This window comes from Salmo trutta, chromosome 32 (genome assembly GCF_901001165.1).
Source record: "Salmo trutta chromosome 32, fSalTru1.1, whole genome shotgun sequence".
NCBI lineage: Eukaryota > Metazoa > Chordata > Actinopteri > Salmoniformes > Salmonidae > Salmo > Salmo trutta.
Window position 1 is genome coordinate 15,886,297 of NC_042988.1, and position 118,500 is coordinate 16,004,796.

General features: G+C 44.4%; 6 protein-coding genes and 1 pseudogene across 12 annotated transcripts; 3 read left to right on the forward strand and 4 right to left on the reverse strand.

The window, feature by feature from the left end:
• Positions 1-5,130: 5,130 nt before the first annotated feature.
• Positions 5,131-6,012, forward strand: LOC115171225 (hemoglobin subunit beta-like). Its single transcript, XM_029727826.1, has 3 exons — positions 5,131-5,238; positions 5,427-5,649; positions 5,762-6,012. Exons 1-3 carry the CDS (start codon positions 5,147-5,149, stop codon positions 5,888-5,890), a joined length of 444 nt encoding a protein of 147 aa, XP_029583686.1. The 5' UTR covers positions 5,131-5,146; the 3' UTR covers positions 5,891-6,012.
• Positions 6,013-9,077: 3,065 nt separating this feature from the next.
• LOC115171229 (hemoglobin subunit alpha-1-like) lies at positions 9,078-9,911 on the reverse strand. The gene is made up of 3 exons (XM_029727829.1): positions 9,801-9,911; positions 9,485-9,692; positions 9,078-9,298 (listed from the first exon to the last, which is right to left on the reverse strand). Exons 1-3 carry the CDS (start codon positions 9,893-9,895, stop codon positions 9,170-9,172), a joined length of 432 nt encoding a protein of 143 aa, XP_029583689.1. The 5' UTR covers positions 9,896-9,911; the 3' UTR covers positions 9,078-9,169.
• A 1,280-nt stretch (positions 9,912-11,191) lies between these two features.
• On the forward strand, positions 11,192-12,112 carry LOC115171228 (hemoglobin subunit beta-like). Its single transcript, XM_029727828.1, has 3 exons — positions 11,192-11,283; positions 11,519-11,741; positions 11,855-12,112. Exons 1-3 carry the CDS (start codon positions 11,192-11,194, stop codon positions 11,981-11,983), a joined length of 444 nt encoding a protein of 147 aa, XP_029583688.1. The 3' UTR covers positions 11,984-12,112.
• Positions 12,113-14,353: 2,241 nt separating this feature from the next.
• LOC115171226 (hemoglobin embryonic subunit alpha-like) lies at positions 14,354-25,602 on the reverse strand (annotated as a pseudogene).
• Positions 25,603-26,205: 603 nt separating this feature from the next.
• LOC115171227 (hemoglobin embryonic subunit alpha) lies at positions 26,206-27,070 on the forward strand. Its single transcript, XM_029727827.1, has 3 exons — positions 26,206-26,337; positions 26,442-26,649; positions 26,847-27,070. The coding sequence occupies exons 1-3, from the start codon at positions 26,243-26,245 to the stop codon at positions 26,973-26,975; spliced, it is 432 nt and encodes a 143-aa protein (XP_029583687.1). The 5' UTR covers positions 26,206-26,242; the 3' UTR covers positions 26,976-27,070.
• A 6,652-nt stretch (positions 27,071-33,722) lies between these two features.
• Positions 33,723-58,164, reverse strand: LOC115171231 (KN motif and ankyrin repeat domain-containing protein 2). Of its 2 annotated transcripts, XM_029727831.1 has the most exons (14): positions 58,054-58,161; positions 52,122-52,379; positions 49,752-49,855; positions 41,673-41,742; positions 39,786-41,222; positions 39,269-39,481; positions 39,062-39,176; positions 38,193-38,951; positions 37,950-38,037; positions 37,457-37,676; positions 37,050-37,192; positions 36,469-36,669; positions 36,059-36,157; positions 33,723-35,950 (listed from the first exon to the last, which is right to left on the reverse strand). In XM_029727831.1, exons 4-14 carry the CDS (start codon positions 41,710-41,712, stop codon positions 35,894-35,896), a joined length of 3,372 nt encoding a protein of 1,123 aa, XP_029583691.1. In that variant the 5' UTR covers positions 41,713-41,742; positions 49,752-49,855; positions 52,122-52,379; positions 58,054-58,161; the 3' UTR covers positions 33,723-35,893. The 2 variants fall into 2 exon arrangements, with proteins under 2 accessions (XP_029583691.1, XP_029583690.1); XM_029727830.1 differs by lacking the exon at positions 52,122-52,379 and having other exon boundaries at positions 58,054-58,164.
• Positions 58,165-62,209: 4,045 nt separating this feature from the next.
• LOC115171232 (dedicator of cytokinesis protein 7) lies at positions 62,210-106,837 on the reverse strand. Of its 6 annotated transcripts, XM_029727837.1 has the most exons (46): positions 106,655-106,837; positions 103,835-103,919; positions 103,032-103,207; positions 102,619-102,687; positions 102,127-102,466; positions 97,506-97,591; positions 97,239-97,305; positions 96,872-97,021; positions 93,234-93,314; positions 92,771-92,927; positions 92,392-92,522; positions 91,216-91,309; positions 90,909-91,071; positions 85,326-85,443; positions 84,232-84,302; positions 83,998-84,136; positions 83,676-83,777; positions 83,481-83,567; positions 83,073-83,304; positions 82,654-82,818; positions 82,252-82,427; positions 80,519-80,620; positions 79,820-79,906; positions 79,137-79,232; positions 78,743-78,883; positions 78,412-78,525; positions 77,778-77,948; positions 77,476-77,615; positions 77,222-77,391; positions 76,594-76,742; positions 76,004-76,186; positions 75,736-75,862; positions 75,557-75,638; positions 75,162-75,393; positions 74,940-75,092; positions 74,319-74,578; positions 73,677-73,869; positions 73,440-73,583; positions 73,055-73,201; positions 66,385-66,510; positions 66,156-66,245; positions 65,521-65,757; positions 65,192-65,335; positions 64,981-65,087; positions 64,664-64,857; positions 62,210-63,771 (listed from the first exon to the last, which is right to left on the reverse strand). In XM_029727837.1, exons 1-46 carry the CDS (start codon positions 106,702-106,704, stop codon positions 63,686-63,688), a joined length of 6,414 nt encoding a protein of 2,137 aa, XP_029583697.1. In that variant the 5' UTR covers positions 106,705-106,837; the 3' UTR covers positions 62,210-63,685. The 6 variants fall into 6 exon arrangements, with proteins under 6 accessions (XP_029583697.1, XP_029583698.1, XP_029583692.1 ...); XM_029727838.1 differs by lacking the exon at positions 80,519-80,620; XM_029727832.1 differs by lacking the exon at positions 79,820-79,906 and having other exon boundaries at positions 93,228-93,314.
• Between the last annotated feature and the right edge of the window lie 11,663 nt (positions 106,838-118,500).

Sequence of the window (118,500 nt, forward strand, 5' to 3'; positions counted from 1 at the left end):
AAGGGTAGAGATGCCGCTTTCATGGAGCGGGACTCTAACCTGGAAGCTTATAAGAAATCCTGCTATGCCCTCCGACGAACCATCACATAGGCAAAGCATCAATACAGGACTAAGATCGAATTGTACTACATCGGCTCCGACGCTCGTCGGATGTGGCAGGGCTTGCAAACTATTACAGACAACAAAGGGAAGCACAGCTGAGAGCTGCCCAAATAACTTCTATGCTCGCTTCGAGGCAAGTAACACTGATGCATGCAGTAGAGCATCAGCTGTTCCGGGTGACTGTGTGATCACGCTCTCCACAGCCGATGTGAGTAAGACCTTTAAACAGGTCAACATTCACAAGGCCGCAGGGCCAGACGGATTACTAGGATGTGTACTCCGAGCATGCGCTGACCAACTGGCAGGTGTCTTCACTGACATTTTCTACCTCTCCCTGTCTGAGTCTGTAATACCAACATGTTTTAAGCAGACCACCATAGTGCCTGTGCCCAAGAACACTAAGGTAACCTGCCTAAATGACTACCGACCCATAGCCCTCACGTCTGTAGCCATGAAGTGCTTTGAAAGGCTGGTCATGGCTCACATCAACACCATTATCCCAGAAACCCTAGACCCACTCCAATTTGCATACTGCACCAACAGATCCACAGATGATGCAATCTCTATGCACTCCACACTGCCCTTTCACACCTGGACAAAAGAAACACCTATGTGAGAATGCTATTCATTGACTACAGCTCAGCGTTCAACACCATAGTGCCATCAAAGCTCATCACTAAGCTAAGGACCCTGGGACTAAACACCTCCCTCTACAAATGGATCCTGGACTTCCTGACGGGCCGCCACCAGGTGATAAGGGTAGGTAACAACACATCCGTCACGCTGATCCTCAACACGGGGGCCCCTCAGGGGTGCGTGCTCAGTCCCCTACTGTACTCCCTGTTCACTCATGACTGCACAGCCACGCACGACTCCAACACCGTCATTAAGTTTGCCGATGACACAACAGTGGAAGCCTGCTCACCGACAACGAAGAGACAGCCTATAGGGAGGAGGTCAGAGACCTGACCGTGTGGATCAAGGACAACAATCTCTCACTCAGCGTGATCAAGACAGAGGAGATGATTGTGGACTACAGGAAAAGGAGGACCAAGCATGCAGCCATTCTCTGTAGGGGAGCAGGTTGAGAGCTTCAAGTTCCTTGGTGTCCACATCACCAGCAAACGAACATGGTCCAAGCACACCAAGACAGTTGTGAAGAGTGCATGACAAAACCTATTCCGCCTCAGAAGACTGAAAAGATTTGGCATGTGTCCTCAGATCCTCAAAAGGTTCTACATCTGCACCATCGAGAGCATCCTGACGGGTTGCATCACTGCCTGGTACGGCAACTGCTTGGCCTCCGACAGCATGGCACTACAGAGGGTAGTGCGTATGGCCCAGCAGTGCATCACCAGAGCCAAGCTTCCTGCCATCCAGTACCTCTATACCAGGCAGTGTCAGAGGAAGGCCCTAAAAATTGTCAAAGACTCCAAACACCCTAGTCATAGACTGTTCTCTCTGCTACCGCACAGCAAGTGGTACCAGAGCGCCAAATCTAGGTCCAAGAGGCTTCTAAACAGCTTTTACCCCCAAGCCATAAGACTCCTGAAGTCTAATTAAATGGCTGCTCAGAGTATTTGCATTGCCCCCCCCCTTCTATGCTGCTGCTACTCTCTGTTATTATCTATGCATAGTCACTTTAATATCTCTACCTACATGTACATATTACCTCAATTACCTCAACTAACCGGTGCCCCCGCACATTGACTCTGTACCATACCCCCTGTATATTGCCTCGCTATTGTTATTTTACTGCTGCTCTTTAATTATTTGTAACTTTTATTTCTTACTTTTTTTAGGTATTTTCTTAAAACAGCATTGTTGTATTTGGCGCTTGTGACAAATAAATTTTGATTTGATTTGCAGTCACTTTGATTGACAATTACATACCATTACTAAATATGTTGTAATGAGACACTGAAAATCCTTTCTTAGTTTTTATAACTTTAACATTATTTACCCTATGCAGTAGTTTTATGCCTCACATTTTCTGCAAAAAAATACATACACACTATCAGCCTCCACAATCCCCCAACCTCAACTGAAGTGAGATTGTTTGGGACGAAACGGAACGCAGATTGAAGGAAAACGAGTGCTCAGCATATGTGGGAACTCCTTCAAGACTGTTGGAAAAGCATTCCAGGTGAAGCTGGTTGAAAGAATGCCAAGAGTGTGCAAAGCTGTCATCAAGACAAAGGGTGGCTATTTGAAGAATCTCAAATATAAAATATATTTCGATTCGTATAACACTTTTCTGGTTACTACATGACTCCATATGTGTTATTTCATAGTTTTGATGTCTTCACTATTATCCTACTATGTAGAAAATAGTAAAAATAACAAAAATCCATGAATGAGTAGGTGTGTCCAAACTTTTGATCAATATTAGAGAAATTCATTCCAACTCCACATAACTAATAACAATAACCTAATGTAAATTTACATCCCATAGATTTCAATATGATAATTTGAAGTTAGTTAATTTATTGTGTTTACAAAACACTTTCCATGTCCTTCTTTTTTAAATGTTGAGGTGTCAGTTTTTGTTCAGTAGTCTAGGTAACCATGCTGCTGGTAGCCTGCATGATGAATTGATCCTTCACTTGATTGCAACTTTTTTTACATTTCTAGACATTTAGCAGACACTCTTATCCAGAGCGACTTACAGTAGTGAATGCATACATTTCATACATTTTTTTTCTTCGTACTGGTCCCCCATGGGAAACGAACCCACAACCCTGGTGTTGCAAACACCATGCTCTACCAACTGAGCCACACGGGACCACTTGTGCATATGAACATCTTTGAGACAAGTCCGAAGGCTCTATTGAACAACCATATCTACTAGAGTGATTGTGTGATCTGCAATCGGCTAAACACAAAGGCCACAATAATTGCTACAAAACATGACTCCATTTTAGATCAGACAGCAGGCTCAATCAACCAATGACATCATTGGTTGAACTCTCCCAGGTGCAAAAATGAAATAAATACAGCTATAGTGCATAATTATGTCTGACACACCTTCTCATCACTCATAATTATGTAGTTTCCCTTTAAGAACATACATTGTAGATTGATAATATTACATTGTATTGTATTGTATTGTATTTTATTGTATTGTATTGTATTACACACTCTAAACTTATTCCACGGATCCCTTGGCCAAAATTAGTTTAATCTGTTGTTAGAAATACTCATTTGGAGATATGTCTGCGGACCCCAGCAATACCTCCATGGACCAGACTGGTTTGGTTTGATCCTCTGTTCCATATCCGGCCTACGGAAGCTCCACAACATGAACGTGAGCTCTCATACTGTACGTTCTCTGAGTTTTCTGTTGTGCCCATAGAGAATGATAGAGGCCTCTAGTGGCCAAAAGCACCATTGAGGGCTTCCATCATGCTTCTGCCATTTTAAAGTAGGCCTAGTCAAAGTAGTCAACTGGGTGGGGATTCCTATGGGCTGTAGCCTCAATGGCGCTGCTGTTACAGACGCTAAAATGGCACAGATATAAAGATTAGTCCTCTATCTATATCTATGAGTGTGCCTCTTTGATAACTCCATGGTATGCTTAGACATCTCTTATATGAAAGGTTGAGAGTGCCCTCTGCTGGAGATTTGATTGAGGGGGGAAATTATCCAGGAAATGCTTCCAATAAAAAGAAAGCGCCACAACGTGCCAGATAGTAACAGCAGAGGGCGCTGCTAGATTTGTAATAGGAAGACCTAATTTTGCCTTGATGCGTGGCTGTATTGTACACATTTCTGACCATATTACAACTCTACTAATATGGAACTTATTAGGCCTATGAGAAACATGAAACGTGTCGTATTGGCTATTGAGGATCATTATTGTCAGTTTGCACTTGCCCACGAACTTACCTAACCTGTAATCATCCTTTATTGAAATTCGAGTATCCTTAAATATCCATAGGCCTATACCCTACAGGCCCAATAGGCACAATCAATAAAGGAAGACAATATGTATAACTCCAAATCCTCCTTGCCAGTTGGGGGTCTATAACGATATGTTGCTTTGAGTTAAATTATTAAGGTCATCGGCACCATGAACTTTACCAAGTACCAAGACATTTTAGCCAAAAACCTGGTTGCCTCTGCCAAGAGGCTGACATTTGGCCGCAAGTGAATCTTACAGCAAGACAATGACACCAAGCACACATCAAAATCCACAAAGAAATGGTCAATTGACCACAAAATCAACAAATCAATATCAGTCTCGGGACTTGAACCCCATTGAAAACCTGTGGTTTGAATTAAAGAGGGCAGGGTGCTGGGGGGGTGCTGGGGAGGGTGCTGGGGTACTGAAAACAGGAGGGGGGGGGCAATCATTTTGACCCTAGATGTTTAGATGTTGTATTACTTGTATACTCTTTCTCTGAGCAATTATGTTAGTAGGCCTATAAGATGAGGGGGAAAATAAGAAACCTGCACACTGCTCTTGCTAATATCACTGCTCTTTATTAAGCTTTACGTCTCGGCCTTAAGGCCTTGGTGAACTAGAGATAGCTCAGATGTGAACTAGAGATAGCTCAGATGTGAACTAGAGATAGCTCAGATGTGCGAGTGCCTGATCAATTTTGAATATTAGTAGGCCTATAAAATAATATAATTGTCCCATTTTTTTTAGCATACAATATCGCTCAGTATTTGTATTATTTATTTTATACAGTGTTTTGTGCACATCTTAATCAAATCAAATCAAATTGTATTTGTCACACGCACAGAATACAACAGGTGTTAACTTTACCGAGAAATGCTTCCTTACGAGCCCTTTCCCAACAATGCAGAGTAAGTAAGAAAAATGGGTGACAATCATTTGGTCAAAAGTAAACCTTTCCATTCACATTATATTATCTCAGTAAAATCTGTGACGCTTGGCTTTACAGCCTACTAACATGACCCCACCCATCGCTGTCTTTAGGGAGGAGTGAACTTAAAAACGCTGCTCAAACAAAGTATAAGTGCACAGGTTAATCTCCATTAAGAACTCTGTCAACGCAACCTCATAGCCAGCAACATGGTTGAGTGGACAGACTTTGAGCGCGCCACAATCCAAAGCATCTTCTCAAAGATGGACTACGATGACGTGGGCCCCGCGGCTCTTTCCAGGTTGGTTGCCTACAAATTATTGGAATTAGTCATGTTGTTAACGCTTTTCAAGACGTGTTATTATTTGACATATGCGCGTAATTTACACGTAATGGACATCTCCAAACGACAAAATCATTTATTTCTGTGGGTTAAATGTATGCATATATCACATTTGTGTAATTCTTGACTGTTTATTATTTCTACAGGTGTCTGGTCGTGTACCCCTGGACCCAGAGGTATTTCGGTAACTTCGGAAACCTGTACAACGCCGCTGCCATCCAGGGAAACCCAATGGTCGCCGCTCACGGAAAGACCGTCCTGCGCGGACTGGACCGGGCTGTCAAGAACATGGATGACATCAAGGCCACCTACGCAGAGCTGAGCGTGCTGCACTCCGAGAAACTGCACGTGGATCCAGACAATTTCAGGGTAAATTAGTTATCCTTTTCTAATTCACAAGGTCACATTATATTTGCCTATCTATTATAGTAGTGTGGCAGAATGCGTTTCTTACATGTCCATTTGCTCCTTTCTTTTGCAGCTGCTGGCTGACTGCCTTACTATTGTTGTTGCTGCGAGAATGGGTGCTGACTTCACCGCTGATGTCCAGGGCGCTTTCCAGAAGTTCCTGGCCGTCGTGGTGAGCTCCCTGGGCAGACAGTACCACTAGAGCCCCTCCACTCAGAGACGGACGACCACCAGAGGACCAACAAGCTCAGAGAACCAACAAGCGCATTTGTTTAGAGGCACATGTGCCTTCTACTAAAGCAAATAAAATCTTCCGCAAGTGAATATTTTTTATCTGTGCCTTATTTTTCTTGCATGAACATAGTTTGTTTTTTAACTAGGCAAATTATTTTTGAAGAAATCCTTATTTTCAACGAAGGACAAGGGCAGAAAGACAGATTTGTACCTTGTCGATTGACGAACTTGCAACCTCTCAGTTACTAGTTCAAAGCTCTAACCACTAGGCTAGGCTGCCGCCTCAATATGATGGCACATATGCTTTATGAACTAAGTGTGTAAATATTTCCACCTTGTGAATCAGATATTGATCATGTGCAATATATACAAATATTTAGCAAATAACTAAAATATTTTTCAGTTAACCACACTGACATGTTACATTAGCTGTGCATGAACTAACCCATGCAACTAATACATACAGACTTGTGTTTAATGGTGCAGAATTGATATAATGCGTTTAAATGATATCATGACTGCAATGATTCATTCCTGATTAAACAATCATCTAATTCATAAAAATTCAGGAGAACTTTTCATAACAGATCTGGTATTCAATGTTAGTTGTTATGTGCCAAGAAATTGTTGTTTAAACCTAAACTCCCTAGTTGCCACAGTTGAAGTCGGAAGTTTACATACACTTATGTTGGAGTCATTAAAACTTGTTTTTCAACCACTCCAAAAATGTATTGTATTAGTTCACTTATAATTCACTGTATCACAATTCCAGTGGGTCAGAAGTTTACATACACTAAGTTGACTGTGCCTGTAAACAGCTTGGAAAATTCCAGAAATGATGTCATAGCTTTAGAAGCTTCTGATAGGCTAATTTACATAATTTGAGTCAATTGGAGGTGTACCTGTGGATGTATTTCAAGGCCTACCTTCAAACTCAGTGCTTCTTTGCTTGACATCATGGGAAAATCAAAAGAAATCAGCCAAGTCCTCAGAAAAAACATTGTAGACCTCAACAAGTCTGGTTCATCTGGAGCAATTAACAAATGCCTGAATGTACCACGTTCATCTGTACAAACAATAGTACGTAAGTATAAACACCATGCGACCATGCAGCCGTCATACCACTCAGGAAGGAGACGCATTCTGTCTCCTAGAGATGAACGTACATTGGTGCGAAAAGTGCAAATCAATCCCAGAACAACAGCAAAGGACCTTGTGAAGATGCTGGAGGAAACAGCTACAAAAGTATCTATATCCACAGTAAAACGAGTCCTATATCGACATAGCCTGAAAGGCTGCTCAGGAAGGAAGAAGCCACTGCTCCAAAACCGCCCCAAAAAAAGCCAGACTACAGTTTGCAACTGCACATGAGGACAAAGATCGTACTTTTTGGAGAAATGTCCTCAGGTCTGATGTAACAAAAATAGAACTGTTTGGTCATAATGACCATCGTTATGTTTGGAGGAGAAAGGGGGAGGCTTGCAAGCCAAAGAATACCATCCCAACCATGAAGCACGGGGGTGGCAGCATCATGTTGTGGTGGTGCTTTGCTGCAGGAGGGACTGGTGCACTTCATAAAATAGATGGCATCATGAGGTATGAACATTAAGTGGATATATTGAAGCAACATCTCAAGACATCAGTCAGGAAGTTAAAGCTTGGTCGCAAATGGGTCTTCCGAATGGACAATGACCTCAAGCATACTTCCAAAGTTGTGGCAAAATGGTTTAAGGACAACAAAGTCAAGGTATTGGAGTGGCCATCACAAAGCCCCGACCTCAATCTTATAGAAAATGTGTGGGCAGAACTGAAAAAGTGTGTGTGAACAAGGAGGCCTACAAACCTGACTCAGTTACACCAGCTCTGTCAGGAGGAATGGGCCAAAATTCACCCAACTTATTGTGGGAAGCTTTTGGAAGGCTACCCAAAACGTTTGACCCAAGTTTAATAATTTAATGGTAATGCTACCAAATACTAATTGAGAGTACAGTATGTAAACTTCTAAGCCACTGGGAATGTGATGAAAGAAATAAAAGCTGAAATAAATCATTCATAAAATGTAAAAAATGTAAATGTAAATCTCTCTACTATTATTCTGACCTTAAACATTCTTAAAATTAAGTGGTGATCCTAACTGACATAAAACAGGGCATTTTAACTTGGATTAAATGTCAGGAATTGTGAAAAACTGAGTTTAAATGTATTTTGTTAAGGTGTATGTAAACTTCCGACTTCAACTGTACATCGATTTTGGGAATTAATAATATATACCCATTGATTCTTAAATAATATAACTAGTAAATGCCTCATGAGCTCAGTTCAACTGTCGTACCCCATTAGAACCCCAAATATAAGCTTGTTTTACTCTTTAACTCTGTTTGCAAACAAATTAAATGCAAACAGACACTGTATAGCCTCAAAACATGGTTAACACCATCATTTTGATATCATGGATAGTCAGTCCTTGCATCCATAGCTCTGTCTACGATTTTGAGAGTGGCCACATTTCTCTATGCCCATCCCTCAGCTTTTTACCAAAACAGACCATGACTACTTTGTTATTGTTTCAGTTAAGGATTCTAGCTTTATCCAGATCAACATGAGATACATTTTTGTTTATTAATAACAATAAATCAGTTAGTCAAAAGAACCCTATAAAATACAAAATACATTTATCAGAGGCACCACCTGTCCTTGACAACTTTGAGTTTAGGAAATTGTATTTTATAAATACTATCAATCCATTCCTAATATATACATAGTCCTTAATTAGCCTAATTATCTAATATATATTACTTTGTTATATCAAATCGTTTTTTCCATTTTGTTTATGTGGTCCTATGTCAAATAGTTTGTTCAATCTTGTTTATCAACAGCAAGTTCTAAGCGAGCCGTTTGATTAATCTATAGGCTACTATTTCAACTTTGTTCCCCTTCTCTGATTTAGTTTTTTTACTTTTAAACTTTTAATGCTAACTTCTCTAAGGACAGCTTTTTGTGGAAATGTTTGGCATATAGTCTCCATTTTCTTTATGAATACCTTTTTGACTTTCGATGTCTTTCAGACTTGCAAACAGCAACGTATTTAATCATATCAGGTCCTGTGCTCTACAAAACAACTCATTAAAAACCCAAGTAAAGACAAAAAAACGGAATTATGTGCGTTTTAACATTTAATTATATTTTAGAACAATACAGAGTTGATCAATGCTGCAGTCCGTCTGGTCTGATGCCTTCTGTCCACATGTTATCGGTACTTCTCAGACAGAGCCCGGCCCACCGCTGCCAGGAACTTGTCCATGGCCACATGAGCTTCGGGGTTGAAATCATTGGGGAACAAGATAGCCAGCACCACCAAGATGTTCTGGGACAGGATCTACAGGACGAAAGGAATGAAAATTAGTACGCTACATGTTTTAATAGGCTATTTTATTTAAGAATCTATGTTGTGCATTTTACTGTAAAGAGTACCCGATATATTTTAGATGCATTTTAACTATACCTTTTCATTTGGTGTCAACGGTAAAGAAATTATTATAAATAATGCTGTGACTGTCCTGACCTTGAAGTTGGCGGGATCGACACGCAGCTTGAAGGCATGCAGCTCGCTGAGGGCGAGGAGACCTGCGCTGATGTCGTCGATGCTGGCCACGGCTAAACTGATGCCTCCCATGATGGTCCCACCGTGCTTCCTGACCAGGGCAGAGCCGGGGCTCAGGTCCTTCCAGTGGGAGAAGTAGGTCTTGGTCTGGGGGTACACAACCAGCGTCCTGCACCGGAAGAAAAAAACATGTCAAGAAAGATGGAACGCTAACACCAAACAGTCTACATTTTTACTTCAAAAACAGCTATAAGATTAGCAGCATGACAGCCATTACCGAGACAGAGCATCGCAGCCGATGTCCTCAGCCTTGCCGGACACCTTGGCCCAGAAGGCCCTGACCATTTTCTTGTCCTTAGCGGTGAGACTCATGGTTGTCGTTAAAGACGATGCTGGAGTAGATGTTCAGTGATGAGCTCTTACAAACCAAGGCTTTTTATATTAGGCGCGAGCCCCACCCAATGCAGACCCACCTCCAAGATAAACAAGATAAAACATGCCTTTTGTTAATGTTCAATAGGCACAATCCCTAACAAGTTATTTCATTTATTTGCTTATTTTACTGGACAAAAACACAAGTTGGTAGAATCCTCCACTTACAAAGACATTGTTAGCACCTTCTGAGCAGCACACAATATCAAACATAAAACACACAGGGTAGAGATGGATAAAAAAAACATGAAGAAATACATGATTATCACAGTCATTGAAGTCCACGAAATTATTTAGTATTAGAGATGTCTTGAGAGGTTTTTTAATGCTGGTAGTTTTCACAAGGGAGTCAGTAATTTCCATATTTAATTTCAGTACAAAATAATTCAATATTCGTTTATTTATTTATCACTCTGGCGTTATGGTATTTACCCAATAAAGAGAAAAGTCTAATTGTATTGTCAATAGCTAAATTGCCTGTATCATAAGTAAGAAATAGAAGCCTGTATTCAGAAATATGGAAAAGTTGGCAGTAGAGATGCATTACTCCAAAATAGATTGGAATAGTGCATTTTTACAAATACATTTTAAATGGGTCGACCTTACTAGCACAGAATGAACATAGAGGTGAAAAATCAATTCATTTGTTTAGAAATGTATTACAAGGATAAAAATGATGTAATATCTTAGTAGGCTATTTAATATATCTTAGTAATATATTAATATCGTAGTTATATTTTACTAATATCTGACTATAGGCGTACACAGAGATAGTTGAAAAATATTCCTCAGACAAAGTAATTGAATCCCCACCAAGTGTAATTAATGTGCAATAGGCCTATAAGTCCAAATAGTAGGCATATTACACATGTATTTTCATGTGTTGAGAATTGTATATTTCCCCACTATTTTGGGCTTATTTTTGTTAATATTTCTAATCATGTTAATGTAATAATTGGTATGTAACATAATACTTAAATTAATGATTTCATAATGGATTTTAGGACAGTGTATTATTGTCAAATTGCTTTTAAACATATATGGTAAATAGTAAACCTTCACATTATTATCTGAGTAAAGTCTGTGAGTCTTGGCTTATACAGCCCCCTACCATGACCCCACCCATCGCTGTCTCTAAGGAGGAGCGTTCCGATCCTTTTAAAAACGCTGCTCAAACTAAGACCAAGTGTATATGATTCGTTAGCCTCTGTGAAAGATACTTGCACAGCTAGCAACATGGTCCAGTGGACAGACTTTGAGCGCGCCACCATTCAGAGCGTCTTCGAGAAGATGGACTACGATGACGTAGGCCCCGCGGCTCTTTCCAGGTAGTGCGTTTAAAACGGTGGTCTACAAATTATTGGAATTCGTCATGTTATTATATTGTTATTATATTAGTATGCGCTTGTTATTATGATTTTCAAGACGAAGTCGTATTTGAGACATGCTTGTAATTAACCCGTAATTGACATCTCCAAATTACACATTAATTGATTTCCGTAAGATATGTGTGTATGCAGATATCACGTTTGTGTAATTCTTGACTGTTTATTATTTCTACAGGTGTCTGGTCGTGTACCCCTGGACCCAGAGGTATTTCGGTAACTTTGGAAACCTGTACAACGCCGCTGCCATCCAGGGAAACCCAATGGTCGCCGCTCACGGAAAGACCGTCCTGCGCGGACTGGACCGGGCTGTCAAGAACATGGATGACATCAAGGCCACCTACGCAGAGCTGAGCGTGCTGCACTCCGAGAAACTGCACGTGGATCCAGACAACTTCAGGGTAAATTAGTTATCCTTTTCTAATTCACAAGGTCACATTATATTTGCCTATCTATTATAGTAGTGTGGCAGAATGCGTTTTCTTACATGTCCATTTGCTCCTTTCTTTTGCAGCTGCTGGCTGACTGCCTTACTATTGTTGTTGCTGCGAGAATGGGTGCTGACTTCACCGCTGATGTCCAGGGCGCTTTCCAGAAGTTCCTGGCCGTCGTGGTGAGCTCCCTGGGCAGACAGTACCACTAGAGACCCTCCACTCAGAGACGGACGACCACCAGAGGACCAACAAGCTCAGAGGACCAACACGCGCTGATCATTTGTTTAGAGGCACATGTTGTTCCTTCTACTAAAGCAAATAAAATCAGCTAAATAATATTTTTATCTGTGCCTTTTTTTTCATGCATGAACATCAATACGGTGGCACATATAGCAGACAAATAGGCCTAATATGGTAATATGATAGGCTGTGGGTGTGAATATCGCAAAAACCTTGTTAACCAAATATGGATAATGTGCAATATATACAAATATTTAGCAAATAACTAATAATTTTTTTGCAATTAACCACACTGACATATTACATTAGCTGTGCATGAGCAAACCATATAATGAAGACAAACGTGTGTCCAGAGATGCAGCATTGATACATTGAGTCAAATAAGAGCAGAGCTGCAATGATAAATTCCTGTTCAATTACACACAATCGTCATTCATAAAGGTTCAACATAACTTTTCAGAACATATGTTATTCAACGTTTGGTTGATGTATTAGTGTGGCAAGGAATTGTTGAATGGTCGAGAGGTTAACCAGATCAAAATGACATACATTTATCAGAGGCACCTCCTGTCATGGCCAGCTTTGGAACCGTGATAACCTTACGAAAAGTGTTCAGATCGGAATCTATTAAAGTCATTAGAATACAGATTATCAAATCAATGAGTTAATCAACCAATAATCTTAAGAAATTCAACAAGATATAGCGGCTGTGTATTTCATTTTACATCATGTATAAATGCAACATGTAACTTTTCACATTTTATGAAAACTGAACCACATTTGTTTATAAAAATGCATGAACAATATGTTACAACTTTAGCATGATCAGCAAAACCACTAGGTTATGTTTTACACGTTATATACGTTTAGGACATTTTTATGTGTATAGGAAATGTAATTAATAAATAATATCAATCAATTCGTAATATATTTATATATATATAGTCCTTCATTTGCCTAATTATTTAACATATATTATTTTTGTATATCAAATTGTTTTTGTTTATGTGGTCCTATGTCAAATAGTTTGTTCAATATTGTTTATCAGTAGCAAGTTCTAAGTGAGCCATTTGATTAATGTCACGTCCTGACCAGTAATAGGGGTTATTTGTTATTGTAGTTTGGTCAGGACGTGGCAGAGGGTATTTGTTTTATGTGGTTCGGGGTGGTTGTGTGTTTAGTGGTGTGTTTGATTTATTATTCCGGGTTTTGGGTACTGGTCTATGTTAATGTGTTTCTATGTTTAGTCTAGTTCTTTGTTTTTCTTTGTTTAGTTAATTGGGGATTGGATTCTCAATTGGAGGCAGGTGTTTTCTAGTTGACTCTGATTGAGGGTCCTATATATAGGTATGTGTTTGTTTTAGTGTTTTGTGGGAGATTGTGCTGGGTATAGCTTTGTTGCCTTACCGGCCTGTTATTAGTCGTTGTGTTTTTGTTGTGTACGTGTTTGTTTTGGTTCACCTTCTTGTCCGTTTAAATAAAAGAAGATGAGTGCACATTTCCCCGCTGCGTCTTGGTCCACTTTAACCTACGACGGCCGTGACAATTAATCTATAGACTACTATTTCAACTTCGTTCCCTTTCTCGAATTTTAAATGTTACTTTTTAAACTTACTGCTAACTTCTCATTAACAGTAGACTGATGAATTAATTAATCAACCAGTATTTCTAAGAAATTAAACAAGATACTGTGTATTTCATTTTAAATAGTGTCAAAATTTGACATTTAACTGTTGACATTTTATGGAAACTGAACCACATTGGTTAATAACAATTTATTAATGATTCAAATATAGCATGATCAGCCAATCAAAATCATTAGGTTGTTTTACGTTTTCGTTTTATAGATAATATCTCATTATAATCTATTCATAATGTTTACAAATAATATGTTGGTAGTCTATCAAATCCTTTTTCGATGTTGTTTACAAGCATTTCGCTACACCCGAAATAACACCTGCTAAACATGTGTATGTGACAAATAACATTTGATTTGTTTGTCAAATTGTTTGTTCAATCTTGATTTTCAATAGCAAGTTCGAGGAGGGCTATTTGATTCATCTATATGCTACTGCCGGTATTTGTACTGTGAGTTCCTCGTTACCCCTTATATGTTTGGACTACCTACGAAACCTTTACTGCAAACTTGTTAGAGGACTGCTCATGGACATGCGGCAATGTTTTGCATTTTCTCCATGAATACGTTTTTGCATTTCGTCAAGATTTTGAGAAATAGTTATTCAAGCCTTAAAAATAGCAACGTATTTCATCATATCAAGTCTAGACGCTACAACACGACTCATTAAAAAGCTAAGTAAAGACCAGATAACGGGGTTATGTGCGTTTGAACATTTATTTATAATTTAGAACAAGACAGAGCATCGAGCACATGCTGCCATATGTCTGGTCTGATGATGCCCCACAGTTTATCAGAGCCAGGGCCAGGGCGGCCAGGAACTTGTCCACGGACGCATGAACCTCTGGAGTGAAGTCAGCGGGGAACAAAATGGCCCGCGCCACCAATATGTTGTAGGACAGGATCTACAAGAGGAAATAAATGGAAATTAGTTCGTATGCATCTTTAATGTAGGGTATTTTAGCCTATGTTGTCTATTTTACTGTAAAACGTAGCCTACTGAAATGTAAATAAATATTATACTGTCCTGACCTTGAAGTTGGCTGGATCGCAGCTGGAAGGCGTGCAGCTCGCTGAGGGTGAGGAGACCTGCGGTGAGGTCGTCGATCTTGGCCACGGCTTCACCAACGCCTCCCATGATAGTCTTACCATGCTTCCTGACCAGGGCAGAACCGGGGCTCAGGTCCGGCCAGTGGGAGAAGTATGTCTTGGTCTGGGGGTACACCACCAGAATTCTGCACGGGAGGAAAAATTCATGTCGAGATTTAAGGCTAGCTAACACCAAATTGTATATTCTAAAACAATATAGCAGTTGGATAATTCCATTACCTAGAAAGAGCCTCGCATCCGAGATCCTCAGCCTTGTCGAACACCTTGGCCCAGAAGGCCCTGACCACTGCCTTGTTCTTAGCGGTGAGACTCATTGTTGTCTTTAGAGAGGATACTGAAGTAAAAGTTCAGCGATGAGCTGTTACAAAACGAACGCTTTTATATTAAACAAGCCGCATGGCACACCCGAGACCCACCTCCAAGATACGTGCCAACTTGAACGTATTCCATTTTTTTGTTGAAATTGGAGTATTGCCAATTTTCATAGATAAGAAGTTGAAACACAAATGACTCGTTTTTAAAACGTAAGGTTTAACATGTTCAAGACACTTACATATTGAGATGTACGGGGATGGGCCTCGTTTCCCAGGTGCGATGTAATTTAAGCATTACGATGATCCTACCAGATGCATTCTTATTTACGAGCCAACTTTATAAGAGTTTGTTGTTTCCCAAATAAGCACATAGAGAGAATGTTCGCTAAGTGCGTCGATACTGATATAATACAAAGATAAGCAGCGCTGCTCTCGGATCAGCTCTCTCACCTTAACATAAGAATTATTCCACAATAATACTGACGACGGATCAGCACCTAGAGACAAATTGCCACCTATGGCTGCAAATAGGCTATTTAGCCTATGCTTTCCCAAAAATAATGCACTAAATTACATATTGGGCGCATCATTGCTCACATGTTGTTACACATCATGAAACACATTGAGACAAAAATGACCTAGTTGCCAAATATAACTCAATTGACTGAACATGAAATTGATTTCAATATGATTTAAATAGCCTACACAGGCCCATGTAGCCTATGTATCTTTCAATGCAGTCATCTCGATTTTACCCTTCACTTGTTTGTAACAATTGCAAATACTTTGGCAACTTGGTATTTTTTGTCGACTTCGTTCTGCAGTTACCGGCAGTCACAGTCAGACAGACAGCCTAAACATATTGATTCTATGTTTAGCGGAGATTTGGAAATAAAGTGACCGGGGAGTGTAAAAAAGTATCAGGCTCACTCGTACATATGCTGTTTTCAAGAGCCACGTTACTGACGAAGGCTCTGGTGAACACCTCGGCTATTAAAGATAAACCGCAAGAAGGTTCTAACTATAATCATAACGCTAAGAAGGCTCTATGAAACAAGACCCTCCAAATTACACATAATTGGGGACAGGCTTATGGGGCCAATGTATGACAGAGGTTTCATTTGGTATATGTCTTATTTATTTGATGCGTAATTATCGTAAACAATGGGCAATAATTGGAAGAATAATTTTGTATGATTTTATATGAGCGAGACTGATTTAGATTGACTAAAGTGAATAATTTCATTTCTAATCCTGACCCCGCAATTAATTCATATCAACAAATGATTTACTGACTGGTGGTAACTTCCAATCTTTGTTATAGTAATTCACGAAGCTAGCACTGAATAATATACAACTACTGTTATCTACAGGCTGTATCACATCCGGCGGTGATTGGGTGTCCCATAGGGCGGTCCACAGTTGGCCCAGCATCGTCCGGGTTTGGCCGGGGTAGGCCGTCATTGTAAATAAGAATTTGTTCTTAACTGAGTTGCATAGTTAAATAAAGGTTAAAAAACGTCTTGATGGTGCTTTTATAAGGTACTAATGAAAGAGACACATATTGCCGGTGTGAAACATTTCCATACGTCGACCTCAGTTGGCGTTTGGGCATTTGGCAGAGCTATGATGATTTTCTGTTGGTCGATAAGACCAGCTGGCTGGCAAGGAATGATAGATTACCATTAACGTTTTGCGGACATTTAATGTCGTTTTTGGCATGAATCCTCCAACTTTGATTCGTCCACTTGGTCGGAGGGATTCAATAGAAATGAAAACGCCCCAGTGCCGGACACAGATCTCACAGATCAGAGGACACATAACAAATTCAACATGGTTGACTGGCCAGTTGAAAGCGGAAGCTCATCATAGAGACCTGGGGAAAAATCAACGTCAAAGTGGTCGGACCCCATGCTTTGAGAAGGTCGGCTTATAATAATGCAAGGAAATAAATAATATTGATAATATATCATTTGACTGTTCTAGTCATGTTTTAGATGTGTGTGCAATTCTATGGATTTATTGAATTAAATTGATTCATTTATATGATGCATCTCATAATGTAATGTGTATTTTCCAGGTGTCTTATTGTATATCCATGGACTCAGAGGTACTTTGGAACCTTTGGAGACTTAAACAGCACAGAGGCTATCATGGGCAATAAAAAAGTTGCCAACGGTCTCGAGCGAGCTGTGTAGAATATGGATAACATCAAGAACACCTACGCCGAGCTGAGCGTTCTGCACTCTGAGAAACTTCATGTGGATCCCGACAACTTCAGGGAAAGATTTTGGAGTTGAAAAGACGTGTAATATGAGTACTAATGGGCGTGCCTAAAACAAATTAACAATACGTTTTACCTAATTGGTTTACATCCAAGAGAAACTGCTGTTGCAAATAAATTACTAACGTTTCAATCGTTTCCTTCTCCCAGCTGCTGGGCGACTGCCTCTCCATTGTTTTGGCCTGCCAGATGGGGCGCGCCTTCACGCCAGACGTCCAAGCGGCCTGGCAGAAGATCCTGGCCGTGGTCGTCTCTGCGCTGGGCAGACAGTACCACTAGAGACAAGTTCTATTGTGGAATACACATATATATTTTATTATAGAAGACATTTTGTATGAATAATAAAATATATTGTTAAGCACACGTCGATGCTCTTCACTTTATTCTGTTTAAGGGGGAAGTAAAATGGGGGTCATTAGAAAATGTAGCCAAGCCTACTTTAACTCTTATGCCGTTGGCCTAAGTGAGATTGAGGAACCTCTCTTTGACGCTGGGGTCACGAGAGAGAGTAGATTTGGTAAAATATCACACGTAGCAACGAGCTCTTATCAACGGAATAATCAATATATTCCTCAGTATTATGTTATTATTGTAATTATATCAAAACATTCCTTGTTTTCTAATACACTACCGTGGGAAAAGTAACGTAGTCTATCAGAAAATATGTTGCCCAGGTTAACTTTTACATGCCTCAGGTAGGCGGAATTTGCATAAACAGTATCAGTCAAAAGTTTGGACACACCTACTCATTCAAGAGTTTTTCTTTATTTGTACTATTTTCTACATGTAGAATAACTATGAAATAACACATATGAAATCATGTAGTAACAAAAAAGGTGTTATTAAGCAAATCAAAATATATTTAAGATTTTAGATTCTTCAAAGAGCCACGTTTGCCTTGATGACCGGTTTCAACACTCTTGGCATTCTCTCAACCAGCTTCACCTGTAATGCTTTTCCAACAGTCTTGAAGGAGTTCTCACATATGCTGAGCACTTGTTGGCTGCTTTTCCTTCACTCTGCCATCCAACTCATCCCAAACCATCTCAATTGATTTGAGGTTGGGTGATTGTGGAGGCCAAGTCATCTGATGCAGAACTCCATCACTCTCCTTCTTGGTCAAATAGCCCTTACACAGCCTGGAGGTGTGTTGGGTCATTGTTCTGTTGAAAAACAAATGATAGTCCCACTAAGCGCAAACCAGATGGGATGGTGTATCGCTGCAGAATGCTGTGGTAGACATGCTGGTTAATTTAAGTATGCCTTGAATTCTAAATAAATCACTGACAGTGTCACCAGCAAAGCACCCCCACACCATCACACCTCCTCCTCCATACTTCATGGTGGGAACCACACGTCTCACAAAGACACGGCGGTTGGAACCAAAAATCTCAAATTTTGACTCATCAGACCAAAGGACAGATTTCCACTGTCTAATGTCCATTGCTCTGTTTCTTGGCCCAATCATGTCTCTTCTTCTTATTAGTGTCCTTAATACATAGTGGTTTCCTTGCAGCAATTCAACCATGAAGGCCTGATTCACGTAGTGTCCTCGGGAACAGTTCATGTTGAGATGTCTGTTGATTTGTTTAACACTTTTTTGGTTACTTGTAACGGCTGTCGTCTGAAGAAGTGGACCAAGGTGCAGCGGAGTTAGTGTTCATTATTATAATTTAATATAAACAACGTGAACACTATACAAAACAAGAAAACAGTAAACCGACAGCAAACAGTCCTGTCTGGTACAAAACACTGACAGAAACAATTACCCACAAAACCCAAAGGAAAAACATGCTCCTTATGTGTGACTCCCAATCAGCAGCAACGAGCTTCAGCTGTGCCTGATTGGGAGCCACACACACGGCCCAAAACAAAGAAATACCAAAACATAGAAAAAGGAACATAGAACGCCCACCCAATGTAACACCCTGGCCTAACCAAAATAAAGAACAAAAACCCCTCTCTATGGCCAGGGCGTTACAGTACCCCCCCCCAAAGGTGCGGACTCCGGCCGCAAAACCTGACTCTGAAGGGGAGGGTCCGGGTGGGCCTTCTTACGGCGGCGGCTCAGGTGCGGGACGTGGCCTCTGCTCCACCCTTGACGTCGCCCTCTTAGGTGGCGCACCTGGCCGCGCCGAAGATCTGGTGGGCGACGCTGACTGCGCCCGGCTGGCGGGCGGCGATGGTTGCGCCCGGCTGGCGGGCGGCGATGGTTGCGCCCGGCTGGCGGGCGACCCTTGTTGCGCCCGGCTGGCGGCCGGCGATGGTTGCGCCCGGCTGGCGGGTGACCCTGGCTGCGCCCGGCTGGCGGGCGGCGATGGTTGCGCCCGGCTGGCGGGCGACCCTGGCTGCTCTGACGGCACTGACCCAGGATTCACCAGGCTGGGGAGACATGACAGAGGCCTGTCCCTAGGCGTAGGCACAGGACTCACCGGGCTGGCGGGCGTCCCTGGCCACTCTGGCAGTTCAGGGCAGTCTGGCCACTCCGGCAGTTCGGGGCAGTCTGGCCACTCCGGCAGTTCGGGGCAGTCTGGCCACTCCGGCAGTTCGGGGCAGTCTGGCCACTCCGGCAGTTCGGGGCAGTCTGGCCACTCCGGCAGTTCGGGGCAGTCTGGCCACTCCGGCAGTTCGGGGCAGTCTGGCCACTCCGGCAGTTCAGCGCAGTCTGACCACTCCGGCAGTTCAGGGCAGTCTGGCCACTCCGGCAGTTCAGCGCAGTCTGGCCAGTCCGGCAGTTCAGGGCAGTCTGACCTCTCTGGCGACTGTTGACTGGCGGGCAGCTCTGACGACTGTTGACTGGCGGGCAGCTCTGGTGATGGTTGACTGGCGGGCAGCTCTGACGACTGTTGACTGGCGGGCAGCTCTGACGACTGTTGACTGGCGGGCAGCTCTGACGACTGTTGACTGGCGGGCAGCTCTGACGACTGTTGACTGGCGGGCAGCTCTGACGACTGTTGACTGGCGGGCAGCTCTGGTGATGGTTGACTGGCGGGCAGCTCTGACGACTGTTGACTGGCGGGCAGCTCTGACGACTGTTGACTGGCGGGCAGCTCCGACGACTGTTGACTGGTGGGCAGCTCTGACGACTGCTGACTGGCAGGGCTGGGGACACGCACCTTGGGCTTGGTGCGGGGAGCAGGGACGGGCCGGACAGGACTGTGGACACGCACCTTGGGCTTGGTGCGGGGAGCAGGGCCGGGCAGGACTGTGGACACGCACCGTGGGCTTGGTGCGGGGAACAGGAACGGGCCAGACAGGACTGTGAACACGCACTGGTGACCTGAAGCGTGGAGCCGGTTTAGCCACTCGTCCTGGCTGGATGCCCATCCTAGCACGGCATGTGCTGGGCATGTCCACCGGACGCACCGGGCTGTGCGGGCGCACTGGCGACACAGCGCGCAACTCCGCATACCAAGGCTCCTCCAGATCTTCCCTCTGCAGGTCCTCAATCAACTGCCTCATCATCTCCGTCTCTTCCTCCGCCGTCATCCCCCACGAGAGCAGTGGTCTGGGCTCTTCCTCTGCCCTTCCGGACCACCCCATTAGCCCCCCCCAAAAAAATTCTTGGGGGTGTCTTCCGGGCTTCCTCGACCGACGCCAGCGACCCCGTCTGCTGGCCGGCGTCTCCTCCATCGCCCGGACCTCCCTCTTCCGCTGCTTGGTCCCTTGGTGGTGGGTAATTCTGTAACGGCTGTCGTCTGAAGAAGTGGACCATGGTGCAGCGGAGTTAGTGTTCATTATTATAATTTAATATAAACAACGTGAACACTATACAAAACAAGACAAGACAAGAGTAAACCGACAGCAAACAGTCCTGTCTGGTACAAAACACTGACAGAAACAATTACCCACAAAACCCAAAGGAAAAACATGCTCCTTATGTGTGACTCCCAATCAGCAGCAACGAGCTTCAGCTGTGCCTGATTGGGAGCCACACACACGGCCCAAAACAAAGAAATACCAAAACATAGAAAAAGGAACATAGAACGCCCACCCAATGTAACACCCTGGCCTAACCAAAATAAAGAACAAAAACCCCTCTCTATGGCCAGGGCGTTACAGTACCCCCCCCAAAGGTGCGGACTCCGGCCGCAAAACCTGACTCTGAAGGGGAGGGTCCGGGTGGGCCTTCTTACGGCGGCGGCTCAGGTGCGGGACGTGGCCTCTGCTCCACCCTTGACGTCGCCCTCTTAGGTGGCGCACCTGGCCGCGCCGAAGATCTGGTGGGCGACGCTGACTGCGCCCGGCTGGCGGGCGGCGATGGTTGCGCCCGGCTGGCGGGCGGCGATGGTTGCGCCCGGCTGGCGGGCGGCGATGGTTGCGCCCGGCTGGCGGGCGACCCTTGTTGCGCCCGGCTGGCGGCCGGCGATGGTTGCGCCCGGCTGGCGGGTGACCCTGGCTGCGCCCGGCTGGCGGGCGGCGATGGTTGCGCCCGGCTGGCGGGCGACCCTGGCTGCTCTGACGGCACTGACCCAGGATTCACCAGGCTGGGGAGACATGACAGAGGCCTGTCCCTAGGCGTAGGCACAGGACTCACCGGGCTGGCGGGCGTCCCTGGCCACTCTGGCAGTTCAGGGCAGTCTGGCCACTCCGGCAGTTCGGGGCAGTCTGGCCACTCCGGCAGTTCGGGGCAGTCTGGCCACTCCGGCAGTTCGGGGCAGTCTGGCCACTCCGGCAGTTCGGGGCAGTCTGGCCACTCCGGCAGTTCGGGGCAGTCTGGCCACTCCGGCAGTTCAGCGCAGTCTGACCACTCCGGCAGTTCAGCGCAGTCTGACCACTCCGGCAGTTCAGGGCAGTCTGGCCACTCCGGCAGTTCAGCGCAGTCTGGCCAGTCCGGCAGTTCAGGGCAGTCTGACCTCTCTGGCGACTGTTGACTGGCGGGCAGCTCTGACGACTGTTGACTGGCAGGCAGCTCTGACGACTGTTTACTGGCGGGCAGCTCTGGTGATGGTTGACTGGCGGGCAGCTCTGACGACTGTTGACTGGCGGGCAGCTCTGACGACTGTTGACTGGCGGGCAGCTCTGACGACTGTTGACTGGCGGGCAGCTCTGACGACTGTTGACTGGCGGGCAGCTCTGACGACTGTTGACTGGCGGGCAGCTCTGGTGATGGTTGACTGGCGGGCAGCTCTGACGACTGTTGACTGGCGGGCAGCTCTGACGACTGTTGACTGGCGGGCAGCTCCGACGACTGTTGACTGGTGGGCAGCTCTGACGACTGCTGACTGGCAGGGCTGGGGACACGCACCTTGGGCTTGGTGCGGGGAGCAGGGACGGGCCGGACAGGACTGTGGACACGCACCTTGGGCTTGGTGCGGGGAGCAGGGATGGGCCGGGCAGGACTGTGGACACGCACCGTGGGCTTGGTGCGGGGAACAGGAACGGGCCAGACAGGACTGTGAACACGCACTGGTGACCTGAAGCGTGGAGCCGGTTTAGCCACTCGTCCTGGCTGGATGCCCATCCTAGCACGGCATGTGCTGGGCATGTCCACCGGACGCACCGGGCTGTGCGGGCGCACTGGCGACACAGCGCGCAACTCCGCATACCAAGGCTCCTCCAGATCTTCCCTCTGCAGGTCCTCAATCAACTGCCTCATCATCTCCGTCTCTTCCTCCGCCGTCATCCCCCACGAGAGCAGTGGTCTGGGCTCTTCCTCTGCCCTTCCGGACCACCCCATTAGCCCCCCCAAAAAAAATTCTTGGGGGTGTCTTCCGGGCTTCCTCGACCGACGCCAGCGACCCCGTCTGCTGGCCGGCGTCTCCTCCATCGCCCGGACCTCCCTCTTCCGCTGCTTGGTCCCTTGGTGGTGGGTAATTCTGTAACGGCTGTCGTCTGAAGAAGTGGACCATGGTGCAGCGGAGTTAGTGTTCATTATTATAATTTAATATAAACAACGTGAACACTATACAAAACAAGACAAGACAAGAGTAAACCGACAGCAAACAGTCCTGTCTGGTACAAAACACTGACAGAAACAATTACCCACAAAACCCAAAGGAAAAACATGCTCCTTATGTGTGACTCCCAATCAGCAGCAACGAGCTTCAGCTGTGCCTGATTGGGAGCCACACACACGGCCCAAAACAAAGAAATACCAAAACATAGAAAAAGGAACATAGAACGCCCACCCAATGTAACACCCTGGCCTAACCAAAATAAAGAACAAAAACCCCTCTCTATGGCCAGGGCGTTACATTACTACTAGATTCATTCATGTTATTTCATAGTTTTGATGTCTTTACTATTATTCTACAACTGTCACATCCTGATCTGTCTCACCTGTTCTTGTGATTGTCTCCACCCCCTCCAGGTGTCGCTTATGTTCCCCAGTGTATTTATCCATGTGTTTCCTGTCTCGCTGTGCCAGTTGTTCTTGTATGTTTTCAAGTCAACCAACATGTTTTTCCCGTGCTCCTGTTTTCTATTCTATTTTTCTAGTCTCCCAGGTTTTGACCCTTGCCTGTTTTTCTGGACTCCGTACCCGCCAGCCTGACCCTTCTGCCTGCCCTGACATCGAGCCTGTCTGACCCTTCTGCCTGCCCTGACATCGAGCCTGCCTGACCCTTCTGCCTGCCCTGACATCGAGCCTGCCTGACCCTTCTGCCTGCCCTGACATCGAGCCTGCCTGACCCTTCTGCCTGCCCTGACATCGAGCCTGCCTGACCCTTCTGCCTGCCCTGACATCGAGCCTGTCTGACCCTTCTGCCTGACCTGACATCGAGCCTGCCTGACCCTTCTGCCTGACCTGACATCGAGCCTGCCTGACCCTTCTGCCTGACCTGACATCGAGCCTGCCTGACCCTTCTGCCTGCCCTGACATCGAGCCTGTCTGACCCTTCTGCCTGCCCTGACATCGAGCCTGCCTGACCCTTCTGTCTGCCCTGACATCGAGCCTGCCTGACCCTTCTGCCTGCCCTGACATCGAGCCTGCCTGACCCTTCTGCCTGCCCTGACATCGAGCCTGTCTGACCCTTCTGCCTGACCTGACATCGAGCCTGTCTGCCCCTTGAGCCTGTCTGCCCCTTCTGCCTGCCCTGACATCTAGCCTGTCTGCCCCTTCTGCCTGCCCTGACATCTAGCCTGTCTGACCCTTCTGCCTGCCCTGACATCGAGCCTGTCTGACCCTTCTGCCTGCCCTGACATCTAGCCTGTCTGCCACTCTTTACCTCTTGGACTCAGAATCTGGTTTGACCTTTTGCCTGTCCACGACCATTCTTTTGCCTACTCCTTTTGGATATAAATAAACTACAAAGACTCTAACCATCTGCCTCCTGTGTCTGCATCGGGGTCTCGCCTTGTGCCCTTATAACAACGTACAAAATAGTAGAAAATAAAGAAGAACCCTGGAATGAGTAGGTGTGTCCATACTTTTGACTGGTACTGTAGCTGGACGTTGGCATTCAAAATGGGTTTGAAGAGCAACGTGCTTAATGTTCGGAAAAGCACCTGAATTACGCAACGGCACTATTTAAACAAGAAGACCCAAGAGGACTTTAACATTATTATAACATCATTACAATACATTAGGAAGTGTGTAGCGGTATCATTAGGCATGGTGCTGGAGCCATGTAAATCCTATCAGTAGGCCTGTAATGTTTTCAATACATATGCAGATATAGGCTATTTTACTAGTTACATTTGGTGACGAAATAGGCTAATCGCGTTATGCTATGGGATAGGAAATAAAAAGGGTAAAGAATATTGTGAACATGATAATCATTGGCTCACCTTTCCTCGTTATCTCTCTGGTCGAGAGAAGTGGAGGTGCCGAGGTCAGAGTAGCCTTCACAGTAGTTTCACCAGTGCCACCCTTTCAAAAGCAAGTGAGATATACTTCAATTATACATGTATCATGCTTACCCAAACAATCAATATTATTCTTGACAAAACGTATGACTCCGATTTTGTCCACGCACCTAACAAATGGTGACATGCTCTTTATAAGCTGCTACTGTAACATCAGGCTAGATATTGGTGAACAAAGCCTATGCCGGATATACCCTCATGCAAAGCACACACATATGCATTTACCTATTTTTAGGGAAATCGGAGTGACATCGCACGACGTGGTAAGGACTATAGAGATTCAGCAGCATGTGACTTGAACGACAGACCTGGCCTAACCGTAACTATTCACCTACTGAGAAAATGTATATCAATCAACCTTCAACACACCTTACCGGAAGGGGGTGCTGTGTCATTGTTGCCTTGCTGTTGCAGAGATAAGAAAGCAATCTTGACACTCAACCTTTGCCAACGAGATGTCCATTATCATTTGTTTGGTACCACCCTTGACAAAACAGGGTCAGATTAATAAGAAGTACCTTCTGTACATTTTGGTCATTGGAGTAGGCCTATTTACTGAATGAATGAATTCATGTATTATCCAATTAATTAATTAATGATTACATAAACGAATTAATCAATGAATGAGTCAATCAAACAAATGCACGCCTAAATAGCCAACATAATAGCAATCAGACATATTCCAAAGACCCTTCCTTGTGCATAAAACGTCTAGCTTACAGTATTCATTATATTAGAAGAAGCATAAAAGACAGTGTTGCATCATGCATAATGTAGCCTTTAGATTCATGACAATTTGAAGCATGATTGTTCCGTCTTTCAGCACTATCGTCATGACACTTACACATACTGTATATCCGTGCGTAAAGGGTAACATTTGTGATTGATCATAATGAAATAGCAATCTATTGATGGTACATAACTAATGGTTATCACCAAACTCTACATTGTGTACATCCAATGACTTCCAGTTGAAGGTGGAGCTAAGCCAAAGACATCTTTAGAGACCGTATAAATACTCCCAGTGTCCACTCTTATGACACCAGCAGTATCTTGTGTCATAGAAACCGCTAGAATGAGTCTCACAGCCAAGGACAAACAGATCGTGACAGCCTTTTTTGGAAAGGTGGCTGGCAAAGCAGAGGACATCGGAAATGAGGCTCTCTCTAGGTAACGACATCTTTATATATTGAACAGATTGTTTTGTAACAGAGTTATGCGGTGCATTTACCCACGTTAAATCATAATACATAATCACATGTTTTTATTTCCAGGACCCTGGTGGTGTACCCCCAGACCAAGACCTACTTCTCCCACTGGACGGACCTGAGCCCCGGCTCTGCACCCGTCAAGAAGCACGGTCTGACCGTCATGGGAGGCGTCCTGGATGCCGTGACCAAGATCGACGACCTGGCCAGTGGTCTTCTGACCCTCAGCGAGCTTCACGCCTTCACGCTGCGTGTGGATCCCGCCAACTTTAAGGTGACTAAATAACTCACTGAATCAGTAAAACGATTCACCCTTTCTCAAAATATCACAGCGGCAACCGTGTCCAAATTTGAGTCCTATGTATGTATTTTGTGAAGGTTCCAATTGAATCTTCAGAAACACTATATTTCGCATATGGACTAGGCCTAAAACGCTTGATAATAATAACTCTATTCCCTCTACATCTACAGATCATCAACCACAACATCCTGGTGGTGCTGGCCATGCTGTTCCCTGACGACTTTACCCCTGAGGTGCACGTGTCTGTGGACAAGTTCCTCGCCAAGTTGGCCCTGGCGCTTTCCGAGAAGTATCGTTAAAAGGCGAGAAGATAAATCCTCTCGGTTTTCTGTGTTGATCATAAATTTGCACGTGTTGTATGATATGAATCATGGAATAAAAATACCCCCATCAACTGTTTATCGTGATCGTTTTTATTTAAAGGGAAAGCGGATTTTGCAATGTAAACAATTGTGTGGCGAAAACAGCCAGGCTTAGCATTATGCATGAATTAAACATGACGCAAAGGAACAGGGTTGGAGAGCCCTGAGTGCCCTGTTATGTGCCTTTTATGCTCATTCGTTAATGATCATTATTTATTACCATTTGTCAAATTATTTAAGTGGCGTTGGTGGAAATGTGGACAGTTTAATATCCCTGTGACTGCCAATGTATAGACAAATAATTAACACTTTGGTTTTCAGAAAGTCAAATTAAGAAAAAGGTTCTGCCAAAAGCCGATCAAGAAAATATGTTGCCTGCCTTTTATTTTGGCCTAATAAAACATGCATTTTAGTTGTTTTAAAAAATATATATATTTTCCTTTTAATCTACATTTTATGATAAAGCATGTTTTCATTCACAATAAAAAATATTAGTATTTTATTGAATAATATGACTTAAAATTACGATAAAGATGTGTGTGCCTATGTTTTTTCAAGCAAGTGCAAGTTTGAGCAAATATTTAAATAATGATTGGTGTATGAAGTTGTATAATATTAAATGGTGCAAACTAACCTATATCTATAAATGACCTATTGTAGTTCTCTATAAGAGCTGGGCCATTCTCATGTAAAGTTTGGGTGAGAAATCTGATCCAAGACCAGTGCTTCTGGCTTATTGATTATTTCATGAAATAATAACCTGGTTTAAATACTTGTAATGTAGGCATCCAGAAGACAAACAGTAATGACTTATCATAAGGATGTAAGGTCATACCATTCTTTTTTTTCACCTTTATTTAACCAGGTAGGCCAACTGCGACCTGGCCAAGATAAAGCAAAGCAGTGCGATATAAACACAGAGTTACACATAAACAAACGCACAGTCATAATGATTGTGATATAATAATGGTAGCCTAAGCAGACCAAAGTGCAGCATGTGTCGTTCCACATTTTATTTTCACAGTGAAACTATGCAATACATAAAATAAACTGAATAACAAAACAAACCGTGACGCAGAGGTGAACCATACACTCGCCCAAAGACAATCTCCCACAAACCCAGGTAGGAAAACCCCCCTACTTAAGTATGATCTCCAATTAGAGACAACGAGGACCAGCTGCCTCTAATTGGAGATCATCCCAAACAAAACCCAACATAGAAATACAAAACTAGAACATAACATAGAAAAACTAAACGAGAAAACCCCAGTCACGCCCTGACCTACTCTACCATAGAAAATAACAGCTTTCTATGGTCAGGAGGTGACAATAATGATAATGAAGGTGCTGGTTAGCTATTACTATATAATTGCTATTACTATTAATGGCAATGTGGACCCACAGTGGAGTAGTGTGAGTTTTCAACTTTGTGGATAGTGGATATAATTGTGTAATTATTTCACTATCAATAATCTAGGTCTATCAATTAAATAAATAAGTAACTAAACATTAAAACACATATAGCCTACGATTAATCACCAAGGACAACAACGTTTCAGATTCGATCTGTAGGATTCCTTTATTGCAACTCTTCATTTCAATTGGCACCCTACAAAGATTGTCAAGGGGATGTCTGGCTCGTTGCTTAACGGTACTTCTCAGACAGAGCCAGGGCCAGCTGGGCCACAAACTTGTCTGTGGCCACGTGCACCTGCCTTGTCCTTAGCGGAGAAACTCATTGTTGCTTCAACTTCTTGACTTGCTGCCAACCAACTCAATAGAGCTCACTGTTTCGGGCCCTTTTTATGTCTGATCTGTCCAAGCACAATGCTGCTGCCCAGAAACCCCCTCCAAAAGAGACCCGTTGGTTATCTCTTATCATAGCGTGGCATCTTAGTTGTTTACAACTCATGGCACACAGCCAAGTATAGATAAAATAAGTTATGGGCGTATGGCAGTGTTATTCAATCGTTATTTTCTTCTTTCTTTTAGTGGATTTGTTATTATTATTTTATTTAGAATGTTATGAAAATCTCTGGCAAAAACAGAATAAACGAATGTTGAATTACATACCGACAGTAGAAAAGAGGAGCATATCTTCTTTTTAAGGATGTCAACTTTATTTCTCAACTCCTAATATAGAGCCCAATAACACTTACTGGAGAATCTGACCTATGCTTTGATAAAGGACCCGCTAATAGTGCTGCTGGCTGCTGTTAAGCTTTCTTGACTTGGAAATTCATTTTTGCCAACCTTTGTTAATCCAGCTAAACAGCTGCTTTTAGCGAAAATGTGTTTGGAGTTTACACTTCCTCTTCCACCTATAAGGGAGGTGGTCAACATAATGAAAAACAATCTACCAAATTATATATTTTCATTTTGAAATGTTGATTACTTCTCCTTGCCATTGACACTACATGACCAAAAGTCTGTATCCACCTGCTCATCGAACATCTCATACCCAAATCATGGGCATTAATATAGAGTTGGTCCCCCCTTTGCTGCAATAACAGCCTCCACTCTTCTGGGAAGGCTTTCCACTAGATGTAGGAACATTGCTGTGGGGACTTGCTTCCATTCAGCAACAAGAACATTAGTGAGGTCGGGCACTGATTTGGGCTATTAGGCCTGGCTCGTAGTCGGCATTCCAATTCATCCCAAAGGTGTTCAGTGAGGTTGGGGTCAGAGTTCTTCCACACAGATCTCGACAAACCATTTCTGTATGGACCTCATTTTGTGCATGGGGGAAATGTCATGCTGAAACAGGAAAAGGGCCTTCCCCAAACTGTTGCCCCAATGTTGGAAGCACAGAATTGTCTAGAATGTCATTGTATGTTGTAGCGTTAAGATTTCCATTCACCGGAACTAAAGGGCCTAGCCCAAACCTTGAAAAACAGCCCCAGACCATTATTCCTCCTCCACCAAACTTTACAGTAGGCACTACGCAATCGGACAGGTAGCGTTCTCTTGGCACCTGTCAAACCAAAATTAGTCCTACGGACTGCCAGATGGTGAAGCGTGATTCATCACTCCAGAGAACGCGTTTCCACTGCTCCAGAGTCGACAAGCTTTACACCACTCCAGCCGAAGCTTGGCATTGCGCATGATGATTTTAGGCTTGTGTGTGGCTGCTCGGCAATGGAAATCCATTTCATGAAGCTCCTGACAAATAGTTATTGTGCTGACGTTGCTTCCAGAGGCATTTTCAAATTCCAGAGTGAGTGTTGCAACCAAGGACAGATGATTTTTACGCGATATACGCTTCAGCACTCAGTCCCATTCTGGGAGCTTGTGTGGCCTACCACTTCGCGGCTGAGCCGTTGTTGCTCCTAGACTTTTCCACTTCACAATAACAGCACTAACAGTTGACCAGGGCAGCTTTAGCAGAGCAGACATTTGACGAACTGACTTGTTGGAAAGGTGGCATCCTATGACTGTGCCACTTTGAAAGTCACTGAGCTCTTCAGTAAGGCCATTCTACTGCCAATGTTTGTCTATGGAGATTGCATGGCCGTGTTCTCGATTTCAAACACCTGTCAGCAACGGGTGTGGCTGAAATAGCCAAACCCACTAATTTGAAGGGGTGTCCACATACTTTTGGTCATGTAGTGTACTTTGTATATACAGTATAGTGTATCATTCACCTGATCATAAGACAAGATGTGGATTTTTTCCCGCTAACTTCCTTGGGCATAAACAGTATCAGTCAAAAGTTTGGACACACCTACTCATTCAAGAGTTTTTCTATATTTGTACTATTTTCTACATTGTAGAATAATAATGAAGACATCAAAACTATGAAATAACACATATGGAATCATGTAGTAACCAAAAAAGTGTTAAACAAATCCCAAAATATATTTTATATTTGAGATTCTTCAAATAACCACCATTAGCATTGATAATAGCTTTGCACACTCTTGGCATTTTTCTATTTTTGTAATCTTTATTTAACTAGGCAAGTAAGTTAAGAACAAATTCTTATTTACAATGACAGCCTACCGGGGAACAGTGCGTTAACTGCCTTGTTCAGGGGCAGAACAACAGATCGGGGATTCGATCCAGAAACCTTTTGGTTACTGGCCCAACACTCTAACCACTAGGCTACCTGCAGCATTCACTCAACCAGCTTCACCTGGAATGCTTTTCCAACAGTCTTGAAGGAATTCCCATACATGCTAAGTACTTGTTGGCTGCTTTTCCTTCACTCTGCGGTCCAACTCAACCCAATCCATCTCAATTTGGTGGAGGCCAGGTCATCTGATGCAGCACTCCATCACTCTCCTTCTTGGTAAAATAGCCCTTACACAGCCTGGAGGTGTGTTGGGTCATTGTCCTGTTTAAAAACAAATGATAGTCCCACTAAGCGCAAACCAGATGGGATGGCGTATTGCTGCAGAATGCTGTGGTAGCCATGCTGGTTAAGTGTGCCTTGAATTCTAATGAAATCACTGACAGTGTCACCAGCAAAGCACCATCACACCTCCTCCTCCATGCGTCATGGTGGGAACCACACATGCGGAGGTCATCCGTTCACCTACTCTGCACGGCAGAGTAGGTGAAAGACACGGCAGTTGGAACCAAAAATCTAAAATATGGACTCATCAGACCAAAGGACAGATTTCCGCCAGTTTAATGTGCATTGCTCATGTTTCTTGGCCCAAGCAAGTCTCTTCTTCTTGTTCATGTCCTTTAGTAGTGGTTTCTTTGCAGCAATTCGACCACGAAGGCCTGATTCACACAGTCTCCTCTGAACAGTTGTTGAGATGTGTCTGTTACTTGAACTCTGTGAAGCATTTATTTGGGCTGCGATTTCGGAAGCTGGTAATTCTAATGAACATATTTTCAGCAGTAGAGGAAACTCTGGGTCTTCCTTTCCTGTGGCGGTCCTCATGAGAGCCAGTTTCATCGTAGCGCTTGATGGTTTTTGCCACTGCACATGAGGAAACTTTCAAAGTTATGGACATTTTCCACATTGATTGACCTTTATGTCTTAAAGTAATGATGGACTGTCATTTCTCTTTGCTTGTTTGAGCTGTTCTTGACAGAACATGGGCTTGGTCTTTTACAAAATAGGGCTATCTTCTGTATATCACCCCTACCTTGTCACAAGGGTAGCTACTTTGAGGAATCTCAAATATAAAATATATTTTGATTTATTTAACACTTTTTTGGTTACTACATGATTGCATATGTGTTATTTCATAGTTTTGATGTCTTCACTATTATTCTACAATGTAGAAAATAGTAAAAATAAAGAAAAACCCTTGAATGAGTAGGTGTGTCCAAACTTTTGACTGGTAGTGTATGTACAGGCCTATAAAACAAACACACAATTACAAAGAATGTGAATTTAAACGTGTCAAGCAATGAGCTCATATTTGGATGATTTGGTGCTCTAACGAAAGGTGGGGTGCACATTGATAAAGGGCATCCATCTCTGTCTTTACTTATCTAACAGGAAACATGAGTCAGTTTTATCACAGTGTTCTGGTTCCACCCTAGTCGCTCAGTTAGCGTGGCACTGGCACGGCATGTATGTACTTCGATTCAGAGAATATGTCCGTGATAGTATGCCCTACGACATCAGAGTCACTTTCCTTGTTTGAGGTCAATTGGCTATTAATAGCATATATAGGCACGTTCTGAACATTTTACCTTTTTGTAAGAAAGTCATGCTGATTGTGATTACCCTGTTTGTACCATCGGCCATACATGGGGCATTCATTGGCCATACAATCTACATTTCATCAATGCTTTACTGTTTCACTTATTTATTTAACATTTTTGTATCACAATGAAGGTACATTTCGTAATTTCACATAACTTTTTAAAATCGACATATCAATCAATAGACCAGTAAATCAATCAAAACCAATCAATCAATGGGGTCAACTGTGTCAAAATGTAAAATATGATTGATTCTTCTGAGGCAAAATCTATATTCTTCACGACATAGCTAAATCAAGACGAACATGTTAATAACTTACAACTTTAGTTTACAATAGGCCTATGTGTCACATACATTAGGCATACAATTGGAAATCGTAATGGAACATTTGTAATGCATGAGGTAATGATTAATAGACCAGATTCAAGTGTTTATAATGTTGATGGCATTGGCAGCAGGCGGTTTGATTTTGAGAAGGGATTTATAAGCATTGCATTGCGCAGTGGATTTGGGTTATTTGCCAAAGTCTGCCTTTTTGATGGTTTTGTTTTTGTTGTTTTGAGGGAAATCGGGGAAACAATAGTTTGGTCTCCAACACAAATACAGTCTACCAGTGTCCTCTGCTGGTCTGTTGCAGACATGACAGCGTGCGCGGCGTTCAAGACATCTACGACTACACTAAATACAACAGCACGCTCTGTTGGTCAAATCATCCACAATTAGGCTACAGCTGGCTCGAGAAATGCTCTGTTCAAACTCCTTGCCTAACGTTAAATGCGTGCAAGGTCCTGTTCAATACCCACTGCAGAGTAGGCTAATAGCCTACTTTTATTATTGTGATTATTAGTTTCACGGATAAGGCTAATAGCCTACGTAAGGGCAGAGGAACATTATCTTGGGATGTATTATTATTGCAGTATCATCCACGTTGTATTGAAGATTCAAGAAGGCCTTAGCCTAATCAGAGAGATTGGTCCAGTTTCTACTGTTACTAGAAACACACACAGAGACGATTTACGATGAAGGCTGATTTATTATTTTCTTCCAAAAACCCATAAAACAAAATGGGGAAAAATACAAATTGAGCATTTTACAGAAGGCAAAAAAACAAAAACAAATGTGCGAGTAGGTAAACCTATAGTTGTGAACAAGTAATACAAATATAAATGTATAAAAAAGAAAGTAAAACAAATATAAAACGTTATAAAATCCAATTGTGAAGGAAATCCTGTAATAAAGGTGGGGGGTGGGGGGGGATTACTTAAAAAAGAGAAATCCAAATTGAGACACCAATGAGTGTACAAAACATTAAGAACACCTGCTCTTTCCATGACAGACTGACCAGGTGAATCCAGCTGAGAGCTATGATCCCTTATTGATGTCACTTGTTAAATCCACTTCAATCAGTGTGGACGAAGGGGAGGAGACAGGTTAAAGAAGGACTTTCAAGCCTTGAAACAATTGAGAGATGATTGTGTATGTCTACCATTCAGAGGGTGAGGCAACTCCACATTAGGAAGGTGTCCTTAATGTTTGGTATACTCTGTGTATTTTTGTATTCTGGACTTCAATCATTTTTAAATGATAATTTTATGCATCACTACTACTGTAGAATAATGTCATATATTATTATAATTTTGGTATACCTATATTACAATGCACATTCTTCATTAGATCCATAGTCCATTCTGTCACTTTCTAGTTACCAACCAATCCTAAAAGGGTGACCACTGAACAGGAAGTTTAACCTTGCCTACCACCCCACGTCACTCCCTCCCTCAGTAAAACCACTCATAAAACCTTTATTCCAAAAAATAAACTCTTTCATTTCAGAAACGTAGTACCTTTATTGGATAGTTAAAGTAGCTACCATTTCTAGTTGCCTTCTCATGAACATTACAACTGTTATTGACCTCAACGATAATGTCGCTGTCACCAAATATTTTGTTGGGAATTATCTGTCTGGTCAATACATATTACTATCTTTACACTGAAACTGATCACCACAACATACAGTGTAACAAAAAGAGTTGTTACGAGGGGAAGATCTTTGGATAAAAATTGGGAAAAAATTGTTACCTGTTAGCACGACTAAAATGTGGTTGGAAGTTAGCCAGTAAGACCATCATTTCAAACAACAGCATCCTGATAAGGGTGATCCTGATAAGGGTGCTGTAGGCCTCGTCACAGCTAGCTGTCTGACATCTAAAGTAGCAATGCTGTGTGTAAAGTCTCATCTGTTAACAGTGTTGGAGATCCATACCGTTATCTATGTGAAATTTGGATTGAATAAAAAGACACTATCAAAAATACTCTAGGGTAAATAAAGGTTGTGTAGAAATCTCAACCTATTGTGCTGAATTAAACTGGAGTCCTGTATCAGAATTGTTTTAGCACCAATCAGCTGACTGATACAATCGATAAAGGACACTTCAGAGAGATATGTGTATTTTAGAATTAAATGGGTGATTTTGTAGTTTTAGAATGATATGGGTGAATTAATAATTTTACAGTGATATGGGTGACTTTCGGCATTTCATAAATGATTGTGATGAGACACAACATATTCCTACTGTGTCATTGCAACTGATCGATTATCAATGATATATAGAATGACATATATTGCTTGTACAGTAATAAGTAACAAATTCAACGGAAACAAAAATAAGCTACAATAATGAACTACGGTAAAGTAATACAATCTTGCTTATCTAGTGGCAATAAAAAAACAAAATGAATTTAAGTGGGATTATTGCTGAGTTGAGATTGTGTGTTGAGCTGTTGCAATGGGAATTGCTTACTCTGTCATGTGAATATTATCTGAGATTGAGTTCAACCAACACTGCAACAAAAAAAATGGACTCTTGTGCGTAAACAACTATATGTGAGTATAGCATCACAATGAATTCCTTTTTGTTTAAAGAAAAGATGCGTTAGGATTGTGTCAAGTGCTGGGTTTCATGCCGACGTGCACATACAGTACATACAGAGAGAACAGACAGAGAGAAGAGGAAAAAGACCATTACAATCACTCTCTCACACACCAATACACACAGACAGACTCACACACACATACACCAACACACACACATATATACACAGATATCAACACTTGTGGTGGAATGGTTGAGGAGCTGGTTGAAGCGGTGCTGTTAAATTCGCCAAAAGGTATCTAACAGTGTGGTCACTTTGTTTCACCAGAGGTGGGAGAGGATCCCAAAAGAGGAGACTTTGGTGATACCTTGAGGGTAAAACAATATTGTAAATCATCACCTGATGCACCCACAAATGAGTGTGTGTTTGTTTTTGTTGAAATGTTAACGGAACTTCTCTGTTTGACAACACTTACAGGGGAAGGAGGCTTGGCGAAGTTGAGGTGAGCGTAGAGAAGCACAGCGATGTCATTCTGACTGGCCTCCAGGGCTATGGACAGGGCTGAACTGCCATCCTAGTGGAGAGAGAGATAATAACCATAGGTTGATTGCCAAAGAGAGACAGGGTGAGAAAGGCAAGACAAAGTAGGTCAGGCTGAGGGAAGGATGAGAGACAGGGTTGGGAGCTGGTGCACAGAGCTGCACCGCCGAGAGCAAAATAGAGAGACAGAAGAGAAAGTAGAAAACAAACAGTCAAAGACACTGTATTGACATGGGAGACAAACTCACAGATACTGTTAGACAGAGAGTAGGGAAAACGAGGTGGGAAAACAAGTAAAATGCTATGTAAAATCCTAGAAGTTTGGGAGTAGGCTTGTTGACTCACGTTATCAGTGAGGGTGACATCACAGCCTGGCACAGACAGCAGCTGACGCACGATGTCGACGTGGCCGTGCTCGCAGGCACACATGAGCGCCGTGGAGCCGTCGTCGTCGCGGATGTTGACCTGTGCCCCGCAGGAGAGCAGCGCCCGTACCATGTCCCCTCGCCCGTGACTCACTGCCAGCATCAACGCCGTCTGACCCGCCTAACAACAAACAGTTACCTGTTAGGAAGGCCACGGGTTTTACCAGTCTCCTGACCGTGTGACCTTCTGACCTGGAAAAACTCCAGGCAGTAGTTATAAGAGCTGGCCTAACACCAACAGTTAGCTTTTGTTACACAAAATTACAAAACCATCGGAGGCAAGAAAAGACATGTCCTGGCCCAACATAACCAATTGAGAATTTAAATTCCATCAGAACATAGATACAATGTGGAGCTATCAGCAACATACACGCAAAGGAGCCATCTAACTGAAGTAGCTGAAATAGCCATTTTGTCAGGGGCTTGGGAGGGACGTCATTGGTCTGCCTGAGCTTGGCTGTGTGCAGGGAGGCCTGCTGGCCAGCAGGGGGCATAGTGTACCTGGCTGGCTTTGGCGTTCACGTCCCCTGTGCGCAGCAGCTGCAGGACGGTGTGAAGGTCACTGTCAGAGTGGAAGGCAGCCAGAGCTGTCAGCATGATGGCTGTGTACCCGGCCTTGTTCTGCTTGTCAGCGTTGCACAGGCCTGACAGGGAGAGAGAGACCAGGACACGTTTATTATGGGAATTATATTCCTAAGCCATTCCACTAACAGTCATGCAGTACATAAAGGTTATACAGACAGTCAGTTGTATCTATGTCAGACCACAAGTCTGTGTTAGATATACACATTCATACAGTGCTGATCCATGTACTGTACTGTACAAACAAACCAAACACTTACTTGTCCACCATAAAAGTAAACCACTATTCTCTTGTCAGTAAACACACACAGCCCCCAGTCACTCACCAGTGTCCAGCAGCAGCTTGACCACAGGGAAGTTGGAGTGGGAGACGGTGTAGTGCAGGGCCGTGTTGCCGTTGCCGTCGGCCATATTGACCACAAACTTCAGCAGCTGTGGGGAGACGGAGGAGAAGGTATCCATATAGGCCCTGACCATGGCAGTGTCAGCTGCCTTGTGACAGGACACACGAAGCCACTCCTGGAGCACCGTGGTGTAGGCTGTCCTCTGGGGAGGGAAAACACAGACACCGGTCTCAGACTGACAACCAGACAGGACTGGTCAAAGTAACTCACACTGTTTATGATACACAGATGAATCTAGGCCTAACAGCTTTAGCTTAATGGGATAACCCAGTATTGTAAAGTGCAGGAGACCAGAGTTCAAATCCCCGTCGGTTACATGAACACAATCATGTAGAAAGTGACTATATGAAACGACAAGTCACAGATGAAGTCATGTAAACTGTCACGGTGGGCAGAGTAAAAGAGAATAGCATACCGCTGCTGGCTGGCTGAAAGCATTGGGTTCACCCAGGGCTTTCTGCAGGGCATGGAGAGATGCCATCAGGCTCTCACTGAATTCAAGTCTGACAGAGATGAAAGAAAACACAGCAAATTCAAACACACACATACACAATATCATACTGCACACACATACATACACAATATCATACTGCACTTGAGATCATTAATGGAGTGACAGTCTATTGATTAGAGTTTTTAAATGGTTTTGCTGGTTTACCTGGTTTCTTGATTGGCTGCTCCAGTAGCACTTGGGGCGTTTCCAGGTGCTGGTGTCGAGGCTGATGATTGGACTCTCCTCTGCTGGGAGCTTTGTTCAGTAGCTGATGATTGGGTGGCCCAATGCTGAGGGGCGAGGTCAGTAGTTTGTGATTTGATGGCATCTAGCTGAACGGTGACATCAGTGGTATTTGATTGGGTGACACCCTGCTTTACCTCCGGGTTAGTGGCTTCTGGTTGGCATCTGGGTGGCTTGGGGGGTGCAGAACAGGTAGCTGCTGATTGGACGGTGCACTGCTCAGGTGTAGTGGGTTCAGTGCTAGTATTTATGGAGGTACACTCCTGAGGGATGGGGTCTGGGACCGATGATTGGACAATACTCCCCTGACGGACACAGTCATTGGCTGGAGACGGGTAGGTAGTCTCAGTGGGGGCAGAGTCATAGGCACATTGTTGCACGGCAGTGTTCAAGGCCGGTGATAAGGTGGCTACATGCTGCAGTCCTATGCTTATGGTTGCTGATTGGCTGGTGCTCCGCTCAGAGGCAGGTTCGCAGGCTGGTGGTTGGACGGTAGTGGCTGGGAGCGGGGTGGCATGCTCTAGCCTTGTGGAGGAGACTGGGACTGCTGCTGCTCGCTGGTGCTGTCCCGCTGCAGACTCTGGTGCTTCTGGGAGTTTCTCTGTGGTCTCATGATATTCACTGGCATCACTCTCCTCTGAACTCTCACTGCTACTGTCGTCTGAGGAGGTGGACTCATACCTGCAGGACAGAACTGATCTATCACACACGTCAACTCACGATCTCTGTAGTGTAACATGAATACACTGTTACACATAACCAATGTCATAGACTATCAATAACACACGTACCCTCCATTGACTCCAGTGAACTGCAGGTTCTTCTTGGTGGATGGAGAGCCAGGTTCTCCTTCAGCCTTATGTTTCATAATGGACCTCAGGGCGGTCTGGGGAGAGGCTGCTGCAGCTGGAGAGAACACCCAATGTTGCCACAATGTTATGTTACGTCAGACAGTTAGCGGGAGGGTTAAGGTAAGGAGTCGTACGATCCATAGCTACCTGGCTTTGATGGGTCTTCTTGAGACTGGACGGTGTTTATGGCAGTGTGCTGGGGTGTCTCTCCTTCCTTCAGATGCAGCAAAGCCATCTGATTACCAATGGTATCAATGGCGATGGCAGGATTAGTGACAGGCACAGAGGTGGACAGCTCACTTCTTAGGACCTCTCGGACCTGTTTGGAGGAGATGGCGATGGGCAGCTCAACAGCTGCATCTGGAGGAATGGAAAGGAAGAGGACAAAAGATGGAAGGGATAAACAATCAAAGAAAACACATGGTTTTTCAATCTAACAACTAGTTGTTATTGAAAACATTTGTACATTTTACAGGAGCATATAGGGGTAAGTGCCTTGCTCAGGAGCACATCGACATCATCTTTCACCTAGTCGGCTCATGGATTTGAACCAGTGACCTTTAGGTTACTGGCCCAACGCTCTTAACCACTAGACTATCTGCCACCCCATTTAAACCTACTTCATTTAATATCACTTGTAACTTATCACTGAAGTCAGACCTACCCTCTGGGCCCAGGGCCTTTGCATGTCTTCTGTGGGTTCCCTCCAGGACTGTACCACCTGGAGGGAGGGAGGGGGAGCTGCACCCCTCTGCTCGGAGCAACGTGCCCACCCCCACCACAGTGGCTGGTTGCTCCAGCGTGTACACCTGGATTCCCACAGTCCTCTGCGCCCGGTGATGGGGCTGCTGGGTAAAGCTGACTACCGTTTGCAGGCTGCGTCCCTGCTGCTCCTGCCAGCTCAGACTGGTGGCCCTGACCGAGTGGTTTGCCTGGGGGGCCTGAGCCTGCCTCTCCCTCTGAGCTGCCTGCACCTGCTGCTGGGCAGCCTGCAGCTCCTGCATCGTCCTCTTCAGCTGGCCCTCCAGCTGGCCCACCTGGCTCTTCAGGGCCTCTGTCTCCGGCACCAGCCCCAGGTCCTGCTCCTGCACCCCAATGCCCACATCCACCTGCTGGCTGGCCATCGCCTCCTCTGGTCCCACCCCAATGGTACGCACTTCCCTCTGCCCAGCCGGCCGCGCTCCACCCACGATCACCGTGTCCTCGATCTCACAGCCTGAGTCTGCCTGCGGCCTGGAGCCCTCAGGGGTGGTGGGGGACAGAGGTCCTGCTGCAACCCTGGTGGTGGCTCCAGCTCCAGAGCTCACCTCCTCCTCTGGGATGTCGATGTAGAGCTCCCCTCGGGGCCGGCCCACTCTGCCGAAGCCAAGGGTGTGTCCCAGAAATTTCTGGCTCTTCAGCTGGACGCTTAGTTGCCTCTTTTCCTCCTGCAGCACAGAGATCTTCACCTGGAGCACGGGGATGGTCTTCACCTGCTCCTCCAGCTCCCGGATCTTCCTGAGAGCCACCGCCATCTGCTCTCTCACATGCTGCAGGTGGGCCGGGGTGGGCGACACGGGCGTGGACAGGCCGGAGCTCATGGGGGTGAAGGAGCCCGTTCCTCCTCCATGGGTGCGGTTGTAGCTGTGGGCGCTGCTCAGGGAGGTGGTGGATCCGGCCATGCTGTTGTGCATGCTACCAAGTGTGCTGGAGAACCTCCTGGGGCCCCCTTCTTTCTCTTCCTCCAACTTCCTGCGGGCGTCCAGCAGGGTCTTCTCCACCCGGGCCGTGCTGAAGCTGGGCCTCTGGGAGTGGGAGTTATGTGGGTGGTAGCCCGGGGCGCAGTAGGAGAAGGATGATTGGCGGCTGTCCTGGCTGGTGTTAGAGCACAGGGACTCTGTGGAGGTCCACCAGGAGCCTGTGTAGCCGTACCCCCGGGGAAGAGACCCGTAGCGGGGCCGGCGCTGACCGGGCACCTTCTTGATGGTGTTTCCCTTCTCAATGTCGTTGACATACTTGAGGAAGTCTAGGTCCAGACGGTAGCCGTAGGGGGTCTCCACAGAGTAGGGCGCCTCCTGCTCCTTCCCGTGCAGGGAGGGGGGAGCGGACGGGGTAAGCTTCCCTGCAGGGAACAGGAATAGAGTTAAAACAAGCGGAAATCTACCATCTAATCTCGGACTCAGACTTCAGAAAATAGCATTATCTCTCGGGGATACTGAGTGCTTGGGTATGCACTCTAATAGTAGCTACACAAATTAGGTAGAAACAAAGTTTGATAAATAAAGTAGTCAGTTATACCCAGACCTTGATTGGTTTAAGATATCTAAAGACTTTAGGTTGATCTAAGTTATTTTGGATGTTAAACACTTTAGGCCAAGGCAGATTAGGTTAAATCCTGGACTGAAAAGCATGCCAAATGGAGAAACTTTAGTGAAATGACTTTATGGTCTTAATCTGTGTCTGGGAAACAGTCCCTACATGAGAAATAGATGATTCACTCACATGATAGTTTGTGGGAGATGATTCAGTATTATGATGTTAAGAAATAGAAAGAGTAGAGTTAGGACCATACCTCCTGGGAAGCTGGGGTCCATGTGCAGCACCTGAGCCATGATGTCACACGTTTACCCACAAAACCTCACCTGGGGGGAGAGAAAGACACATTCATTCAAACCTATCAAACACTTTCACAACATAGTCAGAAGAACTACTCCTAATGGAGCAACCCACTGTAAGATATTTGCCAATACATTGTACACAAAGGGGATAACATAGATACACCAGCAGGGGAAAGGCCAGTGAAATAAAGGTGAAATCTAGAACCTTAAAGGGTTCTTCGGTTGTCCCCATAGGGAAACCTGTTGAAGAACCATTTTTGGCTACAGGTAGAATCCTTTTCATCCCAGGCAGAACCCTTTCCACAGAGGGTTCTACCTGGAACCCAAAAGGGTTATACCTGGAACCCAAAAGGATTCTACCTGGAACCAAAAAGGGTTCTATCTGGACCAAAAAGGGTTCTACCTGGAACCAAAAAGGGTTCTACCTGGAACCAAAAAGGGTTCTACCTGGAACCAAAAAGGGTTCTCCTATGTGGACAGCCGAAGAACCCTTTTGGAACCCTTGTTTCTAAGAGTGTATGACAACCCTTGTAGTTGAAGAGTCTCTCTCACGAGGGCGGAGTGTATAAGCTGGGTTTGTATTGGTCAATATACTGCTTCTTTGTTGGGATGGCCTGAGAGTTTAATTGGTCATACTGTAGGAAGGTCATATGGTGGGTTGGCTATATCTAACATCTTGTGTATGTCCCTAAGAATCTCTCTGTGATATATTTAGCCTCAATTAGCCATTTCTCTGCTTTTCTGCCTGCTTATGTTCTTTCTGCTCGATAGCACATCTTTCTGCTCGATAGCACATCTTTCTGCTCGATAGCACATCTTTCTGCTCGATAGTACATCTTTCTGCTCGATAGCACATCTTTCTGCTCGATAGTACACCTTTCTGCTCGATAGTACACCTTTCTGCTCGATAGTACACCTTTCTGCTCGATAGCACATCTTTCTGCTCGATAGCACATCTTTCTGCTCGATAGCACATCTTTCTGCTCGATAGTACATCTTTCTGCTCGATAGCACATCTTTCTGCTCGATAGCACATCTTTCTGCTCGATAGCACATCTTTCTGCTCGATAGTACATCTTTCTGCTCGATAGCACATCGTTCTGCTCGATAGCACATCGTTCTGCTCGATAGTACATCGTTCTGCTCGATAGTACATCGTTCTGCTCGATAGTACACCTTTCTGCTCGATAGCACATCTTTCTGCTCGATAGTACACCTTTCTGCTCGATAGTACACCTTTCTGCTCGATAGTACACCTTTCTGCTCGATAGTACACCTTTCTGCTCGATAGTACACCTTTTGTTTGTTTCTGGTTCTAATATTCCGAGGAGGAGAAGAGTAAGAAGGGGAAAGTTTCCTGGCAGCTTATTCCAGGAGAGAGAGGTTGGAGGCTGCCAGTTACAGCCTTATTAGGAATCGTTTGTGAACACTAACAGAGGTTCTCGATTTAGGGTTTACAGACACTCTCGCCCTTTCTTTCTCTCCCACTCTTTTTCCATTTATTTTCCCCTCTCTGTGTCTCTCCCTCCCTCCCTCCCTCCCTCCCTCCCTCCTCTTTCATTCTTTCTCTCCCCCTCTACTCGTCAGCTGACGATAAAGAGATTTCATCTGACCACTGTCTCCCCTCATCCCCCTTCCCCCTCCTCTTGCTCCCATACACTCAACCCAGGATAGTACATTCACCACATTAAACACAATCAAAACAATGACCAAATGCACACTGGGAAAACCAATGCATATTTCATGTTGTTGTGAATGTTCTTTCTATTAGCCTACTAGATGTCTTGCTATTGGTGTACTAACATTTCTGTTTGGAAGTTAATAGTGATAGCCGAGCTATTTTTCTGACACCCTTTGCAGTTTCTGTTTGCTTGTGGCAAGAGGAAAGTGACATGCTGCCAGCGATGACATACTGCCCACAATGAGGGGTCTCTGATTCCGTGCGTCTCCCCGGCCGCTAAATATTAACTTTCTAGGTCATTCATTTGTGGGAACTGGGGATGAACTTTTTCAGCATTACATCTCTTGCATTAGCCACTGGAGCTCACCAGCTGAATCTGTAAAACAGACATCAAAAGTTTGGACCTGAATTGATTTTGTTCTCAGGGCATACTTATAGTTCATGCCCAGTTTTCTGTTCTGTTCCATCAGCAAGAAAGGAGTCTCTCTCTGCTCATTTCAATTTCTGTCTCTCCCCTCGCTCGTCCTCTCCCTCCCTCTAATCTCATGACTCTCGTCAGCGCCTGTTTATGTTCTTGCCCATTTCAGGGAAAGTAGGGCACTTGGAAACATTGACTAAATTGACTTGGTATTTTTGAAGCCTGAATTTCTCTGTATATTGTAGCTCTCCCTGTCTCTGTCTTTCTCACACTGATACGGCCACACGCACAGACATGCACGCCCATGCAAACACACACACACACAGATACGCACACGCTCATGTGCCCACACGAACCCCCCCTCCCACACACACAAACAAAGCAAGCAAAGAATTTGATATGATCAAATGTGACCTCTGCAAAATGATGGCAGGACATGTAGTGTTAGTATCAAAGTAGTTGCAACACATCAAATGCCTTCTGAGATTTATTGTTTAATGTGTATTTCCTGGTATGAGTACAGTATAAATGCTTATGTGAGCATATCTGAAATATGGAATGTGAGTGTGTCAGATGTCTCTGTGTGTGTGTCTATGAGAAAGAACAGGAAGGTGGTGTGTGTGTGTCATTGAGAGAGTACAGGAAGGTGGAGGTCTGGTTGACAGGGGCACAGTTGATGAGATATAATTAGAGTGTTCAGTTCAGCTTCACAGCGTGACAAACATCCCGGCCCTCAGCAATGACCACGGCCAAAACTCTCCTCTACACGCTCCTTCTCGCTCTCTTTCTCCTTCTCATACTAACTCTCAATTTAGTTTATTATTCCTTTCTTTTCCTACTCACATCAAGTGCACACGTACTCTGTTACGGGCCGCTTTCTTCTCTCTCTCCTCTGTATTTAACGCTTTGCCTGGTGCTCCAATTCCTATCCTCCCCCAAACCTTCTGCATCTGCCTCTACAACAGTGCCTCGTTGGGTGTGTGTGTGTGTGTGTGTGTGTATGTGTTTGTACGTGCGTGTCCACCCGTGTGTGTCTGCTGTGTCTGTGGGCTCCACCATGTATGTGGGTAACCTTACTCCCTCTCTCTGGGCTGTAAACAGTGTTCCATTGAGATGACAGTGAACAGAGTCCAGTGTACCCCCCTGCTCCTCCTCAGCAGCACCAGCACAACCAGCCAACCATTCTTCAGTGATACACTCCCAGACCCGGACTTTCCCCTCCTCCTCTCCTCCTCCTCCAGCCATTCTCTACCCTCCTCCAGGAGGAATGAGTTGCCCCAGACTGATGCCCTCCTCCCCACGTTCCAGACCAGCAGAAGTTAACATTGCCTGCCTGCCTGCCTCCCCTCCTCCCCACGTCCCAGACCAGCAGAAGTTAACATTGCCTGCCTGCCTCCCCTCCTCCCCACGTCCCAGACCAGCAGAAGTTAACATTGCCTGCCTGCCTCCCCTCCTCCCCACGTCCCAGACCAGCAGAAGTTAACATTGCCTGCCTGCCTGCCTCCCCTCCTCCCCACGTCCCAGACCAGCAGAAGTTAACATTGCCTGCCTGCCTGCCTCCCCTCCTCCCCACGTCCCAGACCAGCAGAAGTTAACATTGCCTGCCTGCCTGCCTCCCCTCCTCCCCACGTCCCAGACCAGCAGAAGTTAACATTGCCTGCCTGCCTCCCCACGTCCCAGACCAGCAGAAGTTAACATTGCCTGCCTGCCTCCCCACGTCCCAGACCAGCAGAAGTTAACATTGCCTGCCTGCCTGCCTCCCCTCCTCCCCACGTCCCAGACCAGCAGAAGTTAACATTGCCTGCCTGCCTGCCTGCCTCCCCTCCTCCCCACGTCCCAGACCAGCAGAAGTTAACATTGCCTGCCTGCCTGCCTCCCCTCCTCCCCACGTTCCAGACCAGTAGAAGTTACATTGCCTGCCTGCCTGCCTCCCCTCCTCCCCACATCCCAGACCAGCAGAAGTTAACATTGCCTGCCTGCCTGCCTCCCCTCCTCCCCACGTCCCAGACCAGCAGAAGTTAACATTGCCTGCCTCCCATCCTCCCCACGTCCCAGAAGTTAACATTGCCTGCCTCCCCTCCTCCCCACGTCCCAGACCAGCAGAAGTTAACATTGCCTGCCTCCCCTCCTCCCCACGTCCCAGACCAGCAGAAGTTAACATTGCCTGCCTGCCTCCCCTCCTCCCCACGTCCCAGACCAGCAGAAGTTAACATTGCCTGCCTGCCTCCCCTCCTCCCCACGTCCCAGACCAGCAGAAGTTAACATTGCCTGCCTGCCTGCCTACCTCCCCTCCTCCCCACGTCCCAGACCAGCAGAAGTTAACATTGCCTGCCTGCCTCCCCTCCTCCCCACGTCCCAGACCAGCAGAAGTTAACATTGCCTGCCTGCCTGCCTCCCCTCCTCCCCACGTCCCAGACCAGCAGAAGTTAACATTGCCTGCCTGCCTCCCCTCCTCCCCACGTCCCAGACCAGCAGAAGTTAACATTGCCTGCCTGCCTCCCCTCCTCCCCACGTCCCAGACCAGCAGAAGTTAACATTGCCTGCTTCCCCTCCTCCCCTCGTCCCAGACCAGCAGAAGTTAACATTGCCCGCCTCCAGGGTCCCCCACTCTGACTATTATGATTAGAAATCAAGGGGAGAAAAACTCAGATCCTTCAAGCACAAAATAGGATGTCTCTGAGACTGCTGATGTCCTGTTGGATGGCAGTGTGGCTACGTGATTGCTGCTTTTCTACTTTTAATCATTGTGACTTGTTGCAACATTGATACACCGAAGCTGTTTCAGAATGTGCTAATATACCGCTACATTGTTATTACACAGTCCCTCAATAAAAGGTACAGATGTCCCTCACCTGTATCAAAACATACATACCACATTTCTTACCACACATATACAATGCACATATCTTTGTGATCAGAGGAGGGTGACCATCATGGTTAGTAGGTAAGATACAGTAGGTTTAGTTCTGGAAGGAAACTCTCAGGGCTAGTACTACAGTCACATCCAGAATTATTGGCACCCTTGATAAAGATGAGCAAAAAAGACTATAAAATAAATAATACAAATACTGAGCTATATTGTATGCAGATGTTTTGGGGGAATTGTATTTTATACTAATACAATTGCTCAGAGAAAGAGAGGGGTCAAAATTATTGCCGCCCGTTTTCAATTGCTTTCAGTACCTCACCTTGCGAGGATAATGGCACTCAGTATTTCTCTAAAACATTTTATGAGTTCAGAGAACACATTGGGAGGGATCTTAGACCATTCTTCCATAACACATTTTTACAGATCCTTCATCTGCTGTTATGGACAGCCCTCTTCAATTCAAACCACAGGTTTTCAATGGGGTTCAAGTCCGGAGACTTGTTGATTTTGTGGTCAATTAACTATTTCTTTGTGGCTTCTGGTGCGTGCTTGAGATTATTGTTTTGCTGGAAGATCAACTTGCGACCAAGTTTCAGCCTCCTGGCAGAGGCAACCAGTTTTTTGGCATTACCCAGTAATGCCCTGTTACTGGGTAAAGTTATTTTGGATCTCAGTGCTGAGTTTGATACTATTGATCATAACATCCTAGTTGCCCAGCTGGATAGGTGGGGGGAATCTCCGGCGTTGCCCTCGACTGGTTCAGGTCATATCTATGTGGTAGATGCTTCTCAGTGAGCATGGATGCTTCAGTATCATCCCTAGCATCTATTCACTATGGTGTCCCTCAGGGGTCAATTCTGGGCCCCATCCTTTTTCCCCTGTACATGGTTCCCCTTGGTGACATCATCCACAATAATAACATTCAGTTTCACTGCTATGTAGATGACACAAAGCTTTATTTACCAATCAGACCCAGTGACCAAGCTTGCGTAGCTACCCTTCAGAAGTGTCTTGCTGATATCAAATGATTGATGTCTGACAATTTTCTCCAGCTCAATGATAAGAAATCAGAGAGGCTGTTTTATTTGTTCCCCACCTTGCTAGAACCCAGATTGTAAATAACCTTGGTAATTTGTCGATCAATGTAAAGCCTACGGCCAGAAACCTTGGTGTCTTCTTTGAACCTGACCTAAACCTCGAGCTGTATGTAAAGAAAGTTGTCCAGTCCTGCCTTTATCATCTGAGAAATACAGCTAAAGTCAAGTCTTTTATTTCAACCACTGATCTGGAGAAAGTTATACATGATTTAATTTCCTCACACCTAGATTACAGTAACTCTTTGTATAAATGTCTCAGTCAGAAATCACTCCATCGTCTACAGTTAGGTCAAAATGCTGCAGCTCGGGTTTTAAACAGGCACTAAAAATGTAACCATACCACACCTATTTTAGCTTCCAGTCACTTTCAGAATAGATGTATTAATCACATTTAAAGGAAAGATTCACCCATTTTGAATGTTATATTGTTTTTGGCCATCGCTGAGCGATGTTCTATCGATTCCTGGGGTCATTTCATGTTTTCATGTGTATTTGATCTCTTGCCGTTCACACAGGCAGAAAGACAGCTGACATGACATGGCATTGTGACCAGCACTCTCACTAAACTCTCTATGGGTTGGCCACTGGGTGGCCAACCCATAGAGAGATCATTGCATTGTGGGTTTTGTAGTCGACTTTAGATGCAACAGATTTCCAAAATGATTTTCACATTTCATTATTGCTACCAACCTTAATATAACAACAAAATCAAAGAAAAAATCACAACAAATATTGTTATCACATATTAGTGTTATTTAACACAGTAAATTATAGGAATTTGTGGTTTTGGGAGGATTTTTCCTTTAAGACTAGACTTGGTTTTGCCCAATCCTATATCTCAGATCTTTTATCTCCCTACGAGCCAGGACGCAGCCTGAGATCCTCTGGCAGGGCACTGTTGGCCATTCCAAAGTCTAGAGTAGATCAGGCTTGCAGATTCGGTGCCTCTTTTTAAATCGCTGCTAAAGACACACTTTTCTAAAGATGTATGATTATAATGTAGGATTTTAGTTAGCTATATATTTTCAACAGTGGCCAAAGAGCTCTATTTTCATGTCATCCAAAAAATGTAAACGCCTGTAGTTTGCTAAAAGGCATTGGCACTTGGATTGGAACCAGTGCCATGGTCAGATGACATGAAAATAGAGCTCTTTGGCAACGCACACTAGTGCTGGGTTTTACATCTAAAGAAAGATGCATGAAGAAAAGAACCACATAACTACTGTAAAATAAGGTGGTGGATCTTGATGTTATTATGGGGCTGTTTTGCTTCCACTGGTCCTGGGGCCCTTGTTAAGGTCAACGGCATTAGGAATTTTGCCCAGTACCAGGACTTGTGGTTTGAATTGAAGAGGGCGCAGACGAAGAATATCAAAGATCTGGAAGGATTATGTGTGGAGGAATGGTCTAAGATCCCTCCCAATGTGTTCTCCAATATATATATATATTTTTTTAACAGCTCAGTGTCGTTATCCTCGCAAGGTGAGGTATTGAAAGCTATTGAAAACAGGGGTGCCAAACATTTTAAACCCCATCTTTTTGATAAAAATTGCTTTATTTTGTTAAACAAAATCTCTTTCTATGAGCAATTGTATTAGTATAATAATAATAATAATAATAATAATTTCCCAATTTCTTTGAGCATACAAGATGTCTCAGTATTTGTATTATTTCTTTTATAGTCTGTTTTGCTAATCTTTATCAAGGGTGCCAATAATTTTGGACCTGACTGTATGTCCAACACATTGTCTTTATTCACTGTCTTACCTCCTTTTTATTGCCACATGGATTAAGCTGTGCTTATAGCAAAGTAAGAAATACCTTGAATCCCACTAACAAGAGAAAATCATGGAATTTTCCACCCATGTCTTAAATAGCTGCCTTTTGTGTGATTGCTATTCTACACAAGTTTGGGAATGGGAATGGTTTATGAATTAGGAAAAGAGGGATTTATTTTCTGCTCCATACCAGCTGCTCAGAGTGCTGCAGGGTTGGTCTCTCCTCCTCCCCAATCTCCTCACTCTGGCTTCTCTCCTCTTTTTCTTCCCTCCCCTCTTTCTCACGGTCAGCACCTGAGCACAGCATGGAGGAAAATAATGGAAAGATATTAACATTTATATTAAGAAATCATAACATCCATTTCATAATCCTACTGAGATAGAGATCAGAAAACAGAAAAGACCAGAAAGACCCACAAAATAAACTTGGGATAAATGCAACCAAGTTCCAAATGAAGCACATCATTGAGGTATCCGGTGAATCTTTAACCAGCCATCAAATCTCAAAACGTCCATGACAACTCTAACAGGTCCATCCCAGCCTCTCCAGAGGGCTACAAACAGGCCTCTCTTACAAAACAGGGATTACCCAATGTTTAGGCAGGTTACCAAGAACTGGTTACTGTAAGACTAAAACACCCAGGTCTGCAGTAGAAAACCAACCTCAGAAACACATTCCACTGCCTCAGAGTGACAGCTCCTCACATGAAAAACATCCTTTCCATGCCAGTCAAACTCAGGAGTAGATGGACCTAATTTCAGAGCAACAACAGACCTCCATGCAGCTAGTGCCTTTAGAAAACTTCTCATCCGTCTGAGTCTGAACCACAACAACACAGACTGCTGTATGGCTAATCAACCAAGGCTGGCTGGGCCTGGGAACCTCCCTGTCATGACACTGAGCAATGTTTTCATGCACTTCTTGACCCACACTCTTGAACCCCGTGCCATGTGAAACCAGAGGGGTGTGTTACAGGAACACCCCAGTATCTTGCCAAGGCATCTCCACGACATTACCTATACTTACGCGGGATTTGCAAGGAATACAGAAAACATTCCCTATCTGCAAATCCATGTGATTTCAGATTCGTCCTGTCACAAATACGTGCAAGTTCCAGGAGATAAGCTGTGTGATAATGGAGGTTCTTCCTTTTTCTCATACCTTGGCTTACACTGCAAATTCTGGGACTTAACTAGTACATTTCATTGTGGAGTTGTGGCCAAATAACGTCAGGGGTTTCCATTTACAGAATGTCACATTATGAACTTTTATCTTACTCAGTCCATTGTTGAATACTTTTGTCATGGGACAGAGGGAGGGAAGGAGAGAGTGAGAGAAACAGAGCCTTATAGAGGAACGACAGCCAAATCACAATGAGCCATTCATTCAGCCCCTACTTCCACAGCTGGTTCTAATATAGAGCTAGGAGGGGCAGAGAGAGAGAGAGAGAGAGAGAGAGAGAGAGAGAGAGAAGCAGAGAGAGTGAGAGAGACACACACACACACGATCAACCCATATTTACATACATAAATAAAAGAAAGAGAGGGAGGGAGAAAGAGAGGCAGAGAGATGGCGAGAGAGACACATCGATAGATAGACAGAGAGAGAGAGATAAGAGAAAGAGAGAGTGTTACAGCCAAGAAAATTAGCCTCAAAACAAACGTAATGGTGTCTGAGGCCCTGTTGTGGATCCAGACACTCAGAGAGCGGAAATACGAACAGGCCCAGTGATGACGAGCAACCAATGTCGGGGAAGTTTGTGTACATGTCTAAGACTCCTACTCTTATCAGTCATCACAAATCAATACAAATGTGATTCTATCATACTAGAAGGCATCAGTAAATATCACAATAGAGTATAATAACAGTGGAATAACTATCCTATACAGACTATAAAATGTCATAACTAAACTAAAACTACATACACAGTATATACCAACATACACAGTATATACCAACATACACAGTATATACCAATGTGTATGCGGTGCACAGTGTTATGAGGTAGGAGGTAGGCTATGCAAACTTTTGTACATTCTTGTTTTTGTGAAAGAGTCAAACAGTTCTGAAGAGATAGGTTAACACACACTCTCACGTCTGCACCGGCTTCCCTTTCATCACACAGCTGAAAACACGCACACACACACATATACAAACAAACACACGCACACACTCCAGGATCCTTTGAACCCATGGGACTCCCACAGATCCACAAACACAGCTGAATCATTTCAGTTCATTGATTCAGGTATAAGCTTTGAAGAAACAAATATGGGGGGCATACAGTAACTCTGTTCTTATCTTCCATCTAAACATACTGGGAAACTGTAGTGGTGAGTACCAAATCCACCATGACAGTAGTAACCTTTCAATAGCAGCAGTGAGATGACGACATGTATACAGTACACCCACTCAAAAGATATCACCATGCAGAGGCACTCAGCACCACAAGCCCTCAACACTAGACCCCAGACTGGAAGAGGGTACATCATGGGTCACCCTTTCCCACTGATCATTATAAAGGATATATATCATTGATGTGCCATTAAAATAGCTTACTGTGTGATTTCCTGAGGTCTGATGAAGAAAGGGTTACAGGAAAAGGAGCTCCATCTCTGTATTCCCTCAGGACCCAGAAACAACCCAGTCACTTCCTCCAAGCCCAGGAGAAAAAGTAACAAGGAGGGAGAGGGAAAATGAGATGGAGAAAGAATGAGGGAGTAAAGTAGAGAGAGAGCAGGAGAGTGGAGGTACAGTATGTGAGTGAAAGACTGAGAAAAGAAAGAGGGGTGGGGGTGAACAACAAGAGGGGCGAGACTGGAGTGGGGGAGAGAAAGAAAAGAGGGAGGGAGAAGAGAATAACTTTTAAATGGAAACTTCTAGAATGAGAACACCATGACTGTTCTAAGATTTCGAATCCACCAGTATGAGTCATTGAAACTCCCAGCGGCAACACCATAATGTTGTGTCCTCTGCTCTTGCCAAAACAGGGCAGACATCACCGGGATTCAAGAGGGTTAAGAGGAGCTCTTGGCCAAGGGTGAATTACGTTTCAAAAGATCTTTCTTCATCATCTGAACTTGTTCCGTCTGTAAGATTACAATCATATTTTGAACATTCCACTACTGGTTTAAGGAGAAAAAGAGACTCACAATAGAAACCCAGCACACAGAGGCAGTACTTCTAGTTCCTAAATGAAGCTGAATGTTATTTTGTCAGCACCCAGGCTATGATTGACCTGTCCAATGAGTATAATACTATGGAGAAAAAAAACTGGAACTAAACATGGTAAAATTGGAACTATTATGAAAACTCTTTTGGAAACCAACAAATACATACGTCATGCTGGTAATACATTATTCACTGGAGGAGAAACCTTCATTGCTCTTTCTGCATCTGCTGGGGACTGCTGTATGTGACCCTAACTCTCATTCTAACAGATGGCTTCATTTAGTCAACTGGTCATGAATTAATAACCAATGAATTGCTGTCTACTCAGAAGTGGCAAAGATGGTAGCATTTATCATCATGTGGTCACTTTACAAGTAAACCACTCTTTCTAGAACAAATGTTATGCATCATTCGCATGAAAAACAAGACTTTCACATGTGCATGAGGACAGATGCTCTCATATGACCAGGGTATAACAAATGACTGTGGGCGATGTGCTTCTGAATAAATAATAGTGGGTTTGAACTAGGAACAGTGAAGTCAAATCACATTTTTCTAATCAAATTTTATTTGTCAAATGCTTGGTAAACAACAGGTGTTGATGAACAGTGAAATGCCTACTTACGGGCCTTTCCCAACAATGCCGAGAGAAAATAGAGAAATAATAGAAAAGTAATAACACATAATAGTAAAAGTAATAATAAATACACAGTGAGTAACGATAACTTGGCCATACTATATACATACAGGGTGCCAGTACTGAGTCATTGTGCAGGGGTACGAGGTCATTGAGCTAGTGCATATAACTAGGAATAAAGGGACTAGGCAACAGGATAGATAATAAACAGTAGCAGCAGCGTATGTGATGAGTAAAAAAAAGTTTATGCAAAAAGGGTCAATGCAGATAGTCTAGGTAGCTATTTGGTTAACTATTTAAGTAAGTATTTAGCAGTCTTATGGCTTGGGGGTAGAATCTGTTCAGGGTCCTATTGTTTCCAGACTTGGTGTATCAGTACTGCTTGCCGTGTGGGAGCAGAGAGAACAGTCTATGACTTGTGTGGCTGGAGTCTTTGACAATTTTTAGGGCCTTCCTCTGACACCGCCTGGTATAGAGGTCCTGGATGGCAGGGAGCTCGGCCCCAGTGATGTATTGGGTCTTCTGCACTACGGCCCAGCTTTGCGATCGGATGCCAAGCAGTTGCCATACCAAGCTGTGATGCAGCCAGTCAAGATGCTCTCAATGGTGCAGCTGTAGAACTTTTTGACGATCTTTTCAGCCTCCTGAGGGGGTAGAGGTGTTGTCGTGCTCTCTTCATGACTGTATTGATGTTTTTGAACCATGATAGATCCTTAGTGATGTGGATACTGAGGAACTTGAAGCTCTTGACCCGCTCCACTACAGCCCCGTCGATGTGAATGGGGGCGTGCTCGGCCCTCTGTTTCCTGTAGTCTATGATCAGTTCCTTTATCTTGCTGACTTTGAAGGAGAGGTTGTTGTCCTGGCGTCTCTGACCTCCTTCCTATAGGCTGTCTCATCGTCGTCGGTGATCAGGCCTACCACCGTCGTGTAGCCAGTAAACTTATTGATGGTGTTGGAGTCGTGCGCGGCCACACAGTCGTGGGTGAACAGGGAGTGCAGGAGGGGACTAAGCACACACCCCTGAAGGGCCCTGTGTTGAGGGTCAGCGTGACGAATGTGTTGTTGCCTGTCCTTACCACCTGGGGGCAGCCCGTCCAGGATCCAGATGCAGAGGGAGGTGTTAAGTCACTGGGTCCTTAGCTTAGTGATGAGCTTGGAGGGCACTATGGTGTTTTGAATGCAGAGCTGTAGTCAATGAACAGCATTCTCTTTTCCAGGTGGGAGAGGGCAGTGTGGAGTACAATAAAGATTGCGTCATCTGTGGATTTGTTGTGGCGGTATGCGAACTGGAGTGGGTCCAGTGTGTCTGGGATGATGGTGTTGATGTGAGCCATGACCAGCCTTTCAAAGCATTTCATTGCTACAGATGTGAGTGTTACTGGGCAATAGTCATTTAGACAGGTTACATTGACATTCTTGGGCACAGGCACTATGTTGGGCTGCTTGAAACATGTAGGTATTACAGACTGGGTCAGGGAGAGGTTGAAAATGTCAGTGAATCCTTAACCCAGCCAAGCTATGTAGACTATGCCCTGTTACTGCAAGCAAATAGGACGACTGTTTTTAACATTAAGCAGGAGTAGGGTATGTAGAGAAAGACGGCATGCTGCAGAAATAGTCTGGCCCATACAGCCAGGGAGTGGCCTTACTGCTTGACCTGGCCTCAGCCCTGCCTGCCTGCCTGCTCACATTACGTCTGGAACAGGAGAAGAATAAACATCAGCATCACAGCTGCCATTGGTCATTGTGTTGACCCCTCCAAAAGGAAACTGCCTGGCTAAGGGTGGGGCCTAGAGACAGGAATTGCAACAGAAACAATAGAAGAAAAACTGTATGCATTAGAGAGAGAGAGAGAGAGAGAGAGAGTTGGAAGGAATGGGGAGACAGCGAGTGAGAGAAAGAGAGAGAGGGAGAATTCCTGTGCAGAGGGGGAGGTAGAGGGATAAGGATTGATGGAGGCCAGAGAGGTAGTGTTCTGGAAGGATTTGGGGAAGGTTCAGGGGAGACAGAGACGGAGACCCGAGCAGAGCTGTTAGTCCGGTCAGGCAGGGGAAAGCTGATCAGACTCACAGCAGTTTTGGGGTTAAAACCTCAGGTCAGTGGAGCCAGTCAGTGGTGGTCACATGCAGCACAGTGGGGTAACGGAAGGAAGTAGTCAAGCATTGAAGCCCTGATGTTGTGTCTAAGTGATCCGTTCACCGGGATCCTCATTGATTGTTTCCTGACTAACTCAATGAGTGAAGTAAATTAGATAACAACAAGCAGGACTTGAACCACACCTATAGACATGGCAGGTATACACAAACACACAACAAGGCATTGGGAGGTTGTTGCGAGTCAGTGAATAGAAAAATCCCTCTTCCCTTTCGGAACGATTAATGTATTAAGAAGGATTACTCCAGAGATTAGTCCAGCAGATAATGATTTCATGCTTCCTTGGACTCTACATGCATGATCAAGGAATATGTTGACTGAAAACATGAAAGGATTTGTCTCTGGCTGTAGGTCTGAATAAACAAGCAGGGGTATTAACCCTCAACGGCCAAATCCCCCAATCTGGCCCCATTCTAATATCAGAGCTATGTAATCATCCCCTGCTATAGCTAAATACATCTGCACCTCTCCACAGCAATGAGCGATTAGCACGGTCATAAGCGAGGCACTATAGCCTACAGGCTTCACCAAAACAGCTATTAATACTGATGGAGAATTTGGTGATAAATTACTCTCATATTCATGTAAAAAAAATATTGATATTCTATCAATAAAAAGGTGCACAAACTGTGATCCATTTTCCCACCAAAACAAGAAACTTATGTTTGGGTGAAATTTGCATATAACTATACATGATGTCCAAATGTGTATTTGATCTATAGCCTACTATACACCTTCTATGGCAGTAGTGTAAGGCTCAAGTATAACATGCCTTTCTGTGCAGAAGTAGAAGGCTTTCTGCTCACTGAATCAGTAACAATTGTTCATTGACTGATGTGATAGGACTAGTTTCCAGACTCCACAAGCGGACATGAACTGTAAAATGGCAGAGTGAAATATAACTTGACCGCCTACACGCATTAACTCACAGAGCGTCTGTAATTATATTCCACTACCTGATTCAAGATGATAGGCAACTCTAAATGAATTGCTCGTGTGTAACCATGGTTTCAGCTGAACAGAGGTGTCAGCAAAGGAACAGTCTGGCCCGCTATGACCTGTCCGCAAATTCTAATAAATCCAGACAATCACAGACATGAAGCTTCATGCAGGTTAATGGCGTAATTCCATTAGTCTAGCTAAATCATTTAAATGCCCAGCGTGTGGTCCACCGCTACAAATGGGCTTTATAACCTTGCATTCCTCCATTTGGAATTCCACTAGAGCGCCCCTCGTTCCAAACGTTGTAATTGGGAATGTGGTCCTGGTCGGTGAGACAGGGTACGCATTCCATCCCCGCTGCTGCTGGCACGAGCATGGGATAACTCCAACTGGACACCTTACATTCTAGGACACATATGGAGACCTGTGTCGGTCACCTATAAAGTAGTCCTAGTCTGTGTGAAAGCAGACTGCTATCAAGTGATCAATGATTGATCAAACGACCCCATAGAATTATATGGACCTATCTAGACTGTAGCCTATTCCCACAAAATGACACTTGGGTTGTATCCATCTTCCCCAAAGTTCAACAGTTTAATAATGACCAATAGACAAATCGTGAAAATCATTAGTAGGCTATTAGGCCTACAGGCGTTAAATGTTCTTCCAGACACCGCTTCTTCTAGAGAGGAGGAAAACCCGATAGAATGAATTCAACTTTCTGATGAGGCATCAGTCCCTTGGGCCCTAGAGCTTTTGAGGCAGACATCCGTTCACTGAACTGACCACCAGTCACGGAAGGGCGGTTAAACCAGACCAAAGTTAAGGGCAGAGCGGCAATGAGAAAGTGATGAACATCTGGAAGTAGGCTAATGAAAAGTAGAAGAATGGCAGGACCCACCCTCTCCCTTGAGTAACGGCAACCACGGGGTTTTCTTTTGAGGGAATAATCTTAAAGTATTCAGGAATTCAACTTCAAAACTAACTTTGATTGAAGAAAGAACCTGTTCGAAAAACGTTTTAGTTAAAGTTGCTAATTTTTTAAGTTTAGCCAAAAGAGTGAGGGTGGCAAGTTTCCAAAATGTTCCAGAACGCAAATATTAACTAAATATCTTCTCTCCAATTTGAACAATAACCGCAGTGAAAATGTGATACCGTTCTCTCAGCTGTCAATAAAATTCAACATGAATGAGCTATTAACACAAAACGTCTTAGCTATAACACACGCGCTAGTACCCAATGCATTGTGTGCGCTCCCTCGAGGAGTGCATTATCGCCAATGATGCTCAGCCAAATAACCTACTATGCACGAGAACAAAACCACTCATTAGGACATTAATACTTATAGTAATATTTAGGGAAAAGTGCACAGCAATTCATACAAACATAACGCAGTTAAATAGGTAGAGAATGGGCAATAAGAAACCCGTTACTTCTAGAAGTAAAACACAAACCGGGGAACGGATAGGACAAAAGAAATCTTACGCAAGACACCATTTTGGACTTATTAATTGAGTAAATGTTAACATACAGGCTGCTGGGAATTAAGAATGTATGGTCTTATCAAAAGGCTGTTGTCCTTACCTCTCCTTATAAATCCGTTCAGACGTCTTGGGCCAGGAGCGCTGACTGAGATGAAGACAAAAACACCGCAGCCAAGCTGTTCAGAACCGCCTCCCTCCGCTCTTAAAGGGCCAGGAGCGCCTTTAGACCAGACTAGTACCTTAGGCTAGAAGCCCCATTCCACTCAGACATCTCTGCATATTCATTCAAAATAGTAAAATATAAGAGTTGGAATAAGAGAGTCGTCGTATTAATGGCTCAGTGTGACTTATAGAAATATAGCCTAATGCAAGGGTGACCTAAAGTCCGTCAGCATTGCTCTTTCCTTCCATGGTCCCCGTAACATGACGTCATACTTCAGTCTCCCCTGGAATCTAACCGTGTCTTAGAGAAGACTAAATAGTCAATTGAGGGACGTAAATGTGGTTACTGTTTTATAGAGAATGGATACACCACAGCTATATCACTGATTGAATAATGCTTAAAAAGGGTGGGTGTGTTTTTATTGAAGTGGTACTGTATAGCGTGTTACATTTCAATAACACACACTACATCCATACGATTGGCGTTTACTTTAGCAGACAAACATTACGGCTACAATGTCAGGCACACCGGCACAGGAAATTAATTGCACGATGAAAAATAACAGAAAGGGGCGCATAGTCCGGCTTGAGCCGACATCAGGTTCAAATGGAGATCTGAGGGGTCCGCTCTGCATCGTCTGGCCAATAATTAGGTTGGTTTATGTCTGCAAAGATGCGTCCTGAGAGCCAGATGACTATACCCGATCAGTTGATCCAGGATGACCCCTCCACAGCCTATTCATAATCCACTCCAAATGGAATGTACTCTTCTCCAAAAAAATGTAATAAAGCAATATGCCATATGTCGATACACATACAAATCAGATACCCATCTGCATTATTAACACAATATACTATAGGACTATCAATTAATAAACGAATATGTTTAATAATTTAGTTGTTTAAATATTTCCCCTGCTGGCTAAAATCCAGTCCAGGGACTCATATTCCCAGGGCAGTAAAACCATGTGTCTGAATGATTAACCCTCTCAAGGTTATATACAGTACAGTGCATTCGGAAAGTATTCAGACCCCTTGACTTTGACCACATTTTGTTACATTACAGCCTTATTCTAAATGATTAAATAAAATTCCTAATTAATCAACACAATACCAATAACAAAGTGAAAACACGAAAACAGGATTAGAAATGTTTGCAAATGTATTTAAAATAACAGAAATATCTTATTTACATTGATATTCAGACCCTTTGCTATGAGCTCAGATGCATCCTGTTTCCATTGATTATCCTTGAGATGTTTCTACAATTTGATTGGAGTCCACCTGTGGTACATTCAATTGATCGCACAAGATTTGGAAAGGCACACCCGTCTATATAGAGCTGAAGTCGGACATTTACATACACCTTAGCCAAATACATTTAAACTCAGTTGTTCACAATTCCTGACATTTAATCCTAGTAATAATTCCCTGTTTTAAGTCAGTTAGGATCACCACTTTATTTTAAGATTGTGAAATGTCAGAATAATAGTAGAGAAGATTTATTTCAGCTTTAATTTCTTTCACATTCCTCGTGGGTTAAAAGTTCACATACACTCAATTAGTATTTGGTAGCTTTGCCTTTCAATTTTTTAACTTGGGTCAAACGTTTTGGGTAGCCTTCCACAAGTTTCCCACAATAAGTTGGGTGAATTTTGGCCCATTCCTCCTGACAGAGCTGGTGTAACTGAGTCAGGTTTGTAGGCCTCCTTGCTCACACATACTTTTTCAGTTCTGCCCAAACATTTTCTATAGGATTGAGGTCAGGGCTTTGTGATAGCCACTCCAATACCTTGACTTTGTTGTCCTTAAGCCATTTTGCCACAACTATGTGAGTATGCTTGGAGTCACTGTCCATTTGGATGCCCCACTTGCGACCAAGCTTTAACTTCCTGACTGATGTCTTGAGATGTTGCTTCATTTTACATTTACATTTTAGTCATTTAGCAGACGCTCTTATCCGGAGCGACTTACAGTAGTGAATGCATACATTTCATAATTTTTTTTGTTTTTGTACTGGCCCCCCATGGGAATCGAACCCACAACCCTGGCGTTGCAAACACCATGCTCTACCAACTGAGCCACAGGGAAGGCTTCAATATATCCACATAATGTTCCTTCCTCATAATGCCATCTATATTGAGAAGTGCACCAGTCCCTCCTGCAGCAAAGCAACCCCACAACATGATGCTGCCAGCCCCGTGCTTCACAGTTGGGATGGTGTTCTTTGGCTTGCAAGCCTCCCCCCTTTTCCTCCAAACATAACGATGGTCATTATGGCCAAACAGTTCTATTTTCGTTTCATCAGACCAGAGGACATTTCTCCAAAAAGTATGATCTTTGTCCCCATGTGCAGTTGCAAACCGTAGTCTGGCTTTTTTAATGGAGGTTTTGGAGCAGTGGCTTCTTCCTTGCTGAGTGGCCTTTCAGGTTATGTCGATATAGGACTTGTTTTACTGTGGATATAGATACTTTGTACCCGTTTCCACCAGCATCTTCACAAGGTCCTTTGCTGTTGTTCTGGGATTGATTAGCACTTTTCGCACCAAAGTGCGTTCATCTCTAGGAGACAGAAAGTGTCTCCTTCCTGAACGGTATAACGGCTGTGTGGTCCCATGGTGTTTATACTTGCATACTATTGTTTGTACAGATGAACGTGGTACCTTCTGGCGTTTGGAAATTGCTCCCAAGGATGAACCAGACTTGTGGAGGTCTACAATTATTTTTCTGAAGTCTTGGCTGAATTCTTTTGATTTTCCCATGATGTCAAGCTAAGAGGTACTATGTTTGAAGGTAGGCCTTGAAATACATCCACAGGTACACATCCAATAGACTCAAATTATGACAATTAGTCTATCATAAGCTTCTAAAGCCATGACATCATTTTCTGGAATTTTCCAAGCTGTTTAAAGGCACAGTCAACTTAGTCTATGTAAACTTCTGACCCACTGGAATTGTGATACAGTGAGTTAAGTGAAATAATCTGTATTATTTTTTTGAAAAATTACTTGTGTCATGCACAAAGTAGATGTCCTAACCAACTTGCCAAAACTATAGTTTGTTAACAAGACATTTGTGGTGTATGTCAACTTCCGACTTCAACTGTAAGGTCCCACAGCTGACAGTGCATGTCAGTCAACCGTCGGCAGAGCTGCCCGCCAGTCAACCGTCGGCAGAGCTGCCCGCCAGTCAACCGTCGGCAGAGCTGCCCGCCAGACTGCCCCGAACTGCCGGAGTGGCCAGACTGCCCCGAACTGCCGGAGTGGCCAGACTGCCCTGAACTGCCGGAGTGGCCAGACTGCCCCGAACTGCCGGAGTGGCCAGACTGCCCCGAACTGCCGGAGTGGCCAGACTGCCCCGAACTGCCGGAGTGCCCCGAGCTGCCAGAGTGGCCCGACTGCCTGGAACGGCCAGAACCGGAGCCACCTCCTGATATAGGTGGGTTGGGGAGAGGGGGGTGTAGCCACCCTCCCTTCCCTCCCTTTTAGTAGAGGGGAAATTTGTTTTGTTGTTTGGGGTTGTGGTTTTTGTTTTTTAAAGGTGCTTCCGGGGTTAGCACCTTTAAGGGGGAGTACTGTCACATCCTGGCCAGTATAAGGGTTAATTGTAGTTTGGTCAGGACGTGGCAGAGTGTATTTGTTTTATGTGGTTCAGGGTGGTGTGTTAGTTAGGAGGGCGTTTGATTTATTATTTCAGGGTTTTGAGTTGTGGTCTATGTTTATGTATTTCTATGTGTAGTCTAGTGAGTGTGTTTCTATGTTGGGTTAATTGAGGTGGACTTCCAATTGAAGGCAGCTGTTTGGTGTTGCCTTTGATTGGAAGTCCTATATTAGTTGGGTGTGTTTGTCTGTGCATTTGTGGGAGATTGTTTCTTGTTTTGCTGAGTGAGCCGTTCAAGACTGTTTCGTCGTTCGTTTCGTTTTGTTATTTTTGTATGTTCATTTTGAGTAAATAAATGTCAAGATGAGCGTACACATACCTGCTGCGTTTTGGTCCTCCATTTCCAACGACAAGCGTGACAGGAAAAACTATTTAATCTATTTTAGAACGAGGCTGTAACGTAACAAATGGTGGAAAAAGTCAAGAGGTCAGAATACTTTCCCAAAACATTGTATATTAATCAGCACTGATAAAAGCATACTGTTAAGATTGAAAGCTCACCTCTGTTAAGACTGAGAGAACATTTTAATACAGAACAGTACAAAAAAAACAAAATAAGTGAATAAATAAATCATTTTCTTCTTTTCCTGACTGGTAAAAATGCAGTTTTAGACAAGCCTCGTGAAAATACAATAAACAGAGGAAATACAGTAGGTACAGACAGTGGTGCGGCAGTGTGAATACAGTATAGTGCAATACAATAAAGGAGACACAGTCCAATACAGTAGTTAAAAAGACCTACATTATGTTTCCATCAACCACAGGGTTGAAGATTCATTCCAGAACATGTGGAGTGTGTCAGCACGGACAAGAGACGGACGGACAGATGGAAGGACGGACAGACGGAAGGACGGACAGACGGACGGACAGACAGACGGAGGTCATTGCCTGTCTGGCAGTGCTTACCATGTGAACATCAGTGATGCGACAGTGTTTTTGGTCAGTGCAGTAAAAATAACATTTCACAGTGTCACCAGAGACCACATGTAAGGCTCCCTCTCTTCCCAAAGCCACATCTCTCCAATCTACAATGTGTCCATTGTATGTTCATCTAGAGCAGATGGGCCTCTAATGATCAAAATGTCATACTTCTTCATAATGAATTCCTGTCCTGATACAGGGTGTATGAAAATGAGAAGTCAGTAGTGAAAGAATGTCAGTTATTTGGTATGAGGATCGTTGGTTACAGAACGACTCCCTGGGAACATTTAATGACTACGTCTGGCAGCAACTGGTCCCCCACCAAAATAATCACACACAAATTCACTAAGGCCACGAAACACAGGGTACAGGCCTGCTAAACCACACAGTGTAACCACCCAGGCCCTTCCACAGCAAACATGACAAGTAAATGGAAAGAAGCCTATATCCTGTGCAGTCGGGGCAAGACACACACTCAAACACAAACTTCCAAGCGCACACATTCAAACGCGGCCCAAAACAAACACACAATTAGGGAAGCGCCTAGGAGCTGTTTTGGATTCTCCAGTTGAGCAAAATCTACATTTAAACTGAGCGGAGATGAACAGAGAGGGAGAGGCATCATTCTGGGTCCTCCTCAATGCAGAGAGACTCCTCCTGAAAGCTGGTCTCTGTAAATGCCCAGGAGAAAGAGAGAGATGGTCCAAACGACTGTTTACAGTGCAGATAAACTTCCAGTATAAACAGAGGGAGCTTTTCCTATAGGAGTGTGAGAGACAGAGAGAATGGGGGGAGGTAGAGCAGAGCAGGAGAGGAAGACAAGAAACGAGTGAGTGAGGCGGGAGAGAGGTGGTATGGCCTGACACTGGGGGGGTTTGGAATAACAAGCTAGGGAGACGGAGGAGGATGGTGTGAGTGTTGAGGATAGACTGTTGGTGTGTGAAGGGGGTGGGGGAGACAGACAGACCAGTTGAAATCAAGAGTACGTCTCAAGCTCTAGGTTTCTTCTCTGTTGACGAGGTCTGCTGTGCTTCAACAGTCCCCCCGGCGGAGACTGGAACTACTGAAGGAATTTCTGTGAAGACATAGGAAAGATCAAAAGACGGATTAAAATGTTGCTATCTGGATGAGGGTTTTTGCAATGTGTGGATGAAGGAGCCTCTTAATTGCTGGTATGGTGTATGTCATTTTGTGTTCTGGCAGGTGTGGCTGTATCTGGCTGTGATTAGAAATCCTCCAGCCCTCACATAAGACACGCAGCTGCCTCCAAAAACACCCAGTCAAAACCAACCAACAATGTGCTGACACTTTCCAAAACAGATCTGCTGAGATGATTGAAGCAGCAGCTGCATTGTGTGTGGATGAAGGGGTACTACCAGTGGTACTCAGTGGGGCGTGATGCATGTTTGTGTGACTACGCGTATGTAAAGTGTCGAGTTACTACGGTGTTTTTCAAAGCAGAGGCAGGCAGTGGGTTGTTCAAATGGATTAGCTCACAGCGTGTGTGTTTGCATCTGTGTTAGACGGTGTCGAGTTACTATTGTGTAGGCTGTAGATGTCAGTGCTCTGTAGAGCGGGATGCGCTCATATTGTGTGTGTGTGTGTGTGTATTATGAGTGTGTGCGTCTATGCATGTTCATAAGTGTTTGAATCCAGTTTCTTGTACATAGACATGGAATCCCCGGTCACTTTAATAATGGAATCACTGGTAACTTTAATAATGTTTACATAATGCTTTACTCATCTCATATGTATATACTGTATTCTATTCTACTATATTTTAGTCAATGCCACTCCGACATTGCTCGTCCTAATATTTACATATTTCTTAATTAAATTCTATTACTTTCAGATGTGTGTGTATTGTTGTGAATTGTTAGATATTTCTGCACTGTTGGAGCTAGAAACACAAGCATTTTGCTACACCCGCAATAACATCTACTAAATATGTGTACGTGACCAATAACCTTTGATTTGTAACCTTTGTGTAGCAGACTGAAGCCCTGCAGCCGGCAGTGTTCTGTAGAGCTGGGGGATCTTGCGGGTGATGAGCGGTCCCAGAGACTCTTTCAGCTTATTGAAGTTCCTCTCCATTTCCTTGTGGTACTCTTTCTGGTCTGGACCAATCAGAGTCTTGTTCCTCCTCAGGGCATCCTCACACCTGCAGGAGGAACAAACACACACACACGGGGAGTCAAAGTCTGTTCACTGGCTTATTGAAATGTGTGTGTGTGCATGCGTGTCAGACTGTAGTCCATGTACAGACTTTGTAAGGTGTCATCACCTCTTAGTGAAGTCTTTAAAGCAGAGGCGTAGTTTGTTGTGATGACGGTACAGCTTGGGGTCATCAGGAATGTCAGAGAGAAAGACCTGGGCCACCTCCAGAGGGCCCTGCACACGAGAGAGAGAAAGAGACAGTTACGTACACGCTCCAGCATGTCAAACACACAACACACACACACACACACACACACACACACACACACAGAGAGTACCTGGTTGACAGTGGTGCCCACGGAGCCCTGCAGCACCATCTGCAGCATCTTGGCGTCGGCAGGCTCCTGGTGGGTAGCGAAGGCCAGTTCCTGGGTCTTCTTCTGCATGTCCTCTATAGCCACCTCCATGGGCACCAGGATGATCTGGAGAGGAGAGGGGAAAGCGACATGATCATGAGCACTGCTTCACTGCGAGTGTATTAAGCTAATGTTATGTACTGTAAAGCTCTATGAGCACCTGGAAAAGCACTGCTAAATATAAATCATTTCACTGTTCACAGTGCTCACCATGTTTTACACTACAGTCATACATGTATATAGTGACCCACCTCCTCTTTGTGGATGACGTTTATGCGTGTCTTGATGTAGGGGAAAGCGTGGGACGTGGTGAGGATGGACTTGCGTTTGTACTGCTCGTGCAGGTCCCCGTGGGCGCGCCCGTCCAGGGTGAAGGGGGTGCAGTACATGAAGGTGCGCAGGTTGTAGTTCTTGTCGAAGTAGGTGATCCTCTCCTTCAGCTCGTACGTGTCGAAGAAGGGCTCCACGTAGGTGATCTGGAGGTAGGCCTGACAGACATAGATATACAACACATATATAAGCACTGGAGGTAGGCCTGACAGACATAGATATACAACACATATATAAGCACTGGAGGTAGGCCTGACAGACATAGATATACAACACATATATAAGCACTGGAGGTAGGCCTGACAGACATAGATATACAACACATATATAAGCACTGGAGGTAGGCCTGACAGACATAGATATACAACACATATATAAGCACTGGAGGTAGGCCTGACAGAAATAGATATACAACACATATATAAGCACTGGAGGTAGGCCTGATAGCCACGCAGATATACAACACATAGATCAGTACTACGGGTCATTCCTAACGTCCCCAAGTAAAAACTAAAACCTTCAGTCATTTCTCTTTCTGAGACTTTGGGCCTTTTACCTTATTGGGGTCCAGCTTGTTCTTGTCCACATGGTTGGAGTCCTTGATAATCTCCACCACATCATCTCCAAACCGCTCAGCATAGAACTCCTGAACAAGATGTAGAGAGACATTCAAAAAACTGGTATCAGCTTATAACACAATGCAATGATCCAGTGAGTTTCAGAAAGGATCACTGATGTCTTTGGGTGCTATATAAATGATTATTAACATCCTCCTCAGACCGTACCTCTAGTCTGTAGGAGATCTCAGCCAGCTTGGTGATAGAGGGCTCCTTGTACACAAACTCCTGCTCATCCAGGTCCCCAAAGCGACAGCCGTAGAAGCCCACCCGGAAGTAGGTCCCAAACATCCTCTACACACTATAGAGAGGGAATGGAAGACCGAGAGAGGGGAGAGGGGGAAGAATAGGAAAACAGAATACAGAGATTACTTTCAGAGTCACGTAGTCTAAGTTGTCCTAAATTGACATGTTAATTTGGTCTAAGTTGTCCTAAATTGACATGTTAATTTGGTCCAAGTTGTCCTAAATTGACATGTTAATTTGGTCCAAGTTGTCCTAAATTGACATGTTAATTTGGTCCAAGTTGTCCTAAATTGACATGTTAATTTGGTCCAAGTTGTCCTAAATTGACATGTTACATTGATCTAAGTTGTCCTAAATTGACATGTTACGTTGATCTAAGTTGTCCTAAATTGACATGTTACGTTGATCTAAGTTGTCCTAAATTGACATCTGAAGTGCCACCATACATGACAACATATTTTGCTGTGCGACTTGGCGTTTTAATTTGGGAGTGGCTTCGTAAAGTATTCAGAACCCTTGACTTTTTCCACATTGTTACATTACAGCCTTATTCTAAAATTGATTAAATTGTCCCCCCCCCCTCATAAATCTACATACAATACCCCATAATGACAAAGAAAAAAAAGGGGTTTTAGAAATTGTTGCTAAATTATATTACATTTTTTGTTGTTGAAATAATGACATTTACATAAGTATTCAGACCCTTTACTCAGTACTTTGTTGAAGCACCTTTGGCAGCGATTACAGCCTTGAGACTTCTTGAGTATGACACTACAAGCTTGGCACAGCTGTATTAGGGGAGTTTATCCCATTCTTCTCTGCAGATCCTCTCAAGCTCTGTCACTTTGGATGGGGAGCGTTGCAGCACAGTTATTTTCAGGTCTCTCCAGAAATGTTTGATCGGGTTCAAGTCTGGGCCACTCAAAGACATTGAGACTTGTCCCGAAGCCACTCCTGCGTTGTCTTGGCTGTGTGCTTAGGGTCGTTGTCCTGTTGGAAGGTGAACCTTCTCCCCAGTCTAAGGTCCTGAGCGCTCTGGAGCAGGTTTTCATCAAGGATCTCTCTGTACATCTTTCCCTCGATCATAGTCTCCCCAGTCCCTGCAGCTGAAAAATCCCCATGGCATGATGCTGCCACCATCATGCTTCACCGTAGGGATGGTGCCAGGTTTCCTCAAGACGTGAAGCTTGGCATTCAGCCCAAAGAGTTCAATCTTGGTTTCATCAGACCAGAGAATCTTGTTTCTCATGGTCAGAGTCTTCAGGTGCATTTCCGCAAACTCCAAGTGGGCTGTCATGTGGCTTTTACTGAGGAGTGGCTTCCATCTGGCCACTCTACAACAAAGTGGCGTGCTGTAGAGATGGTTGCCCTTCTGGAAGGTTCTCCCATCTCCACAAAAGAACTCTGTAGCTCTGTTAGAGTGACCTCTGTTGGCGCCCCCCCCCCCCCCCTTGGGTTGTGCCATGGCGGAGATCTTTGTGGGCTATACTCGGCCTTGTCTTCGGACGGTAAGTTGGTGGTTGTAGACATCCCTCTAGTAGTGTGGGGGCTGTGCTTTGGCAAAGTGGGTGGGGTTATATCCTGCCTGTTTGGCCCTGTCCGGGGGTATCATCGGATGGGGCCACAGTGTCTTCTGATCCCTCCTGTCTCAGCCTCCAGTATTTATGCTGCAGTAGTTTATGTGTCGGGGGGCTAGGGTCAGTCTGTTACATCTGGAGTATTCTCTTGTCTTATCCGGTGTCCTGTGTGAATTTAAATATGCTCTCTCTAATTCTCTCTTTCTCTCTTTCTTTCTTTCTCTCGGAGGACCTGAGCCCTAGGACCATGCCTTGGGACTACCTGGCATGATGACTCCTTGCTGTCCCCAGTCCACCTGGCCATGCTGCTGCTTCAGTTTCAACTGTTCTGCCTGCGGCTACGGAACCCTGACCTGTTCACCGGACGTGCTTGTTGCACCCTCGACAACTACTATGATTATTATTATTTGACCATGCTGGTCATTTATGAACATTTTAACATCTTGACCATGTTCTGTTATAATATCCACCCGGCACAGCCAGAAGAGGACTGGCCACCCCTCATAGCCTGGTTCCTCTCTAGGTTTCTTCCTAGGTTTTTGGCCTTTCTAGGGAGTTTTTCCTAGGGAGTTTTTCCTAGCCACCGTGCTTCTTTCACATGCATTGCTTGCTGTTTGGGGTTTTAGGCTGGGTTTCTGTACAGCACTTTGAGATTTCAGCTGATATACAAAGGGCTATATAAATAAATTTGATTTGACCATCGGGTTCTTGGTCACCTCCCTGAGTGAAGGGGTATGAATACTTTCTGAAGGAACTTTATTTTCTTTATTTAAAAAAAAAAAAATCAGATCATTTTTTCAATAATCATTTTTGTAATGATAAGGCTTCACTGTACCATTGTTCCCAAGCACATATTCATTATCATCATGCTTGCACCAGTAATACCGAAATGTCTTGCATGTTCTCATCAAACTTGACTCTTAAAGAAACGGTGTACAATTTTCAATGCATCTCAATTGGAAAAGTGCTTTAACACAATGTAGAAACCTAAAATTCCACAACTAACTTTTTAAATTCAATGAAAAGTATGTCTGAAAGAAAAAAAAATAAACACATATTTAAAGGGTTACATATTCATTTCTAGAGCACAACATGTGCTTCAGAAGTAGATTGAATTCATATAGTCTGTATCTCAATACATTTAAAAAAAAATCATATTTTCTGCTGCTCCTACATTTTTTACGTTGGCAACATCCGCGCTACCAATGACATTTTTTAATTTAGAGCCCTAGTTAAAACATTGAAACCATATGCTACCACAGCAACCAGTAAAGACACCCCAGAGAGTTGGAGCCAGTCAATCTTGTGCAACTGTTTTATACAACTATGTATTGGTTAAGTGTGTGAAAGTGTGAATGCAATACTGTGGTTTGAATAAGTGTTGGGGAGAGTTTTATAACATTTCACTTACCAGTTAGGAAACATCATCCAGAAAGGACAGGAAAGGCAGGGAAACCACAGGAAAGAGAAATCAAATATTATTGTTTAAATGCATTTATAAATTGGGTGGTTTGAGCCCTGAATGGTGATTGGCTGACAGCCGTGGTATATCAGACCGTATATCATGGGTATGACAAAACATTTATTTTTACTGCTTTAATTACGTTGGTAACCAGATTATAATAGCAATAAGGCATCTCGGAGTTAGTGGTATATGGCCAATATACCGCGGCTAAGGGCTGTACCCAGGCACTCCGCTTTGCATCGCGCATAAGAACAGCCCTTAGCCATGGTACAGTTGAAGTCGGAAGTTTACATACACTTAGGTTGGAGTCATGAAAACTCGTTTTTCAACCACTCCACAAATTTCTTGTTAACAAACTATAGTTTTGGCAAGTCGGTTAGGACAACTACTTTGTGCATGATACAAATAATTTTTCCAACAATTGTTTACAAACAGATTATTTCACTTATAATTCACTGTATCACAATTCCAGTGGGTCAGAAGTTTACATACAGTTGTGGCCAAAAGTTTTGAGAATGACACAAATATTATTTTCCACAAAGTTTGCTGCTTCAGTGTCTTTAGATATTGTTGTCAGATGTTACTATGGAATACTGAAGCATAATTACAAGCATTTCATAAGTGTAAAAGGCTTTTATTGACAATTACATGAAGTTGATGCAAAGAGTCAATATTTGCAGTGTTGACCCTTCTTTTTCAAGACCTCTGCAATCCGCCCTGGCATGCTGTCAATTAACCTCTGGGCCACATCCTGACTGATGGCAGCCCATTCTTGCATAATCAATGCTTGGAGTTTCTCAGAATTTGTGGGTTTTTGTTTGTCCACCCACCTCTTGAGGATTGACCACAAGTTCTCAATGGGATTAAGGTCTGGGGAGTTTCCTGGCCATGGACCCAAAATATCGATGTTTGTTCCCCGAGCCACTTAGTTATCACTTTTGCCTTATGGCAAGGTGCTCCATCATGATGGAAAAGGCATTGTTCGTCACCAAACTTCGTGGATGGTTAGGTGAGGTTGCTCTCGGAGGATGTGTTTATTCATGGCTGTGTTCTTAGGCAAAATTGTGAGTGAGCCCACTCCATTGGCTGAGAAGCAACCCCACACATGAATAGTCGCAGGATGCTTTACTGTTGGCATGACACAGGACTGATGGTAGCGCTCACCTTGTCTTCTCCGGACAAGCTTTTTTCCAGATGTCCCAAACAATTGGAAAGGGGATTCATCAGAGAAAATGACTTTACCCCAGTCCTCAGCAGTCCAATCCCTGTACCTTTTGCAGAATATCAGTCTGTTTCTGATGTTTTTCCTGGAGAGAAGTGGCTTCTTTGCTGCCCTTCTTGGCAACAGGCCATCCTCCAAAAGTCTTCGCCTCACTGTGCGTGCAGATGCACTCACACCTGCCTGCTGCCATTCCTGAGCAAGCTCTGTACTGGTGGTGCCCGAATCCCGCAGCTGAATCAACTTTAGGAGATGGTCCTGGCACTTGCTGGACTTTCTTGGGCGCCCTGAAGCCTTCTTCACAACAAATGAACCACTCTCCTTGAAGTTCTTGATGATCCGATAAATGGTTGATTTAGGTGCAATCTTACTGGCAGCAATATCCTTGCCTGTGAAGCCCTTTTTGTGTAAAGCAATGATGGCACGTGTTTCCTTGCAGGTAACCATGGTTGACAGAGGAAGAACAATGATTCCAAGCACCACCCTCCCTTTGAAGCTTCCAGTCTGTTATTTGAACTCAATCAGCATGACAGAGTGATCGCCAGCCTTGTCCTCGTCAACACTCACACCTGTGTTAACGAGAGAATCACTGACATGATGTCAGCTGGTCCTTTTGTGGCAGGGCTGAAATGCAGTGGAAATGTTTTTTGGGGATTCAGTTCATTTGCATGGCAAAGAGGGACTTTGCAATTAATTGCAATTGATCTGATCACTCTTCATAACATTCTGGAGTATATGCAAATTGCCATCATACAAACTGAGGCAGCAGACTTTGTGAAAATTCATATTTCTGTCATTCTCAAAACTTTTGGCCACGGCTGTACACTAAGTTGACTGTGCCTTTAAACAGCTTGGAAAATTCCAGAAAATGATTTCATAGTTTTAGAAGCTTCTGATATGCGAATTGTCATCATTTGAGTCAATTGGAGGTGTACCTGTGGATGTATTTCAAGGCCTACCTTCAAACTCAGTGCCTCTTTGCTTGATATCATGGGAAAATCAAAAGAAATCAGCCCCAAGACTTCAGATAAAAATTTTTTTACCTCATCCTTGGGAGCAATTTCCAAACGCCTTAAGGTACCACGTCCATCTGTACAAACAATAGTACGCAAGTATAAACACCATGGGATCACGCAGCCGTCATACCGCTCAGGAAGGAGACGTGTTCTGTCTCCTAGAGATGAACGTACTTTAGTGTGAAAAGTGCAAATCAATCCCAGAACAACAGCAAAGGACCTTGTGATGATGCTGGTGGAAACAGGTGCAAAAGTATCTTTATCCACAGTAAAACAAGTCCTATATCGACATAACCTGAAAGGCCGCTCAGCAAGGAAGAAGCCACTGCTCCAAAACCGCCATAAAAAAGCCAGACTACATTTTGCAACTGCACATGGGGACAAAGATCATACTTTTTGGAGAAATGTGCTCTGGTCTAATGAACAAAAATAGAACTGTTTGGCCATAATGTCCATCGTTATGTTTGGAGGAAAAAAGGGGAGGCTTGTAAGCCAAAGAACACCATCCCAACCGTGACGCACAGGGGTGGCAGCATGATGTTGTGGGGGTGCTTTGTTGCAAGAGGGACTGGTGCACTTTACAAAATAGATGGCATCATGAGGCAGGAACATTATGTGGATATATTGAAGCAACATATCAAGACATCAGTCAGGAAGTTAAAGCTTGGTCGCAAATGGGTCTTCCAAATGGACAATGACCCCAAGCATACTTCCAAAGTTGTGGCAAAATGGCTTAAGGACAACAAAGTCAAGGTATTGGAGTGACCATCACAAAGCCCTGAACCTCAATCCCATAGAACATTTGTTGGAAGAACTGAAGAAGTGTGTGTGAGCAAGGAGGCCTATAAACCTGACTCAGTTACACCAGCTCTGTTAGTAGTAATGGGCCAAAATTCACCCAACTTATTGTGGGAAGCTTGTGGAAGGCTACCCAAAACGTTTGACCGAAGTTAAACAACTTAAAGGCAAAGCTACCAAATACTAATTGAATGTATGTAAACTTATGACCCACTGGGAATGTGATGAAATAAATAAAAGCTGAAATGAATCACTCTCTCTACTTCTGACATTTCACATTCTTAAAATAAAGTGGTGATCCTAACTGACTTAAAACAGGGAATGTTTACTAGGATTAAATGTCAGGAATTGTGAAAAACTGAGTTTAAATGTATTTGGCTAAGGTGTATGTAAACTTCCGACTTCAACTGTATATCTGTATATCTGTATATCGGCCATATACCACAACCCTTATTGATTAAATAAACTCAATGTCCATTAAGTTACACAAACAAACATCATATTTCATTTACTTTACCTCCCATCCAGAACTCTGGTTGTAGATTTTGTTAAAGGTGTCCTGCAACTTTCCATGGACAGTAGCCAGCTTCTTGAAGTCTCTGTTGGCCTCGTGGACCGGGAGCAGGATCTTATACACCTCGTTGATGGCCTCGTACATGGAAGCCTGCAACGGAGATACAGTATGAAACAGTGAGAGGACAGTGAGAAGTCTACCTACAGCATACTACAACTCATATATACATTACAAAAACCTGGTTCTCTACGTGAACATACAGCTCTGACTATTTACTATGTGGTAAGGCAACCTGATGCCGTGTAGGGCGCCCACTCAAAGAGAGATTCAAAAAGTTATTCATCACATATTTAAGAAAATCTCAATGTAAAGAAAATCTGAGTAATACCATGTGGAAGGAGGTTGCAGCTTGCTCCAGCAGCCCCACCAGCCCCAACTCGCTGAAGTACTTCCCCGCACAGATACCCTCCTCCTCCGGGGACAGGATGTCATCAGACACCGCTGACTCCTCCAGAACATTAGACGAGATGTGCTACAGCAGGTAAGGGACATAGCAGTCAGGAAAAGACTCAGCTGAGGTTTTGAGGTATACTATAATGGACACGAAAACACACACACTCCTGACCTGGAAGGTGACACAGCCAATGGGCATGTAGCGGCAGTCCTCCAGCATGTTGAGGTACTCTGCCACCAGGGCGGCGCTGTGCACCAGGCAGTGGGCTGCCTCCGCGTGGTTGCCTCTCTCCGAGTGCTTCCCCGCCATGTTCTGCAGCCACGTCAGACGCAGGTCAGGGGAGTTCTGGTAGCCCTTAGCAATCCTGAGGGGGGGAGAAAGGAGGTGGGAAGGGAGAAAGACAGAAAATCAGGGCGGTACATAGCTAATGCAATCCAAGCCGGGGCGGCAGGTTGCCTAGTGGTTAGAGAGCTGGGCCAGTAACCCGAAAGGTTGCTGGATCGAATCCCAGAGCTGACAAGGTAAAAATCTGTTGTTCTGTCCCTGAGCAAGGCAGTTAACCCACTGTTCCCCGGGCGCCGAAGACGTGGATGTCGATTAAGGCAGCCCCTCACACCTCTCTGATTCAGAGGGGTTGGATTAAATGCAGAAGATACATTTCAGTTGAAGGCATTCAGTTGTACAACTGACTAGGTATCTCCCTTACCCAATGGATTTCTCTTTACTCAGTTTGTGGATGTGAATGTGTGTGGATGTGAATGTGTTTGAGAGAAAGCGGTTGTGCCGATGAGACAGCTGTTGTATGTGTAATACCTGTACATGAGATCAATGAGCATCTCAGGGTCCTGCTGGTGCTCCTTCATCTTGACTGTGTCAGTCAGAATCATGTGCAGATTGAAGACCAGATCCTGGACCTGTTCTGGGAACGGGGAGTCCCGTAGCTCCAGGTCCTCCTCTGCGTAGGTCAGGATGGTTTTTAGGGAACGTCGGAGGTGCTCCTCGTTGAAGTTCTGAGATGTTCCCACCAGGGAGGACAGGGACATGGTGACCTGCATCTTCACACGTGCAAAGTTCTACACCAGAGAGAGGATGAGTCAATACTCAAGACTGCAGAAGGGATGTGACCAATACAGATTCCACAACATGTCAGTTGATGGTGTTGAGACTGAACTGGAATCATCTTTACTTCTATTCTTATTGTTGTTGCATTATGAACAGGTGAACCTGCAAGTAAGCATTTCATTATAACATATACACCACGTGTATCCTGTACATAGGACAAGTATACTGGATTGGATTTGTATTATTGGCCTGGAAATCCAAACTGAATTCACGCTTCGTTTCACTATTGTTTCACTTGATAACGGTTAAACGGAGTGTGAATGCGGTTTGTCTTTCCAGGCGATGACAAGCTTCTGTATGAGTGAGACTCACGTTGCCGATCTCGAAGTTCTGCCTCATCAGCAGGTAGAGGGAGGCGGAGGCTTGACTCCGGACAGATCCCACACTGCTGCTGCAGTGGCGGAGCAGACGCAGACACAGGTCAGCACACAGCTCTGTGTCCTCCTCAAACAGCATCTCTGGGAACTACACACACAACACTTAATCCACACACACACGTAGCTTTGTGTGTGTAACATACGGACACACACACACCTTGAAGACCAGTCCCCTCTGTGTAGTGAAGCAGTGCTGCAGGAAGAGGGCACTCTGACTCCCTGCCATGCTGTGGAGGAGGACTCTCAACACCCCGCCCAAAACACTCTCCTTCAGCTCTGACACCAGCACCGTCTTCACTATGATCTCCAGCGTGTCCAGGACGACCAGAGAGGCTTCAGTGGCCAGGTTTCCATCCACCACGGACTCCTGCTCTGTCTCTGCCTTAGTTCTGCAACGAAACAGGGTTTACAGTCCCTCAGACATACACAACTCCATACAAACTTCACTATACAACGTGCCTACACAAATACTGAACACAGACCGTTGATGATAAGCTCTATCAAGTCGTTGGTCTACCTCGGCATTAATCTGTGCACATGGTGGGGACCTACTTGTCGACTCTGTCTGTGTTCTGTCTCCAGTGAGTGACGTTCTTCCTCCATCTGACGTTCTCATTTCCATACGGACTCCGCTCTGAACAAAAACAAAATATACGGACACTTGTAACAACCACAAAGGAACATTGCATGTAGAAAATGTCAAACTAGGATGGCCCATCCGGTGCTGGTACCTCTGCAGCGACGGACCATCTCCTGTCGGGCTCCGATGGTTCCCAGTATGGCCTCTTCTAGACGAGCCTTCATGTCCTGAGACTTCTTAAACGTCAGGCTGTTGATACGCTCCAGAGCCTTCTTCCCCTGGGACAACCAATCAGAGATGGAGCAGTCAGAACAGCTATAATAGGAGGTATTCGGGTCTGAGAGTCCAACAGGGGTAACAGGTGAAGGGCGAGAGGTACAGCGGTCTGATCAGTGAGGGGGGACAGGAGTGGTGCCTACCTTGTACTCGAAGCAGGACACCGAGAGGTGCAGCAGGTCTAGCAGCCTGTTGATCTGCATCACAGAGAGGTCTGACACCCAGCTCTCCAGCAGAGCAGCGTCTGCGTTCTTCAGAACCCACAGGAAAGACACCAGCAGAGTCCTACTGCACTCTGCCGACAGAGAGCTGCACTGACGACCAGCCTGGGAGAGAGATGAACGCCTACATTAGGGCTAGGAGTTTCTCCTGTCACGTTCCAAACTATACAAACTGTCACTTTCCAAACTATGTCACTTTCCATGTGGATGAGAAAGAGTGTCAGAGGAGCTCATGAGCAGTGAGCCATCTACAGGTGGTGAGGGGTCATTCAGTATGGAGGCTGTCATTAGAAGGCATGCTGTACCCCCTCTGGTGTTGTGGATTTGCCCCATGCTGGTACTGTACCTTAGTGTGGAAGTGTACTACAAAGGATCTCAATAACAGAGGGAGGGGGATAATAAGTTCAGTCGTTACCAGGGTTACTGGAATTACTAGAAATGCCTGAGATATGAAAGCCTGAGGCAGTAAGCTCCACACAGCAGAGGGGGGCTGATGGTGTCTCATTACTCACCACCGTGGGCATGGTGAAGTTGGGGGCTTTGGCATGCGGCAGCGGGGAGCCAGCGATCGCCATGGCGACAGATTGACTGATGGTTCCGTTGTCTGGGTCCCCGTCGTCTTGCATAGCGGGGGCGTGGCGGCCCCGGGCTTGAGAAGTGTCTGACAAGCACAGGAACAAAACATACTGCTGATTCTATCAACCTAAGCCGGAATAACTAACTAGCATGAAATCTCCCACCTCCAATCAGGGTTTAAACACAACGCCACATGGCCAGAGAGGAAGATGATACTGGTTAACCTAGAGCAGGGGTAGATAGGCAACTAGATCAGGCCGTGGGACGATTTTTGTAGGAACGGATGGTTGGGGGCCGTAACATAATTATAATAATTTGTACACTGCAAATTGACCACAACTAAGCCCAAAAACAGATTGTATTTGAGAATAACAATAATTTCATATCTTGATTACATTGAGACACATCTTTTTTTTTATTTGTGGGAATACTTGGGAACAGACTTCCTAAATTAATTCCTGGTGATTTGACAGTCTTTCAGTACAACCCCAAAATACTTGCTGGCCGTTTTTGGCACGTGGTCAGCCTGTTGACGACCCCTGACCTACAGAGTGTCCTTCTCACCTGTGAAGTCATGGAGCTGGGGCAGGGTGTCCATGACGATGGGGATGAGGGGCAGGTAGAGCTGGGCAATGTGGGTTCGCACCTGGGGGTCCGTGTAGCGAGGGTCCGCATCATGACTGCTCATCAGAGAGTGGACTGCACTGATGGCCTTCTTATGCAGGAAAAACACCCTGGGGGAGGCTGAATGAGTCAGTACGTGCCGTGTGTGTCTAGTTGGGTGTGTGTGAGAGCTTGTGTGTGTGAAGCCTCCTCACCCCTCCCCATCAGGCTCCAGGATGAGGGATAGTTCAGTCAGTAGCAGGCCAGACAGGAAGTGTTGCTGTCTGAAGGGGACAGAGAGCTCAAACATACTGGCCACACCCTGGTCCTGGTGCATACTGGAGAACGCTGAACCCTGAGAGACGGAGGGAGATGGATGGATGGATGGTGGGAGGAGGGAGGAAGGACTTTCTAGCAAGAGTATTACTACAGATGTCAGCAGATGACAAAGTTGGCCCTTGGTCAAGATCACTGTGTTGCCTAGTAATGAATGGAGCCTCCAGTCCAGTGGAGTTACCTGGGAGGTGGTGGAGGAGGTGGAGGGGGAGGGCGAGGCGGGAGGGCTGAGGGTGGAGCAGGGTAGGTTGAGGGTGACATAGTGCTCATGGCTGCACAAAATGCGGGTGAAGTCCATTCTCAGAGCAGTCAGAGAGCTGGGGTTCTGGGCTGTGTGGAACTTGTTGGCAATCTGACACATACACAGAGAGAGAGAGAGACATTTGGTTCAGAAATGTGTAAGACAACGTATTCAGGGACTGGTTGCAGTAAAAGCAAATGATGTCATGTGTGTTTGTCATTTGTGATGACTCCGTTGATGACTGACAGTGGGTGTAAATACTGGCTTTAGTAGCAGAATAGTGACACTGTCTGTATGCATGTTCGTACGTACCTGTTTGTAGTAGAACCAGACACTCAGTGTCTGAGAGTGGGTGTCTGTGTTTATCGTTGGAGCAGATGACAGGACCTGTGTGTGTGTGTGTGTGTGTGTGTGTGTGTGTGTGTGTGTGCGCGTGCGCGTACCTGTTTGTAGTAGAACCAGACACTCAGTGTCTGAGAGTGGGTGAGTGGGTGTCTGTGTTTATCGTTGGAGCAGATGACAGGACCTGTGTGTGTGTGTGTGTGTGTGTGTGTGTGTGTGCGCGCGCGCGTACCTGTTTGTAGTAGGAGCGGATGAGGTTGAAGACAAAGCCACGGTCCATGAGAGACAGCAGGTCATTCAGGAAGAAGGCCAGACTGCTGTTCAACCTCTCCACAAGCTCCACATCCTGAGAGAGAGACAGGGAGGGAGGGAGAGAAAGGGAGGCAGCAAGAACAAGATGGAGCGAGAGAGAGAGAGAGGAGGGAGAGAAAGTCAGTGATTAGAGAATATGGGAAGGGTTAAGAGGACATAGAAGGTACACTTTGTATTCCCTAAAAAAGGGAAACGTAACTCCTATGTTCTGCAATTCCGTTCTAATGGCCCTTGGGTTGTGGCCACTGTACCTTGTGGTATCGCCCTGCTACATCAGCACTGATAGCACCCACTAGAGCAGCGATGTCATCCACAAAGCGGTCTGGGAAGCGCTGGCGTCTGGGAAGGTCTATCCGGGAGGACAGGAACAGGTGGTGGGACATGCTCTTCGTCTGGGAGAGGAGGAGAGGGAGGGAGAAAGAGGGATCACGGATTGTATCTAATTCTTCAAATGAACACTGGCTATGTAAATCATATTCCTTCACGCTTTTCTCTAAATGAGGAATTTGACCAACTGTTTCTTGATTTAAGGAAATCCATAAACGGCCTGTGTGATGAGGACGAGTGAGTAAGATCAAGATCTCATGAACGATGCCATACAGACGCAACCGTCATCATCATCATCCTCATCATTCAGATACGTACCATGAGTTGGAAGAAGAACCAGGCCTGTTGAAGTGCTGCCTCCCTCACTGTGCTGGTGCTCACCACCCACTGTAGAGCCAGCTCCTCATGGAGCAGCTACACCAGGAAGTAAACAGGCACAGGGTCAGAGAGAAACACCCAGGCAGAGTGCAGTACACCACGGTTAGCAACACAGAGGCTAACGCAGGAAAAGCTAGCTAAAATACCCAGGTAAAAATGTGAAAATACTGAGCCAACACTAGTACCATACAATCTCTCATAAAAAGGTAGGGCTGTCTGCTAACAAACACACAGTGAGAAAAGTTACTACTGTGCTAACAACAGGATTATTGTAGAACACTAACGTGATAAATCTGGTCGGTAGCATTAGAGGAACATGAGACTCTAGACAGGTCTTATAATGTAGGCTTATTCTAGGAGATCCCAGATAACAAACTTCACTCATACATGGCTTTGATGACTGTGTCAAGATTCAAAAGCTAATGCATTAAACACTTACTTATCTCTCGCTCTCTCTCTCTCACACACACACACACACACACACACACACACACACACACACACACACACAATGAATAAGCATCTGTGTGTGTGTGTTACACATACTGACAAACACAGAATGGATGAGGATGGACAAGGGTGTTAATTAATATAGTGTTTTAGACAGTGTATGACAACGGTACCTTCTTGACAATCTGTCTTGTTGGAGCTGAACAGAAGGTGGCGCTGTCCACAAAGGCAGACATGCGATTGCAGCCACGATCACTTGCCTGACAGAGTAGTGGAGCGATGGAAACACAGTGATGAAGACAAAGAGCAGGAGTGAGCAAGGTGGAAAAAGATGAATGAAAAATACAAGAAACGTGATGGATGGCTGGAGGACTTCCTGGACTCAAATGACTAGCTTGGCTAGAACTGACGTTAGTGCCAGTGACGTTCAGATGTTCCATGCGGTTGATAGGATGAAGTGTGATCCTAGTGAAAAGCAGAATTGTGAATAACGAGGCTGAGTCGAGCTAAGCCAAGGAGGGGATAAGGAACAGACCAATGACAAGACAGCTGACAAAACGGAGCGTAGACAAACACAGCGCAGCAGCCACATAGGAGTGGAGGAGGGCAGGGCAGCGAGGAGGGTGTTGTTGGGTACGGGGTGAACATGGGGTTTGTTCTGGAGGCCAAAACGTTACAGAATGTTCAGATTGAAATGTATCGGGTAGAACAGACGTCATTGCCTCGTGTAGAATAGGGAATCACGTCCGCTCTAGTCATTATATTTCTCTCTGCAACGTTCTGAACAATTCTCGTTGCTGAATGAACCGGCACCCATGGTGGAGGGGTAGGTAGGTAGGTAGTTGAAGGTAGGGAAGGAGGGTTGTTGGCACCTGCTTTAGCTCACAGGTGAAGTTGGGGTTCCGGCGTAGCACAGCTCTGGAGCCCCCGGGGGCATAAGCAGAGTTTACCCAGGAGTGGGAGCGGTCTATCCCCTGAACACCATATCACATCAGCCACCACACCGACACACAGGCAGCCACAGGCCATGGGGGAGAGAGGGAGCGAAGGAAGGTTAGGGAGGGTGGGAGGATCAGGGAAGGGTGGAGACAAGGGTCAAATTAGAGGGAGGAGAAGGAAGGAAGAGAGAGAGGGGAGGGGGAGGACGGGAATAGCGAGGGATAGAACACAGAGGGACAGACATACATAGGCACACCACAAGATTGCATAATTGACCACAGATGTGGAATCAACCAACCATTGGCACAGACAGACAGGAATCACAGGCATGCACATCAAGATACGACACTGGAGCATCACTACAGGAGGACGAGGAGAGTCTGATTGTATGTTTATTCACAGGAAACACTTCGGACAGACATTCAGCGTACATTTAAACAGCCAGAATGCCATTTAACCCCAACTTGAAAAAGTGTCTATGTTTAGACTGGAAGAGGCAGCAACACTATCATAAGCACACAGATAACATATTCAGGAGTTCGTCACATAGTGCCTTTACTTCCCCAACTAGAGGAGAAAGAGAACAGGTTGTATTTACAGTGCCTAGACAGGACAGAACAGGTTGTATTTACAGTGCCTAGACAGGACAGAACAGGTTGTATTTACAGTGCCTAGACAGGACAGAACAGGTTGTATTTACAGTGCCTAGACAGGACAGAACAGGTTGTATTTACAGTGCCTAGACAGGACAGAACAGGTTGTATTTACAGTACCTAGACAGGACAGGTTGTATTTACAGTACCTAGACAGGACAGAACAGAGGACAGAACAGGTTGTAATTACAGTACCTAGACAGGACAGGTTGTATTTACAGTTCCTAGACAGGACAGGTTGTATTTACAGTACCTAGACAGGACAGAACAGGTTGTATTTACAGTACCTAGACAGGACAGGTTGTATTTACAGTACCTAGACAGGACAGAACAGAGGACAGAACAGGTTGTAATTACAGTACCTAGACAGGACAGGTTATATTTACAGTTCCTAGACAGGACAGAACAGGTTGTATTTACAGTACCTAGACAGGACAGAACAGGTTGTATTTACAGTACCTAGACAGTACAGAACAGGTTGTATTTACAGTACCTAGACAGTACAGAACAGGTTGTATTTACAGTTCCTAGACAGGACAGAACAGGTTGTATTTACAGTACCTAGACAGGACAGAGAACAGAACAGGTTGTATTTACAGTACCTAGACAGGACAGAGAACAGAACAGGTTGTATTTACAGTACCTAGACAGGACAGGTTGTATTTACAGTACAGAACAGGTTGTATTTACAGTACCTAGACAGGACAGATAACAGAACAGGTTGTATTTACAGTACCTAGACAGTACAGAACAGGTTGTAATTACAGTACCTAGACAGGACAGGTTGTATTTACAGTTCCTAGACAGGACAGAACAGGTTGTATTTACAGTACCTAGACAGTACAGAACAGGTTGTATTTACAGTACCTAGACAGGACAGAGAACAGAACAGGTTGTATTTACAGTACCTAGACAGGAAAGAGGCAATGTCTAAGATAGCTGTATTACCGGAGAGAAGCCAATGAGAGAACTCAATTCAATACCATTTGATTTGTATTGGAGGTAGAACTGACCTTGCTGGAGATGATCCTCTGCACTTCCTCGTCAGGTGACGTGGGGGTGCTGGCCAGGTCAGGGTTGGAGTTACTGATGCTCTTGGAGCGGGCCAGGTGCAGGGTGCTGGGGCGGGCCGTTGCCCTGGACAACGTGGCGTACTGGATGGGGAGCTCGTAGGCCGGGGTGGCACCCCCTGGGTCAGGAGGAAGAGGAGGACACTGATACCAAAAGACACACTTATGCTCATTTTAGTAGTTGAGTGAGAATTCTCCAACCACAAGGTTAAATGAATCTCACACCCAAGCACATCAGAGACATGGATAGATGAAAATACTCTTCCTTGAAAGCATTGGGACTACATCATTACAGCTGGTGTGGAGAAATAGTGAATCTTCAGTGCCTGCTGTTCCATTCCTCACCAGTAGGGGGCATGGCAGGCTCAGAAGTGGGCAGGTGGAAGCAGTAGTGGATGTAGGAGGCCAGCAGGTTGTTCCTGCCATGCTGGTCCTGGTTCCCCTCCAGGTTCTTATGGATCTGGTTGACCAGCAGGGACATGGCCTCGAACGCTGCACGGCCCAGGTTCACTGAGAGATGGGAATGGGGAAAAAGAGGCAGAGATCACACCTGGGTTTGCACTTTTGGGACTGTTCCATTTATTCCATTGTACAAGGCAAGCTCAATCGAGTGTAGACGTAAATTATTTGAAAAATGTATCCTAGATCTGGGAGAACTATTTGACCAGGAGTGTTTCTGCGGGAGAGATGAGGATCTTGAAAGGGCCATGAGGGATGAGTCAATCTAAGATGGCCGCCCTCTGTAAAGTCGCCAAGCCACTCACCGATCTGTCCTGCGATGACGGGCGGGTGGACGATGAGCAGGATGAGTTTGGAGAGCAGCTGGTGGAGAAAGCGGACGCATGTGTCGAGTAGCGCCCCCCGCAGGCCGGTCATGCTGGCCTTCAGCTCACCCTCCACGTTGGCCTCACTGATGATACAGTCCTTCAGACGGAACGGGAACGAGTACTCCTCCAGGACGTAACACAGGGTGAAGAACTTATCCAGGTGGGGGTCCTAAGAGACAAAGTCACATTGGGGGGGACGGGGGTATTCATTTAATTTATAATCCCATTGACTAGAGTATTAGAGAAAGTGAGGTGAGGTGGTGTGTGTGTGTGTGTGTGTGTGTGTGTGTGTGTGTGTGTGTGTGTGTGTGTGTGTGTGTGTGAGTGAGAGAGGTAGAGAGTTACCTGAGTGTGAACTGAGGAGGCAGCTGTCACCTCCACATTGAACACCTGCTTGTGATTATCCACCCACTTCATGCCTGGAAGCTGCACCTGCAATACACACACACACTACCTACATCAAAACCCAGCCACACACAGACTATGCATGCAAACTCGTGACTTCATGAGAACTAATCATGCATGTGCTCGCACACTTACGTCAGGGGTGAGGACGGAGTAGCTGGGTGGGGGTTTCTCCACAGAGACCGGCAGACTGAAGGAACCGGTCCGTAGACGGCCATGCTGCATCAGAGGAATCCACTGTGGACACAGACAATTTAATGCACATTATTACACCACACATAAATAAAAGACACAGCACAGCTAATCACTGATGACACTTTTAGTGTTTCAAAGGCCTAAATATTAGTAGCTTGTAACGGAGGTATGTAATGGGTTGGGAAGCACCCTAAGTTGGGTCCATAGTTTTCCCTGGTCAGGTAAGTGGGAAAACCTCCGGGTCCTAGTGAAGAGTACTCACGGTGTATCCCACGGGGGTCTCCAGGGGCGTGTTCTGTTTGGGCTGACAGCTGATGTGGTAGAAGGTGAACAGGAGGTGGTGGTTGTCTGTCAGGTTGGCTGGAATCTTCATCTTCACCTCCTCATAGAACTCTGGAGACCTGAGGACAGAGAGAGAGAGAGAGATAGGTGAGAGAGGAAATGAGAGGATGAGAGGAGTGTAACAGGAAAGGTCTGGAAGGGAACAGGCTCTTACTTGTCATGGTAGATGACGGGTGAATAAGCCTCTGTAAAGAACTCAGCGCAGCTGGATTTCCCAAAGATCACCTATTATGAGAGGAGACAGTTTTTATTGGATCTATGCCCTTGTACAAAACACCCCCCTGCACCACCTTTTGCCCTCAGAGCATTCTTGATACACAAGGGAAACTGTTGAGCGTGAAAAACCCAGCAGCATTGCAGTTCTTAACACACTCAAACCAGTGCCTGGCACCTACTACTATACTCCGTTCAAAGGCACTTAAATATTGTGTCTTGCCCATTCACCCTCTGAATGGCGCACACACACACACACGATCCATGTCTCAATTGTCTCAAGGCCTAAAAATCCTTCTTTAACCCGTGTCCTCCCCTTCATCTACACTGTGGATTTCACAATTGACATCAATAAGGGATCAAAGCTTTCACCTGGTCAGTCTGTCATGGCCTAATGTTTTGTAACTCTGTATGTCCATATAGGAATTTACCAGAATCCTTCTCAGAACTGCTATGTAAATAACATGTCATACTAAATGAAATGTAACCTACGGTTCTTTAGCATTACAGTTGGAAGTCTTCCAAATTAGGTCATTTATAATTAGCTGGTTTCTAAACATCATTAATTGAATTTGACAGTTGTTTTTTTTTTTTTACATCTTATGGACTGGGAATATGTCCAATAGTTGTTTAGAAGTCTCCACAGGGCTCCTTCAATGGATTAGGACATTGTTGCCAGGGTCCCAGATTAGATTAGGGTGTGTCCTAAAGGCTCCAATTGGATTAAGAATCCACTGCACTGAGACTGAACAACACCACAGCTTTCCGACAGGAAGTTAATTATGCAGTAAAATCCCTCCTTCAGTTTGTTTTAACCATCAAAAAATGTTGTCTGTTTCCAAAAACCAGGAACTGGGGTTACCTACACTGGACATTCTTGTAGAGTGACCTACTCTTGTGGGGCACATCATATTTCACAGCATCAGGCTTTTCTTTGTGAGGGGGACGCCATTGTCCTGAGAGCACTGTGTTACAAATCTGTAGAGGTTTCCTGTTTTGTGATTGGTGGACTGGTGAAGCGGGCCAATCACTCACCGGCATGGCCAGACTGAGATCCTCTCCTGCCATGAACTGCACCTTGACAGCAATGTTCCTGACTGAGCCCTGCCGACTGCTGAAGTTCAGGCTCTGGGGGTAGATATACAGCAGGTTCCTGGAGGTGGGGAGGAGGAGGACAAGATGAGGGAGAAGAAAGAAATGGCAGTGAATTTGATTTCCATAATACAACCCGGAAGGCATAGAGGGGTCATTAGACTCTAGTTTCAGCTCAGCTAACCTCCACGCTGCGGCTGTCTGCCAACATATCCTCCCTACTGACTAAGGCACGCACCACAGGCAGCACGCATGGTCAAATCAACTATATCTGGCATGTGACTGCTTACCACATTTCTGGAACAAAAACAGAATATCTAGCCTAAATTAGAGGGTACTATTAGGTAATTGCCACAGATTTATAACAAATCAAAAAGAAATCTTAACAAATAGGCCTATAAAGTGAGAAGGATTGGGAGAGAGAAACCATGTGAGACCTAGCAGGGTGTGAGTGACCAACTCCTGTCCAAGTCAAACATGTGAAAGAACTTCCGAGCATACCAGTATATTCCGATCCAAAATGTAATTTACTTATCAAGAACATTGTTAATCCACACACTCAAACAACACAGAGCAGTGTGACATTATATTGTCATGGTCTGATGGTCAGCCCAATATAATACAGGGCCCGGTTGCATAAAACATCTTAAATGTTTCTCTTAAGGATTTACCTTAAGGAATAATGTTCCCTTACCTAAGATAATTGTTGAATGGCGTTGCAGAACCCCTCAAACGTTTCCCCATAGGTAAGGGCATACTTAAGGGGTTTTACGGTAGTTTGAAAGCATATACGGAAGAACATTTCTGGTTACCATGGAGACGACCTGATTTACTGACTGAAGGTCTTGTCAAAGAGCATTTATTTTGGGAGATTGCAAAATATAACTTACACATTCAAGACAGGAGAAACAAATAAAACATTTATTGTAGTTACCTTTTTCTCAACTTGTTTCTATTACTTTCTAAAACATCAAGCTAACTTACAGAGTAGGTAGCTAACTAGCCAGCTGGCTTTGTAGCCATTGATTGTGCACCTTCCATTGTTTAGCTAAGTAGCTAGCTAGCTGGTTGATGTTATCCTTTTGCAACCAGGGCAGAGGAAAAGATTCACCTTCACAAACGCTGTTTACATTGATATCCATACTGAATGAAGCACTTAAGGGACCTCATGGGCACCATTAACTTTTTCCACTTAATTTAAGAGAGAAATTCACCTTAAAATGTTTTGTGAATCTGACTTAAACTTGAGATGTTTTATGCAACCAGGCCCTGGTCCATATCTACCAGGACAAACAGAGACTCAGTTGATGTTAATGTAGGTCATGTGTATTTAACACCTGGAGGCCTGACAGAGTTACTCCAGAGGTTGGGATGAATGCCAAGGTCAGCCTGACTAAAGCCACAGAGCTGATCTCTGATTGGACCACGACTGAGCTAATGTTTCACAGTCATTTTGAACACCAGATATAAAAGAGTCGTATCATTACTGATATCCGAGGTGAGACAAAAAAGATACTACAGACCTGAGGCACTTAGACATACAGCTGAGAAAATGAACCCAGGGAAACGTTATAACGACAACTGAGGAGTAACAGCCTTAACAAAGCTTTAAGACAAACAGGCATAGGAAGGGGCACTGGGCGATTCTCACTAGATTTGGAGTCAATAGTCTCTCTGAAGAGACAAAGAAATAATCTCTCTATATAGCCTGTGTCCTCAGGTCAGGATGAGGGCCACACTACTCTGCCTGCTGTGTATGGCCATGTGTTTAGCAGGGATCCCAGCCAGCCCCGTCCGGAAGGCCCAGAAGAACAACCAGGCTGCCCCCATTGATGACATGAACGTGCTGATGTACGGCGTGCTGCAGTTCAGCGAGACCCTCCACCACGTCTACGAGAGCACCGATGCCAAGTTCGCTCGGATCGAGAGGTCGCTGAGGAGACATGAGGAAAGGCTGGAGAGGCTGGGCCAGGAGGCAGGCCAGGCCGCAGAGAAGGAAAGACAGATGAGACAGGTGCTAGAACAGATACAGGTGAGGAAACATACTCGTCCTGCTCTGACAAAGGTCTACTGTGAACAAAAACTTACCAATTAAATTACTGAAATGTGCATAGATCTAAGTGTGCAGAGGCTTTTTATTCCGTAGAATTTGGATCTTGCACCTTACCCACTCTGTCAGGTGTACAGTAGATATATCTATTTACTGGAGAAAACATACCCAGTCAGACACCTCAAACTAACTCTGACAGTGTCATCAATTGGTAGATGCGTTTTGAGAGGGTTAAGCATCTAAAATGATGATCATTTTGTGGATTTCACTCCACAGAGCGACAGGGCAGACAGAGATAACCCTGCTTTGCCAACAATCTGAAATCCCAGTCAGTCAGATAAGCTCTATTCCTCTGGGCTCCAACAGGGAGAGAGAGCAGCTGAACAGACAGCATTGGCTATTTGGCTGAATGGGCCAATAACTGCCATGAACCTGAGCACTCAACTATCTGGCTAGCTTTTCAACAAACACAAAGCCATGTACATATTCGTTTTGTTTACTCAATATAGATCCTAATGTTCTGAGAACAGAGGGAGTGTGAGAATGACATTGGCCAGCCAGTGTATATTGAGGCCATGTCAGTTTGAGCAGCTGGTCTGAGATCAGTGGGAGGGAGAGGATTTAAAGCCAGATGCTCTTTTCCAAGGGCCAGATGGCTGGGCTGCAGTCAGAGGCTGAGGAGGCCGAGGGCAAGGTGGCCCGGGTGGAGCAGGAAGAGGGAGAGCTTAGGACCAAGGTGATCAATCTGGAGACATTCCTTCAGAACTACCCCCCCAACAGCATACAGGAATTAAAGGTAAGGTACACTTCTCAATCACACACAGATTATGCCAAACAATCCAATGCCAACACACTCAATCGGTTCTGTTCCATTCATAAATTCATATGAGCGTGTGTGTTTTCAGGATAGGGCGTTAAAACACTCCAGTGTTCTGGAGGGCCTGCTAACATGGACACAGTTCCAAAAACAGAGCATTGAGAGTCAGAGCCAACAGTTGACCAAGCTACAGAAACTGGTGGGTATAATAGCTGAACATAATTTGAACAATTCTAAACAGAATCTGCCCATGATTGATGTAGTGATGGATGCTGTGTTTGACCAAGTTTGCTTTGTTTTTTATTTCAGAGTGAAGCCAGGAGATAGCCAGTCCTTTGTCACATCACCTGATGGTTCGACTGAATCTTAACACCAGCTACTGTAGCTACTGAAACTACACTCCATGACTTTTCCCTGGTGCTTAAGTACCCTGTCTACTCATACAAGCATAATTCACACAGAACAAAAACTCCCACCCAATAAACTGAATTACAATAACATTATATATTTATACCACTGTATTATACTTCTGAATACTTTTAATTGTGTTTAACACATGCCCTTTTTTATTGTACATGTACATGTTCTTTATTTTAATTCTAATTCATTCTTACTGCTGTCATTTTGTATATTTTGTGTGCAAATAAAAATCTGAAAATATAATTTCTGAGCTGTGGTATGATCTATGACAGTGTATAAATCTACTGACCTGTAGGTGGTGTGAGGGGTGTAGACTGACCTGTAGGTGGTGTGAGGGGTGTAGACTAACCTGTAGGTGGTGTGAGGGGAGAAGACTAACCTGTAGGTGGTGTGAGGGGTGTAGACTGACCTGTAGGTGGTGTGAGGGGTGTAGACTAACCTGTAGGTGGTGTGAGGGGTGTAGACTAACCTGTAGGTGGTGTGAGGGGAGAAGACTGACCTGTAGGTGGTGTGAGGGGTGTAGACTAACCTGTAGGTGGTGTGAGGGATGTAGACTAACCTGTAGGTGGTGTGAGGGGTGTAGACTGACCTGTAGGTGGTGTGAGGGGTGTAGACTGACCTGTAGGTGGTGTGAGGGGTGTAGACTAACCTGTAGGTGATGTGAGGGGAGAAGACTGACCTGTAGGTGGTGTGAGGGGTGTAGACTAACCTGTAGGTGGTGTGAGGGGTGTAGACTGACCTGTAGGTGGTGTGAGGGGTGTAGACTGACCTGTAGGTGGTGTGAGGGATGTAGACTAACCTGTAGGTGGTGTGAGGGGTGTAGACTAACCTGTAGGTGGTGTGAGGGGAGAAGACTGACCTGTAGGTGGTGTGAGGGGAGAAGACTGACCTGTAGGTGGTGTGAGGGGTGTAGACTAACCTGTAGGTGGTGTGAGGGGTGTAGACTGACCTGTAGGTGGTGTGAGGGGTGTAGACTAACCTGTAGGTGGTGTGAGGGGTGTAGACTAACCTGTAGGTGGTGTGAGGGGTGTAGACTAACCTGTAGGTGGTGTGAGGGGTGTAGACTAACCTGTAGGTGGTGTGAGGGGTGTAGACTAACCTGTAGGTGGTGTGAGGGGAGAAAACTGACCTGTAGGTGGTGTGAGGCGTGTAGACTGACCTGTAGGTGGTGTGAGGGGAGAAGACTGACCTGTAGGTGGTGTGAGGGGAGAAGACTGACCTGTAGGTAGTGTGAGGGGTGTAGACTAACCTGTAGGTGGTGTGAGGGGTGTAGACTAACCTGTAGGTGGTGTGAGGGGAGAAAACTGACCTGTAGGTGGTGTGAGGCGTGTAGACTGACCTGTAGGTGGTGTGAGGGGAGAAGACTGACCTGTAGGTGGTGTGAGGGGAGAAGACTGACCTGTAGGTAGTGTGAGGGGTGTAGACTGACCTGTAGGTGGTGTGAGGGGAGAAGACTGACCTGTAGGTAGTGTGAGGGGTGTAGACTGACCTGTAGGTGGTGTGAGGGGAGAAAACTGACCTGTAGGTGGTGTGAGGGGAGAAGACTGACCTGTAGGTAGTGTGAGGGGTGTAGACTGACCTGTAGGTGGTGTGAGGGGAGAAAACTGACCTGTAGGTGGTGTGAGGGGTGTAGACTGACCTGTAGGTGGTGTGAGGGGAGAAGACTGACCTGTAGGTGGTGTGAGGCGTGTAGACTGACCTGTAGGTGGTGTGAGGGGAGAAGACTGACCTGTAGGTGGTGTGAGGGGAGAAGACTAACCTGTAGGTGGTGTGAGGGGAGAAAACTGACCTGTAGGTGGTGTGAGGCGTGTAGACTGACCTGTAGGTGGTGTGAGGGGAGAAGACTGACCTGTAGGTAGTGTGAGGGGTGTAGACTGACCTGTAGGTGGTGTGAGGGGTGTAGACTGACCTGTAGGTGGTGTGAGGGGTGTAGACTGACCTGTAGGTGGTGTGAGGGGTGTAGACTGACCTGTAGGTAGTGTGAGGGGTGTAGACTGACCTGTAGGTGGTGTGAGGGGTGTAGACTGACCTGTAGGTGGTGTGAGGGGTGTAGACTGACCTGTAGGTGGTGTGAGGGGTGTAGACTGACCTGTAGGTGGTGTGAGGGGAGAAGACTGACCTGTAGGTGGTGTGAGGGGTGTAGACTGACCTGTAGGTGGTGTGAGGGGTGTAGACTGACCTGTAGGTGGTGTGAGGGGTGTAGACTGACCTGTAGGTGGTGTGAGGGGTGTAGACTGACCTGTAGGTGGTGTGAGGGGTGTAGACGTAGCGGGCAGGGAACTCCAGCACCTCCTTGGTGGGGCGCACCCTCAGGTCAGGGTAGGGCTTTACATGGAGCAGCTCAGGAGACAGGCAGTAGTGAGGAGAGTCTGGGGCAGGAGAGATGTCTATCTTCAACTGGGCTAGGGACAGAAGGAGCAGGAAGAGAGAAAAACAAGGTTACACTAGTAAACATAAAATATATTCTCTATTTAGCCTATAGAATTTGTGCAGGTGATTATATATAAACATATATGTGTGTGCTGAGGAGGTACTGTAGTAGGTACCTGTGACAGGTCTCAGTCTGCGTAGGACAGAGGACGGTCTGCGCATGTCTGCCAGAAACTTGTAGAGGTCTTCATCACTCAGCCTGTCCCCCTCCTACAGAAACAAAGATCATAGTATATTGGCACACAGACACAAACCACACAGACAGGTTACAGTGCCTATAACAAGTATTCATACCCCTTGGATTTCTTCATATTTATTTTGTTACAAAGTGGGATTTCTTTTTTTTTTATTATTATGTCAGAGATCTACAGAAAATACTCTGCAATGTCAAAGTCGAAGATAAAATCGTATAAAATATAAATGATGAAAAATATATATTGATTAAAATCAGTATTCACCTTTCTGAGTCAATACGTTAGAAACACCTTTGGCAGCCATTACAGATGTGAGTCTTCATGGGTAAGTCTCATAAGAGCTTTGCCCATCTGGATTGTGCAATATTTGCCCATTATTCTTTTCCAATTTCTTCAAGCTCTGTCAAACTGAATGTTGATCTTTGTGACAGCACTTTTTTCATGTCTTGCCATACATTTTCTAGGAGATTTAAAGGGATAGTACAACATTTTGGCAAGCAAGCCATTAAACTCTGCATTAAAATCACAATTGGCCTCATTGTGAAAACCCTGTGTGGTTTCCTTCCTCTCCAGCAACTCAGTTAGGAAGGATACCTGTATCTTTGTAGTGACTGGGTGTATTGATACACCATCCAAAGTGTAATTCACCATGCTCAAAGGGATATTCAGTGTCTGGTTTAGTTTTTTTTACCCATCTTTCTTTGCGAGGTATTGGAAATGCTCCTTGGTCTTTGTGGTTGAATCGGTGCTTGAAATTCACTACGTGACTAAGGGACCTTACATATAATTGTATGTGTGGGGTACAGAGATGAGGTAGTCATTCAAAAATCATGTTAACCCCCATTACTGCACTCAGAGTGAGTCCATGCTACTTATTAAGTGATTTGTTGAGCACATTTTTACTCCTGAAGTTATTTAGGAATGCCACAACGAAGGGTGAATACTTACATAACCAAGACATTTTATTCATTTGTATTACTTTGTAAATATTTCAATCCCACTTTGTAACGCAACAAAATGCTTAAAAAATCCAGGAGGGGTGAATACTTACAGGCACTGTACACCTGGGTAGCACAAACACACAACATTCTGACTGACCTGTTTGAAGAAGTTGGTGACTGTGAGAGTGGCTGGACGGAAGGTGGAAAAGTTACACATGTCCTCTCCTACACTCATCCGCTCAGACCCTTTCTTCCTTCTCTCGTTCCATGTTCCATGGCCTTTCCGCTCTGACAAAAAGACAAGTCATCCGTTTAGACAATAAATAACAATTATTACATACTTATTATGAAATGATGACACTTTTGTTACATCCACAATTCAACAAGAAGTGTCTGAGTGTGACTGATGTAAGGAATTCCATGTGTTTCCATGTGTATTTCCATGTGTATATTAAGAGAGAATCTGTGTGTGTGTTTGATATCCTAACTGTGATTAAACCAGGGGGTGTTTGGTAGAGGTCAGAGGTCATAAGTACCAGAGTCAGAGTCGGGGTCGGAGCGCTCCAGCCCCCCCACACTGCTGACGATGTTGACCAGGTGGATGGCCGTCCAGGCGAAGGGCATCCTGTACCTGCCCAGCCTGCTACACGACGTCTCCGCCTGCAGACGCAGCTTCTCCAGCTTCTCCTTGTGCTAAACAGAGAGAGGCAGACTGACTGGTGGGGACTAGAAACCTGGATGGGAGCTTGCGCTATCAAGGGCCTTGAGAAAAGGCCATTGCAAGGTGATACTGTAATACTTATATAATGTTTTAGAGTTAGTTGGACATTGATCTTCAGAATAGGGAATTGCAAATATTGCAGTTGTCTGACTAAGCCGAATTGAGAAATGCTGATGGCTACCCAGCTGGACAGAGTCCCATGTGCACGACCCCATACAGGCATGTACACATGCAAAGAAAAGACCAATAGAAGATAGATACTATGAACTTACTGTTACCTTTGATGAATCTGACTCTTTCATGACCATGTAGGGTTCACAGGATTCCCCTATGTCTCCCTGCTGAAGGACTTTCTCCAGCTGAAACACACACAAGACACGTGTAACGGTGAACATTGCTGACCTGACCATTATTTGCAAATGGTGCACACATGGTGCATGCACATACATTTCTAAAGCAATATATGAAATGCAAATATTGGATGCATCTTCAGAATAACTAATGTCACATTCACTAGGTAAAGACAAATAGGTCGTTGCACTTCACTGTCACCTATGTGGCAAAGCTTACAGAACTTTATCTAAAGTAAATAAGTGATATAATGCAGCCATGATAAGGTATTGCAAAGCCACTTGGCATGAATCATTCTGGTGGCTGAAGGATATTCCACTGATTTGTCTGGGATGGTCTGCTCAAATACAGTTTACACAGCAAATTGGCCAGTGTTACCTTGTATTGATTGACGGTGTTACATAAGAACCCCAGTGTTGGGTGTTAATAATACCCAGTGTTGGGTGTTAATAATACCCAGTGTTCTATTGAAGGTAGATTTTAGGATTTTTTTTTCACTTGATTGATTAATTAGTCTTGTGCTACACAAAGATAACATACATTTTTCTAAACTAATCCAACCTGTTAGTTGGACTTATTGCACCCGTTACTGAAATGATTGTTCCAGTTTAGATGGTTAAGGTAGTGTCATATCTTAGTCCTCCTGACCATGGCAGTCATTCTGAATGCAGGTTGTGGGTGAAATCCAACATTTTGAAATGTTGGATATCTCCACTCTAGCTTGATTCCAATGGAAATTACACCACTTTGCAAGCCAGCTTAATTTGACTTTGAATTTGCAAATAAAACTCAAAGAATAAAAAGGAAAGTTTTACATCTTCCTAAGTCTAAGGGTGGTTTAAACCTTCCAGACTTGGAATTGTATCAACTCACCACACAAGTCTTCTTATTGCGACATATAGTTAAATGCACTACAGAGGAACAATGGGTACATATTGAAGATGCGCATGCTTATCCCCAGAATCTTTTCATGTGTCTATTTTCAAAGGATAAAGCTGAGAACATTAAAGCAGCAATACATAGATTTTTGGGCAACCCGACCTAATTCACATGGATATGTCATTCTCATTGAAAGCAACTCTAAGAAGCGGTAGATCTGTTCTATGTGCGCTATTTCTATGCTGACTGTACTTAAGTTTAGTTTTTGCGTCTTTTTTACTTTTGGTTTTGTACACCAGCTTCAAACAGCTGAAAATACAATATTTTTGGTTATAGAAAATATATTTCACAGCGGTTTAGATGGTACAATGACTATCTACACTATACTTGTTTGTTTTGCCACAAACTGAAATTATGTGAACTTTTAGAATTTTTGCAAACAGGAAACAACTTCATAGTTAAAAACACTATAACAATATAGAAGAAAATGAAATGTATTCTACAAGAACCAAAATCACAATCCTATGGAACAATCCGTGGATAGCTTTCATAATTCACTGATAAATTGGTCCACATGTAAAACATTTTTACATTTTTTTTTTAAACATTTTAGTCATTTAGCAGACGCTCTTATCCAGAGCGACTTACAGTAGTGAATGCATACATTTCATACATTTTTTTCCCCCCCCCGTACTGGTCCCCCGTGGGAATCGAACCCACAACCCTGGCGTTGCAAACACCATGCTCTACCAACTGAGCCACACGGGACCAAAACTAAAGGCATAAAAACAGTAAATGACTTGGTAATAGGAAATCAATGTATTTCCATTACAGAATTAAAAAGCAATTTTGGACTGACCAGTGAAGATATTTTCAAATACATGCAACTCAAGTTAAATATCACAAAGTTTCGATTTGAAATCATTTGGAGATCAGAGCAATCTTGAGGGAATCCTATTTGAGTCAGAAACGGATATAAATATAAGATATACAAAACCTTGCAGAGCCTATCCAAAATATAACTGATATTGGCACAAGTTGGAAGGAATGTTGGAACATCACTAAATTACAGTTCATGAAAATGTACGCTTAATCCAGTATAAACTAATGTATAGAATTTATTATACAAGAGACAAAATTCACAAATTCTACAGTACAACGGCAGAGTCATTTCTTAATTTTACAACGGGTAGGTCTAATCCTGAATGCTGATTGGTTAAAACCGCATTCCAGCCGGTGTCTATTCCACAAGTTGCCTCTGGCTAAATCTATGATGTCGAAATACCTTTATACTCTGACTGTGCAATCCACTGTCTCATCAGCCCAGCCAGGCAACTTATAAACTTGATCTCCAATATAAAAAGCATCTAGACATTATCTCATTTCTTTTAGAGTAACATTTTGTTTTCAGCAGCAGAGATTTGTATAAACCTTGCTGTCTGTGTCTCCGACATTTGCAACATTGTTTTAATATTCAAATTCGATCTCCTACTGTCCCATAGTAATGAACGAGTCGGGACGAGACAGACAGGCAGGCAGCGTTTCTATGCAAGTCAAAATCATAAATCAGCTGGCATCATTTTTATGGATATTTACAAAAATAATTCAATTGAAAAAAGGTCAAATGGAACACAGCTAATTTGCAGTCTTTCCAGCTTCAGTTTGAAGTGATTGTGTTACTATAGCTGTGTTGTTGGCTAGCTCCTCTGAACAACAGTGTCCTGACGAGTGAGCACATTTTCTATGCCAGGCGAATTCACGCATCATTAGCTCATTGTTATGGATGCATCTAAATAAATGGTCACTAGAAAACAGCTTAAACAAATGCAGCTACTTTGCTGTTTTTCTGGCTGCTCCTTTTTGACATGACTGCAAGTTAGCCATAGTTGGCTAGCTAGCAAGCAAGCAAGCGATAAGAACGTTGCCAGCCAGTATGGCAATAGAACATTTATAACAAACAACTGGGTCGCGTTCAAAGATATGGTGTCATTGATGTTTGTGTGCGTCTGTACGCTGTCGTTTGTATGTGTATGTTTTGTAAAAACAAAATATTTATTGTACCCCAAAAATATTTGACTTGTACACCTGATGTGGCCTGTAAATCATGAATTGCAGGCCACTGTATTAGGGTAAACTAGGCCCTCAAAATAAGGCTTATAAAATATGGATTGTCTTGTCTTAAAAGAATGTAATTTTAATGATAACATATTCGCTTGGGATCTCACTTAGTGAAGGCAACAGGACTGAAAATGAATGAATGCAACAGCCATGTCTCTGTAACTAACAAATACAGTCATGGGTGGTAACTCTACAACTCACACGAAAGGTAAGGCACACTGGGAAATATGCAAATAAGGCTTTACACTAAGCAAAGTGTTAATTTCACACCGAAAAGTGTGGACCCGTATTGACACTGGAAGAGAGTTAAATTTAACACTGTGTTTATTTAACTGCGGAAAATTTGCTGTGTAATTCAGTTCACACCTAAAAAACATTGTGGTAGGTGGATCGAAGATACAAAATCTTTTATCTGTAACAGTTCATATGGACAGGACTAGGGGTTTTCCCCTGAACATGTGACCAGACCAAGAAAAAGTCCTACAGAGAGTCAGTAGTTTGTAATGTGACGTAGAGCCTTCTCTGGACTCTCTGTATGTGCCCCCCCTAGTGGCCCTATGTCCAGTACCTTGATGACCAGGAAGATGTCTGCAGAGGGGTACGTGATGGAGAAGATGGCTGAGCGGGCCAGGGTGGAGATGGCTGTGTGGGGCGTGTGGAGACGCAGCAAGCCCTTCATCTGATCTGAGTTCAGGTCAAAGTGGAAGTCCTCTGAGATCTGGGAGGGGGAGGAGATGAGGAAATGTACGTCATGGGATATTAATTATGTTTTGACTCTGAGATTTAAAGCACAAGACCTTTGAGGCATAGTAAGAGCTAGAATAATGTAATCAGTCAAAGCTTGAGCTCAGCATGACATAAGCATAATATGATCATTCAAAAATAAACATGCTGTATATGTACAGTCTAAACATTTCTAGAAAACTCATGGGTACCTTTTTCTTTTCCTTGACATCATAGAGAGCAAGAGTCCCAAATATTGGCTCAATTTCTATTTCAAATCTGTAGGGGGTTCAAAAAGCACAACATGTGTTTGGATGAGAAGGAAATATGACTGATAAATTAATAAAATGGCAAAATGTATTTACTATTGTGCTAACCTGAACTGTGACTCTTTACATTAGTGTGAAAAGGGTATAAGTGAAAGAGTGACCGACAAGGATCATTTTAGGAACGATAAGGACAGACAGATGGTCACTCACTTGAGGGACAGACACTTGACCATGATCCTCTGACCACAGTGTTCTTTGGGGACCTCTGGGACAGAACATCTCTCCACAGCCTCATCCTGTCAGACAACACACACATAGCCGTGAGAACATAAACACGACGGCAACATTTACACAGCCAGACGCCATGGCAACGTTGACACAGACACCACAGTAGTGTGTACACAGACATAACGAAAGAGGGAGAGAGCGTGAGAAGGAGACAGAGGCAAGAAGGGCTGGGCAGTAAACGGTATACCGGTATTGATGCACGGACCGGTTTGGGCGTTTACTTTACCTTCTTTAACGGTATTTGAATGTTTTGTTTGTTAAATGTGATACGCCGTGTGTCACTCATGGAGCACATTTGTTGTTCTTCGACCACAAGACACTTATGTTCCGTCTGCATGGTCAATGCAGCACATGCAAAAAATGTTATTGAGGACATACACATATTTTTTTACTTCACCTTTATTTAACCAGGTAGGCTAGTTGAGAACAAGTTCTCATTTACAACTGCAACCTGGCCAAGATAAAGCAAAGCAATTCGACACATACAACAACACAGTAACACATGGAATATACAAACATACAGTCAATAATACAGTAGAAAAAGTCTATATACAGTATGTGGAAATGAGGTAGGATAAGGGAGGTAAGGCAATAAATAGGCCACAGTGGTGAAGTAATTACAATATAGCAATTAAACACTGGAGTGATAGATGTGCAGAAGATGAATGTGCAAGTAGAGATACTGGGGTGCAAATGAGCAAAATAAACAAATACAGTATGGGGATGAGGTAGTCGGATGGGCTATAAACAGATGGGCTATGTACAGGTGCAGTGATCTGTGAGCTGCTCTGACAGCTGGTGCTTAAAGTTAGTGAGGGAGATATGAATCTCCAGCTTCAGCGATTTTTGCAGTTCGTTCCAGTCATTGGCAGCAGAGAACTAGAAGGAAAGGCAGCCAAAGGAGGAATTGGCTTTGGGGGTAACCAGTGAAATATACCTGCTGGAGAGCGTGCTACATGTGGGAGCTGCTATGGTGACCAGTGAGCTGAGATAAGGTGGGGCTTTACCTAGCAAAGACTTGTAGATGACCTGGAGCCAGTGGGTTTGGCGATGAGTATGAAGCGAGGGCCAGCCAACGAGAGCGTACAGGTCGCAGTGGTGGGTGGTATATGGGGCTTTGGTGACAAAACAGATGGCACTGTAAAATACTGCATCCAAATTGTTGAGTAGAGTGTCGGAGGCTATTTTGTAAATGACATCGCCGAAGTCGAAGATCGGTAGGATAGTCAGTTTTAAGAGGGTATGTTTGGCAGCAGCATGAGTGACGGATGCTTTGTTGCGAAATAGGAAGCCAATTCTAGATTTAATTTTGGATTGGAGATGCTTAATGTGAGTCTGGAAGGAGAGTTTACAGTCTAACCAGAAACCTAGGTATTTGTAGTTGTCCACATATCCTAAGTCAGAACCGTCCAGAGTAGTGATGCTGGATGGGCGGGCAGGTGTGGGCAGCGATCGGTTGAAGAGCATGCATTTAGTTTTACTTGCATTTAAGAGCAGTTGGAGGCCACGGAGGGAGAGTTGTATGGCATTGAAACTCTCTGGAGGTTAGTTAACACAGTGTCCAAAGAGGGGCCAGAAGTATACAGAATTGCACAGAATTTAGCAGATGTTATTGCGGGCGTAGCAAAATGCTTGTAATGACAATGTTGATGACAGCGATGTGTTTTCTATTTGCTTCTTAATATAAATTAACTAGTGTTCCAGAATTACACTATTAGTTTGTGTTTCTTACATCTGCAAACAGCTCGTTTATCTTTTCTTAGCACGTTCGGGCCATATTTGTTTTAGTCTTTAATGCTATTCACTAGTTAGCTGGCTAATAAATGCACTGAGTAAGAACAAACATAACTAGCTATACAGCCTGACAATACCAGTGATGGTGTATACCTAAATCAGTATGTTGTCTGTGCAACAGTATCTTCTAAATCAAAGAGGAATAAGCAAAGCATGAATGTTAACTACATGAAGTAGCTAAAATAAAACGTTTAACGTAGCCAAAGATTATAGGGTCCCCTAGGAAACACTTATCAACAATTTGGTTCCTACTCCGTCACAATAACTCCTCCCTGGCATTTTCATTCGTTGTCATGTTAAACAACACTGTATTCAAAGTGCCACTATCATATTCTAACTATAGAATAATCATTTTATTTCCATGATTCCAACAGTTCCCGAGTGGCGCAGCGGTGTAAAGCACTGCATCTCAGTGCAAGTGGCGTCACTTCAGTCCCTGGTTCAAATTCAGGCTGTATCACATCCGGTCGTGATTGGGAGTCCCATAGGGGGGCGCACAATTGGCCCAGTGTCGTCCGGGTTTGGCCCGGGGTAGGTCGTCATTGTAAATAAGAATTTGTTCTTAACCGACTTGCTTAGTTAAAAAAAAAAAATGTTTTTTTTTATTTTTATTTTTTAAAGTTCACACAAGTGCAATTGTAACATTTTGTAAAAAATAAGGCCTAGATTGTTTGCCCATATCATGCAGCCCTATGTGGTAGAGTGGAAATTCTCAAATGAGTGCAGAAATTGATGGAAATAAATGTTGGTTGAAGTTGAATAGAACAGTATAAAACAAACAATCAGAATGGAGAAAGACCCATTGAAATCACTTAGAATGCACAGTGCATTCAGAAAGTATCCAGACCCCTCGACTTTTTCCACATTTTGTTACGTTACAGCCTTATTCTAAAATGGATTAAATTCCTCATTAATCTACACACAATACCCCACAATGACAAAGCAAAATCAGATTTTTTTTTTTTTACTTTATTGTAAATTTCCAATAAATGAAATATCACATTTACATAAGTATTCTGACCCTTTACTCAGTACTTTGTTGAAGCAACTTTGGCAGCGATTACAGCCCAAGTCTTCTTGGGTATGACACTACAAGCTTGGCATACTTGTTTTAGGGGAGTGTCTCCCATTTATTCTCTCCAGATCCTCTCAAGCTCTGTCAGGTTTGATAGGGAGTGTTACTGCACAGCTATTTTCAGGCTGGGCCACTCAAGGACATTCAGAGACTTATCCCGAAGCCACTCCTGAATTGTGTTGGCTGTGTGCTTAGGGTCGTTGTCCTGTTGGAAGGTGAACCTTCACCCCAGTCTGAGGTCCTGAGCAGGTTTTCATCAAGGATCCTTCTGTACTTTGCTCCGTTCATCTTTCCCTTATTCCTGACTAGTCTCCCAGTCCCTGCCGCTGAAAAACATCCCCACAGTATGATGCTGCCACCACCATGCTTCACTGTAGGGATGGTGCCAGGTTTCTTCCAGATGTGACGCTTGGCATTCAGGCAAAATAGTTCAATCTTGGTTTCATCAGACCAGAGAATCTTGTTTCTCATGGTCTGAGTCTTTTAGGTGCCTTTTAGCAAACTCCAAGCGGGCTGTCATGTGCCTTTTACTGAGGAGTGGCTTTTGTCTTGCCACCCTAACATAAAGGCCTGATTGGTGGAGTGCTGCAGAGCAGGTTGTCCTTCTGGAAGGTTCTGCGATCTCTACAGAGGAACTCTGAAGCTCTGTCAGAAGGACCATCAGGTTCTTGGTCACCTCCATGACCAAGGCCCTTCTCCCCCGATTGCCGTTTTGCCTTGGTGGTTCCAAACTTCTTCCATTTAAGAATGATGGAGGCCACTGTGTTCTTGAGGACCGAAAATGCTGCAGAAATTGTTTGGTACCCTTCCCCAGATCTGCACCTCGACACAATCCTGTCTCAGAGCTCTACAGACAATTCCTTCGACCTCATGGCTTGGCACTGTCAACTGTGGGACCTTTTTTAGACAGGAGTGTGCCTTTCAAAATCACATCCAATCAATTGAATTTACCATATGGGGACTCCAATCAAGTTGTAGAAATCTCAAGGATTATCATTGGAAACAGGATGCATCTGAGCGCAATTTCTAGTCTTATAGCAAAGGGTTTTAAAATGTATGTAAATAAGGTATTTTGTTTTTTTATTTTTAATACACTTGCAAAAATGTCAAAAAAACTGTTTTCTCTTTGTCATTATGGGTTATTGTGTGTAAATTGATGAGGATTTTTATTGTTTATTTAATCCATTTTAGAAGGCTGTAACGTAACAATGTGTTGCCACCCTAAGGTCACACACTGCTCAAAGCAAATGTAGAACTTTTATTATTCAAAAACATCAAATAACATCAAATACCCTAAAAACATTATATATTTTTCAAATACCTTAATATTATATTTTGGCCATATCGCCCAGCCCTCGAGGCAAGATACGCAAACAGATGGTCACACATGGCTGAGGAGAAGGCCATGGTATTGTACATCCACTTCATTGATGTGCTTCAATGTCTATGGTGGAACTGCCTGATTTTTAGCAATAGAATCTACATGTAATTAACTTTTAAACTTTTTTTTTTATATAATTAAGTTTTGATATCGCTTCCGTAGCTTTCTATGTTATAGCTATATCATTCTACACAAAGTCGGCTAGCACTTTAGCAACACATGCTGACAAACAACTGAGCTGAACAGAAGTGAATATTGTATGGATGATAATATTATTATTATTTGGGACAGACCTCGTCGGGAGGAGGGAAGAGCCCCAGCAGGTCAGAGTGGCGCCCCTGCAGGCGGGCCTCAGCGTTGCGGCGGTCCATGTCCTCTGCAGCCGTGCGCTCCAACACCGAGGGCAGCAGGGCGTCCGGCGACGAGTTCTTCAGGTCAAAAATACTGGAGGCCCAGCTACCCCGGGGCGTGTCATCCAGAGAGACTGACCGCCGTTTAGCATCGTCCTGGTCATCCTGGCGGTCCGTGGCCGCAGCCTCGTCCAGTTCAAAGGTCTGCTTAACCAGCCCTCGCTGCCTCTCCCTCTGGCGCTCAGAGCTGTGGGGGGTGTGGGTTGTACTGTAACGCTGATACCTACAGACATGACAAAATACATGATCCTCATCTTTAAATCACAGAGATAATGCACATCATGGGCACCATTGCAACCAAATCAATTGTAAATCAATGTGGATAAAGGAATGGAAAAGAGGGAGGCATGGCACACATGATAGAGGGACACTGACTTCCTCTGAATGATCAACCAGTCATCTGTGTAGACACCCAAGGCATCTCTCACTCTTGGGTCAAATGTGCTGTGGAAAAAAAACATGAATTATATAGTATGACATAAATATTACAATGGCATAGGAAAGGTACAGGGTGTTCTGCCTGTCCAGTAGCATGATAATGCTGTGTAAAGAAGTCCTAGTTATGCGAGTGAGCATGTGTGTCAGTCTTACCCTCTAGATTATTTTCTAGACGGGGCACAAAGGAATTCAACGCAACATCCAGGCCCCTGTCTCCAAAATTACCATTTGAAACCCATTGAAGCCAAACTCTTTTAGGCAGGTGGAAACAGAGCTAAGCAAGGGGACATAATGCTAGGGGAAACACTGGTGTGTGTACTGTACATAGTATGTGTGTTAGAGTGACTCACTCCTCCTCGGGCAGAGGGGGCTCCAGTGTAGTACACTCTCTGTCCTGCAGGAGGAGCTCCAGGTCGTCTGGGGGGAACTCCATCAGCTGTCTGAGGGGGCCAGGCTCCGCCCCAGGGGCGTGGCTACTCACATACTCCTCATAGTCCACAGGCTCCACCACCTCGGTCAGCGGCACCTGACAACCAATCAATCAATAACACACAACAATCAATACCTGAGGTGCATTCAGTTTGCGGAACAGTTTGTACTGAACGACACGTTTTCTTGAACAGACTGAGATAGGTTTGCTCCGTTCGGTGGGTGTGCCTTGAAGCAATGAGTGACATATTTAAAAGGGCAGCGGTGCATTTTGAACCTCAACTGGTCATTCAGTACACCACCGTTTCTGCTCAATTTAACCGTTTTTATTACTGAACGCAGCCCTGGAGATGCATTATATTCATACATCTAGACATTCCACCAGGACCACACAAGCTACAGGCCACACCGAGATAGTGAGCAAAGAAAAAAATATGGATAATATGAGTGATTAAGCCTACGTCACATACTTTAGACACACTTTTTTATGTAACCTTTATTTAACTAGGCAGGTCATATACATAGACACTGGCTCCACTTCAGTGAGAGCACTGCGGAGATAGCCTTTTTATACACAAACAGATGACATCCTAAGTGGTTGATGACCTTCTTAAGTTGTTTGTTTCCAAAGCAGTAAATTCAACTCATCCATAGAAAGTCCATCCTCATCTTTGACCAAAGACAAGGTGATATACCTAAAAACATAAAACACACTGCTACTTACAGGTTGGTGTGCTCCTCGTTTTTTGGACAGCTGAGGGGAGCCATACTCTCTGGATACCTGCTTCCTGACCTCTGCAGCCACCGTCCTGTCAGACACAGAAAGGAAACGGTAGAGCACAGTTACGCTCAAACAGTGGAAAAGCTGTATCTTCAGGAAGGCAAACAGAAACAAGTCTAGACATAATAAATACCAGAACAGAAATCATTCTGTCACTGGATAAAGACGGTTAACTTGAGAACTGATTTGATGCCCAAACTTGCACACGTTAGCCTCAGATTCATATGCAAATATGCTCCATAATCTAGATACTCAGCTAAAATCTCTCCAGCGAGGTGCCAAAAATCTAATTGCCTCCCCATTATCATGCACATGCAAATAAGCCAATTAACATAGGCTAAACAAAACCCTTGCTGCTGATAACCCAGAGTTAAACCTATTACATTTTGCTTATTGCTGCTTTAAACCATTCTGAATATGTAGGCTCCTCCCAGACATAATGCTAGATGGATGTGTTTTATACATAATTATGAGCCTGCCTTAGATTTAATAATAGCTTTCCAGTTTTGACTTCTTATCAGATGTGAGCAGCCATGTATGCTATCCATTCTCTCCCCACTACCCAGTCCCAAGCAGCTGGTACTAGAAGCAGTGCTGAATGCCAGCAGCTGTTGTGAATGGGAGTCAAGCCGGATCTGTGGGAGAAGAGAGGAGCGGTGGCTGGGCCTAATACAGAAACCAGGCAGAGAGCCATAACGCTCTCCCTGCCCCTGGCCTGGGCCTTTATGGACCAGCAAATGGGGGGCTTAGAGAGGGGGACAAAGTCAAACTAGGCCCCCAATCCTCTCAGAGACACAGCATGCAGCTGCTCTTCCACAAACTTAGAACGGACTGGTCATCTCATTCCCTCTCTCACAGACACGTACAGTTGCACGCACATATAACGCTTCCGAAATTCCCTGGGCACGGTCGCTGTGGTCAAACGATGTCTTCATTCCACACGTTAAATGCTACTGCTCTCTGCTTCAAAAGGAGATCCTCAAATGTAATTTCCCCCCCATGACATACTACACCCCCCCCATCTCTCAGAAATAACTCTGCTACCCCAAATCACACAACCCGTTCAAGCTGGAAGTCTACAACAATCTTTTGACAGAGGCGTCAGTCACAACAATATGTTTGTGATAGTGTTATTCTGCCGTTAAAATGTGCTACCTTCTCCAATCCTCACTTTAAACAGGATAAAGGAAAAGCTATCGCCTCCAAGGGTAATAGACGGAACACCCCGTCACACCCTTTCCTGCATCCTGAACCGATACAATGGACTGGCTCCCACTGGGGAGAGAGAGAGAGAGAGGACTGGACAATAACAGAGTTGGAGAGAGGAGAAACTGTAGCAATGATTAGGCCTAAGCTGTTGATTTCAGCACTCTACTCACTTACTACTAAGTTAGGCTATAGCCTAGTGGTAGGTTAGCTGATACAATTTGAACTAGTAGTCTTGCAGTCAACATTCTGAGGGCGCAGCACCATTCACCATTAGCTGGGCTAACTCAATATGATAATCATGTGAGACTGAGAAATATGCGTACATACCATGGTGAGTATAATAAGTCTGGCTGGCCCAGTCGGAGAGTCCTAATAGGAGATACAAGGTATGGGCCTGTTGTGGTGTTGTTAACTGTTTCCTACTGGACTGCTGACATTCCATGATGTCATTGAGATTTCCTCCCTGTTGGTTTTGATGTGACATGTTCACCTGCATGTCTCTAATCAAATATCCAGACTGCTCTCAGGAGCCTCCAAGGGCCACGCACCCATAATATGAAGGAGGTTCTCAGACGATTCTATGAAGGCTGCAAGGTGAACAGCTAGGCTAGTGCTTTTTTTCTGAAAGTGTGTGTTTGTGTGTGACGGGGGGCGGAACGACACCTGCTATTAGCATGTACTACCATGTATTGTCTATACCCAGCCACCATACAACACGCAATCAATGGCTAGCATGCCGTTCCCTGGTCAAGGCTTTGAGGAACACAAGTATGAACTCAACAATGGTGGAACTGGAAAATTCATCATGTCATGCAAGGTGATATTTCAGCTATAGGTCTGATCTAACTCTGTGGATAATAATAAAGATACTGTCCTCAGCTACTTTACTTTCCCACAGGAAAAGAAGTTACTCCATCTTGCCTACTTCTGTTGTCATTGTGTAGCAGAACTCCATAAGAACGAGACGTTTCAGTTCCATCTACAGACCTACCCCCAGGAAGAGATCTACACAGTCTGATTTGAACTAGGAGTGACCGCAAAGAGGATCAAGATGAGTTCATTTGCAGCGCAACAATATTAGTGTAACCTAACCCACGCCTTGTTATCCCACAGGTCGACGGGGAAGCCAATTCAACGGCTGGTATGAATAGATAACTACTAATTATAGTTTTATATCCGTTTTACTTGGGGCTCCTCAAGATAATGTAAAATAAAGTAATGTAGGTAACGAGCAGGCAACATGTTTGATGGCTCGACTGTCAGCCTAATAGCAAAAGGATAGCTGTGATCTAGTTTTGTGTGTACAACAAAGAAACAATCGCAAGGTATGAAAAATCGTTTTAGTTTTCTAAACAATGGCAGGGTGAATGATAAATTCACATTTAATTCGAAGCCCATATGCTGAACAATAGACTAGCCTCCGTCTGTCTCAGTTCCTATTCAGTCTGCGCGGTTTACGATCAGCGATACCCTCAAATCCTGCACTACCCGGTCTGTCCGTCATGTCACGCGAACTAGCTGTCCTACAGAGTACATACAAATTATGAGTCTCACCGATTAATTTTGTGAGCAAATGCCCTCCTCTCGTTGGTTGAAGATGCCATTTCGCGTCCCCGTTTAGTGTAGTCTTCGAACTATTCTCTCACACTCCTGCACTTCGATACTGTTGTCGTCCTGCTGGAGTTCGCTTCCTTGTACACCACGCTACGGCGCCTATCCCAGTGGTCCTCCTAGTGGTTGGGAGCAGAAATACAAGGTTGTATGGGATCGTCCGCAGTGCAATTCTCACCTGACCGGTTTCAGTAACGCTGTCACACGCCCGAGAATGGCCCATATCCTCAACAGTTAGGGTTTCATTCGTGTGAAAATTGAGGACGTTTGCTGAACAGCGAGACCTACTTTAGTTCAACATGTATACCAAGTGAAAAACATAATGTCAAAGCCCGTAGGTGTGTTATCTGTTGACAGATTTGTTGTCCTCGCTACCTGTCAAAACAAAAGCAAAACACTACAATGAATGCATAAATTCATAAATCACACTGCATATATTACAGGCCTAAAATACGGATATGGATCTGCAGTAGGCCATTTTTGTTGTTACTTGGCACCAATTGGTGAAATCTGCAGTGATGCAAGTAGGCAGGTGCAACACAGCAGGCAGGTGGCACCTGAACAAGGTCAATATTTTTTAGGTCAAGGAGGTTGAAGAGGATGGTAGGCTATCAAGCAATGCTATCAAGAGAAAAGGTAGTGTTGTGAAGTACTAGGCTAGCCGGCTAGGGATTAAATAGGTTTATAGCCTACTGTTCAACTGCTAGGCTTTTTTCAGCCAATAGACCTAGGCCTGTGTCAACCAGGCTGTGGTCTGATTCCTATTTTCCTCACCCAGCGGTCAACTAATCCAATTGATGAAAAAAATAATCTGCCTTTTACCAGGGAGGGAGCCATTTCATTCGTCATTTGGTTAAGTAGATCTAATCCTGTTAATTCTGTCTGGCATGCGCCTACAAGGTCTATCGAAGAGGATGTGTACTGGCCCTTTAATTCAGCGGTGATACATTGTGGTGTGATAATTTACACCTTTTAAATTATTTGTCTACCTCGATCATGTTGTGTGCTTTAAAATAGTCTTCACACTACACAAGGATAGTGTGTTCATATTTGGGATGAATATGTATTATGATCATATGCCCATCCCCTAAACAGTTAGTTCCTCTAGGTGTATCTCTACAGCAGCATCATATGTTTACCTCACATTCATATTCATAACACGCTCAAGTATTTCATGTTTATTCCATTATCCACTCTTGGAGGGAATCTATGTAATATACTGTATCACATTTCCCACGTCACGTCAACCAGGAGTCAAAATGCTGCCTCTCCCTTCAGCAAGTGTGCTTTACTAGCTGTTGACCAGCAGAGGGAGATGTTCACCATGATCGTGGGGAAAAGGGTAGGGCCCAAGCCTCTTCTCTAAGAAAGGCGGGTCTTCAGATTCATGATTCTTTCTGATTTCTGATTTCGTGGTTCATGGTGCTCAACAGAACTAGCTAGTACTGTAGTGACAGACTCTGATTGTAGCGTTATGTTGCACTGTTTCTGATTTTCTTTGTGGCCTTTCAGTATATAGAAAACAAACGTTGGTCTTAAGACCCAAAGGAGATGGCCTCCTTTCAAATGGAATCCAATTACTTACAATGAAGCAAATGAAAAGGAGGTACACCAAAGTTCAGGACACAATGTGTCCCCACAGGGTTGTCCCTGATGTCTTATCGCTGGTCCATCTTTCATCTCAAATTGAAATGAGCAGGTAACACTAAATGGGAAATGAATCAATGCATTATTGTATTTACATTTGACATTTTAGTCATTCAGCAGACCCTCTTATCCAGAGCGACTTACAGTTAGTGCATTCATCTTAAGATAGCTAGGAGGGACAACTACATGTCACAGTCATAGTAAGTACATGCTTCCTCAAAGTTGCTCTCAGCAAAGTCAGAGCTAGTAAGGTAAGTATTGTTTTATGTATCTCTCTCCCTCTCTTTCTCCATCCTTCTCTCCTTCTCTTATCGACCCTTCTCCACAGGAACCACTTGTCAATTTACTGTAAAACCACTCCCTCCGCTCTGTCTGCCTTCATTCCCCACCCCCATCTCCTCCATCAGTAAAGTAGAACCAAATAGAGCTGCCTGCTGCAACCCTGCCCCCACCCCTCTTCCCTCTGCCCCATGGTCCACCAATTCAGCACCAGGGAAAGCAGCCTGCCTGGCCTGCTGCTGCAGGTACTCAGCTCCCGCTCTGCTCTGTCTGCAAGATGCCAGATGAATAATGGGGTGTATGGAGGTTTATGAAAAATGAGAGACGGAGAGAGAGAGAGAGGGTTGGGGGCGCGGGTGGTGTGGATAAATTAACCTTGTGTGACAGACAGAGGCTGGAGCTGTAGCAGAGGAAGGACAGACATCTTGGGGATTTGTGTGCGGATGGAACCAGTCTCTCTCAGAGCAGAGCAGGGTAGCAGGCAGGCTCAGTGCTAACAGCAGGCAGGAGTCTGGGCCAGAGACCATGTTAATGAAGACAAATTAATCTCACTTTCTCTCTCTCCTCTATGTAGGTCCACTGCTTCCACTACAATGCCCACACTAGCCCTTTCTCTACCATGGTTGTCCTGAGAATGAAGAGTATTGCCTTACAAGGCGACACGTGTGCATTAGAGATTGTGAGAGCCTAGGTATTGTATTTGTAATGTGTTTTCTCAGGTAGTCAAGAGTCACTGAGCCAGACAATGTCGACCACTATGAGCTTCCGTCACGACAACCAGACAATGTCGACCACTATGAGCTTCCATCATGACAACCACAATGTAAACCACTATGAGCTTCCGTCATGACAACCAGACAATGTAGACCACTTTGAGCTTCCATCATGACAACCAGACAATGTAGACCACTATGAGCTTCCATCATGACAACCAGACAATGTCGACCACTATGAGCTTCCATCATGACAACCAGACAATGTAGACCACTATGAGCTTCCATCATGACAACCAGACAATGTAGACCACTATGAGCTTCCATCATGACAACCAGACAATGTCGACCACTATGAGCTTCCTCATGACAACCAGACAATTTCGACCACTATGAGCTTCCGTCATGACAACCAGACAATGTCGACCACTATGAGCTTCCGTCATGACAACCAGACAATGTCGACCACTATGAGCTTCCATCATGACAACCAGACAATGTCGACCACTATGAGCTTCCGTCATGACAACCAGACAATGTCGACCACTATGAGCTTCCGTCATGACAACCAGACAATGTCGAACACTATGAGCTTCCGTCATGACAACCAGACAATGTCGACCACTATGAGCTTCCGTCATGACAACCAGACAATGTCGACCACTATGAGCTTCCGTCATGACAACCAGACAATGTAGACCACTATGAGCTTCCGTCATGACAACCAGACAATGTAGACCACTATGAGCTTCCATCATGACAACCAGACAATGTAGACCACTTTGAGCTTCCATCATGACAACCAGACAATGTAATCCACTATGAGCTTCCATCATGACAACCAGACAATGTCGACCATTATGAGCTTCCATCATGACAACCAGACAATGTCGACCACTATGGGCTTCCATCATGACAACCAGACAATGTAGACCACTATGAGCTTCCGTCATGACAACCAGACAATGTAGACCACTATGAGCTTCCGTCATGACAACCAGACAATGTAGACTGACAACCAGACAATGTAAACCCCTATGAGCTTCCGTCATGACAACCAGACAATGTCGACCACTATGAGCTTCCGTCATGACAACCAGACAATGTAGACCACTATGAGCTTCCATCATGACAACCAGACAATGTCGACCACTATGAGCTTCCGTCATGACAACCAGACAATGTCGATCACCATGATCCTTTTCCCCATTAGTAAGTCAGAACACATTACTAATTGGACATTTAATTGGATATTACATAAAGCATCTTGCACACTACAATGCAGCCATCATTACCATCAAGCTTAGAGACACTGTCCAGAAAAATCTATAAATATCACGCTGATGTCATATTTGGGAATTAAATGTCAGTATCCAATCAAATCAAAGTTTATTGGTCACGTGCACAGATTTGCAGGTGTTATAGCTGGTGCAGTGAAATGTTTGTTACTAGCTCCAACAGTGCAGTAGAATGTCTAGCAAATACAATACAAATACACAATAATCAACAATTTAATGAAGCGCCTGAATGTTTGGCAGTGACATTGTGGTGCCCTTGCATTGTGTTTGTTTGTATAGCACTGATTAATACTGTCAGTGGACAGTACCTACGCCTGCTCTATTCTTCCCACCTCTCTAGCCTCCTTCTTTTGTCTCCTCCTTAGCCCTCCTCTGTTCATCGAAGGCTTTCAATTCCTAGACCGGCACTATTGTTCGAGTCGCTGCCCCTCCCCCACAGCCGAGAGAGCCCCCCACCCCTTCCATCCCTACTGCATTACCAAAGAACAAAAGAGAGCGTGTCAGACACCACCCACTGGATCTCTTTCACACAACAGCCCCCACCTCACTTCCAGATGGGCTTAGCTTTTTTTTCAGGGGTTTCTCGCAACCCCAAGAGTCCTTCAAAATGGATGTCACTTCCCCTCCCCCCCAGAATCCACTCCTCAGCTGCCCGTCATCCACCTGCTCGCCCACCACGCGCCCATGCCCAGAGCACGCCCCATCTCCACCCCCTCCCCTCTACCTCTCCCTATCGGCCTGGGGTAGGGGGGGGGGTCCCATTAAAATCATTAACCACTTGCTCACTGTGGCCCAGCTCCAGGACATTACTTCAGCAGCCATAAAAAGGCTTTTACGATATTAAGTGCTGAGGGAGAGAAAAGGAAGAACAAACCTCTAGTGTTTTTACATATGAAAGCCCTCACAATTTAGCAAACCACATGTCGGGGGAGGAAAACAAACATGCGTAAATTACATGCTAAAAGGTTTTATCAATATACAGAGATTCTGTATGATTGGCTACATGTACGAAACTAAATCAAGAAACAACAAATGCAAAGAAATGATACAAAATAAGACAGGCTCATATGTCTATAACAAGTAATAAAGCATTACACCTGTTGACTATAAGTCAAGTGTTACCAAGGATGACATAATGGTATCAGGTTCACAATCACCTTCACAAGCGGAACACTGATGATGAAGGAATGACCCGTCATGATAATAGCTATAATCAATAACGTTCAAGCTAATGTGCACTAGTATCTCTTGCTGTCCTCCACTGAGGGGCAGGCAGATGCTTATTTGATCGAAAGGCATCAACACGTTACATCTTCAGGAGAGTGTTTTCTCTAACCTCTACCCCTGGACTGACCCCTGACCCTCCAGGGAGCTAGAGGAGAGGTGCAGCACTAGGCCTCATCTGCCACCCCCACCGGACAGCTGTTAGAACTTTAATGGAACTTGTTCTACCATTAAGAGGGTGGGGAAGCGGGGGGGGGAGAAGATAATCACTGCCAAAATCCTTTCAAATCTGGTTAATTACTGTAGAATACAGAAATCTATATCCCCCAGTTGCCAGTACACATCCCTCCACTTCCCACTCAGCAGATTTGGCTAATAGACAGAGAGACATTTAACAAAGTAAATCATGATGCTAGCTAAATGATTTCAAAATGCAGTGCACTAGTACTCAGTATACACACAGAGGGTACAGGATATGTCGAACAACCTGGAGCCGTAGCGTAGCCTTCAGTATATGTTGGATGGCGTTGAAGACGTGTGTTTGGAAATTGCGGTTGAGGCGTCAGACTCACCGATCTGAGCAGCAGCAGTAGAAGCTCCACTTTCTCCTGCCTTCATTACATGCATGGCTGCTTACATCGCTGTCCCACTAACCAAGATTTATGTGGATATCCACAGTTCTACCCTCACTAATGCCTACCACAAGCCAGCCCTGTTGAAGGGTGTTTCATGGTGGAGGACATGCAGATTGTGGTACAGTATAATGCATGCAATGTGTTTACGATTCCTTCGACCGTACCCTCTATAGATTATTTATCTGACCAGCAAGAAATGACCAAACCTTCATCCCCATTACCACCACCCCCTCCCAGTCCCTAAGGGTTCAAGCACCCAAATCAATGTAAAGAAAAGAGAAGAGGGCTGTGTTCCTCCCCCTACATCTGTCATAGAGAGAGAGGGAGGGGTTGTACTTGTGGGCTGTACAGGGGAACAATATCACACCATCTGTCACAAACCAACTGCTTCATCTCTGATGGGATAAATACACCTCCTAAAAACATCTACCTTTAGATGATTACAGAGCATTAGTTTACTAGGGGCAACGGCTCCCCCAATCCCCTACAGTATACCCAGCAGACACTCTGTCTGCTTCTGCCTAACCACACCCTACCTCTAGTGTATCCATCCATCCACCCAGCAAGCTGCACCTTACACACGCACATAATAGACTTTTCCATCATAAAAATCTAGCCATTCTGTGCAAAAATAACTAATTTAATTTCACAATATTAAATCAGGGAATTGAAATGGTGCTCAACACAAGAAGGAAATATATGGAGAGTGTTTCTAGGAGAGTGCACAGAATGGATGTGAAAGCTTGATGAAAAGGAGAGCACATTGTACTCAGAGGTAATGTTGAAAATGTAAGATGCAATCTGTTCATAACTGAACAGGGCTCTTTCATATTGAAATGGGGCTGCTGCCTCTGCTGCCTCTGATACGGGAGGGTGGGCGGGGCTGGCGGATTCTTCTTGCTTCCTTAGTCGTCGCCTCTTTGTGACGTGCCCTTTCACTGTTCACTCTGTCCAACTACGCCAAAGCCCTTGTTCAGTACAGAGCACTAATGACCCTCCTAAACAATATTGGTACGAACATGTATGTCACGGATGATTAGCCTATGATGGGCTAAAGGAGATCCTAGTAAACAACAACAACATCAACAAATCACTGCACACTGCTTCTCAACCGAACAAGACAACAGACACCCCAGTAATTTCACTATGGGGCTGGCTAACAGAATGGGTCTGTATGGAGAGAACTCAGCTAAACCCCATATCCCCTGTGGGCCATATGCCTCTCTCTCACTCTCTCGCAGTAGCATGTTGCTAGAGCCGCAATCTCAGTCATTCATATTTAATTCCAGTGGAGTTTCCGGCCAGACTAATGTGCTATTGATTTCAAGTCTCCTATTACTGGAGCTGGGAGATTGCGTGGGAGAGAGGGATGGAGAGGGACTGATGAGAGAGGGTGAGGAGAAGGAAAAGGTGGAAGATAGAGAGGTGGAAGAGAATACCGTGGGGGTGCTGTTGAGGAGCACGGACATCGAGAATCAGGATCGTATGTCTTCTCAGACTGACTGTGGTGTCTATTTTGGAGTTCTATTTCTCTCTCTCATGAAATAATATTTTAGACCAAAGTCATGTTACAGCTTCCATTAGAAACAGTGGAGGGAGAACATTTGAGACAGTGAAAACAAAAGCATTTTCAATGATTAGACTTTTTTTAAAGGCATAATGCAGTTGTTTTTATATCAATATCCAATCATTTCTGGTTAACAATTAAGTACCTTACTGTAATAGATTTCCATTAAAATGGGCAAAAATCATATATATATATATATATATTATTATTATTTTTTTTTTTTACTATTTCTCAAGCACGAATTTAGCTAGGACTGTCTGGGAGTAGTTTGAGTGGGGAGGGGGGGAACTAAAAACTAGCTGTCATTGACAGAGAGGTTTGGAACTCTCTTTGTTATTTACTGCATGGTGATGTCACCATGGAAAGCCCAAACTCCCCGCCCATGCAAACCTGCTGTTTAGAAGGTCCTGTGTCCTGTATTTTCAACCAGCAACTATCAAGAAATAACATTGACTTTTTCACACTTTTACAGTGTTAGTTTCATCAGCTGTTGTACAATATCATATAAAACAGAATTTTGACCGCACTGGGCCTTTAAAGTCAGAACTGTTACACAATATGAATAACAATGAGCTGAAGAAACACCCACACTCTTGCGTTATTGCATTTAGTTTAGCGTCTTAGTGATGGTGTTTGTATGTGACAGATAGACAGAGGAAAAGAGAGTGGGAAAGGGAGAAGAAGAAAAGAGAGAGATTGTCTAAGAGCTGAGTGTATTTAAGGTTTTCTCCCTGGATACCAACGCAGACGGGTCGAGATGAAAGATTAATAAACATCTATATTTAACGAGGTTTAGAGTAAAACATGTTCCTTACCAGAAAGGGTGGTCGCACTCACACCCACCCACTCCCACCTCCTCTAACCACACACACACACACACACACACACACATACACACACACACACACCCACCCACTCCCACCTCCTCTAACCACACACACACACACACACACACACACATACACACACACACACACACACACCCACTCCCACCTCCTCTAACCCCACACATACACACAAATACACAATGCACTATGACTTTTTGAACATATAATGGGTTTGCACATTCATAATTAATGTAGACTGCATACACTCCTACGCATGACAAAATATAATGCACTTACATGTTATGCACCTATGGCCCACATTAACACAGGATACACTACATTAACACTCAGGCTTGAAATCATACACACACACACACACACACACACACACTCATCCAGAAGCTTGGAAAGCAGAATATAATCAATAAGTAAAAAGATGACAAGAGGCATCTAAGTTCAGTCTTCCTCCCACCAGCCAGTCTACTCTAATAATAGCCCAGAGACAACACATTGAGACAGATAGAGGGATAGAACTAGCCAGAGAGAGAGAGAGAGATGAAGAAAGGGAGAGAGAGAGCCCAAGAGAAATGCCAAATAATACATGCGGGGGTTAAATTAAGCCAATAGCCATTATAAACAAATTTCATTTCAAAGAGGGGCTGATTTAATTGTGGATCCATTCCTAAAAGCAGTAGCCCCCTCAGCCCTGTACCATGAAACCCTGCATCGCCCAGAGCTCACCCCAGTAGAGAGACCACTATTAACCTAAGGCTCGCTCCATCACTACCCATCCCCCAAATACACACACACAGGCATGCGCAAAACACCCACAAAACAGACTCATACTCATCCATTAATACATACTACAGCGTCATAAGGCAACCAAGGGTTGATAATTGAATCAAACGGGAGAGAAATAACTTGTCAGCCATTAAGATGTAAATAACAACCTTAATGCAATGTGACCTTCATGTATGATGTAATGTAATCGCCATGTAATGTGTATTGTGATACATTGTGATGTAACACTAGTACAGGAAGTGAGCACATTATGAACTTAATGCATAATTGACTCAGACTTCTGGTTGTTCTGTCATTAATGTCATTGCCATTATCATGTGAAACTGAACACATTCCCAGTCCAGATTCCATTATTCTGTTTAAACAAAGAACTGGGATGTTTCTCAGTTAGGAGAACACCGCTAAAAGCTATTGACATTTATCAACTACAAAACATCACCAGTTTAAGTTAAAAAACAAACGTTTGATATCCTCATGTAGGCATTTTGCACAGCACCTTTATCATTTCTAATTGTTGTAATTTATGATAATTTTCTCATTTGCAACTAGCAACAGTTATCATTAATGTGTTGATGCACTGTAGTGCCTGTTCTTGCAGTTCCATTTATGGTTGACAGGAGTGTGATGTGGATACCGAATTAGAATGGTAATTGTTTAATCACAAGTACATCTTTTCAATGAATCTTAACACTGGCTTTTCTAATCCTCATATCATTTGGGGCCCAGCACTTGAATGTGAATATTCTGTTGAGTGCTTCACTCATTGGACATACCTGACATGACAAGAGAAGTGTCTGACTGATTCAATTAATAGGAGTGCCATGAAATGATCCATCTAAAAAGTGAATAGCTGAACTAGCCTTCAGGTTTTCTTCTATGAAATTGATGCAAAAATAAACAGTATAGTCAATGGCAATCTCATTTTAGTATACACTGACTGTATAGTATTGTATCTCATACATTTGCAGAAAAACTACAGCATTCTATTTTCACCACCTAAGAGAGAAATTGATATATATCACATGAATATTGTATTTCAGAATCTGTGAACTTTACATACATATTAATAAGCTGCTCAAAATGTATACATTTCTCCCAGTGCCACCAAATATGCATTCTATACGGGTTCTGCAGACATCAAATCAGCACATTAAGCCAGCTACGTATATGAGTTAGAACAATAGAATGCCTGAGGGCTCCTTCAGAATCCCAACCCATGCAACAGGATTCCTAATCACCTCTACTGGCGAGAAGGGCCCCTAGAAATAAGAAAATAATCAGTAGAACAACAAAAGGTTTTCAGGCTAAAAGCAATGCTTGATCCTTTAATTCATAGAGATGTACAATAGGTGCTTGAGGTGCCCTCTGCTCCTACCCACAGGGAGGATTCAGCTGCAGCCTGCCCTGCTGCCAGCCAGGGCCTTCTAATGAGGGACCGCAATTAAGCCTGTTTATTCACACTAAGTGTGAACTGCAAATGCCAGGGGCTGCAGTCAGTTAAAAGACCTGGGCGCCTTTGTGTCACAAGAGCCGCTTTTATTCAGCAAACAAAGCAGAAAACACAACACACGAGCACCTAATGACAAAATCTGCCTCTCTAGCAGACACTCACGTACAGTACATAGGCTACACACAAACACACACACACACACACACACACACACACACACACACACACACACACACACACACACACACACACACACACACACACACACACACACACACACACACACACACACACACACACACACGCAAACACAAACAGTACAGACTGAATAGAGTCAGTGCTTGACAGAACAGTGAACAGTGGGGGCGGGGTTAAGACAGACTGACAGGTCCATCTCTATCCTCTTATTATCGCTTAACGAGTGCTTTCCTCATGCAATATTCATCTCCGCTAATATCATCCAAGCTCTGAGCTGAGCTGGCTACTTATGTAAGGCAATTATGTAAAATATCAGACAGGGCCCACATTCACAAATTGACTGGGCTGGGGGAGAGAGCTGCAAGACAAGGACAGAGAGAGGAAGAGAGGTACAGGAAGAGAGAGAGAGGGCGGGATAGAGGGAGTGGAACAAACAGAGAGGGAGGGAGAGAGAGGCAAAAGAGCAGGAAGCTACGATACAATTATGTGGTGAATTAACATCTATTTCAACTCAGTGGAGCAGCTAAGATCAGCCAGCTTTACACTAGTTCTGTTGTGTTCAGGCCAGGACCTGTAACCCACAAATACTATGGCCTATAACTGGAAAGTAGTTTTGCTGACAACACTGTTTACATTACATTTACATTCACTTCAGTATCTAGGCTAAATGTATATAGGCATAGAAAACGTACATTACACATCTATAAGCACGTAAGCACACGTAAACATCCGGACATACTGTAGCTACATAAGGCATTATCACTCACACTTACACACACACACACACACACACACACACACACACACACACACACATACACACACAGTCCCCTCTTTTATCGCCTACACAGTCCATACTGTCCGCCTCTTATACAAGCATGTTCGTTTTATGTATGCAAATGTGAGAATATTGAAACACACATAGTGATACAAATGGATAGATATCCCGATACGGGCATCACTACTGTCCTCCACGGCAAAAATAGCATCCACAAACTAAATGCAAATGCCTGCTACCTGCACAGTCAATGCCAATAATCATCCCATCCCCCTCCTGCTTCCCCCATCGTTTCTTCAAGGCGCGACATCTAAGGACACATCAAGGTCAGTCTGGGAGAGGAAGGCAGGAAAACACACCATTGTTGTGGGA

Bases quoted from the DNA above. Each gene is read 5' to 3' on its own strand.
- LOC115171225 (XM_029727826.1), top strand. From the start codon at position 5,147: ATGGTTGAGTGGACAGACTTTGAGCGCGCCACAATCCAAAGCATCTTC. The intron at 5,239-5,426 runs GTTGGTTGCCTA...TTATTTCTACAG, and splicing joins GGCCCCGCGGCTCTTTCCAG to GTGTCTGGTCGTGTACCCCT. The intron at 5,650-5,761 runs GTAAATTAGTTA...TTTCTTTTGCAG, and splicing joins TGGATCCAGACAATTTCAGG to CTGCTGGCTGACTGCCTTAC.
- LOC115171229 (XM_029727829.1), bottom strand. From the start codon at position 9,895: ATGAGTCTCACCGCTAAGGACAAGAAAATGGTCAGGGCCTTCTGGGCC. The intron at 9,693-9,800 runs GTAATGGCTGTC...CTTCCGGTGCAG, and splicing joins GGCTGCGATGCTCTGTCTCG to GACGCTGGTTGTGTACCCCC. The intron at 9,299-9,484 runs GTCAGGACAGTC...TTCGTCCTGTAG, and splicing joins TCGATCCCGCCAACTTCAAG to ATCCTGTCCCAGAACATCTT.
- LOC115171228 (XM_029727828.1), top strand. From the start codon at position 11,192: ATGGTCCAGTGGACAGACTTTGAGCGCGCCACCATTCAGAGCGTCTTC. The intron at 11,284-11,518 runs GTAGTGCGTTTA...TTATTTCTACAG, and splicing joins GGCCCCGCGGCTCTTTCCAG to GTGTCTGGTCGTGTACCCCT. The intron at 11,742-11,854 runs GTAAATTAGTTA...TTTCTTTTGCAG, and splicing joins TGGATCCAGACAACTTCAGG to CTGCTGGCTGACTGCCTTAC.
- LOC115171227 (XM_029727827.1), top strand. From the start codon at position 26,243: ATGAGTCTCACAGCCAAGGACAAACAGATCGTGACAGCCTTTTTTGGA. The intron at 26,338-26,441 runs GTAACGACATCT...TTTTATTTCCAG, and splicing joins GGAAATGAGGCTCTCTCTAG to GACCCTGGTGGTGTACCCCC. The intron at 26,650-26,846 runs GTGACTAAATAA...CTACATCTACAG, and splicing joins TGGATCCCGCCAACTTTAAG to ATCATCAACCACAACATCCT.
- LOC115171231 (XM_029727830.1), bottom strand. From the start codon at position 41,712: ATGGCTCAGGTGCTGCACATGGACCCCAGCTTCCCAGGAG. The intron at 36,670-37,049 runs GTACACTATGCC...GTTTGTTGTTAG, and splicing joins TGAACGCCAAAGCCAGCCAG to GCGGGTCAGACGGCGTTGAT. The intron at 35,951-36,058 runs GTAAGTGTTGTC...TTTACCCTCAAG, and splicing joins TCGCCAAGCCTCCTTCCCCT to GTATCACCAAAGTCTCCTCT.
- LOC115171232 (XM_029727837.1), bottom strand. From the start codon at position 106,704: ATGGCATCTTCAACCAACGAGAGGAGGGCATTTGCTCACAAAATTAAT. The intron at 93,315-96,871 runs GTACTGGACATA...TGTGTGTTTCAG, and splicing joins ACATCTTCCTGGTCATCAAG to CTGGAGAAAGTCCTTCAGCA. The intron at 82,428-82,653 runs GTGAGGAATGGA...CTCCTGACCCAG, and splicing joins GCCTGCCATGCCCCCTACTG to GGGGTGCCACCCCGGCCTAC.